Source organism: Myotis yumanensis, unplaced genomic scaffold (genome assembly GCF_028538775.1).
Source record: "Myotis yumanensis isolate MYYU_CA2020_CCGP unplaced genomic scaffold, mMyoYum1.0.hap1 SCAF_16, whole genome shotgun sequence".
NCBI classification, from domain to species: Eukaryota; Metazoa; Chordata; class Mammalia; order Chiroptera; family Vespertilionidae; genus Myotis; species Myotis yumanensis.
Genome location: NW_027223767.1, coordinates 4,092,613 through 4,236,791, shown reverse-complemented (window position 1 = coordinate 4,236,791; position 144,179 = coordinate 4,092,613). Strand labels below are relative to the sequence as shown.

Genomic DNA, 144,179 nt, shown 5'->3' with positions numbered 1-144,179 from the left:
TGGACACTACGAGCCTGTGCAGCCTAGTGTGACTGAATTGCTCCCAACCAGAAGGAAGCTCTGGAGTGCAGGCTTGGTGTCTGCTCTGAGCACTGGCTTATGGTCAGTGCCTAGAAACATTTCGTTACCTGGCAGGGCTTCTAATATATGTGCTGATTGAATGAGCCCAAACCAGCCCCATCTCAGTTTGCTGGGTGACCCTGGGCCCCACGGCTGACCCCTGGTATCGCTAATCTGGATTCAAGTGGGACAGAGACCCCTAATAGTATCTCCAATCTCTTCGTCATATTAGAAAAGAGCTGAACCCAAGGCCCCAAAGAGAATCACTAATTTGGTTGTGGCTTCTCCAAGAGGAAGTGAAAATGACCAGTTGGTTCAATCACAGCCCCTCCAGCAGACCTCTCCACTATCTAGGCTCCCAGAGAACACTTACGAGGGAGGACCACAGCAAGTCCCTACAATAACCCTATGCGCCTGCTCCCGGGTTCACCGAGGTTTCAGAGGAATAAACACTCAGGGAGTTGCAGTGACCTGAAGGCAAACAGCCAACAGGTGGCCTGGTGGCCATGTGCTCTGGAGGGGGAGGGGCTCACCTGGTAAATAATTGGTCCCACAGCTGTTGGGTGGTAGCAAATGTTCTGTAGTAACAGACAGGAACGAAGGTGGGTTCTCTCCTCAGGTAACCGACCACTTTGTCTAGCCAGTATGCCAGGGCGATGTGCACCATACAGGTCTTTTTTCTTTTTGCCTGTGAGCCTGAAGTTCACTGGTAACCCTGAGTAGGTGTTGCTGGACCAGTTGGCTGGTTGGCAGCTGTTTTGCAGTTGGCTGGGCTGACTGGCCTCCATGTTGTGCTCAGAATACTGCAATCAGAGGCTAGCCCTTGACCTCTGTCTGCCGAGCTCTGAGTCTGCGCACAGGTTGGAGCTGTCTCCCAGGGAAGCAGAGTCCTGGCTTCCAGGAAGGGCAGGTCTTCAAGGCCAGAACCCTTCTCACTGAGAATGTTGGGCATCCTGAGGCCAAAACACATCTTCCATGATGCTCCAGCTCAACACTGCCCTCCTGACTCCCACCCACCAGAGCGTTCTTTTTACTGAACAGAGCATTGAGGAGCTCCCAGTGAGGGGCAACCCCCTTAGGTTCCAGGCTGTGAGCACATTGGAACTCAAAATGGTTTCTTTATGGGTTTCCAGGGTCGGTGTTGGTAGTAAACGGCACTGTTCACAGAAAAGCAGCTGGGTCCTCCTGGGCTTGGCCAAGGCAGAGTGAAGGGCAGGGGAGGGGCAGGGCTAGAAGGTGGGATTGTTGTGTGCGAAGATGCAGATGGGGAAGTGCTTGACGTGGGAGGACCACTGGGCTGCCAACTGGAAAAACTCCACATCATTCCACTCCACGCCATCGATGACGACCGGCAGCATACTCTGCTGGTGCTTGGCCTTGCAAACCAGGCGACCAATGCCCTGGATGCACTGGCTTTTGCACTCCACATCCTCGTCCTTGGTTTTCATGGGCGCCTTCTTTTTCTTCTCCTTGGTGACCACTTTGATGGCCATGGCAGGTGTTGCTGTGCCCTCACCACTGCGGGGCAGCCTGCTGACCTGGACAGACTGGAAGAAGCACTTGAGTGTGGTTTTGGTGGTAGGTAGGTGTTTCTTCTCTGCTACTCTCTTCGTATCTATTGGCTGGGCTGCTGTCCAGTAATCCACCTGCAGCTCCATCATCTCTGCATGGACGCTCTGGCTGGTGGAGGACAGGCCCCCACTCATTGACGGGGGGGACAGTGTGTTGGGTGAGGCCTTCCCGGTGGGGGACAGAAGCACCCTGGAGCATGAGGGGACCACATCATCTGAGTCTCCTAACATGGCTGCAGATGGTTCCACTCTTCCAACCTTCACTGCCCCCACAAAAGGGATGCAGTCCTTCTGTGAGGACTTCTCATTTGGGCGCTGCTGCTTAGACATGAGCATGGCCTCTGCGATGGGCAGCAGGTAGACACAGTTGGCCCCCGCAATGTACTCAGAGATTCTGGACACAACGTCCTGTGTGTCCTGCAAGGTGTTCTGGGACTCCAGGTTGTTGAACATGTCCCGCCAGTACAGGTCCTGGAAGAAGTTGCTGTAGCGGCAATCCATGGATCCCAGGTAGCTGGCCAAGGGGTGGGAACCCAGCGGGATGACCAGGAAGCGCATGTAGTCTAGCCATTGGGGTGGCTGCTGGGACAGCTGCTCCACGAAGACCCGCAGCACAGCGTTGAAGTAGGGCTGTGCCCCTGCCACCGCCATCTTCACAGGCGTCAGTGCCTGGGAATTGAGGTTGCAGTATCTCTGCATTTGTGACACGATGATGCTAAAGGCCTCCTGGACGTCATCTGTGGAGCAAGTGCACACCACGGGCAGCGTGTGCCCCTGCAGGATGTCCGAAAGTAACTGGCCCTGCCAGTCGCAGGTGTTGACCAGGATGATGTTCTCGGGCATCTTGTCCTGGGAAATGAGGATGTGGTTGAGCTGGTCACACACGGGCTTCCTGAGGATCTGCGGCTGGCTCTGTGGGTCTGGGCTGTCGTTGTCCAGTCTGTTGACCCACTCATTCAGGACTGTGTCGCAGCCCCGGCGGCCAGCCTGCTTCCTCTTGGACCTGCTGGAGGGCATGACTAGAGACTTGGTGAAGCGCACTATGGATGGCAACTTCTTGGTGACCCAATGCTGTGTGGAGGACCCTGCCTCCCGGTTGTCCTCCAGCTGTGCCAGCTGCTTCCCAGGGGAGTGAATTCTGTGGGCCATTGAGTCAGAGCCACTGTCACTTGACATGCTGTCAAAGTACCGCCTGAGTTTGGGCTTTGGGGTGCTGGGGACACTGATATCATCCTCCATATCTAGGCTACTGTCACTAGAGCTCAGCACAATGTCATACCGACGGTCCAGAGCCTGCTCCACTTTGGGGACATGCCTCACAAGGGCCTGTTCTGAGGATATGACCTTCTCCGACACTTGGGCCCTGAGCATAGATGCCACTGCTTTCTGGTGGTAATTCTGTTGCCTGGTCATGCACCTCCTTCTTACTACCAGATTCCCTTTGTCCTGGGACTGCCTGTGGACGGCTTTGTGGCTGGCCGCCTGCTCAAAGCAGCAGCTCTCAGATGTGCTGGCGAAGTCATGATGCGAGTTTTGGGCCTTGGTGCTGGCCTGCATGGCAGTGGCCTCCTGATCGATAGGCTGATGGGACAGGGAGGCCATTCGAATCTTAGTGGTGGGTGTGCTGTAGGCCACAAGTTGGGAGTCACTGTGGCTTGGCTGCTTGCCTCCCGGGGGCCTTGCGTTCTGAAGCAGGTGGGCCAGACTCAGAGGCTCCTTTTGGATCCTGGTGCTGTGGAGGCCCCATATCTCCATCTGCAAGCTGGAGTCTGACAGGCCTTCCATGGATGGCCTGAGGTTGGGATTGGGGCTGCTGAGGACACTGTGATTGTCCTTCATGTCTGGGCCGCTAGACAGGCCTTCAAAGTATGGGCCAAGCTTAGGTGTGGGGGTGCTGAGGACGCTGCCATCGTCCTCAGTGTCTGGGCCACTGTCACTGGGATTCTGCAGCATGTCATACAGGAGGTCCAGGTCCTCCTCCACCTCCGGGACAGGCTCCCCATGGTCCTGCTCAGGGTCCAGGTCCTCCTCCGACACTTGGACTGTGTGCAGCCATAACAGGACTTTCTGGTGGTAGTTCTGTTGCCTGGTCAGGGTGCTCCTTCTGAAGATGAGATTCCCCTCATCAAATTCATCCTCCTCCTGGTCAGCGGTATGGTAGCTGGTCTCCAGCTGCGAGAAGAAGCTCTCACACTTGCACTCAGAGTAGTTGTCTGAGGACGCAGCCTTGGGACTGGCTTGCCTGGCGCTGTCCTCCTGGTCGATGGGCGGCATGGACAGGGAGGAGATCTGGATCTTGTCCACCTTGCTGGTGGGTGTGCTGTGGGCCGCAAATTCATTGTCCCTCTCACTTGATTGCTTGCCTCCCAGGGCCCACGAATTCTCGGGCATGTGGGGCAGACTCAGAGGCTCTGTTTGGGTACTGTCACTGTGGCTGCCCCACATCTCCGTCTGCAAACTGGAGTCTGACAGGCCATCGAAGTATGGCCTGAGCTTGGGCCTGGGGATGCTGAGGACGCTCTCTTCCTCCTCCATGTATGGGTCACTTTTCCTGCGTTTCCCCATCATGTCAGACCGAAGGTCCCTCTCTGACACTTTGGACCTGTGAAACAGCGCCAGGACTTTCTGCTTCAGGTTTCCTCGTATTGATTGCCGCTGCTTCTTTGGCTTCCCCTTCTCCAAGGCATTCTTGTGCAGGTCCTGTCTGTGCTTTCCCCTGCACCTGGCCTGCAGCTCATCCTGCCCCTCGTAGTTACCTGCCGACTTGGCCTTAGGGCTGACCTGGATGGCACTGTCCTCGTGTTCGATGGGCTGACTGCACAGGGAGGAGATCCAGATCTCGGCCACCGTAGTGGAGGATTCCTTGATGCTGCGGCAAAGGCTCACCATCTGGCCACGCCTGGGGTTTCGCTGCATGACGTCAGCCATATGGATGGCACCAGTGGCCAGTGTCTCGTAGCCCAGGACATTTCTGTTCTGAGAGCACTTCCTCTGCTCCAGCATGATCAGGAGCTTGTTACCTTCTCCCTTGAGGAAGTGGCTGTACTGCAGGGAGAAGGTGAGTGCCAGGTTGGTCTGCACTGGTCTACCTTGTGGCAGCACAATCTCTTGGGACCTCAGGATGCCCTTGGAGTCCCGCATCTTCACGGAAATTACCACAGAGTTGAGGTCCTTGGCCAGCTTCTTGAAGATCACTAGCTTCTTTAAAGTGAGACTACACCACCTGGGCACACACCGGGCACTGGAGCAGTCCACCTCCCAGGTGGCAAACAGGTTCTGGGGGACCTGCGTTTTGAGCACCGTGGACGTGCTTGCCAGGCCCACACTTCGTGAGGAAGCTGCAGCTGCTGGCACCCTACTGGTCCTTTTTCTACTCAGGGTTGATGGGTTTTCCTCCTGTGGTGGGACAGAGGAGGGACACGATTGGTGGCAAGAAGTGGGGCATGAGTGGTCGAAGGAGGGTGTGGCCACACAAAAAGTGGCCACTCGCTAACCTGCGATTAGGTCAGGGAAGGCCTGGGTCATTGTCTTTTCAACTCAGAGGCCTAAAGTTATCACAAAGGATGCTCTGAAGTTAAAATATTTTAACTAAAAGCTGTTTATGGTCGGTCGCCGGGTCCTAGGCTGGAATCTTCTCTAAAAAATGTCACGCTTTACCTTAACTGAGACTGTCTACTGTCTTTTGCAATCTACAAGAACATAGCTTTGGAACATCAAAGGAATTTTCCTCTTTTTTTTTTTTTTTTTTTTTTGGACACTCTGTGCTCTGCAAAGACCACAAATCCCCTCATTGTTATTGAGTTCATTGTTGGCTGTTCTATCCTATATCCCCCTATGGGAAAGAAGTATGTGTCTGTCATTTTACTTTTTATCCAATCTATCACCAGTGGATTTCATGCAACCCACATACATCTCCACTTCTGACTGTAATATCTAAAATAAGGTGAAAACTGCCATTCTCCAGAGCATAATTCCAATCCATTGAGATTTTGATTCAAGGCCAATGACAGTTTGGCTCAGATAAAATCTCAACAATTGTTCACCGTTTTGAATGCTTCTTACATTGACATTTACTTGGCACAATACAGCAGGATCCCAAAAAATCTCACCCAGCACCACCCTGCTGACCTACACCTGGTGCTGGCATCCGGCAAAGGGTCCATTGATGCACCAGTTCCCTACCTGCCGGTGAACTTGTGACACTTGTCTCTTGGATTCAGGACCTTCCCTTGCTTGTGATGCTGACTTTATTTGAGCCATATTTTGTAATACTCTTGGTGGAACTAAGGCTAACAGTTGATAGATCCCAGGCTAAGGAGAGACAGGAGGGAAAATGGGCCTGGGTTTTAACCCTGGCTTTTCGATAGGATTTGCCTTTTTTGAGTCTGGGCAAACACCTAAGCTGTATAAGTGAGAGCTGATCTTGTTCAGCTCAGAATCTGAAGGGGAAATCCTCCTTCCTGCAAGAATCTCAGATGTTCTTAGACAACTGAGGATCTTTGCGGACGTGTCAGAGGTCATTCCTCATGACATGCAGGAGCCCCATAGGACCAGTAGGGTGCCAGCAGCTGAGCTTCCCACACACCTGCAAAGAAACTAACTGGCTCTTAATGATGTGTTGTCCACCTGCGCTGGTAGCCCTTCTGGTTGTTGTAGTCAGCAAAGAGAGAAACTGAGGCACATAAGAAGGTTGAATGAGACTCTAGGGGAGTGAGCATCTTGCAGCTCAACCCTTAAAGAAACAAACTTTCTCCCATTGCATAACACTCCTAGAAAATGTGCTGAGACTCTGCAGATACCAAACAACAATAAAAACAACAACAAGCACACCTATAATTAACATGGGAAGTTGCGCCCTCAAGGGTGGGAACTCCCAGACTCCAGGCCTCATTAATAGTCCTGAGAGGAAGCCTTGACTTGCAAGTGCTTTACAGAAATGTAAATGTAGGAAGATTTAACTAGAAATTATCAACTAAAAAATGGCCAATATACAGTTGTCTTTGGGTGCCTAAATTGATTTTTCACAGGCAAAACAAAAGAAGAAAAATCTAGAAAAATGCCGGTCTGAAAATTAAAGTGATTGGGTGAATAGGACGCATATCTTGATTTGGAAATTAGAAACTTCTAAGGAGAAGCACAGATAAATTCTCTTTCAAAAGGAAATGAACAAGAGATTTCAGAGATTATCTTCAAACTCTCCTGAAGCTAATACATGCGAACAGCCCATCCTACCCCTTCTAGACCACATCCACTCTATCTTTTGCTCTCTGAGCTTCCTTGTCCAGATGTGTTCCTTCCCTTCCCTTCGTCCTATCCCTTCAGTCCCCTCCACTGCCCCTTCCTACTGACTTAAGGGAAAATGAGAAGAGGAATTCTGCCAACTCCCTTTGGAGAGAAGCTGCTCTCAGCCAGAGAGGAACCAGCAATCATTCTCCATTTTCTCTATGGCCCTGATTGGTTCACAGAGAAATTTAACTGATAGAACATGTAATCCTGGCTATTTTAATCTATTGCAATTAATATACTCCTGGTTTCTGGGAGCAAAAGCAAGAGAATTTCTAAATAAGGTTTATAGAAAACTCCTATAGAGAAGCCTCCACACTTTAGGGATATAGGAAACTGAAATAGGATTTAGATAAAGGAAACAAACAAAAACAAGCATAGGGCTGCTCCAAGCATGTTTTTCCTTCTCACTGATACTTTGGGAAAATTTTAAATGATCATTAAAAGGAAGCCATTGCCCTAGCCAGTTTGGCTCAAGAGATAGCGTGTCGCCTGCAGACCAAAGGGTCCCAGGTTTGATTCTGGTCAAGAGCACATGCCCAGGTTGCAGGCTCTATCCCCATTAGGGGGTGTGCAGGAGGCAGCCAATTGATGATTCTCTCTCATCATGGATGTTTCTGTCTCTCTCTCTTCCTTCCCTTCCTCTCTGAAATCAATAAAAAATCTATTTTAAATCAGGGGGAGGGGGAGAAGCCACTGAGTACCCTGCATATACTGAGGCTATTTTATTTTATCTTAACTACACCCAATTAAGTGCTTTCACCATCGGAATAAAGCTGTCCTACAAATGTCTATTTTTTAATCAAAACCTGTTTCCTTCCAACTAGGGAATCTTATGAGAATATATAGGGTTTGCTTATTAATCTTGCCCGATTCACCAGATTAGTGAGTGGGTTTGTTTTTTTCGTTTTAATGAAATCAGTGATGCTGACATATGCTTTCTCCGGAATAGTTACATACATACTTAGAAGAAATGAACCAGATGACTAACCTTGAGACTGAGAGAATGTTTGCTAATCATCTCTTCTTCATTATTATCTTCCATGAGAGCCCGAGAGATGGTTTAACCGGGTACCCACCCTACTACTCCGAATGGCCCCAAACAGCCCAGAGACGTGCAGAGATGCCTCTAACATTTGGCTTGCTCATATGTCTGTCTATAGATGGCGAAGCAACCCACAGCCACTTGAGAGTCCTTTTGGGGGGTACATATTCACCAAATGAGAGTAACTTGACCCTTAGTGCCTCAAGCAAGAAGCCAATCTTCTTTTGTTACAGCGCTTACCTGGTTGCAATAAAAAGTGGGAAATAGAGAGTTTTGGCACCATTAACTTTAAGACTATCTTGCACCTGGAACCTGTGTTTCCATTCCCAGGGGAGACAGACAGAGGATTCATATATCTGAAAGCCTTTATACCTCTCAGAGTTGTGTGCTTTCTGGAAACTAGATAAATGCTCCCAAATAGAAAGAAACAATCCAAAAATGGGTGAATGAATTGGTCAGTCCCTTGCCAACATTTGGGGGGCAACCCAGTCCCTAAGGTATTGAAAATGACTATCCTTGTTTTTCAAATAAAGTCTTCTAGGTGCCAGAGGTTTTGCTCCAGAAACAATTCAGGGGCCACCAAGTCCTTTTACCTCCCCCAAACCTCCCCTATTCATTTTGGAGGCTTACAGGTAATTGGCTTCATGCAACCAAAGTCCCAGAACCTTTGAAGTGAAAATACCTGAGTTCACCAAGACTTCTTGGCTAGGCCAATTTTAAAAATACAAATATGTGGAAGATATGTCTTATCCCAATAGAAAAAAAAATAATACCTTACCCACCTATACAAATCTCTTTAGCTTTTTCAACTATTTCTTTCTAACTTAGTAAGTTTTAATGAAAGTTATTAAATATCTACATATTTGAAATAACAAGAATACTGACACATTGATTGCTAGACAAGTCTGAAGTTCACTCCTTTTGGATGTTTTTTCTTTTTTTGTAATTACAGAAGGTCTGTAAAATGGATTTGGAGCTGTTGATGTAATGTTTTGTGCTTTGTTGAAGGTGTGATTTTTGAATGTAAGAGTTTGATTACAATATGTTCATCAATGTCAATCTAAGGAATGCTGGTTGTTCACTTGTGTGCTTATGATTGGAAATTAATAATGCTCCTAACAGTTAAAAGTTCCAGTTAAGTTAGAAGAAATTATACAGTTGTGACAATAGAAGGCTTGAGGTATGGAGAGTCATATTGGAAGGAAAAGGGCAAATGCAAGTTTCTCTAAGGATAGTTATTTCTGAATGGGTAAGAAGGTTTGTGAAATTTGAGGAAAGGTTTGTAAAAGGGGGTGTAGGCTACAAAATTTTGTGAAAGTTTTATATAAAAATATTCTTGTATTTCTCTGCCAAAAATAATAACTCAAATTATGTGTATAGTCTTTGTGTGATATGTGTTCATCTATGTGTTATGTGTGGTGAATTGTCAGCCTCCATATGACATTACTAGGATATAATCTTTTGTGGGCATACAAAGATTCAATGCTTATGTAAATTAAGGTGAATTCTATAGTCTGGACAAAATATTTAATATTACAACTGTTGGCAAGGATGATTAATATCTTTTAGAGTTATTACCCTAAGTTTGTGTTTGCTTTACTTATATTTAAAAAATCTCCATGGTATAATCTTTTGCACAAGTATATTTGCAACCTTCCCAAAGTTATCATTGTAAGAGACTTTTAAAACAGGAGATGACTTTGAGTCAATTCCAATGGGCCCTGGAATACCTCAGGGATTTATTCTTTCTCCTTATTAGATAAACGTTTCTTAACAAATTTAGGACTACTGAATATGCTTGAAATTACCTGAGAAGCTTTACCAAATTAAAAATTAAAAGTAACTGCGCTATTTGTGTACCTATATTTTTATTAAAATGGATGTTCTAAAGATTTCAACCTGCCCTAGGAAGGAACGTACAAGGATTCAAAGGAAATTTCAAATAGGAAACTCTGTGGTGTAACAGTGATCTTGGTGTCAGCAACACGGGGCCAGCCAAGAGGATGGTTACCTGTGGGTGTGTCTGGCAGTTTGACTCCAGGTTTGTGGCACAAACAATGGAAGTTTATGAATCATACCCAATTCTCAATGCAGGAAGCCATGGACAATGTTTTAAAATCTTACATATTATTGTTCTCTGTATACTGAAATTATGTATTAAATCCAAATATATACATGTACTTATATATTTTCATATTGTTCTCTGTAATTTTACAGTAATTATTATTATCCAAAAATTATTGCCTTGAAATGTTAGTTTACCAGAAAAGCAGTTTCTTTATCAATTGCATTGCGATCAAAACTATAATCATACCACTTGGTTTTGTCATTCATAGATATTGTTTGACTTTACTGCATTTTCAAATATGCTACATCTTTAGAAAAATTCATGAAAGGGACTCTTGACTTACTCTATTTTTCATTTTTTTAATATATTTTATTGATTTTTTGCAGAGAGGAAGGGAGAGGGACAGAGAGTTAGAAACATTGATGAGAGAGATACATTGATCAGCTGCCTCCAGCACAATCTCTACGGGGATGAGCCCACAACCAAGATACATGCCCTTACCCTGAATTGAACCTGGGACCCTTGAGTCCACAGGCCTACGCTCCACCCACTGAGCCAAACCGGTCAGAGCTTGGCTTACTCTAAGTAACAGGTTTCTGCGCAGGTCACATCTTTGAACTGAATGAAGAAGTTTAGAACTCTAAGGAATAACTGAATTCATGAAAATACTAGCAAATAACCAGGATAGACAACACAATGGGTAGGGAACTAAATGAAGAGAAGATGGATATTATTGTTATGACTCTGTTTAAAATATTGCTGATTTTAAAATCATTTTGTTTTCCAAATATAAGGAAAACTAAAAGCAAAATTCTACATTACTATCCATGATTCACTAGGAAGGTTACAGGGAATGATACATTAGTGATATTCATTTCACAGTAATCCCAAGAGACAAAGACTTCAAGGATCAAAACTTACAACCAGGAGACTTTCTTTATGGAAACACATAAAGTAAAGACTCTCTCCAACGTGTTAAAAAGGATGTTACCTTATTAGAGGCCTAACTACAAATGGACATCTGTCACTGACACTGCCCTCCATCCACCATGGAGACTGAAGACTTTACAAGGATGAGAAACCACTGGCCGTGGGGGCTGACAGCTTTCCCAAGAAGTCAGCAAGGCCTGGATGCTGACAAATTACTGCTGCTCAAACCTTGTTCTTCTATCTCCTAACTGTTATTGATTAAATGTACATCAACTGATTTTTATATAGTTATGACACTCCTTATTACATATGAAAAGTTGAATTTTGATATCTGCTAATTTTTCCCACCTACTAGACAAGTACATTCTAATGATCAGTCATGATAAGGAAATAGTAGAGAGTCTTGCTTCATCTGGCCAAACATAGCATAAGTACAAGGAACAGTGGATGATGAAGGAAACATATAATTAGCTTAATAAGCAATTATGAAAATACATGCAAAGGGTATTTTGGTTGGCTGGGATGCTTATTTCCCTTAGGCGCTGTATTGTCTAGTAGTAGACATTTTCTATTCCTAAAGAGTGTTCCTGCTTTAATGTTGTTGCTTTTGTTCCAGGTATGTAAATGTTATACTAGATGCAAAATACGGAATGTTAAGACAAGCAGCAAAGGGACTCTGCTCATGTTAGCTCAAAATATAAAATTGGTACAGGATGCTTTTTAACAAGGACATATAAGATCTCATGGTTTTCCCTGCACCGCCTTTTTATTTTGATTAATAATAAAAGTTCCACTTTGAATGCCATTAAAGGTTATAGTCTTACCTTATCCTGAATGGTCCATTGTTCAGCAAGACATAACACTAACACTCATCATCAATGCATAATTTGTATTGATTTATGAACAAAAGGAGGATGTGTGAATGAAAAAGGGGCCCCATGCTAACCTGACTAGCTCAGGGAAGTCCTGCAAGGCAGTCTTGCAAACTCAGAGAACTTAAGTAACTAAAAGGATGGTCTGAAATTAAAACACTAACTAAGAGGATCTCATGATGAGTAGTCAGATCCTTGTCTGGAATCTACCCTGACAAAGGTCAATCTTCACCTTAACTGAGTCTGTGGACTGCCTTTTTGCATCTATGATTTTCCTTATTTTGGACACTTCATTCATGCACAGGCACCGTTCTGTGCTCTGTGGAGATCAGAGATCCCTTCGTTGTTACTGAGCTCATTGTTGACTTGAAACTATCCTATATCCACCTATGTAAAAGAAATATGTGCCTATCATTTTACCCTTTATCCAATCACACAAGTGTCTCCACTTTGCTTTCTCCTCTCTCCCTAATCTATCACCCATGGATTTCATGGAACCCAGAAAAGTCTGCACTTTTGCTTGAAATGTATAAAATAAGGTGCAAAATTGTCATTCTCCGGAGCATTCTCTCAACCCATTGAGATTTTGCTCGCTCGCAATTGTCGACACTTGGGATCCAATAAATGCACACAAATTTTTCACAGCTCTGAAATTTTTTCACATTAATAAGAGAAAAGGTTCTTGGCAGGGAAAGGAGAATTGCAGGTGAGGAACATGAAACACATTAGTATCTTAGGTCATTTTCTTAGCAGAGGACAGACAGCACATGCTTGTATTAACAGTGTCACCCAGGAGATTTCTGACAGAACATCCCAGTGTAAGATGAGAACACAGAGGCTTTTTCCTGGGGTGGAGGGTCTGGATATTAGGACATGTGGTATGTTTAGGGTGGCACCGTCGTCAGGGCAATGGAAGGTTTTAAGGTCCAGGTCCCACAGCAATAAAGACATGGATCTCCGTGATAATCAGTCCCAGTCCACAAACAATGTGCAGCCCTGGGAGGCCCCAGCGCTTGACATGGAGGAGACAAGGACCCAGATTCCTTTAGGACCTGGGCACTAGGAGGGATCTCAGGGGAGTAGCAGGGTGCCTTATGGAACCTGGGTCCTGTTGACTCCCTGGAGTTCTGGAGTTTGGGTCCACTGGGCACCTACACTCACCCTGCTGCGGTGCTTCAGGCTTGAGGATTTCTCAGGTATCTGTGCCTCCTGCTGGGGCATGGAGTTGAGGACCCCATCTGTCGGCTCCAGTCTGTTCTCCTGTGCGGAGCTCTAGAAAGACAGATCTCAGTCACCAGGGGAAAACCTCAGAGCCCTGTTTTGCTGGTTCTCTAAACCTTGTTACCCTACACCCCAGACACACAGAATGTGATCTGCTGAGACCTCTACTGGCAAGGAAAAGGCTTGACAGCCTGAGGCCTAGGACTCCCATTGGCACAGATAAGGGACCCCTCTGGAGCCCCATCTCCACCTTCCTGCCCTGGCCTGGGGTGTGATCACAGCAGGACCTCTACATTATCCACTGCTCCAAAAACTGTTCCTGCCTCGCGGTTCTCCCTTCAGGTCCCTCTTCCCACCACATGAAGGGGAGGGATATGGGCTGCACAGGGATGGCCCACGGAGGAGGCTGGCCTGGCGTGAATGGGTCCGACCCAGGCCACTTTCACTTACCTGATGAGATCTTCTTGAAAACGGCCAGAGATGTTGGGCACGAGTGTTGAACCGTCTACAGAGTCTGGAACAACGCTCCCTGCAGGGTCTCCGGGAAACAGAGCCCCCATAACTGGGAACACAACCAGAGAACATGTTGAACTGTCAACTGTCTCTTGCCAAGTGAGTGGCGGTTGGGCAGTTGCTATAAAGTGGGTGCCTGGTTACAGGGGTTCCAAGTTCTATTAGGAAGTGACCTCACTTTCTGGAATTGCCTCCAAGACTCCCCTCACCTAAGAAAAGCTATAGATAGTCCTGTGGGCTACTGACTGCTCACCTGCCTTCTCCATGGAACACCAACAGTGTACACAGTGACACGAACACACCCTCTCCACAAGGTCTAGCTGCAGCCAGGGTACTAGGTTTGAGGAGACAGACCTGGGCTCAGACTCAACCCCTCATTCTTACCTCTTCTTGATCCTGGATAAGTCATTGTGCCTGTTAGATCCTGTCTCTTCTCTGCCTGCACAATGGATTATTGCAGCATGTGCTTCTTAGCAATATTCAGGCTCATGAAGGGTAGTAGCTATAAAGTAGGAGGAGGAATGTCACAAAGGAAAAAGTGCCTACAACCTCTTTTTCTTCCTATTGTTAACTCCTTCGTGTCTGCTTTTCTTTTAATTCCACCCAGAGTCATTTGAGTTTGTGTGTGTGTGTGTGTGTGTGTGTGTGTGTGTGTGTCTGTGTGTGTGAGAGAGAGAGACCTTGTGTGCGCGCACACACAAATGCTAGTGCTAGGTTGTATTGTGTTAACAAAGCCTGAATAGAGCGGTTTGCAGAGGCAAAGGTTAATTTCATAGCCATAGGACTTCAATGATCTGGTGGAAGTAAAAAGACTTCTTGATTTTTTGGATTGTCCATCTTTTTTCTTATTGTAAAAATGAGAGTGAGTGCCAAAACTGGTTTGGCTCAGTGGATAGGGCGTTGGCCTGCGGACTGAAAGGTCCCAGGTTCGATTCTGGTCAAGGGCATGTACCTTGGTTGCGGGCACATCCCCAGTGGGGAGTGTGCAGGAGGCAGCTGATCGATGTTTCTCTCTCATCGATGTTTCTAACTCTCTATCTCTCTCCCTTCCTCTCTGTAAAAAATTAATAAAATATATTTTTTTAAAAAAAATGAGAGTGAGAACTTCCAAGTTCATATGTCAGAGTGGAAACCAGAAGTTGACATTTTATTTGACAATGGCCTGTGGGGGACATGACTTCCATTTCCCCCTTTCTAACAGCTGCCAATTTCCATATCCAGGTGGTCTGGGGAGTGTGGGTCAAGGCCCCAGAGTGGAGGTATTAGCACAGCTCATTGGCCTGGCCACAGTGATGATGGTTGTATGTGGATATCTGACTTCAGTGAGTTGAATAAAATCCTTTTTATTAGTCACAATAAAAAAAGTTCTGTTTTCATATGTCTCACGGCCCTATGAAAACATGTTTAAAGTCAATAATCATGTGAGAGATGCAAATCAAAACAACAACGAGGGCCCTAGCTGGTTTAGTCAGTGGATAGAGTGTTGGCCTGCGGACTCAAAGGTCCCGGGTTCAATTCTGGTGAAGGGCAGATGCCCAGTTTGGGGCATTGATCCCCTGTAGGGGGCATGCAGGAGGCAGCCAATCAATGATTCTCTCATCATTGATGTTTCTCTCTTTCTCTGAAATCAATAAAAATATATTTTTAAAAAACACAATGGGAGATCATCTCACACTTGTCAGAATGGCTATCATCAACAAATCAAGAAAGGACAAATGCTGGTGATTATGTGGGAAAAAAGGAACCCTTGTGCATTGCTGGTGGGAACATAGACTGGTGCAGCCATTGTGGAAAACAGTATGGAGCTTCTTTGATAAATTGAAAATGAAACTCCCATTTCACCCAGTAATTCCACTTCTAGGAATATATCCCAAGAAATCAGAAACACAAATCAGAAGGGATAAATGCACCCCTGTGTGCATAGCAGCACAATAGCTAAGATTGGAAACAGCCTAAATGCCCATCAGCCTAAGTGCCCATCAGCAGATGAGTGGAAAAAACAGTGGTACATCTACACAATGGAATACTATGCTGCTGTAAAAAAGAAAGAACTCTGACCATTCACAACAGCGTGGATGGACATGGAGAGCTTTATGCTAAGTGAAATAAGCCAGTCAGATGAAAATAAACATCACATGGTCTCACTCATTTGTGGAATATATTGAATAACATAAACTGATAAACAAAATAGATCCAGAGACAGAGAAGCATCAAACAGACCATCAAACAGACCCTCAAACCTCAGCAGGAAGGCAGGGGAGAGTGGAGGAGAGAGTAAGAGATCAAGCTAAGGTCTTGAATGCATGCATATAAGCATAATCAATGGACACAGACATTGAGTGGGTAGGGTCATGTGCTGGGGGGTGGGAGTGGCTAGGGAGGAGTCCAAGGGGAAAAATGGAAACATGTTATACTTTAAACCATAATAAAATAAAATAATACAAATATTTCTCTTAGTAAAAAAAAAGAGGTAGTGCTCTTTCTGGGTCCCAGAACAAAGTGCCCCCTGACCCCTAGATACGGAGGAACAGGCAGGAGCTTCCCAGTATGTCAGGATTTCTAATGTCCAGACCAATTCTGTTGGAGAGGTGGGAGCCTTGGCCTGGAAGGTCTGAACATTCCTTAACTCTGGGCTCTGAATGTCGTGGACATTGGGTAATATCTGCCACTCTATGGACATCAGTTTCCCAATTTCCCATTGAGGGTTGGGTTCACAACTGCATAAGCCTGAGCTCACAAGAAAGGGGCCCAGCTCCCTGCACCCTGGGTGGGTATTGGACAGAGGTGCATGCATGCGGTTCCAACTCTGGGCTCCTTTTCAGACAAATACTGGCCAAATGCTCATCTTACCTTCTGAATGCTCACCATCTCCCCCATGCCTCTCCATGTCTGTGCACGATTCCACCAGCAGATCCTTTTCCAGAGGAAACCTGGGTGCAGCCAGGACCCCAACTTTGAGGACACACCACTGGGTTCATCTCAGGCTCTTTTGGGCTCAGTATCTTGTTCATTTATTTCTAAATACATATTATTCTTCTGAAAAAACGCATGTGTGGGTATCACTGATTTCATAAAATAAACAAAACACCTCTCCCTTACAGTTGAATTGGGGCAGATTTTATTAGCAAAAATAGATATTTGCTAATATTCCTATAACATTCCCTAGTTGGAAACAGGTTTTGATTAAAAACAGACATTGGTTAAATATTCCTGCCATTTGCACAGAAGCTTTACTCTGAAGGAGAAGACAATTAGTTGGCTGTGGTTAGGAACAAATAAAGTAGCCCCAGTATCTCTGTAGGCGTCTTAGTGGCTTCCCTTTCTATGATAATGTTAACTGTTCCCAAACTATCAGTGAGAAGGGGAAATACTCTTGGATCAACCCTACGGTTGGGTTGTTTTGTGTTTTGTTTTGTTTTCTTTCCCTTTTCTACATCCTATTCCAGTTTCCTATGATTCTAACAATGGACAGACTTCTCTACAAATTTTCTGGCAAACTTTATTTAGAAAGTGTGTTGCATTTGCTGGCAGAAACCATTAGCTATATTAATTGGAATAGGTTAGAATAGTCAGGATTACATGTTCTAACAGTTAAATTTCTTTGTAAACCAATCAGGGCCATAGAGAAAATCGAGAACAATTGCTGGTTTCTCTCTGGCTGAGAGCAGCTTTTCACCAAAGGGAGCTGTTAGAATTCCTATTCTCATTTTTCCTAAAGTCAGTAGGGAGTGGTAGTGGAGGGGACTGAAGGGGAAGGAAGAAGGGAAGGGAAAGTATATACTGGGGGAGCTAGAGAAGGCGGATAAATGGGGTGTTGGCATTTATAAGCTTCAGAGGAATTCAGAGACAGTCTCTAAAATTTCTAATTCCTTAATTGTTTTTAAAAGAATTTATTTGTGCTTCTCCTTCGAATTCCTCATTTCCAAGTCAAGATATGCTTCCATTCATTCATTCAGTTTAATGTTAGAGCTGGCATTTTTCTAATTTTTATTGCATGCCAAAAATTAATTTAGGCACGTAAAGACATCTGTGCATGGGGCATTTTTTGGTGCATATTTTCTAGTTAAATCTTCCCATTTCTATAAAGCACTTGCAAATGAAAGCTTCCCATCAGGAGTATTAATGAGGGCTGGGATCTGGCATCTCCTGGCCTTGGAGACACAACTTCCCATGTTAATTTTAGGTGTGTTTCACCTAGAAGTACCTGATACCCAGGCTGGAGGGATGACATGCCCCTGTATTTTTTGGAGCTGGTTGAGTTCAACTCTAATTTACATAGCAAAGTTTTTTTGTTCAGATTCTCAGCAAGCAATTTCCATTGGAAAGCCACAATTTAAAACCAGCCACCCATTTTTTCCTACTGTCCTGTCTTAACCTAAATTCCCTCAACCCTTAATCTTAGTTCCACCTGGAGTATTTAAAAGTAATGCTCAAATAAATCTAACCCTCTACCACCAGCAAGGGAAAAGTCCTGGATTTAAGACACAACTCACCCAGGTTCACCCGATGGGTGAGGAACCACCGATCCAATGGGTCTTTTGTTGAATCCCAACACCGGGTCCACTGTTTGGTCCTGGGTGAGCTTCTTTGGAATCCTGACCCACTACGCTAAGCAAATGTCAAAGTAAGAAACATTCAAACCTGTGAAGAATTTTTGTGAGTTTATTTAAGTGCAAGCCACTGCAGCTTCCTTGATCCCCACATCCTGGTCTCCACACCTCTGGCCCCACACCCCTGTGCCCAGGCTCAACACACCAAGAACCTGTTTGCTACCAGGGAGTTGGACAGCCCCAGCCTCAGATTCGTGCCCAGGTAGTGAAACCTGATCTTAATGAATATGGTGGTCTTCAAAGAGCTGGAGAAGGACCTCATCTCCATGGTGATCACCATGAAGATGCAGGGCTGCAAGCACATCCTATGGGAGTGTGCTGCTCCCCAGTGGACAACTGGAGACAAATGTGGGGCTGACCTCACTGCAGGACCCCCACTTCCTCAAGAGAGAAGGCAACAAGCTACAGGACCTGTTGCACTGCAGGAAGCGCTTTAAGAAACAGACCATCTGGAGCTACAAGACAATCCCCGGGGGCACCATCCACATGGCCGAGGTCAGGCAGTGACCCCTCAAGGGTGGCCAGGGGCTGTGCCTCTGCAACAGCATAAAGGAGGCTTCTGCCAAAGTGGCCGAGATCTGGATCTGCTCCCTGTCCAGCCAGCTCATCCACCAGGAGGACAGTGCCAGGCAGGCCAGCTGCAAGGCTAAATCAAGGGTTAACTACTCTGAGGGGGTATATCAGAGCTTCTGAGCAACAGGCCAGCAACAATGCCACCCATGGGCGGGACCTGGCTAGGAGGGCACTGACATGAGGATGCCCAAGAAGCAGAGGCCATGGGTATTAGGAAAGGCATCCATTACCAGGCCACAAAATATCAAGGAGAAAGTCGTGGTGTGGCTGGGGAAATTCAAAGTGTTAGAGGAGGCTGTGGACTCGAGCAGGACACAGCAGAGCATGTCCCCGAATTGGAAGGGAACCTGGACCTTTTATTTAGCACACTGCAAAACCCCAGGGGCAGTGGCCCAGACATGGAGGATGATAACAGCACCCTCAGCACCCCCAAGCTCAGGCTGTAGTTCGAAGTCTTGGCACAATCCAGCTCACAGACAGAGATGGGGAGTATCCACAGGGCCCGGAGCCAGAAGGAGCCTGCAAATCTGGTCAAAGCGTGAGAGAACACATGAGCGTCAGGCATAAAACAGCCCAGCGACAGTGTTTGGAACAAGGTGGCCCACAGCACCCCAACCCCAAGGTCACCTGGGTCTGTATCTCCTCCGTTCACCATGAGGACAGTGCCATGCAGGGCGGCCCAAGGCCAAGTCCACAGATCACTACTCTAAGGAAGAGGATGAGAGCTTCTCTGAGCAGGAAGCCAGTGAAGTTGCTGCCCACAGGTAGGACCCAGACCAGGAAGACTTTGACATGGGGGAGCCCAGGAAGCAGCGACTATTGAAAGTCACAACAATGTCTGTTGGGAGCCATTATAAATCACATATACATCTCCAGCTTACAACAAGAGGTTTCTGGCTCCTCCAAGCCAACTCCCGGTTTGGCCTGGAGTTAAAAGTTAACCTTGCGATTTAGCCTGGAGTTAAATAACATACCCTCACCCTAAGCACAAAGCAAGCTACATCTCCGCTGATAAGCTGCGACATTCCAAAGCCTGTTTCATCCTTAACGACTTCCTTTGCCGGCCCCCTCCTCTAGAAACAGTATAAATACCACTCGCTGTAAAGAATAAAACTGAGGCTTGATCAGAACTTTGTCTTGCCTCCATTTCTTCGCGTCTCCTATCCTCTCATTCCTTTGCAGGATTTGGTGCGGTATACCCACGAAGCTTGCCCTGCAGGTCGGGGCATAACTGGCGCCCAGCCGTGGTCTCCGCTCTCCAATCCTCCTCAGGAACGTTTACTCTTGTCCGGCCCGACCCCCTTTGGCGCCACTGGGATCACCCTGTGAGTCAGCCTGCTTTTTTCCTGGTCGCCGCTCTGCTTACCCGCTCTGCGAGTCAGACCTGTTGCTTTGGTAAGTGAACGCATTCATTTTGGATAGGCATTCTCTTCCCTCATTGCCTCCCCCCTTGTCTCCTGCCTCTAGTCCACTTTGAGCACTCTCTTGTTGTTTTGGGGAAGAGTGAAAGGTACCCGATTTCGGCGGAGAGAACTCCGAATCACTCAGGCTTGTCCCTTGGTTTCGTTCCACGTGGTTGACTCCTTCCCAAAACCCTGCGTTCACCTTGTTAGTGGTCTTTCTGAGAAAATGGGGACTCCAGCTGAGACTCTGAAGTAAGTGTTTTTGCCTACTTTAAAGCTTAAACCGTCCACCCAAAATTAGAAGTAATCCAGTAAGAACTTGTGTCACTGTTACTCCGGGAAAACTCCTTGCCTACTTAAAAACGCAAGCCGTCCACCTTGTGAGCACTCATGGGTTGCCTGACTCCCGACTGGTGAATGCCTGAGGGTCCTAGCAGGTTACCTGCCTCACAAGGGTCCGAGTTGGCAGGTTATACCAACCGGCTGTTTACGTAGGAGGAGCGAGCTGCAGAAGCAGCTCCGAGGAAGGCACTTGAAAACAAGTTTCGATCTGGGGAGCTCTGATCTAGGGGTCCGAGTTGGCGGATTATACCAACCGGTTGCTTACGTAGGAAAACACACCTGTGGCATAAACAGGACTGAAGTAGTCTCAGCAGAGAATTTCAACATCCAGACCTATGACATGTGGACAGGGGCCTCTCTTTTGAGGTGACGGTTGGCATCTTCCTCGCTGGTTCGTCTCCTTGTCGACTCCTGGGATGACCTGGTACGGGGTTTATACGTCCCGGAGGCTTACGTGGAAGAGGCTAAGACATGGGCAGGCTTTGAGTTCTCATGAGCTGTTTCTTAAAGGACTCAGGGAGTCCCTCAAGGTGCGAAGATTTAGGGTTAAAAAGAAAGATTTAAAAGGCTTCTTACAGGACTCAGGGAGTCCCTCAAGGTGTGAGGATTTAGGGTTAAAAAGATTCAAAAGGCTTCTTACAGGACTCAGGGAGTCCCTCAAGGTGTGAGGATTTAGGGTTAAAAAGAAAGATTTAAAAGGCTTCTTTACTTTAGAACATCTTATGACAACCAAACTTTGGCTAAGATAACCTTGGGTGCTAGCCATGACTTTAAGAAAGCAAAATAGGAAAAAATTTAAAATGCCTTCTTCTATTAAGCATGACTTTGGGAACAAATACGCCATCTAAGTCATTTGCTAAAACTTCCCCCAAAGCAGGATGAGTAGGGGAAAGGAAAAAGGAACACATGGCCATCCTATATGGACGCCTCCTCCCCAGTATTCAAATTTAAAATCTCCTTCTTGTAATTAAAAAAGTTTTACAAAATTTAGAAAATGCGTCTGGGATTTCTGTTCACGTGTAAAGAGAAAAACTGGCTTGGAACTAAAAGCGCGCATCATCCGATTTTGGACATTTAGATAGAGTTTTGAGCTAAAAATCTCTTTACAAATGTACAGAATAAAACCCAAGACTGATTATTTCCTAAGAAAAATGGCATATTTGAGCCAGGGAAGAAATGCAGGCTGGTTCTAACAATAAGATTGGTATATTTCCATAATAAAGAGTGATTTTTGAAATGTTAATAAAGCCTGTTCCAAAGTTAATCTTAAAAGCCTCAAAGAAATTTAGTAAAATTGTCTGTTATAGAAAAGTTACCAAAATAACTGCCTTAAAATAATAATCTAGATTTGAATCTCAAGAATATTGATCTATATTAATTATAAAAATCTAAGTAGCCCGGTAAAAAACCGGCCCTTTGTTAATTGAAAAGGCTGGCCAAAACATTTCTAATGAGAAAAGGGGCCAGTTGCTTCCCACCTGTAGCAAATTCTTAAAGAATGTGATCAATTTACATCTGATTAATACAGGCTAGGCCAAACCTGTTCTTCCAGGGAAAACAGCCCCCCCCTTCCTCCCCCAGGCCAATATTGAAACTTCCCACCAGACTAGCAAGGGGCAGGAAGCAATGTATCTACAACCTTGTTTGTTGGCCTTCCCCAGAGGAAAAATTATGGTCCTTTTAAAATCAAAGGCTGGGGCCAGGCCTGCCTCGCCAGCCTCAAGTGTGGTTTTCCAAATCTGCTGTGAAATTTAAGACCTTGGAGTTTATACCTAGGTATCTTGAAGTGACATAATACTGAATTAAATAAGATCTAAGTGTACTTTGTACAAAATCTAAAAGAACAGAATTAAATCTGTTGGTTGATTATGTCCTGCATTTTTTGAAGTTTATTCCTAAAAATGTCACTGATTGAGAAATGCCAAATATTTGACTTGCCAGCCAAAAAGTTCTAGTTAAATCAAATTGGGAAAAATTATAATTGTGGTAACTAAATGCCTAACGTAGAGAAATTTATTTTTAGGAAAATCTTGTGCTTTCTCTGAAATAATTAGAATTCAAAATATGTTACTCATTGATCTGATTAAAAAAGAGGATAAATTCTGTGATCCCAACAGAATTTATATACAGATCTTTATATACAAAGATCAGTTTTAATTTAATTGATCTCTTAATAATTATAAAAGGTATATAATCTTTAAATCATATATACACATATATATTTGATGGTCTTTCAAGTTGGATTTCAAAACCATAACCAAGGAATGACTTTGGGACATTTCATGGGCCCTGAAATGTTTTCAAAAGTTTATTCTCTCTTCTTAAAGGTTTTTTAATAAAGCCAATTTAATATACTTGAAATCACATAGAAAGCTTTATCAAATATAAATTAATAAATATATTTTAAGTTTTTGCCTCTGAGAAAGGGCAAAACAAGTAATTTTGTTTAATATTTCTTAAAATACAGCAGTAGAATTTTAAGATGTAATTTGAAATAACAAAAGCTCCTCGCCACTGCATTTTAAATTAGGCTGGAGGTGGGGCAGCATTTGTCCCTTGTGAATCAAAAGTTTACTAAATACTAAATTTACTTGTTACATTTGTTGCTTGTGTGAGAAAGAAAGCTGTCTGGAAGGAAATAAAAAGGTTTCCTTCAGATGCCTAACTAAAATTAAAAATCAATATATTGGGCCTCAAAAGCTAAATTAAATAATTTGTGTTTTGTCTCCTTAAACAAAGTTTATGTAAATTTACCCAAAAACTAATACCAGAAATTTAATTAAGGCCATTTACTGTCCATAACTTAGGACAAGTAAAGTTAAAAGAATAAATGCTATTTCAAACTGACTTAAAATTGGCAAATTGGCTTAAATGGATATTCAGGAGAACTTAATTGTCACCTATTAAAAGATAAACTTTTACAATTTTTATATAAGACCTCCATCATTATACCAAAAAATACTACGCAGGAACCAATTCCTGGAGCTTTAACTGTCTTTACTGATGGGTCATCAAATGAGAAAGCTGCCTATCATACTATAAATTCTGACAGAGTCAGGGAAGCCCTAGTTCAGAACCAAATTGAAGAATTCATTAGAAACATGTATCCTCCCCTCCACTATCACCCTTTAGCCTTACCTAAATCACGAGGAGTAGATCTAGACACCCAAACCTCTGATATCTTAGAAGCCACACTCCGTGCTTTAAATGCCTCCAATCCATCCCTTGCAGAAAACTGTTGGCTATGCATGACCCTAGGTACACCTATGCCCCTTGTCATTCCAGATGACATCAGTAACATCACTTCTAATAATAATTGTACCCTCAGTTTGCCCTTTAGAACTCAACCTGTTGCATTCAACTTTTCCTCATGTCTACAAAAACTCCCCCAGAATAATAGTTATGATCTAGATGTAGGCTTCGTTAGCTTTGTTAACTGCTCTCCCGTTCACAATCACAGTTCCTCCCTTTGCCCCGCTCCTGGACGAGTGTTTGTATGTGGAGGTAATATGGCCTATACAGCTCTACCTTTAAACTGGACAGGATTATGTGTTCAGGCTAGTATTCTCCCTGACATTGATATTATTCCAGGGGGAGAACCTGTCCCCCTACCCAGCCTTGATTACATTGCTGGACGCAGTAAGCGGGCTGTCCAATTTATTCCTTTACTTATAGGACTGGGAGTCTCTGGAGCTGTGGCCACTGGCACAGCTGGATTAGGAACCGCATTACATACCTATAATAAATTATCTAATCAGTTAATTGATGTTCAGGCTCTTTCAGGTACTATCAATGATCTCCAAGACCAAATTGACTCCCTAGCAGAAGTAGTTTTACAAAATAGAAGAGGATTAGATTTACTTATAGCAGAGCAGGGGGGAATATGTTTAGCCCTACAGGAACGCTGCTGTTTTTATGCCAACAAATCTGGAATCGTCTGAGACAAGATAAGAAAACTCCAGGAAGGCCTGGTGAAAAGGCGAAGAGAGCTGTTCGAAAACCCCCTTTGGAGCGGACTCAATGGCCTACTCCCCTACCTGCTTCCTGCACTTGGCCCCCTTGTCAGCTTACTGTTAATTTTAACCTTTGGTCCATGGGCTTTTAAGAAACTGACAAGTTTTGTCAAACAGCAAATTGATAGCATCCTGGCCAAACCCATTCAGGTTCACTACCACCGTTTAACTACTATAGACCGAGAATGTGATTGTGATTGCCAGAGCTCCCTCCCCACGGGGACAGCATAAAGCCAGAGGAATGCTTACCTACACTCTATATAGAGGTATGGTATGGGCACCGTCTGGGTGCAGGGCAAAGCACTGCAAGGGAAGGTCAAAACAGAAAATCAAAATTTTCTCGACCGCCTCTGGATTTCTCTGTGAGCACACCTGGTTTGCATAGAGGTTGGTATCCATACATATATAATTGTTGGCTCTGCCTCTCCTCCCCAAAAGATACCAAGAGCCACCAGAGGTGAGATCTGCTGATCTCATGGGAGGAACCAGATCACTACTCCCCCAGTCGGTTAATGCCCACCCTTAACTAAATGGTAAGGGAGGAATTGTTGGGAGCCATTATAAATCACATATACATCTCCAGCTTACAACAAGAGGTTTCTGGCTCCTCCAAGCCAACTCCCGGTTTGGCCTGGAGTTAAATAACATACCCTCACCCTAAGCACAAAGCAAGCTACATCTCCGCTGATAAGCTGCGACATTCCAAAGCCTGTTTCATCCTTAACGACTTCCTTTGCCCACCCCCTCCTCTAGAAACAGTATAAATACCACTCGCTGTAAAGAATAAAACTGAGGCTTGATCAGAACTTTGTCTTGCCTCCATTTCTTCGCGTCTCCTATCCTCTCATTCCTTTGCAGGATTTGGTGCGGTATACCCACGAAGCGTGCCCTGCAGGTCGGGGCAAATGTCCATGACAAGGCATCCAAACTTAAATCAGAAAGCTGTGGCTTGGCTGAGCAGGACCCAAGTGTCAGAGGAGGTCCTGGACCCGGAGTGGTACCCTGCAGATCATGGCCCCGAGTGGAGGAGGACCCGCACCTTCTGTCTGACATGCTGGAGAACCAGCAACAGTAGCCCAGACAGGGACGATGATGATAGCCTTCTCAGCACCACCAAGCCCAAGCTCAGGCCATACTGCAAAGGCCTGTCACATTTCAATTTGAAAATGGACATGGGGAGCATCCATGATGCCCAGCGCCAGGAGGAGCTTCTGAGCCCTAGAAAGTTTCACTGGGGGCTAGTGTGTTGGCCCATGGACTAAAGCAGTGGTTCTCAACCTCCGAATGCCATGACCCTTTAATACAGTTCCTCATGTTGTGGTGACCCCCAATTACATTCTTACAAATTGAACATAATTAAAGCATAGTGATTAATCACAAAAACAATATGTAATTATATATGTGTTTTCCGATGGTCTTAGGCGACCCCTGTGAAAGGGTCGTTCAACCCCCAAAGGGGTCATGACCCACAGGTTGAGAACTGGTGCTCTAGGTGTACATATAGCCACATGAATATTTTTGGAATTTTTTAAAGTGTGAGTACTACAAATACACAGACCAGAATCTACACTAATAAAAGAGAAACATGGTAATTAGCGTACAACCTCTACCCTTCCCATTGGCTAATCAGCATATCCTTATGCAAATTAACTGTCAGCCAAGATGGCGGCCGGCAGCCAGGCAGCTGGAAGCGAACATGAGGCTTGCTTGCTCCAGTGACTGCAGACTCCAACGTTCCCCGCCTGACTTGCGGGCCTCTGAGCTGCAACTCTAAGAAACATTGTAACAAATATAGAAGCTAAACAAAACCCCAGAAACCAGCTTTCAGCCAGCTGGGATCTCAGAGCTGGAGTTATACATTGTTTCGATTATAGAACACAAACAAACCAGATACCTGCTTTCAGCAGCGGAAGCCTCAGAGCTAGAGCCAGAGCTAAAACTGGCCCAGAATAAAAAAAAAAAAAGAAAAAGAAAAAAGGAACGGTTGGGAGCTTCAGTCAACTGCCAACCTGAAAGCAGCCCTCAGCTCCTCACCCAGACTGGCCAGGCACCCCAGTGGAGACCCCACCCTTAAGGGTGTGTGACCAGTTGCAAACAGCCATCATCACCTCATCCAGACTGGCGAGGCACCCCAGTGGGGACCCCCACCCTGATCCAGGACACCCTTCAGGGCAAACCAGCCCGCCCCCAGGCCTCTATAATATATAGTAAATGGGTAATATGCCTCCCAGCACTGGGATCAGTGGAGCCACGAGGCCTCCTGGCACCGGATCAGCATGACAGGGGGCAGCGCCCAAACCCCCTGATCGCCCTGCGGCTCTGTGTGTGACAGGGTGCGGCGCCCCAAACCCTCCCCCCCCCCCACAGGCCCTGCTCTGTGTGTGATGGGGTAGAGCCATAACCTCCCCATCGGCCCTGCCCTGAGTGTGACAGGGTGTGGGGCCCCAACCCCCTGATCCGCCCTGCTGTGTGTGTGACAGGGGGCAGTGCCCTAACTCCCCTATCGGCCGTACTCTGTGAGTGACAGGGGGGAGCTCCCCAACCCCCTGATTGGCCCTGCTCTGTGCATGACAGGGTACGGTGCCCCAACCCCCTGATTGGCCCTGCAGGGTATGGAGCCCCAACCCCCCTGATTGGCCCTGCTCTGTGTGTCACAGGGGGTGGCGCCGCAACCTTCCCATTGACCTTGCCTTGAGTGTGATAGGGGGCGGTGCCCCAACCCCCCAATCGGCCCTACCCTGAGCATGACTGAGGGTGGCATCGCAACCTCCCAATCCGCCCTGCTCTGTGCATGACAGGGGGCGGCGCCCCAACTCCCCAATCAGCCCTTCTCTGAGCCCGACCAGGGGCTGCACCTAGGGATTGGGCCTGCCCTCTGCCACCCTGGAGCAGGACTAAGCCAGCAGGTCCTTATCTCCTGAAGGGTCCCAGACTGCGAGAGGGACAGGCCGAGCTGAGGGACCCCCTCCCCACCCTAGTGCACAAAGTTTTGTGCACTGGGCCTCTAGTCCTACATAATAAAAGCCTAATATGCAAATTGTCCCTCAGGTGGTTGTTCCTCCAGGAGTTTGATCACTCTCTATGACGTGTGCTGACCACAAGGGGGCAGCAGGGAACATGGCGGTGCTGGCCGTGGGAGGTACTGGAGGCATTACTGGCCCCAATTGGTCCTGAGGAGAGTGGGACTGCTGCGGGATGGTGGAGCAGGTGAGCAGGTGGTGCCAGGTCAAGGCAGGTGTGAGTGGGGTTCGATCGCCCCACCGATAGCCCTGCAGACAGTGACCAGTGGTGGCAGAAGGGGGCGGGGCCACCGCCTGGCTCTCAGGCACTGAGGGAGTCGGGCAGGGGGCCCCGTTGGCCCCAACCAATTGCCCTGCATACCAGGACCAGGGGCCAGCAGGACTAATCAGGGCCATGTCTGGACTGGGACATGGAACTGGGCAGGGTGGTGGTGGGGGGGGTGGCAGTGACCAACCTCCTGTGGCACCCGGGTGGGGGACTGCAACCTCTCGCCGGCTACCTTGGCATGGGAGTGATGGGGACAGAGGTGCAGTGAGAAGGTAGGGTGTCCTCTGAGCTCACTCTCACTCCCCCAGGTACCCTCCCCTGGGACTCCAACACTCACATGCCAGGGAAGTTCCCGCGCTCAAGTGCTGGGCACCTGTAATGAGCCCACCCCTGACCTGTGTGGACTCTTCCAGGTGAGCCAGGCCACAGCCAAGACCACAGTGGCTAGTCCGGTTCCCCATGGGTTAGTGCAGGAGCCAGTCTGCGAGGCCTGCTGGGAGAGAGTGCGCTGCCCACTCGGCTTCTGTGTGGGGCTGCTGGGTGGCCAGAGGCCCATGATGCACCCTGGCCAGCAGCGTCTGGCTGTGGTCACTGCATCCACTGTGGGGACTAGGGCAGCATGACTCAGGCGGAGGGGGACTGCATGGGAGCCCAGGTGGGTGGGAGGTCTTGAGCAGAGACTCCACTTTCACCCTCATCTTTCCATTACTACCAAAGTTAAGGGAAAGCATCCTGTCTTGCAAAATAGAATGTATTAATTTTAAAACTCAGCTGGGACCTGCCCTTTCACACCAGATGCTTGCACATCAATTCCAAGCCAGGCCTAGGGACCACACCCATGCACAGATTTCATGCACCAGGCCTCTAGTATAGACTCTACACTAATAAAAGAGAAACATGTAAATTGGGGTCACTCTGCTACGCCCACCAGCCAATCAGAGCGACTATGCAAATTAACCCAACAAAGATGGTGGTTAATTTGCATACACGGGTGCAGAGCGAAGACTGAAGGATCTAGCCGGAGTGAAGACTGAAGACTGAAGACTGAAGAGGCTTGGCTTCTCCTCTGCAGCTGGACCAAAGGCCCGAGTCTCAGGTGCCGGAGGAAAACCAGTGCCAGCAGCCAGGGGAAGGAAGGCCTATTGCGTGAATCTTTGTGCAACGGGCTTCTATAAAATATAATTACCTGTGTTACTGCCAAATCTTAAAATACTGCCATTGCATGTGTGTCCTTAAATAGAATATTAGAGTGACAGCTGGGAGACCATTGAACTCCTGATTCCATCCCAATTTTTCCTTCCCCAGGGCTAGTTACTCTCATCCACTTTGTGCTTGTCCTTATGTATGTTTTTATAATTTTACTCAAATGTTGTGTACAAACAAATTATATTTCATTATAAACAATGCTGAAATGGACTTGCTTGTATACTTGTTCATGGACACATGAATGAAGGTTCTCTAGAGTATATTGCTGAGAATGAATTTCTAGAATGAAGGCCATGCACACGTTAGATTTTACTAGTGGGTGCAATTTCACTGCCTGGTTCAGCCATCCCCACCTCCCAGGTGCTGTGGATGTTGGCTGCTAAGGTTTCCTAACTGCCCTTTTCCTGGCCAGAGTGGTTAGAGGCCTCCCCTCCATTGCCCTGGGATGTAGGCTCAGCCAGAGGCCTGTAACTGACTGGCATTGGGTAGACAAGCCTGGCTCCTTATCTCCAATGGGACTCACTCAATGGTTACAATTCCTGTTCCAGATCCCCTCTCAAGCCCAGGCTGAATGTAATGTGCTGAGTCCACATCTCTGCTCACCTCCCTCCATCTTCTCCTTCTGAGGTCACGCCTTCACTAAACTCTGTTCAAGTTCCCACAAGTCCCTTTGCTTTCAGGGAACCTGACCCAACATCTCTAATATTGCCAAAGTCTCTCCAAAATGGCCAACCAATGTCCACAGTTAAGAGAGGCTTGAAGGCTGAGAAAGAGAAAGCCATTCAAAAGTTGAGGTGGGGTAGGGGGAGAAGGCAAAGGCTCTGAGATGAACTTTGTGAATTCCACAAACTGAAAGAAAGCCAGTATGGCTGAAGTGTGGGGAGCAGAAGAAAGAGAAAGATACTGGTTGTAGTTGGAGATGTATGTAGGAGCCAGACAAGTCGACTTTCTAAGCTGGTTTCCATTTTTTTTCCTAATTGTAATAGGAAGTTCTTGAAATGCTTTAAGCAGAAAAGTGATACAGTTCAATTTAGAGTTTAAGAAAATTATTCTGTATGTAGAGAGAATGGTTTGGAAAAAGATAAGACAAGCAGGGATTTTAGTATCCTCACAGGAGAGTGGATCATAAAAATTGTGTCTACACAGAAAGTAAGAAACGCAATGGGATTTCCAGCACAATACTATGAGAGTCCATAAAAATACAGACATACAAAGACATGAATGCTTCAAGCATACATGCCAGTTTTGAAGTGGCTGCTATGAATAAACAGAGGGAGAGGGAGGAAATGGAGATTAGCGGTAATAAAAGACAATAAAACCTGGAAGTTATATTTCAAGAAATGGAGGTGATGAGGTGTCATGAATTGAGGCATATGATGTAGGGAGCTCTGCACCAAGAAAACAAAAATCAAAACAACAGCAATGACCCACCTCCCTACCCATTAATTTCCTTCAGCTTGTGGAGACCTGTGTCTGGGATGGGGAACAGTTTTCAGAGAGACCTTCCAAATCATCCAACTTTTACCCACTAAGTGGGTTGAACTGTATGGCAGAGACCTTCCTAGTGATTAATGCAGCATCTGAGTCAAGGAATCTGGAGAGCAGAGGAAGCAGAACCTCCCTGGAGCCTCATTAGTGAGGAAATAGATGGGAGTCCTGAGGCAGTCTCATGCCTGACCTGGTAGGTGCTCCTGATGCACCATCTCAGCCTAATTCCCCCTTTCCCTGCAGGCTCCATGGAGCCGGGTCTCGTCTCTGGGATCCCATACAATCCGAGTTAACATGTCTTGTTATTTCCCCTTTCACAAGTTTATGACCTGGTCCCAGGAGATATGGGGACCAAACTTCTACCATATCTGGTAGCTCTGTGCCTAGGTGCCCAGGGCAGTGGACACCCATTAGGTATCAATAAGCACCTGTGGATCAAAAGTGATTACTTGAATCCTTGACTGAGGGCAAGGACCTTGAGATTCCCTTGACATTTTTCTTCAAGTGCCCAGAGAAGCACATGGCATGCTCTGCAAATGCATTTGTCAGTTGGTGTTCAAAGAGTTTGCTGAGTTGGTGCCTTTGTTTCCCTGTCTGGCCCTGAGTTACAAAATCCCGGTGGACAGAATAGAGTGGATTCTGGCTTTATCCAATGACATGCTGCTCTGAGGTGCCCCAGAGCCACATTCTCAGACACTGTTCAGGGAAATCCAACAACCAATGTTACTTAGCAAGCTCATTGGGGGGTAGTTGTTTCTTAGTGATTCATATCTGAGTGAGGACCTTGGGGAAGCCAAACCTTGCTGGAGGCTTAGCCACATGGTCTCCCCTTAGGCAGACAGTACTCACGTCTTCTGGGCCCCAAGTCCTGGGCTGGGCCCTTGGGACATTGAGAGGAATGAGTGATTCTTACCCAGGAGAAGTCCTGGGTTCCAGTCCACTGAGAAACAGAAGTAAACTCATCTTGAATTCAATCACCCAGAAACAATCACAAGCAACATCCTATATAATAAAAGGCTAATATGCAAATTGTCCCCTAGATGGGGAGTGGGACCAGGAGTTCAACCAGGTGGAGAGACCTGCTATCTGCTGCCTGCCTCTGACCAATGAAAGGGGTCCCAGAGGTCCCTGAATCCAGGCACCATTCTAGTAGGGAAAGGGCTTAGCTCAGTGATGGCAAACCTATGACACATGTGTCAGAGGTGACACGTGAACTCATTTTGGGTGACACGCATCAACAGAGACAAAAAAATTGCATAATTCAAATATTTGTCTCTCGCAATGGCCAGAGTTGGGCATCACTCGAGTAATATTATTACTCATGTTACTCATGATCAATAATGCAATTCTGAAACCAGAGAACAGGAGAAACCAAGATGGTGGCATAGGTTAACGCCGGAGTTTGCTGCCTTGAACAACCACTTCAAAAATACAACTAAAAGACGGAACGGACATCATCCAGAACCACAGGGAGGCTGGCTGAGTGGAAGTTCTACAACTAGGAGGAACCGAGAATCAGAGGAGGCGCAGTGCTGAAGTAAAATAGTAAGGTGCGGAGTGAGCGCGGCGTGGGCTGGTGGCTGAGGGCGTGGTTGTCTGTTTCAATCCAGAGGGAGCCTCAGACTCTGAGCTCCAGATCCAGGCGAGTCTCTAGGGACCCAGACTCAAACGGGAGAAGCAGGACTGTCTGGCTACAGTCCCTCCAAGGTTTGCAGCGGTTGCTGGGACAGAGAGGCAGAGCCCCTGGGGACGAACTGAGAGCAGCCATAACTGCTCCTTCCTCCACTCTGTTGATCCCATGGGACCCGCCCCGCCCAAGCCCTGCACAGAGGCATTTGCCGGATAGCCTCAGGCAAAGGCTAGATTAGCACCTCCCTAGGGGACACAAGTTCTTCCACTGCAGACACAGCTGATTATCACAGCCAGTCGGCCTAGAGGTCAAATCCCTCTAGTATTAACTATAACAATCAAGGCTTAACTACAACAAGACTGCACACAAAGACCACTAGGGGGTGTACCAAGAAAGCATAAAAAATGCGGAGACAAAGAAACAGGACAAAACTATCAAGGGAGGATATTGAGTTCAGAACCACACTTTTGAGGTCTCTCAAGAGGCTTCTAGAGTCTGTCGATAAACTTGATGAGATGTACAGGAAATCTAATGAGACCCTCGATGGTGTGATAAAGGACCATCTAGAAAGTAAGCATACACTGACTGAAATAAAGAATATTATACAGACTCCCAACAGCAGACCAGAGGAGCGCAAGAATCAAGTCAAAGATTTGAAATGCAAAGAAGCAAAAAACACCCAACCAGAAAAGCAACATGAAAAAAGAACCCAAAAATACGAAGATAGTGTAAGGAGCCTCTGGGACAGCTTCAAACGTACCAACATCAGAATTATAGGGGTACCAGAAGATGAGAGACAGCAAGATATTGAAAACCCATTTGAAGAAATAATGACAGAAAACTTCCCCCACCTGGTGAAAGAAATAGACTTACAGGTCCAGGAAGTGCAGAGAACCCCAAACAAAAGGAATCCAAAGAGGACCACACCAAGACACATCATAATTAAAATGCCAAGAGCAAAAGACAAAGAGAGAATCTTAAAAGCAGCAAGAGAAAGAAACTCAGTTACCTACAAGGGAATACCCATACGACTGTCAGCTGATTTCTCAACAGAAACTTTGCAGGCCAGAAGGAAGTGGCAAGAAATATTCAAAGTGATGAATAGCAAGAACCTACAACCAAGATTACTTTATCCAGCAAAACTATCATTCAGAATTGAAGGTCAGATAAAGAGCTTCACAGATAAGGAAAAGCTAAAGGAGTTCATCACCACCAAACCAGTATTATATGAAATGCTGAAAGGTATCCTTTAAGAAGAGGAAGAAGAAGAAAAAGGTAAAGATACAAATTATGAACAACAAATATGCATCTATCAACAAGTGAATCTAAGAATCAAGTGAATAAATAACCTGATGTACAGAATGAACTGGTGATTATAATAGAATCAGGGACATAGAAAGGGAATGGACTGACTATTCTTGGGGGGAAAAGGGGTGTGGGAGATGCGGGAAAAGACTGGACAAAAATCGTGCACCTATGGATGAGGACAGTGGGTGGGAGTGAGGGCGGAGGGTGGGGTGGGAGCTGGAAGGAGGGGAGTTATGGGGGGGAAAAAAAGAGGAACAAATGTAATAATCTGAACAATAAAGATTTAATTAAAAAATAAAAAATAAAATAAAATTTAAAAAAAAGAATTTCTGAGTTACTACTCGGTAGAAATACTATCAAAGACAGAATAATAGATCTTAACACAAATGTACAACATCAATTAAAAAAGACTTAAATAGTTGTAAAATTTTTTTTATTTCTCTTGATGAAACTACCAATGTCACATCAAATGCTCAGTTGGCCATTATTGCTAGATATTCTGATGGTCTCACAATGAGAGAAGAGTTAATAAAGTTAGAATCAGTGCCAATAAGCACATCAGGAAACAAAATATGTAAGGTTGTTATAAAAACATTCAGTGACCTGCCCTAACCGGTTTGGCTCAGTGGATAGAGCAGCCGTGGGCAAACTATGGCCCGTGGGCCGGATCCGGCCCGTTTGAAATGAATAAAACTAAAAAAAAGAGACCGTACCCTTTTATGTAATGATGTTTACTTTGAATTTATATTAGTTCACACAAACACTCCATCCATGCTTTTGTTCCGGCCCTCCGATCCAGTTTAAGAACCCATTGTGGCCCTCGAGTCAAAAAGTCTGCCCACCCCTGGGATAGAGTGTCGGCCTGCGGACTCAAGGGACCCGGGTTCGATTCCGGTCAAGGGCATGTACCTTGGTTTCGGGCACATCTTCAGTGGAGAGTGTGCAGAAGGCAGCTGATCGATGTTTCTCTCTCATCGATGTTTCTAACTCTCTATCCCTCTCCCTTTCTCTCTGTAAAAAATCAATAAAATATATTTTTTCAAAAAAACATTCAGTGACCTAAACATTGATATCTCTAAAATTGTGTCAGTCACGACAGATGGGGCACCAAATATGGTGGGAAAAAATGTGGGATTCCTGAAATTGTTTATGGAAGCTATTAGACATCCACTTGTACCTTTTCATTGCATTATCCATCAGGAGGTGTTGTGTGCCAAATCGGGATTCTCAGAATTGAATGATTTAATGTCAGTTGTAACAAAAATTGTGAATTTTATAGCTTCTCGACCCCTTCACAAGTGAGAATTTTCTGCACTTTTACAGGAAGTTGATTCAACCTACGGTGGACTACTGATGTTCAATAATGTGAGATGGCTGAGTCGAGGTAAAGTACTTGAGTGATTTGTGGAGTGCTTTGAAGAAATGACGGTATTTATTGAGAATAAGGATCTGGCAAACTTTCCTCAGATCAATGATCGTAAGTGGGTCAGCAATTTGATGTTTTTTTTACAGATCTCTCTGTTCATATGAATGAACTGACCTTAAAATTACAAGGTTTTGGCAAAAGTATTGACATTATGTTTAGATACATCAAATCTTTTGAAAGTAAACTTAAAATTTTCAAGCGAGATATTGAAACTAAAACTTATAAGTATTTTCCTCGGATAAAAAAGTATTTCGAAAAGGCCACTACAACGAGTGTAATGGAGTCCATACTTATGTACCAGAATATAGTAAATTCATTATTTGAACAGTTCAGCGAAAGATTCAACCAATTTAGAAGCCTAGAACAGACCATTGAAATAATTAAGTATCCGGATGTAGTTGTTTACAGTACTTTGGAATTAAAGGATTTCCAATGGATGCAAATTGACGATTTAGAGATGCAACTTGCAGATTTTCAAGGTAGCATTTGGACTCATGTGTTTGTCGACTTAAGGTCGAAACTTGAAAATCTGGAAGGAAATCATTTGAATAATGAAGAAGAGAGCAACTACGAACAAGAAATTTGAGTGCTTGGAACAGAGTACCTGACACTTTTAGTGACATAAAAAATCTAGCAATGGCTTTGCTAACAATTTTTTCAACAACATATTTTTTGTGAGACTTTGTTCTCAGCATTAAATAATATTAAAACGAACAAAAGGAACCGGCTAACAGATGAAGTTAGTGGCGCTTGCTTGGCCTTGAAGTGCACCAAGTATGAACCTGCAATCGAAGAATTAGCAGACAAACTTCAGCACCAAAAAAGTCACTAATTGCTAGTTTTCGTACCATTTGATTATCATTGTTTTTATTATTTTTTCCTAAATGAACATTGTTTTCCTGTTTTTGTTCATGTTATACATATTTTTGGTTGATTTTTCTTTGTTAAATGGCATTTAAATATATAAAATAAATATCAAAAATATAAATCTTTTTTTTACTATGGTTGCAAATATCAAAAAAAAATTATGAATATTTCTGTATGTGACACGGCACCAGAGTTAAGTTAGGGTTTTTCAAAATTTTGACACGCCGAGCTCAAAAGGTTCGCCATCACTTGATCTAGACACACACACACACACATCCTAGGACCAACTGTAGCCATGTCTTTCAGAGAGTTTCCAATTAATTTTCAATAGGTTCTCATCCAACAACCTCCCCCCTTCCAGAGTATCTCCAGGGCAGTGGTTCTCAACCTTAGCTGCACATTAGAATCACCTGGGAATCTTTTTAAAATCCTGATTTCTGGGCCTCATCCTCCGGAAATTCTGTTTCTTTGTTATGGGGTGAGGCCACAACATTAGTAACAAAGAAACAGAATTTCCGGAGGATGAGACCCAGAAATCAGGATTTTAAAAAGATTCCCAGCCCTAGCCGGTTTGGCTCACTGGATAGAGCGTTGGCCTGGAGACTGAAGGGTCCCAGGTTCGATTCCGGTCAAGGGCATGTACCTTGGTTGCGGGCACATCCCCAGTAGGGGGTGTGCAGGAGGCAGCTGATCGATGCTTCTCTCTCATCGATGTTTCTCTCTATCCCTCTCCCTTCCTCTCTGTAAAACATCAATAACATATTTTTTTTAAAAAAGATTCCCAGGTGATTCTAATGTGCAGCCAAGGTTGAGAACCACTGCTCTAGGGGAAAGGAGCTTTCCATCTAAGTTAGGATACTGTATTATTATCTTTTCCTACATAACAATATTACTATATTTATATTAAATGTAGCAATAACAATATTACTACACTTATTATCTCACCACCTGTGGGTGAAGGTCTGGGCACTGGTTAACTGGGTCCTCGGCAGCTGGCTATCAAGGTGTCAGCCAGGACTGAGTTTTCATGTGAAGACTCTGCTAGGAGTGATCCACTTCCAAGCCCTTGTGGGTTGGTGACAGGGTTTGGACTCTCGCTGGCTGTTGGCTGAAGGTCACCCACAGTTCCTTGTCATGTGTGCCCCAACATCACCACCTCCTTCATCAAAACCAGTAAGAAGTCTCCTAGCAAGAGAAGCATTAGAATATGTCACCTTTGCCCTAGTGTCCGCCTGCAGACGGAAGGGTCCCGGGTTGGATTCCAATCAAGAGCACGTGCCTGGGTGGTGGGCTCCATCCCCAGTAGGGGGCGTGCAGGAGGCAGCTGATCAATGATCCTCTCTCATCATTGATGTTTCTATCCTCTATCCCTCTCCCTTCCTTTCTGAAATCAATGAAAAAATACATTTTTTAAAAAGATTATGCTAAGTGAAATAAGCCAATCAGAGAAAGATAAATATCACATGATCTCACTCATTTGTGGAATATAATGAACAACATAAATTGATGAACAAAAACAGATCCAGAGACAGAGAAGCATCCATCAGACTGTCCAACCTCAGAGGGAAGGTAGGGGAGGGTGGGGGTAAGAGGGAGAGATCAACCAAAGGACTTGTATGCATGCAAATAGACCTAACCAATGGACACCAACAGGGGGGTGAGGGCATGAGTGGGGGGGATGGGGGTAATGTGGGGATAAAGACACATATGTAATAACTTAATCAATAAAAAAATTAAAAAATAAATAAAAATAAAAAAAGAATATGTCACCTTTGTTGTGCTCTGTTGTTAAAAGTGAGTCACAGGTCCTATCCACACTCAAGGGGTGGGGCTGTAAATAGGGTGTGAATACCAGGAGGCACAGACAATGGGAGTTGGACAAAGGGTGCCATCCTGTGGGAACTAAAAATCATCGTTCCCCAAAGTGTGTGAAAGCCACTGACAAGTTTTTTTTTTCCTTTATTGAATAAGATATTACAAATGTGTCCTTATCCCCGCAATGTCCCCTCATCCCCCCAATCCTGCCCTCACCCTCACCCACTGTTGTCCATATCCATCACTTATGCTTATATGTATGCATACAAGTCCTTTGGTTGATCTTTCTCCTCACCCCCACCCTCCCGTGCTTTCCCTCTGAGTTTTGAGCATCTGATCAATGCTTCTCTGTCTCTACATCTGTTTTTGTTCATTGGTTTACATTGTTCATTATAATCCACAAATGAGTGAGAGCATGTGATATTTATCTTTCTCTGACTGACTTATTTCACTTAGCATAATGCTCTCCAGCTCCATCCATGCTGTTGCAAATGGTAGGAGTTCCTTCCTTTTTACAGCTGCATAGTATTCCATTGTGTAGATGTGCCAAAGTTTTTTAATCCATTCATCTGCTGATGGGCACTTAGGCTGATTCCAAATCTTAGCTACTGTAAATTATGCTGCTAAGAACATAGGAATGCATATATCCTTTCTGATTGGTGTTTCTGGTTTCTTGGGATATATTCCTAGAAGTGGGATCACTGGGTCAAATGGAAGTTCCATTTTTAGTTTTTTGAGGAAACTCCATACTGTTCTCTACAGTGACTGCACCAGTTTGCATTCCCACCAGCAGTGAACGAGGGTTCCTTTTTCTCCACATCCTTGCCAGCATTCATCATTTGTTGATCTGTTGATGATAGCCATTCTGACAGGTGTGAGATGGTACTGCATTGTCGTTTTGATTTGCATCTCTTGGATGATTAGTGACTTTGAGCATGTTTTCATATGTCTCTCAGCCTTATGTATGTCCTCTTTCAAGAAGTGTCTATTTAGGTCCGTTGCCCATTTTTTGATTGGGTTGTTTATCTTCCTTTTGTTAAGTTGTATGAGTTCCCTATAAATGTTGGAGATTAAACCTTTATCGGAGATGTCATTGGCAAATATGTTCTCCCATGCAGTGGGTTTTCTTGTTGTTTTGTTGATGGTTTCTTTTGCTGTAGAAAGAATGCTCCAAAAATTCATCTGGAATAAAAAAAAAAAAAAACCAAATAGCTGCTGTGATACTGAGAAAGAAGAACAAAGTAGGAGGGATCTCAATACCAGATATCAAGCTATATTACAAAGCCACTGTTCTCAAAACTGCCTGGTACTGGCACAAGAACAGACATATAGACCAATGGAACAGAACAGAGAACCCAGAAATCAACCCAAACCACTATGCCCAATTAATATATGACAAAGGAGGCAAGAACATACAATGGCGTCAAGACAGTCTTTTCAATAAATGGTGCTGGGAAATTTGGTTAGACACATGCAAAAACATGAAATTAGACCACCAACTTACACCATACACTAAAATAAACTCAAAATGGATAAAGAACTTAAATGTAAGCTGGGAAACCATAAGATTATTAGAGGAATCCACAGGTAGCAGAATCTCAGATATATGCCGAAGGAATTTCTTCACTGACACAGCTCCTAGGGCAATGGAAACTAAAGGGGAAATAAACAAATGGGACTATATCAAAATAAAAAGCTTCTGCCACTGACAAGTTTTAGGCAGTAAAGTGCCATTATGTTCTTGCTTTAGAATGGTCACTGGCCGCAAAGTGTGGAGAATAGATTGGTGCAGAGCAAAGCTGAGTTAGAGAAACCAGTCGGGAGGCTGACCGTAACCCTAGTGAAATGGCGGTGGCCAAAACGAAGGTAAAGCCAGTGGGAAGAGAGAGGTGGACAGAATCGGAGAGTTCTTTACGAAATAAGAAACAGGACGTGGCGGTAACCACTGTGGGAGAAGAGCTGAGGATATTCTCACTCCTGCTTTTGCAAATGGGCGTGTGAAGAGGAGGCAGCTGAAACATTGAGTTGGGGTGGGTAGGTGAGGAGGGGAGACTAACCATGCTTTGAGGGAACCACCTCTTTTGATAAAGTTGATGTTACGCTTGCTTAAAAGGACATGTTGCTCAGATTTACTGACACTGTTTGAATATTTTCAACTTCTCTCTCTCACGTGTGAATTTTCAGTGTTACCAGTCGTCTATCTTTGCACGAACATCGGTGTCCCTATAAACCCCACTGTTCCTAAAAATACACCTTTCATGTTATTTGAAGGCCAAGGAGTTTGTTGAGGTAAAATATACGGAAAAGGCATAGGCTGCTCGCATACATCTTACGTTAGATTAACGTAGGTGGAACTCCTCGGCGGCCCTGAGCACCGGACCGTGGTGCCTCCAGCGCCGATCCGCGCCGCACAGACTAGGCTCCGAGTCCCTGACGTCAGCGCTCTCCGGGGCAATGGACCTCACGGGGTGATGCAGCCCGTACTCTCGCGAGAAGGAAAAAGCCGGCTTGTTCGCATCCCCCCGCCCCCCCCCCCCCCCCTCCGACAGCGCCACGTGTGCTCCCCACCTGCTGAGAAACGGAGGTTGGCCGTGCCAGGGGCCTTCTGGGAATCGTAGTTCTCGGATGGATGAGGCTCGCCAGCCTCGCCCCCCATCCCCTTCTTACGCATGCGCGGCTCCGATCTGGCCCGAGAGGTTCGGAGCCTTTGTCAAGCCCGGATGGGAGGTGAGTGGGGTTCGGAAGCCGCTTTTCAGCGCTCGGCTCCGGTGGCGGCCCCCGGGGCAGCAGTCTGTGCCGAGCCGGGGCTGGAGCGCGCATTTGTGAAAGGGGCCTCGAGGGCGGACCATGAGCCCATCCCCTCCCGCTCCGGCCGGAGTCCCTCCCGCGGCGGCCGCCTCCGGGGACGCGGGTGCGAGCGCGACGGGCGGGGCGCGGGCCGGCGCGGGCTTCAGAGAGAGCCCAAACCCGGCGCCTGTCCCCGGCGGCAGCCGCGGCGCCATCTCCTCCAAGCTGCCCGGTCCCCGCAGGTACAGTGCCGAACGGCAGGAACCGGCATCCGAGGATCGGTCTCGGGGACCTGGCCCCCCGCGGGATCCAGGTGCCGACATCCCGGGACCGAGGAAGAAGCGGGCCTGACCTGACCGCGGCCTTTCCGCAGCGCCCCGAGGGCCGGCCGGCGGGAGGACGGGGCTTCTCGCTGTGACGTGCCGAGAGGTCCAGCTTGAGGAGCGCGGAGACGGGAGCTCCGAATCTTCAGAACCGGGAGGATTGGGGATCATGGAGGCAGATTGGGCCGAGATGCCCGCGAAGAGAGGTGAGAGTTTCGGGGATGTTGGACTGTGTGTGGAGGGGGCCGTTCCTCCCCCAAAAGGAAATGGGCTGCCCCCGGGGAGGTGGCCCTTGGCGGGCGGCTCTACCAGTCTCCTTTGTCTGGGACATGGCTGGGCTCCTTGCATGAGAAGGCAGGGCTTGGTGTGGGGGACCCCCCTCTCCCCCTGAGCTGGTGCACAGTGGGTCCTGGAAAGCCATCCCAAAATGTTAGCAGCTAAGGCCAGAGCACAGCCTCAATCACTTTTTCTCCCACGTTCTTTTCACCGAACTGTCAGTGAGTCTGAGAACGCAGCTTACTTGGCTGGCAAAAAATACCTTCCCACATCTGTTCTTTCCCGTGGCACAACAATCGTATTATGTCAGCCGCGCAAAGACTGCTGTTTTGCATAGTAAAGAACAGGCGCAGAGGTCGGTAATTGACTAGCCCAGCCTTTCTTGAAGTTTGGTCTGTGACCTCACGTCAGCCTTTTCTAATGGACTCAGTAGAAAATGTTTTCTCCTGACCCATGGCCTGCTCATTAGAGATCTGGAGTGCACCTCAGACTCAACTAGTAGCAATTATTAGGAAGTGGAATCTAGTGATCTACATTTAAATAAGCTTACAGGGTGATTTTTGAGAACTGAGCCTATTTTTCATATATTAATTTAATGTACATTAAGCTTTGAAATAAACTGACTTACTCTAATTTCTAGATTAGAGAGTGCCACCTGCCAGTAGGTGTTATGTCCAAGTGGCAACGTTCCTGGACTTTCTCCATGACCCCAGGGTCAGGAGTTGTCTGGGCTGCCTTCAGGTGCAGTATTTGCAGGAGCATCTTTCGTAGAGGGAGGGATTTTTGTCTTGTAAATCTGAATCACAACCTAGATTTAGATCCCACAATTACTGCTTTCTTGCCCGTAGCTACGTCTTCCCAGGATTCTTTCTTTTCCCAAGAGAAGAGCAAAGAAAAGGGAGAAGTGGCAGCTCTCCGCCTCACAGCCAGATCCCAGGTGAGTCTTTACTGATTATTGAAATTCCACCTTATTTCTCAGGGTACAGGCGCACCCTTCTTTTTGATGTCAAGTTTCTTTGTCTACTAGAGCCCATCTGGAGAGCTGAGTTCTATTCTAAGACTACTCGGGTGGCTAATGGACTCAGTAGAAAATGTTTTCTGCTAACCCATGGCATCTTCTCCATATAGTACTTATTGTCAGTCAACAGGCAGGTAAGGAGCATAATTACCCTTCTTTGCCTGTTGTGCTAATTGTTGAGCTTGGTAATTTAGGAAACTATTTTAATATAAAATATGGGGCATATCTTGATCTCCTGTTGATTATTCAGGATTCTTTTGTATTTTAGTTGTAATTCCAGTTTGGTCCTGGGAGCGTGTCTTTGTAGCATCCACTTACTCTGCCACCATTTTTACTCTTCGGGGTATATCTTAAAATTTATGTTTCTGCAGGGGAATCAACATGCACATGACTCTTAGGTAAGAAATTAAGAAAGCACCTTTCTTTAGTGCTGAAGTGGGTTATGAAAATAGTACGTGCTCAAAAGTTCAGAAGAGCACTTGAAAAGGAAAGCCTACGGAAGGCTTAACTTAAAGAGTTAAAATCCAGCCCTCCAAGATGATGAATGCACAAGTTTAGAAGTGAAACAATTTTCCAATCTGTCTTAACAAGGGCAAATATTAAGAATTGTTTAAGTGGTGGTTGGCCTAGCTGGTTTGGCTCAATGGGTAAAGTGTTGGCCTGCGGACTGAAAGGTCCCAGGTTCAATTTCGATCAAGGGCACATGCCCAGGTTGTGGGCTCAATCCCAGTAGGAGCTGTGCAAGAGGCAGCCAACCAGTGATTCTCTCTCATCATTGATGTTTCTATCTTTGTCTACCCCTCTCCCTTCCTTTCTGAAATAAAGAAAAAAAAATTTAAGGGGTGGTTATACTATATGGGTGATTCGTGTATTGGTCTTTCAACGTTTTGTATGTTTGAAATTTTTATTAAAAGAAGTTAGGTAAGAGAAAAGAGCTCTTCATGATGTGTGTGGCATGCCACAACCCACGATTCCTGAATTAGCCTTTTTCTTTGCTACTGTGATTCCAAGTGTAAAAAGTCCATATTGTGCATTGGTACTGTTTGTAAAAGTGACTTCTTGGGGTCCTTATATACTTACCTGTCTTCATTGGTTTCTCAACTGCCTTACATTAGTATTGAAGACTATTAGTCAAGAAGCTTTAAGTTGCAGATGATAAAAGCTCAACTCAAGCTGATGTAAGGGAAAGGTATTTATTGGCTATCATGACTGAAAAATCCAGGTCTAACTAGAAATAGAGCTCAAGTAATAACATTAGAACCTATTTCCTCCATTTCGCTGACTTCTTCTTTTCTCTCTGTGGGTTTTCCTCTCAAGCAAGTTTTCTTCCTAGTGCTGGCCCCTACCACATGTAGCTTACAGCTTCCCACACTGAAGACCCGAGACAAAGGGCAGCTTCCCTCCTGGTCATTCCAGTAGAAGTCCAGGGGTTAACTCTTTGACGGTCATTAGGCCCATTCTTGGACCAATTTGGGCAGACCTATGGAATATACCTGCACACACACGGAAGCACACATACCACCACGAGTCAGAGATACAATTAATCCTACCTGAACTCACTGGCCAGCATAGTAGCCAAGGAAAATCCAAGTACAAGTGCCAGAGGAACACTTTGATTCAAGACTGTTAGAGCCTCAGATAGATTAAACCTTTTATGGAAATTTTTAAAAACTTTTGTCCTTTTTGCATTGCATTAGATGTGGTGTGATGCTTTGCCTGGACTGTGTTTTGTATTTCGTGTATTCAATTTTTTAAAAGTATTAAAGTTTTAATTCTTAGTTGGTTGTAACCAGGTGAACAGCACAGACATATGTAAATGTAAAAGTAATATTACTTCCTCCTCAAATTCAGTCCCCTTCTTCTCCCTACTGAGGGTAGCAGTTTGATTTACCAGTATATCTCTCCATGTGCTTTTGGTGAACTTGCACTACTGTATTCAGACATGTCATGTTTCCTTTGATTTCTCCCACTGCCAGTCCCCAACTTTGGGGTGTTTTTAGGAGGGTGATTGTATAAACAGGATTTGGCTTTTTTTTTTTTTTTTTTTTTTTAAGGGAAATTAATTCACCCGGCCAGTGTGGCTCAGTTAGTTGAGTGTTGTCCCATGCACCAGGGGGTCACTGGTTTGATTCCTGGTCAGGACACATGCCTGAGTTGGGGGCTCAATCCCCAGTAGAAAATGAACAGGAGACAGCCAATCCATGTTTCTATCTCTCTCTCCCTCTCCCTTCTCTCTGAAATCAATAAAAATAAAAAATAAAAAAAATTTACTTTTTTTTTTTAAAGGGGGATTAACTCATTCGCATTAATATGATTGTATGTTTCAAATTTTTCTTGCCATGTGATTTTTGTAGTTCTATTTACTATGCTTTCCTTCTTTCTTTTGTGTGTGTTTCTGCCTTTTGTGCATTGGTTTGCAATTGTGTCCCGAATTTTTTCTTCTAATCGTCTAGAAGTTAATTTTCATTGAGTGCCAATTTAGCTGTGGATATGCAGGCTGTAAGATCTCAGTCATTTTTCCTCAAAATGCCTTGTCTACTTAGAGATTTACATTTTATTTTCCAAGGATGATTGTTGTATGTTTTTAAGTCTCAGATTATTTCCATTTTTGAAAACTATTTTGAAATAATTTAAGGCTTAAAGAAATGTAAATGGTAGAAAGATTTCTTACATACTAGGGTTAGGATTAGGATTTACCCTCCATTCATATTCTCCAAAAGTTAACACTTTACCTCACTTTATTCTTATTTTCCAAAATCAGGAAACTAGCATTGATACAGTACTACAACATACTGACCTTATTTAGACCTCCCAGCTAACCTATTGTTCTTGTCTTCCCCCCCCCACCCTTTAATTTCTGCTTTTATCCTATAATTCTTTCTGTTTCTCTTAGTATGTTGTTCTTTCTCTAACTTGACCTGTATGCTTTGTTCATTTATATACATTATTTTTTAATGAAATGGAAGTGTTTAAAGCTATGAAATCACCTCTGAGTACAGTTTTAGTGATTTGGCATTGGTTTTGCATTTTATTATTTTGACATTCGGATGTTTTTTTCAATTATCAGTTTTTGCTCTGTTCTATTTATGCTTGGAATCTATTTAAATTTACTTTGTTACTTTTGCAAATGCTTCATGAATGTTTAAATAGGTGTTTTCTATCCAGTTATGGCATTTGATATATATTTATTTCAATAACCTTGAAATATTATTCACATTCCCTATGGTTTTATTTTTAAAGGCATGTAATGCCTTGGCTGGTATGGCTCAGTTGGTTGGAGTGTCGTCCATGCACATACCTAGGTTGCAGTCAGGGCACGTATAGGAGGCAAGGAATCGATGTGTCTGTAGCACATCAATGTTTCTCTCTCTCTCTCTCTCTCCCTCCCTCCGTCCCTCATGCACGCTCTCGCTCTCTCACTCTTGCTCTTTCTCTCCCTCCCTCTCTAAAAAGTAAAAATAAACTTCATATTCTTTAAATAAATAAAAAGGCATATAATAATACTTACATGTGTTCACCTCCTTACAGTTTTGTATTATTTTTTGTCTTATAGAAACTTAATTCTATGGTATTTACACATAAACCTCAGTTCTTTCTGTTCCCTTACTCAATCTGTTGCCATCATTTTTCAGTTACTGCTTTTTGCTTTAAATTAATTCCATGCTTAATTGGATTTGGTGCTCACTGCCAGTCTTTTCATTCCATGACTTCTCCATTCACAAGGTCTGTATTTCAACTCATCTTCTGATTGGCTAGATTGATTCTTCAAGTTTTTATTGAGGACGCACAAGGAGAGTTATGCAGACAGGCTTTTTTTTCCTCCTCTAGCTGAATTTTGTTTACTTTGCCAAACTGCATCGTCAACTCATTAGTTCATGTTTTATTTTTAACTCTTTATTCCCCAGAAAAGTGATAGTCTCTCAATAGAGAAACTCTCATATTGAACCTAGCAGAGCATGCATGGCACATAACTGATACCAGTGGCTTTACATAGAATATTCAGACTCTGAATACTATTAGAACACTTGTCATTTATCACTGTCACTTTAGATGTATTCAGTCCCCCTGCTCCAGCGCCACCAGAACTGCGGGGGGGGGAAGGGATGCTGTCAAGTGAAAGATAGTGAACAGAAGTATGTTTTGTGTCTTAGGCGTCCGTGACATTCAAGGATGTGGCCATGGACCTTACCCCCGAGGAGTGGGGAAAGCTGGATCCTGCACAGAGGGACGTGATGCTGGAGAACTATAGGAACCTGGTCTCGCTTTGTAAGGACGGCTTCTCATTGTGACTCTGCAGTCTGCTTACGGGGACAGCATTCTTTATTGACAGTGAAATAGCTTCACAAAGCCTTGGCTTTTCCATTCAGGAGTCATAAAGTCTGAATCCTGTTGGACCCAGAGACAATCTATTCCTGTTCTAGGTTCTTGGTGAACTGCCTATGCTTGTTTTGTATTAGGATTTTTTGGATTCAAGTGACAGAAACCTAATTCACACTAGCTTAGGGGACAGGAAGTCTTCTTTTTTTCCATGGATTAAAAAAACACCATATTTATTGTAAGTTAAGTAAATTAATCTATTTTTTTAAAGAGATAACATTTTCCTGGGTATCTTCTGGAATTGAGTAACCGTTGATCTGGCCTGATTTTTTTTTTTTTTTTTCAGATGGTTCTGTTTTAACAGTTTTCCCCTTACCCCTAAGGTGCAGTGCTTACCCCTAGAGAGCACAAATTACTTTTTAAGGTATTTCTCTTCTTTGAAGTTTGTGGCCTTACGAATTTTCAACTAAAAGCCCACATTAACAGCTTGTCGATACTGATATGGGTTAAGTACAACCTCACTTTCTAGAAATCTGTCATTTCTAAAGTCTGTCCTCAGCATGTTACTCCCCCAGCTGTGGTAGTCCACTTGAAGTTGTGCTTTTCCTATGCACAGCTCAGGACTCGAAAAGATTGGATGGTATTTGTATATAGATTTTGGTGCTCCTCTATAGTTACTTTCTCTAATGGTAGTCCTTTGATAGAACTAAATTGCACTTTCTCAGCAGCAGTAAGACTTTTGATTTTTACTTGTACTTGATTGTCCCACACCATGATCTGGAAATATCATCAAGGTGAATATGAATACTACAACATATGTTTGCTTCTGTACTGTAGCCCAAATGTTCTTGCTCATCTCTGCCTTCAAAATGTGGCTTTTGAAGTTAAATTGGGTTATTTACCTGTCTTTCTACAAAACAGTTAAATCCATTAGCATATTGATGGGAGGTAGGAAAGATGGGGTGTTTTTATCTGATTAAGCTTGCTCTTACCTAGGCATTGTGAACCTGGATTAAGTGTGGACTTTATAAATATTTCTGTCTTCCTTCAGTCATAATGCTGGGCCTCATACATATCCCTACCTTTCCTCCAGGGGTAAATATTTCTCCCAGCTGCACTGGGTTTCCGCCACTTTCCTCAGGTAACAGTGTTGGAGCCCATCCCCTGGCAATGAAGGCTTCTGTTAATGAGGAGAGATGGGTTTAGGTAGAGTTTAGGTATTGAATTCCATTCCCCACGTGGGAAAAATCTTGATTCAGGGAATCAAGTATATAACCAGGAATTTCTTTTTTCTTTTTTTAAATCATGTGGCTTGGCTTTGCCCTACTGGCTTTATTCCTAGGGTCTCCCCATGTGGCAAAGCTGGCCTTTAGTAGCTCTAGGGTTATATTATTCTTCCAATTAGAGAACTAAGGTAAAAAAGGCAGTTCTTCTATCCTAGGAGTTTCAGCAAATAGGGTCACATGTTGGTTAATGAAACAACTACTAGAGCCAGGGAAATAGGTTACTCTGGGCAGTTTTGAGCCTGTGTGTACCTGTGTGCATGTGTGTGCACAAGTGCATATATGTGTTTGTATGGATGTGGTAAGAACTATGTTAGGCCCTCCCCAACCTCATGTAATAAATTCCCTAAGGAAGTGGGTCCTAGTAGCTAAAGAAGGAAGAAAGGAAAAGCAGAAGACAAAAATTCTAGTTACCACAGTCACAATGTGTGGTGCTGCCACTGGGCTCCTGTTTTCCCCAGCTCCTTCCCTAAGCTGAGGATTGACATGCAGCGTCTCCCTGGAATTTCCTCAGTGAAGAAAGATAAGTTCTCTTCTCTTTTGACAGGCACGAACACTTGTGTTTTCAAGTGCTTAGAAACTCCTTACCAGGCCTAGATTCCTGCAGATATTTTAAGCTTCATGTGGAGGTCCATCTTCCCTCACTCCAGATCTTCCTGTAATTCCCGTCCTCTTTGTAGATCAGGGATTTGGCACTATGCTCTACGATAGATGTTTGCCCATCACAAATAGGTATTAGTAAGTCCCATTTCTTTCTTTCTTCCTTTCTTTCTTTTGAGCAGGGCTTCCAGTTTCCAAGCCTGAGAACTACAGTTTGGAGAATGGAAAGGAAACATTGATGCTTGAGAGAAAAGTCCCCAGAAGCAGCTATTCAGGTGAGTTAAATAGATGCGAGTCCTCAGAAATAATAGCCGCTCAGGACAGTGAAGAATTGGCACTTTTCGGTGCTTAAGAAAGACTATATTAGCAGTGCCTACATGCTTTATCCTATAATATAGGACCTATATAATAAAAGAGTAATATGCAAATAGACCAAACGAGGGAACCACCAGTTGGCAGGGGGGCGGGGCCAGCGAGCAGGTGGCACCAGGCCAACCAAGGCGCATGCCAGTGGGCAGAGGGAGGGGATGGCGGGGCCGGGGGGGGGGGGGGGGGGGTGGCGGGCAGCAGTGACCAGCAGCGGTATGATGGGGTGCCTGTGCCAGCCAGCGCTGTCCCCTGATCAGCGGCCCAGTCGCCTCCTGCAGAGGGAGACTGGTGACAGGAGCAGTGGCGGGGTGATGGGGGTGGCGCCCTCCCCTGTTGGCCCAGTTGCCTCCCGCAGAGGGAGGCCTGTGGCGGGGCAGGGGGAGCGCCATCCCCTGATCTGCCCACCCGGTCACCTCCCTCAGAGGGGTGTACAGGAGCTGGGGGGACGGTCTCACAATCCAGGACCCCTCGGGATTTCGGGCCTAAACCGGCAGTCAGACATCCCTCTCGCAATCCGGGCTGCTGCATGCACCAATGACCATACTTTTCCTACAGGTGAAAGGCATCTTACTGTTGTATGGGCAGCTACATTTTTTTGCCCTAATTATAAAAAATAGTACATAACATGATCCTTCTGAGGCAGTAGTACCATTTTCCCCATCTTATGGGTGGAGAACTGAAGCAGAGAGAAGTTAAGTAATTGGCTTTGTCACACAGTTACAAGTGTCAGAATCAGGGTTGAGCACAAAATGTGCAAGCCAGAGTCCATGCATGTCATCACTGCATCATCCTGTTTTTTTCAGTGTTAGAGTAGCCTTGCCAGGTTTTAATTTTTGAATCTAAGAGACTGTTCCCAGTATATAGGGTAGGGTCCCTAGGCCTGACCAACGATCAGGTCCATCTGCAGTGCGACTGGCGGGCAGGGCAATTGCGGGGGCAGGGGGGCCCCCAGCTGGCGGTCTGGCACCATCCGCTGGCTGGCCGGCCCCACCCCCAATCTTCTCCCTCTCGGGGGGCAGTGTGTGTCATAGCCACCAGCCGTTCTGCCTTTCAGTCGATTTGCATATTACGGTTTTATTATATAGGATATGTATATATTTTTTTAAATTAATTTCAGAGAGGAAGGGAGAGAGATAGAAACAGCAATGATGAGAGAGAGTCATTGATCAGCTGCCTCCTGCACGCCCTTTACTGGGGATCGAGCCCGCAACCTGGGCACGTGCCCTTACCAGGAATCAAACCTTGACCTCCTGGTTCATAGGTTGAAGCTCAACCACTGAGACACACCAGCCGGGCTATTTTTAAAACATTTTAAATGAATATAGCAATTTAAATATATATAAAAGTCGAGAAAAAAATCAAACACACGCTAATATTTTGCTTCATTTTGCCTCTTTTTCTTTTTTTCAATATAAGTAAAAATATAACTACAGGTTTATGAATTTTCACAAGTTGAACACAGCTACCAAATCAAGAAACAACCTTTCCAGCACCCCTAGAAACACCCGTGTGCCCTCTTTAAGTCACTGCCCTCCTTCCTAGAGTAACCTTATCCTAACTTCTAATACCCAGATTAGTTTTGACTTAGTTTTATATAAACAGAATCATATTGTATATACTCTTGTGCCTGACTTCCTTCACTAAAGATTACTGTGAGATACATTCATTTTGTAACATTTAGTTATAGTTCATTCTCATTGTTGTACAGTCTTTCATTATGTCAGTATACTAGATTTTTGAGTAGTTCCAGTTTTTAGCTATATGAGTAATGCTGCTTATGTATATTCTCTCTTTTGATGAGCACATGTATGCATTTCTGTTGGATATATACATTAAGTAGAATTGTTGGGTTAGAGGGTTGATCGTGTTCACTTTTGATAGATATTGTCAAAAGATCCCCAAAGTACACTGCCAGTGTGGCTCGGTCGGTTAGAGCGCTGTCCCGAGCACCAAATGGTCACAGGTTCAATTTCAGTCAGGGCACATGCCCAGGTTGCGGGTTCAATCAATGCTTCTCTCACATCAATCTCTCTCTCTCTCTCTCTCTCTCTCTCTCTCAGTTCCTTCTCTGCCCCTCTCCCTCTCCCTCTCCTCCTCCCTCTCTCTCTCTCCCTTCCTCTCCCTCCCTCCCTCCCTCACTCACTCCCTTCCTCTCTCTCCAAATCAATAAAAACATATGCTCGGTGAGGATTTTAAAAATAATAAAGAATTTTTTTAAAAAAGGAAAGAAAGAAAATCCAGCCTCACCCCCAATATATAGTAGGAAAAGGGAGGAGGATTTTATGGCCTCTTTTGATACTTGTGGCTGTTGTGATACTACACCAAAACAGAGCAAGTGGTAGTTTCTTAAAGATTAGTTAACAGTGTGACATCTGAAACTATATCCATGGTTTTTCATACTCTTACATTAAAACCTATTTATATTTTCACCCTAGCTGGGTTGGCTCAGCGTCAGCCTGCAGACTGATCAAGGGGACTTGCCCATGTTGCAGGCTCGATCCCCAGTAGGGGTATGCAGGATGCAGCTAATCAATGATTCTCCCTCATCATTAATGTTTCTATCTCTCCCTTCTTCTCAGAAATCAATAAAAAAAACACAAACTATTGATATTTTGGAAAATACTGGTTCACTGAGTTATGGAGATCTTCCAAACATTGGCACATTACATTGTACAATATTTAAAAAATAACAGTCCTGGCCAGGTAGCTCAGTTGGTTATAGCATCATTGGATACACCAAGATTGTGGGCTTGATCCCCAGTCAGGGCACATACAAGGACTAGCCAATAAGTAAGTGGAACAACAAATTGATGTTTCTCTCTTTCTCTCCCTCTCTCAAATAAATAAAGATATTTTAGACAATTTTTGGTGTCACCACTGACATTGTCAGAAAAGTCTTCTAAGTATTTGGAAGACCAGATGTCGTCCCCTGACTAGCTATCAGGCTATCAATGGTAGTTAAATGTTTTTCAAAATTGTAATTTATTCCTGGAAGCTCAAATTTTATCAAACACTGTCAGTTGTTTTTCTTGACATGACAGGCTCACTTCGTTCATCTTTAGAAAATATTTGCCAAATATCCAACACGGGTAACATAACTTGTCTGTCAGTTCTTTCCAGAAATATGTGGTCCATGAAAAAGATGGCTAGTTCAGCTCACAACTCAAACTATCTCATGAGTGGTTATCTTCAAGACAACCATCATACTGTGACATGACCAGAATTGCTTTATGAATATGTCCTATTTCATCAATCCAGAACATTAAAAAGGCATATTCTCAAGGTTTGAAGTTTTTAAAAGTTAATAATGTTTACTGTTGACCAGCCGGAGTGACTCAGTTGGTTGAGAATCATCCTGTGCACCAAAAAGTTGCAGGTTTGATTCCTGCTGCAGGTACGTACCTGGGGGGTTGTGGGTTTGATCTCCAGTAAGTTAACCGATTGATGTTTCTCTCTCTCTCTCTCTCTCTCTCTCTCTCTCTCAGCATGTCCTCAGATGAGGATTAAAAAATAATAACAATAATACTGTTTACTCAGGCTTTTTTTTATATGTTTTTTTTATTTCAGAAAGGAAGTGGGAGAGAGAGAGAGAAACATCAGTGATGAGAAAGAATCATTCAATCAGCTTCCCCCTGCATGCCCCCTACTGGGGATCAAGCCCACAACCCGGGCATGTGTCCTGACCGGAATCGATCCGGGACCCTTAAGTCCACAGGTCGATGCTCTATCTACTGAACCAAACCAGCTAAGGCTACTCAGACATTTTTAAGTGAAACTGGTTTTTTTTTTAACCAAGAGTACATGGTGGGAAGAATACAATAACTACTAGTAAGTTTGGAGTCATTGTCCTGATTCATGCTAAATCATAAGCAGTTTTACCACCATTTCTTTTGCAACATCAATGCAAATGTCATGGCGCTGAAAAAAAGGTAGCATGTAAGTATTATTTTGAAAATAGTTTTGAACTTACATACTTTCAGGGGTCCATGGACCACACTTTGAGAACTCTACCTATCCTAACCTTATATCAATTTATATTTTACTAGAGGCCCGGTGCACAAAAATTTGTGCACTCGGGGGGGTGGGGACGGGGATCCCCCAGCCCAGCCTGTGCCCTCTCGCAATCTGGGACCCCTCGGGAGATAACGACCTGCTGGCTTAGCCCTGCTCCCAGGTGGCAGAGGGCACGCCCAATCCCTAGGTGCAGCCCCTGGTCAGGCTCAGAGCAGGGCGATTGGGGAGTTGGGGTGCCGCCCCTGTCATGCACAGAGCAGGGTGGATCGGGAGGTTGCGATGCCACCCTCAGTCACACTCAGGGTAGGGCCGATTGGGGGGTTGGGGCACCGCCCCCTGTCACACTCAAGGCAGGGTAGATGGGGAGGTTGTGGTGCCACCCCCTGTCACGCACAGAGCAGGGCCGATCAGGGGGTTGGGGCGCTGCCCCCTGTCACAGAGCAGGGCCCATCAGGGGGGTTGGGGCTCCGTACCCTGTCACACACAGAGCAGGGTCGATCAGGGGCTTAGGGAGCTCCCCGCTGTCACGCACAGAGCAGGGCCCATCAGGGGGTTGAGGAGCTCCCCCCTGTCACTCACAGAGTGGGGCCGATAGGGGAGTTGGGGCACCACCCCCTGTCACACACAGCAGGACGGATCAGGGGGTTGGGGCGCTGTACCCTGTCACACTCAGGGCAGGGCCAATGGGAAGGTTAGGGCTCTACCCCATCACACACACAGCAAGGCCCATGGAGGGGGGTTGGAGCGCCACCCTCTATCACCCACAGAGCAGGGCGGATCAGGGGGTTGGGGCGCCACCACTGTCACACACAGAGCAGGGCCAATCGGGGTTAGGGCACTGCACCCTGTCACACACAGAGCAGGGCCGATCAGGGGGTTGGGGCGCCGCACCCTGTCACACACACAGCCGCAGGGCAATCAGGGGGTTGGGGAGCTCCCCCCTGTCACACACAGAGCAGGGCCCGTGGGGGGTGGGGGGGTTGGGGCACTGCACCCTGTCACACACAGAGCAGGGCCGATCAGGGGGTTGGGGAGCTCCCCCCTATCGGGCACAGAGCAGGGCCGATCAGGGGGTTGGGGCGCCTTCCCCTGTCATGAACAGAGCAGGGCAGATAGGGAGGTTGTGGCCCCGCCCCCTGTCACTCACAGAGCCGCAGGGCGATCAGGGGGTTTGGGTGCTGATCCCGGTGCTGGGAGACCTCGCTGTTCCGCTGATCCCGGTGCTGGTAGGCATATTACCCTTTTACTATCTAAGATAGAAGCCTGGTGCATGGATGGGGGCCAGCTGGTTTGCCCTGAAGGGTGTCCTGGATCAGGGTGGGGGTCCCCACTGGGGTGCCTGGCCAGTCTGGCTGAGGGGCTGAGGGCTGTTTTCAGGCTGGTGGGTTGACTGAAGCTCCCAACCGCTCCTTTTTTTCTTTTTTTTTTTATTCTGGGCCAGCTTTAGCTCTGAGGCCTCTGCTGCTGAAAGCCGGTTTCTGGCCTTTATTTTTCCTTCTGTATTTGATACAATGTTGTGGTCCGGCTGGCTGAAGCCTGGCTGACTAACGCAGGTTTCTGGGGTTTTGTTTAGCTTCTATATTTGCAACATAGTTGCTTAGAGTTGCAGCTGAGAGGCCGGCAAGTGAGGCGGGGAACGTTGGAGTCCGCCGGCACTGGAGAAAGCAAGTCTCCCTGTTTGCTTCAGTGCATGGCTGCCGGTTGCCATCTTGGCTGACAGTTAATTTGCATAAGGATATGCTGATTAGCCAATGGGAAGGGTAGCGGTCGTACACTAATTACCATGTTTCTCTTTTATTAGTGTAGATATGTAGTACTTATACTGTGTCAGAGTTTTAAATGCTTTATAAATATTTTCATTTAATGCTTATTAAGAAAGATATTATTATTTCTCATGAAGTAGGTATTATTATTGCCCCATATTACAGATAACTGAGTAAAGAGGTTAAATAACTTGCCCCAGGTCACACTGCTAATAAGGGCAGAGCTGGGGTTAAATTCGTGCATTCTGACTCCAGAGTCCATGCTCTCATCTACTGTGCTTTTCTTGAATGTCTCTCTCACCTCAGGGCTTTTGTACATAGTGCTTCCCTCTACCTGAAGCACTCAACTCAGTGCTTTTATATCTATTACCTGAAATACTCACCTGAATCCCAACCCCACTTTCATTTCAAGTGTGTTTTACTTCCTCGGGGAATTCTCTCCTTATCTCCCTAGGTTCCCTTTATATAGTCTTTCATAACAGCACTTGCCTGTTATTACTTAGTACTTACCACATGTACAATTTTATATGTATTTGTGAAATGTTAGACTAAATTCATTCTCTCTCTCTCTCTCTCTCTTTCTCTCTCTCTCTCTCTCTCTCTCTCTCTTTCTCTTTCGTATAGGGACTTCGTGTGTGTTTTTGCCCAGTGCATAGAACAGAGCCTAGTGTATGCTAGATACTCAGTAGATAATTGTTTAATTGTTGAATAAGTGGGTAAAAGAGGAGAGAAATGAATGAATAGAATTCATTTGGCTGTATGGAATGAGGGACAGATCTAACTTAATTTTTTTCTAAATGTTTGTCAGGGCCAGCCTGACAGGTTGAGCCAGGCTGAGGTAGGGAGGTGGGAATTGAGAAAAGAAAGAAAGACAGGAGAGCGGGATCAGGAGGACTGCAGCAAGTTTATTAACCACACAATGCTTTTTATACACAAGACACTGAATAGGAGGTCTGTCAAGAGGAATGTATTCTTTGTTCCTCTTAATCTCTAAGGGAGGACAGAGCAGAAGGACAAGTTCTCGGTACAGCAAATCTCAGTAAATAGTTACAGACTTCTTGGTAAGCCATGAAAGGCTGTTCTCATTCTACAAATGTTGCTCTCATTCTACTGATAACCGCCATCCAAACAAGTCTGGGAAAACTGTGTGGGTAAGGGTCTCAGCCTTGCTAGCCCCTTCAGGTGCAAAGACCATGTCAGCTTACACCTGGTCTCCAACAAATGTTTAATCAGTCACAGCACCATTTTTTGGAAAAACAAATTATCTTTAGTTCACTGACTACAATATCACCTTTATACTGTTATATTCTCTATATACTTGACTTAATTTCTGAATTTGCTGTTCTATTTTATTGATCTATTTATTCCTTTAAATCACACCCTTAAGTTGTTTTAGCTTTATGGTTTTATATTGGATATAAAAATTCTACTATATTTATATTAGGTATATGTAGAGATCTCTAGCTTCCATCCCTGCCTTCTGCTCTGTTAGTTTCCACATAGGTAACCATTTTTATTGATCTGTTTTTGGTTTTGGAAAATATAACCAAATATCCTATCTAATAAAAGAGAAACATGGTAATTAGCCGTAACTTCGCTACCCTTCCCATTGGCTAATCAGTGAGATATGCAAATTAACTGCCAACCAAGATGGCGGCCGGCAGCCAGGCAACTGACGCGAACAGGGAGGCTTGCTTGCTCCAGTGACGGAGGAAGCCAGCGTTCCCCGCCTGCCTTGCCGGCCTCTCAGCTGCTCTCTAAGAAACATTGTTACAAATATAGAAGCTAAACATTCCCCAGAAACCTGCTTTCAGTCAGCCGGGATTTCAGAGCTGGAGTCGCAACAAAGTTTCAAATACAGAAGGTAAACAAAGTCCAGAAACCTGCTTTCAGCAGCTGAGCTCTCAGAGCTGGAGCCTAGCCTCAGAGCTAAAGACGGCTCTCAGCTCCAGTGACAGCCATAGAAAGTAAATAAACCCCAGAAGAAAAAAGAAATAAAAGAGAGGTTGGGAGCTTCAGTCACCCGCCAGCCTGAAAATGGCCCTCAGCCCCTCACCCAGGCTGGCCAGGCACCCCAGTGGGGACCCTCACCCTGAAGGGGGGGTGACCAGCGGCAAACAGCCATCATCCCCTCATCCAGGCTGGCCAGGCACCCCGTGGGGACCCCCACCCTGAAGGGGTTGTGACCAGCTGCAAACAGCCATCATCCCCTCACACAGGCTGGCCACGCACCCAAGCGGGACCCCCACCCTGAAGGGGGTGTGACCAGCTGCAAACAACCATCATCCCCTCACCCAGGCTGGCCAGGCACCCAAGCGTGAACCCCACCCTGATCCAGGACACCCTTCAGGGCAAACCAGCCGGCCCCCACCCATGCACCAGGCCTCTATCCTATATAGTAAAAGGGTAATATGCCTCCCAGCACCGGGATCAGCGCAGCCGCAAGGCCTCCCGGCCTGGGATCAGCGGAGCAGCAAGGCCTCCCAGCATCGGGATCAGCAGAGCAGCGAGGCCTCCCAGGACCAGGATCAGCGGAGCCTCGAGGCCTCGTGGCCTGGGATCAGCAGAGCCACAAGGCCTCCCGAACCCAGGATCAGCGGAGCAGTGACGCCTCCTAGCACCGGGATCAGCTGAGCAGCGAGGCCTCACCGCCCCGGTGTCAAGCGGAACGGTGAGGCCTCCCAGCACTGGGATCAGCGCAGCCGTGAGGCCTCCTGGCCCCTGGAGCAGTGTGACGGGGCAGCGCCCAAACCCCCTGATCCCCCTGCGGCTCTGTGTGTGACTGGGGGTGGGGCCACAACCTCCCTATCCGCCCTGCTCTGTTCGTGACAGGGGAAGGCGCCCCAACCCCCTGATCGGCCCTGCTCTGTGCCTGATAGGGGGGAGCTTCCCAACCCCCCTATGGGCCCTGCTCTGTGTGTGACGGGGTGGAACCGCAACCTCCCCATCGGCCCTGCCCTGAGTGTGACGGGGGAGTGCCCCAACCCCCTGATCGGCCCTGCTCTGTGCGTGACAGGGTGGTGCCGCAACCTCCCCATCGACCTTGCCTTGAGTGTGACGGGGCGGCGCCCCAACCCCCCAATCGGCCCTACCCTGAGCATGACTGAGGGTGGCATCGCAGCCTCCTGATCCGCCCTGCTCTGTGCATGACAGGGGGCAGCTCCCAACCTCCTGATCGGCCCTGCTCTGTGGGTGACAGGGGGCAGCGCCCCAACCCCCTGATCAGCTGGCTCTGTATGTGACGGGGGTGGCGCCACAACCCCCAATCAGCCCTGCTCTGAGCCCGACCAGGGGCTGCGGGGCAGGCACCTAGGGATTGGGCCTGCCCTCTGCCACCGGGAGGGGGCCTAAGCCAGCAGGTCATCATTATCTCCTGAGGGGTCCCAGACTGTGAGAGGGCACAAGTGGGGCTGAGGGATTTACCCCCCCGCCCCCCCCCCCCCCCGGCTCCGCTAGTGCACAAATTTTTGTGCACCGGGCCTCTAATTATATATATAAAAGGTTAAGCAACTGGCCAACCGGCCAGTAGGTATGACGCCTACTGACCACCAGGGGGCAGGTGCTCAACACAGGAGCTACCAAACAACAGCAACTTTGTAGAGTGCCCTCTTGCACTCCAGGACCCCTCGGGGGATGTCACACTACTGGTTTCAGCCTGATCCCCGCAGGCCAGGCCAAGGGACCCCACTTGTCGGAGGGACCCCATTCACTCCGCAGATGCCCTTCGAGCACTGGTGCTGCCTTAGGTGCAGCCGGCCAGTGTGGGACCACGGGAGGTTGGCTCCAGGGCGTGTCCAGCCTCTCTCACCCAGTCCCGCCCCACCGGCCACCTTCTAATTAATTTCCTTTCAATGTGCACGAATCTGTGCAGCAGGCCTCTAGTGTCTATATATTTGTATCTCCCCTTCTTTCCCTACACAAAAAGCAGCAGACTGTGCACACTAATTTGCAGTTTGCTACTTTTGTGTAGAGAAAGGAGGGGAGGTACAAATATATAGACATATTTGTATCCTGAAGATTACTATGCCAATAAAGATCTTTCTTATTTTTTAAAACTTGCATAGTACTCCATCGTTTATTTAATCAGTTCTCTATAGTAGGATATATGATAGGATACCAAGTTTTGCTACCTGTATTAGTGTGGAAATGAATATTCTTGTTTCATGTATAATTTTATATATTTGCTATTATATCTTTGGGAGCTCATAGGAGATTTTTTATCAGGTGTGTGTTATAAAAGCATTGTTAGGGAAGATTAAACTAGAAATGGAATACATATTTGGATATGAGTAGGATTAGATGACTAAAAATTTAGAAGTTGTAACTGTCCTCAACACTAAGGTGATAACTGCCTGGATTTTTATTACTGCGGTAGTATTTTGTATGCACATTTCCTGCTGACCCAGGGGTAGATTGCTTCATCTGCTTCCCTCCTTCTTTATTTCTAGTCATCTTTCCCCCATTGACTCCTGGATGTGGTCTCTTCATTTTCTCTGCATATACTCTTCATCTCCCTCCATTTGCCTCTTTGCCAATCATCTCATGAGTCAATTCCACTTATTCATTGAAGCCATGCCTTTTGCCTTCATTAACTCTTACCTGTTACAGAACTGCCTTTTCATTGAGCACAGAAAATGAAAGCGATTTGCATTTTCAATTTTTTTCAGACTCAGAGAGTAGACCTGAGAGCAAAGATTCAACTTCAGTGCAAGATTTTTCCAAAGAAGCATCATGCCAGGTTGCAATAATAGACAGACTGACAGGAAATAGTGTCTATGATACCAACTTGAAAACAACTCTTGAATGTGAAAATTTGTTAGAGAATCAGCAAGGAAATCAGGGGAGACACTTGAGAGAAATGTTCACATACATTAATTCACTCCCTGAAGAAAGAGCTCATGATCATAATGTATATTGGAAAAACTTTAGTCAGAAGTCTGTCCTTCTCACTCAAGACAGAGTTCCAAAAGGATCCTATGCCTTTCATACACTTGAAAAGAGATTGAAACAGAAATCAAGTTTAAGGAAAAAGCAGAGAACCTATAAAGAGAAAAAACCTCATAAATGTAATGATTGTGGTGAACTGTTCACTTACCATTCAGTGCTTATTCGACACCAGAGAGTCCATACTGGAGAGAAACCCTATAGCTGCGATGAATGTGGGAAATCTTTTAGCCACAGAGCTAATTTAACTAAACATCAGAGAACTCATACTAGAATTCTCTTTGAGTGCAGTGAATGCAAGAAAGCCTTTACAGAAAGCTCATCCCTTGCATTACATCAGAGAATTCACATTGGAGAGAGACCATATGAATGTAGTGAATGTGGGAAAGGATTTAATCGAAGTACACATCTTGTACAGCATCAGTTGATCCATACTGGAGTGAAGCCTTACGAATGTAATGAATGTGATAAAGCTTTCATTCATTCCTCAGCACTCATCAAACATCAAAGAACTCATACTGGAGAGAAACCCTATAAATGTCAGGAATGTGGGAAAGCTTTTAGCCATTGCTCATCCCTGACTAAACATCAGAGAGTTCATACTGGAGAAAAGCCATATGAATGTAGTGAATGTGGAAAAACCTTTAGTCAGAGCACACATCTTGTTCAACATCAAAGAATTCATACTGGAGAGAAACCCTATGAGTGTAACGAATGTGGGAAAACCTTCAGCCGGAGTTCAAATTTTGCTAAACATCAAAGAATTCATATTGGAAAGAAACCATACAAATGTAATGAATGTGGTAAAGCTTTTATTCATTCATCAGCTCTTATTCAACACCAGAGAACTCATACTGGAGAGAAACCCTATAGATGTAATGAATGTGGGAAAAGCTTTAAGTGCAGTTCATCCCTCATCAGACATCAAAGAATCCATACACAAGAGCGACCCTGAAAAATTATTAAATGTGAAGAAATGTAAGTTGGTTTTATCACTGTGTTAAATTCAAGAGTGTTTAGGTGGAAGAGCCTTAAAATGCTGCTTACAGACCAATTTGTATACATCTGATTTTACTTGCATAGTACGTACATATTTTTGAGCCATAAACAAAATGTTCCTTATATCCATTGATTTAATAATTATGAAAGCTACTAGCCAGAGACTTCATATTTTGAACCCTAATTTTTCCCTAATACCTTTTTGTGGATATTCAAGAAATCCTTAGGAATGGGTAGCAATATAATCATTGTAGAATCCATTTTCTCCCTCTTTGTAAGGAAGTTCTTATTTGTTAGGTTAGGCAGAGGGTTCATATCCTTATCAGGAAGATACAGAGTTGTTCCTCTTTGAATCCAAAAATAGAGATCCAGATTTATCGATAGTGTCGTTTTTCCAGTGTCATTTCCTTTATATTAGCTATAAAAAGCTAAAGGTTAAGAGTTGAAATATGCTTTGTATTCCTTCTCTACCCCAAAGGCTAATCTCAAATTTGATGAACATAAAAAGAATTTATTTACAGCAGATTCTAAGTTAGATTCACATGGATTCTGCTTGTAGACTTACTAGTAGATAATTGTGGTCATACTGCTGTGTAGAACTTCATTTTCTCCTTGCTTGGAAGTTGCCCTGAAATAGAATGGGTCAAAATCTTAACTCTAGTTTTTCATCAAATCCTTCTTTGGCATTCACTGAATGAATCATTGATTTTCTATAATTACAGTATTAGGGATATTTTGTTCTTTACATTCTGCTTCCTGTAAACTATGCTTTGTCACTTTGAGAAAAAGCCACAAGGATGTTGAGGGTCTGAAAAGTTGATGGGTTCAATGTGTTATGTTTAGGATCCCAGTCAAGAAACATAACTGAAGCACCTGTGAGACGCAAGGACATATCTTTCTGTCAGATATGGAAAATCGCTCACAGGACAATGACTCACTTGAGGATAAACAGCTTTCCTCTATGAAGAAGTTGGCCATTTCTCTGACCTTCATGTTTACCCACATGGTTTGTTCCTATTCTCTCTACATGATGTATCCCAGAATCCTAAAGAAAATTGAAATGGCATGAAATCACATGATAAATTGACATACTTACATGGTTGACCAAAGACCACTAATGGGATAAGGAACACAAAAGCGCTCAAATATCTAGCAAAACACTATACAAATGTCAGGTTTTTTTGTTACTCTGTTACATATTGTGTGAAAAGAAGATGTTAAAGTAGAGGAAAAAGTAATTACAGATTTCTTCTTCCCTTCTAAATTCTTTTATGAACATTCATCATCACCAATCCATATTTTGCCCCCTCCAAATTATCCCTGTGCCTCTCTGTAGACTTCTATTATTGAAGAAGAATAGGAGAATAAAATTTTAAAAAGTGGTGGTAGTAGAGAGCAAGATCATTAAGGATGGATTGAGCATAAATCCAGCAATGATGGATATCAAACAATATGAAAGAAATGAGGCTGAAAAATTCTTGTAAAGAATTTTTAAAAAAACACATTGAAAGGGGTTGAGAAGATTGGGAAGGCTCAAGGTCTCAGAGGTCAGGGTAGGAGAATGGCTGATGAGCAAAATAAAGGAAAGGGAGCTCAACCCTTTTCATCATTTTAATCTTCAATATTGATCTAAATCAGGAATTGACAAACTAGCCTGCACCCACAGACCAAGTTCATCTGCTATTTCTGTGAATGTTTAATTGGAATACGGCCACACACATTCATTTACATGTTTTGTTTGGCTATTTTATACTATAATGGCAGAGTTGAGTAGTTGCAGCAGAGAGCACATATCCTGAAAAATCCTAAAATACTTGCTATTTCTCAATATGCCAAATGCTTGAGTGAAAAATATATGCATCATTTGGGGGCCAAAATTTGACTAACAAAATAACATCAACATGGGCTTTTCAAAGCTGGGTTTTAATTCTGCCATCTCTTTCTAGAATTATGTGGCCTTGAAAAGGACCTGGAACAATAAATTATATAGAGTCTCCTCTCTTCCTCTACCACACCCTCTCTCAATATGTGTACACACACACACATATTTTAATGAAGTGATGTCTTAGTTCATTTGGGCTGCTATACAACATTCAATTATTACAGTTCTAGAAACTAGGAAGTCCAAGCTCAAGGCCCTGGCAGATTCAGTGTCTGGTGTGAAAGGGCAGGGGGAGCTCTGAGGCCTCTTTTATAAGGGTACTGACCCCATTCATGAGAGCTCTGCCATCATAACCTAATTACCTTTTAAAGGCCCCCATCTCCTAATACCATCACTTTGGGGTTAGGTTTTAACGTGAATTTTTGAGGGGACACAGACATTCAGTCTAGAGCAAGTAGCTAAGCATCCATCAGAAATTAAGAATGAGCATCTCCCACCCCTTCCATTTGCTGATTAAGAACTGTACGCATCCTGCTATCAGCTCATGATAGAGAAGGGGCTTCACTTTCTACTCTTGCTCCTATCTGGTACTGGACCTACACACTCCCCTTTAGACCTGGAGGAATCTGCTTTTTTGCCTTCTGAGTACCACTTAGCCAGGAGCTATCTGGTAGTTCCAAAGACTCAAGTTTGTAATGTAAAGGCAGTTTAAGTGATGTTAAAGGATTTGCTCTGTTTTACTGAGAACTCTGGCTCTTTGCATTTCAGTGTTTGTTCTTTTTATACCTGGTGTTCAATCTGACTGTGTTTGTACCCTAACATGAATCTCGGAAGTTTTAGCAGTCTGATTTTCAAATATTTTGTTACCTATAAACTAAATTTGACTGCTCTTATTGGCCCACTGTCAATAAAGATGTTTATATATTTATTGTCAGAAACTTTTGTAAATTGCTTTTAAATTCTCCTAATTTAATCATATTTTAAGAGATAAAGAAAGGCCAACCATAACATGTACCCATATTATTCAGGAAACCAATTAAATTTCTAATTGTTCATCTGGGCTTCACAGCTTCTGCAGACATAGATCCGGGAATACCCACCACAGCCCACGTATTTGCTGGAAGGTAAAAAGAGTAGAGGAAGGATGTTTTTGTCAGAGTCTTCGGGCCAAGTACAGGCACCACACAGCAGGGGTAATAGGAGGAAAAGAGAGAGAAAAATTAATTTCATATTAAAAATACAGTTAAAACTAGGCAAGATAGGGTAAAAAACTGATTTAGTGTAAATTTTAAATTACATCTGGCTTTTAAGAAGATAGTGTAATGTCACCCAAACTAATAAAAATGGTAGTATAAGAATACCAAACATTCAAATTGTTGGCAATTAACTAATTCAATTATCTATTAAAATTGTTTTATTTTCTCAGATGAGTTTTCACTTTTTAAAGAAATATTACAATAGGACTTGGGTTGGAAGCTCTTTTTCCCTGCTTTCTCCCTTTCCTTACCTAATTCTTTTTTAGGCCCCAACTGGGTAGTCTTGGGATCCAGAGCCAAATGATCTATCCCTCACCCTTTGCCTTATATTAATTGTCAAGGCAAAGGGTGTTCTGTGATGTATAATGTGACATCTTTTTGATTACCTTGTTCCAATTAATGTCCTCAAAAAATTAAATTTTTTCATTGAATTGTTCTTTACATTTTCCAAAGTGTGTAATCTCTTATTTTTTAACCTTTCACTTAGCAGGGGTAATAGCAGGTTCATCCATAAACCAGACAATCTGCCCTTAGATTGAGTTGACTGTACATAAAATGTACATACCTCACCCCCAACAGTTCATCCATAGTACATTATCATCACGTCAGAAAAGGAACCAGGCTTCCTCAGAGAAATGGCTGATCCTAAGTCTGAGTGAAGGCAGTTGCAATAAGAGCCTGAAACATCATGTTCCAGAAAATAAGGTGGTACTAAAAGAATGATGACAGTAGGTCACAGAGGCAAAGGAGCCAATTTGAACTAGCCTTCACTAACCAAGTCTGGGATCATTTGAGCACCAAAACAGTTAAGGCAGTAATGAATTATTAAACCAGTGGGGGGGGGGAGGGGGGGAGGAGCAGTGCATGAGTTTACATTGATAATTAGAAGTAAATAAACAAGGGAGAATAGAGGGCCCTTGCTTACAGCAGAATGCCAGATGGAAACTGGTAAAAAAATGATGCTGAAAAATCACTATTTTGCAGCCATCACAATAAGATTCTGACAAAAATCATCAATCGATATAAATCTAAGGGGAAATTTTGATGAGGAACAGGATATTTGCATAGTTTTGAGGTATCTTCACCATAGATTGCTTGTTACAATTGACAATTGCAAGGAAAAAATAATTATGTAGTAATAATTTTTAAATTATTATATAATAGCCCTGGCTAGTGTGGCTCAGTTGGTTGGAGTGTTGTTCTGTACACCATAAACTGGTGGGTTTAATTCCCGATCAGGGCACATACTGGGGTTGCAGGTTCAATACCCGGTCTGGTCACATATGGGAGGCAATCAATCTCTTGTCTTTCTCTCTCTCTTCCTCTCTCAAATCAATAAAAATATATCCTCGGATGAAGATTTGTTATAGCCAAAGGTGATCCTGAGTTGGGGGCGGTGAAAGGATTGAGAAAAGACAGACAAGAGAATGAAAGCTGGGTCTCGGTGGGACGCTGCTCCCTGATGAGGAGACAGCGCCAGCGCCCACAAGCCGTGTATTTTATAGCAGATGCCACGAGGCAAAGTAGAGGCATGATCAAGTTGTTTACAGCATTCTCGTGAGTTTCAACCCTACTCAATTACATGCACCTGAACTCTAGCACAAGGCATGTGGGGCCACATGTTTGGACCATAGGTTCAAGCTTACAACCACAGCCATTGGCTATAATTGTGCTGGGAAGGCCCTGCCCTCCAGCTGGGACTTGCACGTGGCAATGAGAGGACCCTGTCCTTTCATTAGTCCGAGGCTTGAACCTGGCCAAAACACTGTAGCCGTGCCCCACAAGGATTAAAAATAATTAAATGCATAATAATATAAAGGAAACACCTTGATTTGCATGGTCAAAATTAATACGAACAAAAGGTAGATAGCCATTGTGCGCCTCAGATTTGATCCTATGAGGACACAACATGAGTTATGTGATATTAGGGAATGCATAACTGGAATTTGATCATGAGAAAACATTCAACAAACCTCAAAATGAGGATTATTAAAAACAAAAGGACTGTATTCAAAAATGTTAATGTCATAAAAGACAAAGACTGAATACCTATTCCACATTAAAAGAGACATGAGAACTAAGAGGGAGAATACTATAAAGGTCTCTATTGATTCAGTTTTTTGAAACTTCAGTACAAGCAGTAGAGTGGGTAAATGTATTGCATTAATGTTAAATTTACTGAAGTTCATAACTATGCCATGGTTATGTAAAATAATATCATTGAGAAATGCACACTGAAGTATTTAGGGGTAAAAAAGTATAATGTATGCAATTTTCTCGCAAATTATTGAGAAAAATGCATAGAGAGAAGAAATGCTAAAACAAAATGTTAACAGTAAGTAAATCTTGCTAAATACATCTTTTCTGTAAGTTGCAGGTTATTTTCAAATAACAGAAAAAGTAAATAAACATACATTAAGATCCAAAAATAGGTCCTCTTTGATAACATAAAAATAAGGTAAAAAGTATGCACAATACGAATGTGTTAAGTGACTCTTTTTTTCTTAAAACTTACCTAAGTATCCAAAGATTACCCATTAAGAAACTTCGTTTTCGTTCTAGCTGGGTGTTCAGTTCGTTGGAGAGTTGTCCGGATAAACTGAGGTTACAGATTTGATCCCCATCAGGGCGCTTAACTAGAGTCGACCAATGAAGGCGTGGATAAGTGAATCAATCAAATCAAGTTCTCTCCCCCTAAAATAAATAAATAACATTTTTAGTGAGAGAAGATATTTCCACATTTAACTGAAAAAAGTCACAAGAATTTATATCAAGAATTTATTTTGTTATGCTCACCAGGCCTCACCAGGTAAGTGGCAGAGGCTCGTACCCCGCCCTGCTGGTTCCTGCCCTTTCCGCCTTTACGGACGGTTCCCCTCCATTCCCACACGTCTCAACCTCCCCACCCCACGTGCCACGGGCTCGGGCGACACGCAGTGCCACTGTGCCCAGGTGCCTCCGCTGGTCTCAGTGTTGACACTTGGTGGGGTCAGGTGGTGGCAGATCGCTTCCTGTCAGTCTGGCGGGTTTGGCCTCCTAGTACTTTGCTCCGCAGGGCTTTTGGTTGCTGGTAATGGGGAATAAGGGACTTGGGAGAGGGGAGAAGGGGTAAGGAACTTGGGGACATAAAGAGTGTCACTGTCCAACGGAAGGTGACTCACCGGGTGTCACATGGGAGATGCCTCTTCTACCAACCTTCCCTCTGCTGTCCCTCCAGGTTTGCTCGGGTATCCTGGCCTCTGGGCAGTCAATACAGCCCTTGTCTATGGAGTCCTGGCCCACCCTCTCTATCACTGGAAAGTGCCCTGGCCTGGGAATGGGTGGGGAAGCTGCTGGTGCCTTCGCCCCTCCCGGGCCCCATGAGCCCCTCTAGCTGGGAGTCTGGGGTCATTTTTGATAATACAGAACATTTAGAAGCCAAAGGAAACATGAGATGTGTACTCACTAGAGCAGAGAACATCTATGGCTCCAGTTCTCAGTTGCTCTTACCCCAGGACATTTGCACACACTGGTCTTTGAGTCTGACAGACCCTCACTAAGCCCTGGTCTTCTGTCAACTCCCCCAGCATAGCTAACTTTTCTCTTTTTTAATATATTTTATTGAGTTTTTTACAGAGAGGAAGGGAGAGAGGTAGATGAGAGAGAAACATCAATCAGCTGCCTCCTGCACACCTCCTACTGGGGATGTGCCCGCAACCAAGGTACATGCCCTTGACCGGAATCGAACCTGGGACCTTTCAGTCCACAGGCCAATGCTCTATCCACTGAGCCAAACCAGTCAGTGCTAGCTAATTTTTCTTAAGTCTGACTTCCTCTCAGTCTCTTGCTTCAGTTTCTTTCTACCCCAAAGCAACCCTCCTCCTGACTCCTCAGCCCTGTACTCCCTCCTGGACCCCTGGCGCTGCACTGTCACAGAGCATCTTGTCTTTTCATGCTATCCGAATATAAGTTCACTGAGAGACGGGCCGGGCCCCATAATACAGCAAGTTCAAAGCAAACAACTGAACAAAAATGTTTTCCGTTACAGAGTAAAAAATGCAGAGCATGCAAGGGTATCGGGAAAACTCCATGTCATTCCTACCCCTGACCTCCAGGCTTGGTTCCCCCGCCCCTGGGACAGAGATAAACCAGAAAAAAAAAAAAAAAGATTTCTTTAAATTTCTCAAAATCATTTAGAAAGATTAACAGCATAGTAGAAAAATGCAAAACAAAATGTACCAATCCTTAAAAACAGCATATAAAAAATTTTAATAAACACATATAACAATGTGCTCAGGCCTTTTAATAATTAAAATATCAAAATAAAGATAAAATACCACCACCAACTAACCAGAATGGCTGAAATGAGAAAGGAATCTCACTTTACTTTTAAATAAGTCCCAGTATTTCATAGAGGGAATAGCTATGACTACCATGGTTTCTACTGTGGCCATCAGGACAAGAAGAGATGTAATAATTAGAACTCTCAAACTGGTGGATGAATTGCATACTAATCAAATATCTTTGGAAAACTTTTCAGTGACATGTATTATATTTGAACATATGCAGTCACTATGACCAAGCTATTTTATTTGTAGGTTCCTACTTAACTAAAATATCCATGCATGTGAACCAGAAGAAACTAGGTGGAACTCCCTGGCCAGGGGCGATGCCAACCGGGGCTGCCCCTTGGGGACACAGCCCCGCTTCGGCTCAAGGTCCGCGTGGCTGGAAGGAGTTCCCAGGAGATGCATAAAAAGACCAGACAGCTCCTACCTGGACCACGCATGGGAGGAAGGCTGCGCTGTGTTTGACCTGCCAGAGTCCCCGAAGCCAGGCCCCATGGAGGCCCTGGGCCACACGTGGGCAGATGCTGCTCGGACTTGACGGCGGACTGACCAGGAGTGGAGCCCAGGCCCTCCAAGGCCACGCGGCTGGGGCCGCGCACAGAGCCTGCTCTGCGTGCGTGGGAACTGTGGACAAGACGGTGGCCTGTGGCCAGTGTGAGCGGGCCCTGCAGGCACACCTGCAGCAGCTGCGGGGCTGTGGCTTGCGCCATGTGCGCCCTTGTGGACTGCAGTGACGTCCATGAGGGAGTGAGTGTTCTGCGACAGCTGTGCCCTGTTTGAAGCCTGAGGGCCGACCTCACTGGCGTTGACGCAGAGGGACCATGGGGGGAGGGGCAGCTTTCAGTTTGATATTGTACTCCTGATGCCACTGAATAAATTCTATATATTGGGGGGCGGGGGAGGAGAGGAGAAACTAACAAGAGTGGTCACAATTGCATTGTTGCTAATAGCCCCAAACTGGAAATAAACCAAATGTCAATAAACAGCAGAATTGATAAATGTGGTATATTCATTCAAAGAATACCGCAGAGCAGCAAAACTGAATGAATTGTTCCGTGATGAAGCAATTAGCACATGGATGAATGTCACAGATATAATGCCAAGGGAAAAAAAAACAGACAGAATAATTCCTACTGTATGGTCCTAAATACACAAATTTATACAATAGACAATACTAATCTGTATTCTTAAACACTAGATGATTGTTAAATTTGGTAAGATGGAATGGGTGGTGATTGGGGGCTGTGGAGAGCAGAGCTTCTGGGTTGCTACTTTTATTTTCTTGAACTGTGTTGTAGTACAAGGGTGTGTTCACTTCGTGATAAATCACTGAGTAGTAGAGTTGTGATCTCTAGTTTTTTGGTGTGTATGTTATACTTCAATAAATGCATTTGAATACCTCTTTGCTATTAAGACAAATAGTATAGATTATAAGATTTTGAAATCTTAATACTATTTCCATTTCATGAAAAATAGTCACCCAAAAGATTGCAAACTTAAGTGCTTCAATTATAGAGCTTATATTTACAAGTATATATTTTTGTAGATTCACAACTGTTATTTCATGTCATTTGGGTGTAGAAAAGCACAATATGTTTACAGTTAACTGAGTCTGTAATCTATTAGATGAAAGTTGAGCGAGTTATCCACACCCATCGATGAAACTACTTTCACAGAGGAGTCTAATTCCTGACAATTGATAGAGGTGTTTCTTCATTATCTATGTAAAATTAGATTTCTTAGGCGCACAGGCCATCAAACGCTCATTTCTGGTTTTGCTTTCATTACTTTATATGATCTTATCCGGAAAGAATTTTATGTTCCAGTATTGCAAAGAGGGAATAACTACTGTGGCCATCAAAACAAGGCACATGATTCCCACGATCCCAGCAATAAGCCTTCCTGGATGTAATCGGAGGGAAATTTGCCTTCAGCCAAAAAGTCATGGCTCCTCTCCAGGGGAGGTCCAGTTACTGTCTGTAAAGAGACCTGCTCTGGGAATTGTGGGAGCTGAGTAACAGACTCTGCAAAGCTGTCTCTGTGTCTGATGCTTGAAGTCCACAGGCAGTAAACAAAGGGAGATCACAAATAGGCGGGGGTCCCTTGTGTAGGGGCTGGGCCTCATAAAGGCGGACTGAAACCTGTGTCCATTCTTGATGCCTCTGACCTTGATGGCTGAGGTGTCCTGCAGAAACCAGGACCCTTTGCCATGGAGCTAAACACACCCCTATAAGCCAGGAATCAGAGACACTAAATGAAAAATTCAGGGGAAGGCAAAGCAATTGCAGGTCCAGCTTCTGTTTTTTGCTGGTGGGGTCAGTCAGCAGATCAGCCACAATTTCATGTGTATATGTGCTCAGGCTACAAAATACAATTACCTCATTTTATTATCAGTTCTAGGTCTTAAAGTTAACTAAGGTCCTTCAGAAATTATATACTATGTATAAGCTAACTACAGAGCAACACAATTGTTAATATCAAAAAGTTTGTCACAAGTACAATTCAATGCAATTAAATCCATAACGTTAAATTTTTCATAATCTTAAAGATATGGAAGTAATATGATTTACTGATAAGTAAGACCAGAAGTTTAGATTAACTAAGCCCACACTGAAGAATAGGAGCTGGTTGCCAGGAGAGCCAACCATGTGATAAGAGGATCAGAACTTTGCCCTTTTGAGAGAAGAGAAGGGCTCAAGGTTGAATCAATAACTGATGACCAATGATTTAATCAATCATGCCTGTGGAAGGAAGGCTCTATAAAACTCAAAAGGACAGATGGGGTTCACAGAGCTTCCAGGTTGGCAAACATGTGGAAATTTGGGGAAAGTAATGTGCTTGGAGTGAACATGGAAGCTCCATGCCCTTTCCCCATACCTTGCCGTAAGCATTTCTTCCATCTGGCTATTCCTGAGTTATATCCTTTTAAAATAAAACTAGAGGCCCCACCCACCTATCTAAGCCCGCCGGCCGGTGACCTGGGCCTCCCTCTGTGGGGCGATCATGGGGCAATGGCCAGGCCCCCGACCAATCGCATCACACCCACCTTGGCTGGCCTGGCGCCAGTAGGTGTCATAGCATGGTCATCCAGAAGGTCATTTGATCTAATTAGCATATTACACTTTTATTATTATAGACTAGAGGCCCAATGCACGAAAATTCATGCAAGAGTAGGCCTTTCTTCCCTCAGCTGCCGGCACTGGCTTCCCTCTGGCACCCGGGACCCGGGCTTCCCTCCAGCTGCTGCCAGGCACCCAGGACCCATGCTTCCCTCGCAGCCCCAGCTTTATCCGGAAGGTCATCCAGAAAGACGTCTGGTCTAATTAGCATATTATGCTTATCATTATAGATGGTGACCTAGTAAGTTAAATGCCTTTCTGAGTTCTGTGAGCCTTTCTAGCAAATTAGCTGAACCTTTCCTTTCCTTTTGCTTTTCCCTTGGATAACACCCCATTCTAGCATTCCAACACACTTTCACTGCAGTAGAATCTCAACCACTCATCTGTCAGCCCTTAACAGTAGCGCGACGGCGACTACCCTCTCAGTTTGGAACGCAGAACTGAGAAAAGGAAACTCATACCCTTTAGTTCACCTCTGCTCCCTACACCTTTCAGCTTGTCTCCATGATCAGGGATTTTTCTTCCTCTGTGGGGAAAAACACATATATCTGCCCCACCAACTGGACAGGAACCTATACTCTCATCTCTGACCCAATGTAGATGTAGCCCCCGAAAACCAGTCTTTACCTGTTCCTGTAACCCTTCATGTATGCCACAAAAGGGCAGTCCAGATAATCCTAATAACCCTTGGCATCCCAGCAGGGCTTGGGAAGGGCACAGGGGACCTAACCACTACTCTATCATATTTTGAAATCCTGTCTCAGGACCTACAAGAAAGCCTAGATGACATTGCCAAAAGTTTAGTTCAAATTCAGGATCAGATAGACACACTAATAGCTGTCAACCTCCAAAATCAGAGAGAACTAGACCTCCTAGCAGCAGAGAAAGGGGCCCTATGCCTCTTTCTAGAGGAAGAATATTGTTTTTATGTCCATCAGTTTGGCCTAGTCAGGGATGACACCCAAAAACTAACAGAGAGGGGTGCAAAGATCAGAGAACGCCAGTCAAATGCATGGGCCTACTGGCTAAAGAATATAAATTGGTATACCTGGCTACTTCCCTTCTTAGGATCATTAACATTCCTATTCCTCATCTTTGTTTTTGGCCCATCTATTCTGTGCCATTTTTCATCTTTCCTTCAAGACCACTTTGAGCCTTCACCAACTAGTTTCTCAGGGAAATCATGCTACTGCAACCCCTCGCTCCAACCAGGAGGAATCTATACAGTGTTCCAGCCTACTACAATCAAAGTCCATCCCTTTATGATCTCCATCCCGCCCCCCCCCCATCAGCAGGAAATAACTACAGAAGATATTACCTTTGTCCCTATTCCATAAAAAAAGGGGGGGGGGGACTGGAATGTTAGGTTTGATCAAATAATTGAATTGATACCCCTCCCCTAGGAATTGACCTTTAGGCCACTTCACAACAGACATTCCCTTTCGCTTAGACCACATCCCACTTGCTAAGACTATTATCTCTCCCCTCTGGACCTTCCCAGGATCCAGACCTGCACAGAGAATTCTCCACCCAGAAAAAGCCTGCCTAGAGTCCTTTAAAAACCTCTGACTCCCCATCCTTGGGTGCTGGAACCATTTGGGGGCTCAGCCCATCTAGTACCCAGATAACCTAATAAATGTATAATCCCTTACCACTTTGGCTGCATGCGTTCCTTCCTTGGCAACCCTAACACTCAGTAATCTGATTATTATCTTTCTTAGACTGGATTTCTTTGTGTTTATTCTGCTTGGCATTTTCTCCATTTCTTGAATTTTCAGATTTGTGTCTTTTGCCAAATTTGGGGGCACTTTGAGTATTATGTATGGTACTGAGGATTTTTTTTAAGATAAAAAGTTATTTATTTATTTTTGACTAAATCTTTATTGTTCAGATTATTAGCTGTTCCTCTTTTTTTCCCGCATAGCTCCCCTCCACCCAGTTCCCACCCCTCCCTCTGCCCTTACCCCCACACTGTCCTCATCTATAGGTGTACGATTTTTGTCCAGTCTCTTCCTGCACCCCCCACACCCCTTTCCCCCCGAGAATTGTCAGCCCACTTCCTTTCTATGCCCCTGATTCTATTATATTCACCAGTTTATTCTGTTCATCAGATTTTTTATTCACTTGATTTTTAGATTCACTTGTTGATAGATATGTACTTGTTGTTCATAATTTTTATCTTTACCTTTTTCTTCTTCCTCCTCTTCTTAAAGAATACCTTTCAGGATTTCATATAATACTGATTTGGTGGTGATGAACTCCTTTAGCTTTTTTTTCTTTTCTGTGAGGCTCTTTATCTGTCCTTCAATTCTGAATGATAGCTTTGCTGGGTAAAATAATCATGGTTGTAGGTTCTTGCTATTCATCACTGAGTATTTCTTGCCACTCCCTTCTGGCCTGCATAGTTTCTGTTGAGAAATCAGCTGACAATCTTATGGGTACTCCCTTGTAGGTAACTGTTTTTCTCTTGCTGCTTTTAAGATTCTCTCTTTGTCTTTTGCTCTTGGCATTTTAATTATGATGTGTCTTGGTGTGGGTACTGAGGATTTTTATTTAAATCTTATGTTTTAGCAGGCCTTCTCTGACACCACTCTGGTGAGAGAAGGAAGGTTACCACCTCCTGGTTATTTATTGTTTGGTGGGGTTGGAAGTTCAAGTTACTCAGCCTCTATTGATAGCTCTACAGAGGAGGATTTCTTGTTCCTGCTGGGCAGGAGCTGAATTTCAGGCTCCCCACTAGGCCACCACCACTGATAACACTTTGTTTGGAGGGGAGAGGCATTTTATTACTTCCACGTGGCTGCCACTGACATTGCGTGGGGGAAGGCTTAATAACACAAGGTGTAAATGACAGTCCCAGCTCCCCACAAGGCCTCAACTGACAGCACCCCTGCAGGGACAGAGGGGACACCTCATTAGGGAAGGGTGGAAATCTAAGTTCCTCACACAGCCTTTGCTGATGGGGATGAGGTGGGACTAGTTTTTTCTGTAGTGTTTGACAGGAGTGGAGTGGTGTGTGTTTTTGTTTTCTGTCATGCTAGGCTGCTTTTTTATTGGTCCTTTGGCTGGAGAGACCAGGCTTTTCTTGGGGCTTTTTAAAAATCTACACCAATTTACATGTTGGTTGCCAACTTCTCCATAACCCAGGCCAGGGTAAATGAGGGAAAAGAAAACCTAGGCAACTCACCACTGTATCTTTCCTCAGGTCTTAAGGTCGCTACCTGGACTACCTTCTGTCCAACTTTCAGAGTATTCTTATACTTTCTTATATAATATTGAGGGGTTTTAGCTGTACTTGGCAGGTATAGGGAGAAGTGTTGTTTACTCCATCTTATCCCACTACCAGTTCACCTTCATTAATAAAAATATTTTTGATGGTATACCCATCAAAAATGGTATACATTTCTGGGCCAATGGGTTTCTTTCTTTGAGTACTTTAAAGATGTTGTTCCATAGTCTTCTAGTTTACATTTTTTTTCTATGAGAATTATCTTTGTTTCCTAGTACTACAGGGTGGACAAAGGTAGGTCTACAGTTGTGAGTACATGAAAGTTTATTCTTGTATTATTATTTATTATATTACTAGAGGCCCGGTGCACAAAATTTTGTGCTCTGGTGGGGGGAGGGGGTGTCCCTCAGCCCAACCTGTGCCCTCTCACAGTCTGGGACCACTCGGGAGATAACCACCTGCTGGTTTAGGCCCGCTCCCCGAGTGGCAGATGGCAGGCCCGATCCTGCGGTGCCTGCCCTGCCTCCCCAGATCACAGATGGCAGGCCCAGATCCAATGCTGTGTCGAAGATGCTAGGCCCGGATGGCGGCTGGTGGTGGGGCGGGCGGTGAATTGCACTGTCCCGCCCCGCCTGCAGTATGCAAATTTAATAGCCATCTTTATTGGGTTAATTTGCATACTCTTCTGATTGGCTAATGGTGTAGCAAAGGTATGGTCAATTAGCATCTTTGTCTTTTATTAATGTAGATTTGTTTGTATTTCAACTGTAAACCTACTTTTGCCCACCCCTGTACATTATCTTTGTTCGTCTGTTTTTAAATTTTTCCGTTATTACTGGTTGTAGCAGTGTGATTATAAGGTGCCTTGATGTGGGTTTCTTCGTGTCTTTTATTTGAATTTCATTGAGCTTCTTGAATCTGTGGATTTATAATTTTCTTCAAATTTTGAAAATATTTAGCCATTATTCAAGTATTTTTCTACTCCCTCCCTCTCCCCCCTTTCCTTCTAGAATTCTAATTACACATAGTTAGACTGCTTTGTATTTTTCCATAACTCACTGCTGCCCTGCTCATTCTCCATCTTTTTCTTCCCGTTTCATTTTGGGCAGTTTCTATTTGTATGTCTTTGACTTCACTAATCTTTTCTTTTGCAGTGTCTAACCTGCTTTTAATCCAATCCAGTATATTTTTTCATTTTGGATATCGTATTTGTTATCTCCAGGAGTTTCATTTCCCCCTTGTATTTCTTTCCCCTGATAGTTCAAAGGCCATTGGGTTATGTCATACTTACCCCAAAGTTATCCATTGGCCGGTTGAGACCTCAAGAGCCATTTTATACTGTGTTCAGCTTCACTGAGCTTCATTTTTCCCTGCAAATCCCCATCTGGAGGGGGCTGACCTTGAGTGGGCCTCATACACAAAGCAGCACAGAATCCAAGGCTCACAGAGTAGGAAGGGATTAGAGAGGAAACAATCTCGTGGTTGAAGGAAGCTGCCCTGGAGCCCTTGAGGATTGTTTGTGGAGAATATGGCCTTTGGGCATTAAAGCCATGGAACTGAGGCAAAGGAAAGCACGCCTTTAAAAATAATCATAGAGCCCTGGCAGGTGTGGCTCCGTTGGTTGGGCGTTGTCCTGGGCACTGAAAGGTTGCCTGATTCCTGGTCAGGACACATGCCCAGGTTGCCAGCTTTATCCCGTGTGTGTGGGGGGGGGGGTGGTGGGGGGGACGGGGGGGAGGGCGCCATGCAGGAGGCAGTTGATGGATGTGTCGATCTCACATTGGTGTTTCTCCCTCCCTGAAAATCAATGAAAAATATTTAAGAAAATTATTATTCTATAATACATATATATCATCATTAATAACACTGCATATTCATAATACTGTTAATTGTATGGTATAATATATTAATCACATTTTATATTAGAATTATTTGGATAAGCCAAGAGAGAAGCTCTGGTCCAAAGACCCAAAAACTATACTAAAGGCATTACCGGTGTTTTCCGTCAAGAATTTGAAGGAAAGCCCAGCAAAGGCGTGGCCACGCACCTGCGGGCGGGCGTCTGGGGCTGGAACTCAGTCCTGGGAGGCTCCCTGTCCTAGTGGCTCTGTCCTTAGTCACAGAGAAACTTCTCAGGCAAAGGTTGTGTCCTTCCTCTTTGTGACGCTAGTGTAGGGCTTCACACACAGTTGTGGCCTCTTAATACAAAAACTGACTCAACTTGATTGAATTTCCAGGTCACCCAAATTCACAATAAACACAGCCAACTCCCTCATAAACGAGAACAAGGTGAGGCGCTGAGGACTCTGGGCCCTGTAGTTCCCACGCCGCCGCGCAGGCGCACTGTAGAGCCGGCGGCCACGCCGACCCCGGCGCCCTGGCCGGGACGCTCCCGCCCTGCTCCGCGGCGCGGCCCTCGCGCGTGCGCAGTAGGGTCCCCAGGTACTCCCGCCCCAGACGCTAGGGCCGGAGTCGCCGCACCTCCCGGCTCTGTCCCCTGGCGCGCGGGCGTGGCCGCCCCTGCAGAGCCCTGGACCCGCAGACCCGCTCCTGGGGCGACTAGGGCTGGGCCTCCCGCCCGCCTGGTCGGTCTCAGCGTCCGCTCGGCCTCCTGCCCGAGGCGACCGGGCCCTCGCCGGCGCGCTGGGGTGGAGATCGCCCAGCTCGGGGCGGGGCGGAGCGGGGCTGGGGGCCCTCAGCCGCACCTCCCCTCTCTGCGGTCCCCTCCGTGGGCCGAGAAGGGCCGTCCGGGAAAGAGGGTGCGGCTGCGGGGGGCAGTCTGACCTGACTTCTGACCCCGCAGGATGGGCGACCTGTCAGGTGGGCGATCTCCTGCCGTGGGCAACCCAGCCACCTTTTCCTTGTCTGCTCATTTCACGGCATTTCACATCACCGCCTTTAAGTCGCCCATCTCTCCCCGACCTGGCGGTGACATTGCTTTAGTTGGGAAATGCTTCTCGGGTCCATGACGCTGAAGTTCTCCTTATTTTTAAATAACTGCCCTGGCTTAGGAGCCACAGCAGGTGAAGTCGCTCCCAAGTCTGATACTTCTGCAGGCTTGGGAAGACGGCGTGGGCGAGTCACAACGCCCAGAAACAATTAGCCAGGAAATTACGACTCTGAGAATATTGGCCTGATTTCTTCTGCACAAAGTCAAAGGCAAAAGTAGAAACATTCTTTGGTTAGTCTCACTTGGTGATGTCTGATTCATTGTGCTTAAATGACCTGCTTTTAATCACATTTCCACCGTAGCCAAACCAATATTAGAAGCTGGGGGTGTGCAAGCTACTCTGGAATTTTACTCCTGTACCAAACTCCTATGTATATGCAAATACTTCTTATTGTCTACTTGGAAAGTATGGAGAAATAGAAAGAAGGGTAAACATCACAGGCCCAGGTCTCAGAGATCTCAGTGGGTTTGGCTTACTCACTTGCAGTCTTTACACAATTGAGATTAAACTGAATATATTAAATTTTAAATACCATTGTTTATTCTGATTGTAAAATTAAAAACATGTTTGTTGTAGTTTGGTTGTTAAACCTATTAGACTAGCATTATCTACTGGTATATTACCAAGGAGAAATTCATCTTTACAAATTTAAGAAGAAATGACTCAGATCATTCTTAATAAGTTTTAAAGATGCAGAAAACCATTACTGTAGTTCCTTGGAGTTTAAAATATCTTAAGCCACATAAGCAGTGTTTTGGAAAAAATAGTTTTCACTTGTTATTTTTTAGCCTTTTTTTCCCCTTTCCAATCTTATCAAACTGGACTTCTTAACTTGGGGGTCAGTCGGGCTTCAAACTGCCTGAAATAATATGCGCATTATTCTGTGGACAAGGTCAGATTCTCAGATGGGTTCCCCAAAAGTTAAGATCTACTGGTGTTGATATGTAGTCATTGTTAATATTTGTTAGAACACCCTCAATTATTGTTTTAAATTGTGTTTAAACTTGGCACAGGTACTGCTGCTGCACTGTGAGATGGAGAGTTGTTCAAGAAACTCCAAGCATGAAGCAGAAACTCAGCTGAGGGAGCTAAGGCAGGGCCCAGCGGTGCCTGGACTGGAGAATCCTCTTGGTAAAACATTTCCGTTGGATTTTCAAGTTTGTAAAGAAGGGTCTTTGATTTGGGTTTCAGGAGTTATCTTTAGAACAGTATTTATCAACGTACTGGTTGACAATGTAAATTTCTGTTCCTCAGACCTAGAGTAGAGGTCCTGATTTAGACCTGGGATGGAGCGAAATAATTTCCTTTTTAATGAACATGCCTCGTGAGCTTTTCCAGTCCTCAGATTTAAGAACCTTCTAATTATATGTGGGAGTTTTCTGGGAGAAAAGTCATAATTTTCATTAGATCTTCAAAAGCATCATGACCTGAAAAAGGGTAGAGAAACACTGGTATAGAGAAAAACCTCTTTTATTGGTAACCTGAGGCTTCAATATGGGATTCCTCTCAAATGATTCCTTTATTCAAGTCTTACCTCCACACTACACTGTGTTTTTCCTCCCTCAACTTCTTATTTTTTCTCTTCCACCAGAATCTTTTTATTGTGTCTAGTGAAACCCCCTAGTGTCATGGAATAAACTCTACATTCTTAAGATATTCACAGTTTTTCTTGATATAACTAAACCCTGCTCTCTCTCTCTCTCTCTCTCTCCTGTTTACTTGATACCTTTAAATTTTTATTTCATGATCATTCACTCTGTTGGTTAGGAATTTAGTTTTGCGGCTTTAACAGAGTTGTCCAAGTAGTTTGGACAAGAAAGACAATTTCTTTCTTTCTCATGTAAAAGTCTGAGTTGGTAGGTGGCTGGCAGCGATGAGGGTGGATCAGGGAGGCAGCTCTGGTCCATACGCTCATCTAAAAACCAGGTTTATCTCTCTTTTTGCTCCACCACGCTCTAGGGGTTGTCCTCCCTATGGTGGAAGCTGGATCACTCTCCTCCTGTGTGTTTCAGGGCATTGGGAAGGGACACAGAGGACTGGAGGGCAAGCAGCTCCCTTTTGAAGGTGTGACCTGGAGGTTGCATAGCATCTCTTTTATTCCGATCCCCTTTGCTGAAGTATAGTGGCATGGCGAACCTGCCTGCAAGGAGGCTGGGGAGCGTCTCTAGCTGGGTGACCTTGTGGCCCGCTGAGACTTCAAGCCTCTGTCAAGTAGAAAGGGAGACTGGGTGTTGGGAGGCAATGAACAGTCTCTGCTATGTTAGCCGACTTATGTTTTCTGCTGTTTGAGTCCATTTTAGAAAATTTTCAACAAAAATTGTTCTTTGGGATTTTTTTTTTTTTTGCATAATGTTTTATGCGGTTTTATCTGTTATAGTCCCCTTCTTGTTTCTGTTTTTGGTTTATTGGAATTTTTTTTCTTTTTGACTGGTCTGTGGCTTGTATATTTCAATATTTAGAGAATCAGCTCCTGCCTTTGACAGCTGTTTTTGTTTGATTGTTTTTCTTATTCGTTAGTTTCTTTCTTTATTATTTCTTCTTTATGGCTTGTTAATTATTTCTCTCCAGTTGAATGTTTAATATTTTCATTATTTCTAAAAATTTTACTTGAAAGTATTTAGGGATATAAATATATTCTCTTTAAAGCTTTGGCAGTAACCCATGCATTTTAAATCTATAATACTCTTATTTTCTAACTCAAAGTTCTCTCTCTGACTTACTAGCCATTCAGGAGGGTTTATTTTAATTTCCAGGTAATATGCAGTTTTCCCTCCTCCTTTCAAACTTCCATTTACATTTGTAATTCTACCACATCATGGTTAGAGAATGTAGTGTATTCAATTTCTTCTTTTTTATTGATATTTCTTGGTCAGTAATATATGATTAATTTTAGCAAATGCTGCATGAATGCTTGAAAATAATGAGTGTAAGTTTCAATATACTCTGTATCTCCGATGTTCTTTGAATTTATAATAGCCTTGCTTTATTTATTATAGTTCTTGTTTTTCAGAAGATAGTCATATCATTTCAGATTAGATTAAAATTTGCTATGTTTATTGAGCAAAAGCTCAGTACAGAATCTTAGGGAGCCAGGTGCCCATTCAGGGCAGGAGCAGATTTGACAGGTAAAGCAGACAGAGTCTCTAATTAAGGGGCCAGGCAACTGCTGCTAACAAGCTGAGTTCCTCTTTAGCTCCACCTGGTTGCTTACTGATTCTATCTTTAGAAAGAATCATCAGACCTTCTGATCAGGATGTCTGCTTTTCCTGTTGGATTTACAAACAATTGTTTTGTAAGACAATGTTGCTGTAGCCCAGTGCAAAGGTTATTTTACCTAGTTCAAATATTCCTAAGGTTCAAGGAACAAGAGGTGCCAGGTAGCCCTAGCTGGTTTGGCTCAGTGGATAGAGCATCAGCCTGTGGACTGACGGGTCCCAGGTTCGATTCCTGTCAAGGGCACATGCTTGAGTTGTGGGCTTGATCCCCAGTGGGGGACATGCAGGAGGCAGGCAATCAATGATTCTCTCTCATCATTGATGTTTCTACCTCTTTTTCCCTCTCCCCCATCATTGATGTTTCTATCTCTTTCCCTCTCCCTTCCTCTCTGAAATCAATAAAGATATATATATTTTTTTAAAAAGATGCCAGGTAGTTGCTCTGTCTCCATTTTCAAAGAGCTCCACATATCAACTTTTCACATTACAACAAGCTGATTTAGTGGAAAAGGTGTGGACATTGGAAATAGACTGATTTGGAGTCCGGGGTAGCTTAGGAGAAGTAAATTAATTTTTCTAATCCTCAGTTTTCTCATCTATATATATAATTCCCATTGGGTTGATGTGAAGATCAAATGAGAAGTATTTTAAAAGCTTCATGTACAATGTTTGACCTCCTATGTGTGACTACATTTAATAGTATTAAAAATCTCAAGATCTTGAGGAGAAAAAATATTTTTTTCTCTCTGATCTTGGGGGTTAATCTTGTGTTCTTCAGGGAAGTCATGCTTACTTGCGTGTCAGGATTCCAACATGGTAGGTCTGAGATTGCCAAGGCGGACTGGTTTTCATGGCTTATTTCTCTTTCTCAGACATGTCTGTAGGACTCCACTCCTTCTAGGGAGGGGAACAAAGAGGCGGAGATCATGGCTGCTGTGATTTCTCCAGCTGGATCTCTGGTAAGTTTGGGTTTCCTTTGTTTCTGATCTGCTGTCTGGGTTTGAGGGCGTCTTTTCCTGAAGTCTTATGACTTCTCTACCTTGTCCACATTCCTCCTGGTAACTGAATCAAATTGTTTGATTTATGAGTAAAGGCTGTAGTCTATAGGAAGATTCAATACACATACTGAAGCAAATTTCAAGATCTTTCAAAAAAATATCAGGCTATTGTTAGATATGATAGGCAGCCTGAGAATTTACTTATGATGTTAAATGTGTTTTGTTTCCAGGAAATTTCAGTGGTTTAAGGGATAGTAAAATGGGATATTTTCCTATTGAAAATTTCATTTTGAAAATTTTGGGAAAAAATAAATGTACACACACACACACTCAATCTCTTAATTCATAGGGAGCATTCCCCTTGTGCCCACTCTCAGTGATTTCCTCTTTTTTACCCATTAAGAAGTGATCAAGCTTAATAGATGACATGGAGAGAAGAAGTAGTTTAAGACACAGTGCTTGGCTATAGGGAGCTTACAGACTCATTGAGATAAGGCACAAAAGAAATAGTTACATAATTTATTTAGGTAAGTAATAGTTGTTTAGCAATATGATAAAGATGATGAGTACTATGTAAGGAAAGAAATGGGACTTTAGTATGGGCTAAATTGGTCATAGAAAGCTCATGAGGATAGATTTAAACTGGTATTCAATTACAAATAGGAGTTTAAATTGTCAAAGTATTTGTGAAGGTAATTCAGGTGAGAAAGAAGTTTAGGGCAAGACTCTGAGGCAGAGAAACAGTGGGTGAGCTAGTGATTCAAGATGGAAAATTGAAAGATAGGAGTGGAAATGAAATATTTAAGCTGAATCTTTTAATGTTTCTCTGAAGATATTGAAGTGTGTATGTGTGTGTGAGTGTGCGCACGCGCCTGTGTACACGGGTGTGTTTGAGATGGGTATTGATGTGATGAAAGCTGTGTTTTAGCAGTGACTTTTGAAATATGCAGATTCAGAAGAAAGGTACTGCCTACAAATAGAATTTGTTATAGTATGATCCATAATAACCTGCAGTAGTGATCTTTTATTCTTTGTAGTCATATATATAACATGAACTAGTCCTTAAAACATACCCTTGAAAAGATTAATAAAAACAAAAACGTTAGACTTAATTAGTAGACCCAAAGTATCTGTCTAGTATTGGCCTGATCAAACCCATCCCTAATTATCAGAGGTTGAAGTTCACATCATTGTACCAACTTGGGAGGGGAGAGCTGAGATAACATTTTTCTGAATGAAATTTAAGTAAATACCTTTACCCATATTTTTTTTAAATGACACAAAATCTAAAATTGATAAGCTCTACTAGAAGGTATAGTAAAATTTCATTTCATCTATAAAATCAGGCTCTTGTAGAGAGAGAGTTTCTAAGGTTTGGAAGAAAACAATGTTATGAGAGGTCCCTGAAAATATTTCCTGAGGTTCGAATCATGCTGCCCTCCCTAACACTGCAATGATCCAACTGTAGAAAACAGATGGTGTTGGTAGATTTTGAATATTATTCTTGAGTAAGATAGATACTTTCTGAGGAATAGATTTCATCCCTTATGAAAAAGGAGAATTATGTAGTATCCAAAGGCCTCTTTTAAACACTGCAGTTATATCTTTCTCAATCTAGTGTGTGTGTGTGTGTGTGTGTGTGTGTGTGTGTGTATGTGTATGTGTGTATTTGTTATAGTTTCAACTAAGGTGGAAGGAGATTATGATTGGATGTTACTCTGGGACCTTGATATCAGCCATCCCTAAATAAAACAGTAGAGGAGGTCATCCCCTATATACTACATCCACAGTGGACTGCGGGTGTTTTTTGAGGTCTGTCCGAGGCAGCCTGTCATGAGTGTTCTTACCCTGTATCCCTCAGACTCCTGAAGTTTCCCAGCCAGGTGAAGATCATCTTCAGGCGGAAGAACCAGAATTGGTAAAGGTAAAACATACCATTGTATTTAAGGGAAATAAAGAGAATGCTCTTTTACTGCCCCCAACTTGTAATGTTCGCAGTTCATTGCATATTCACAATGAATACCATCTTAAGTGATAGCTGTGACAATTCCAGGGCTGGTAGCATCAATTTGACAAATCTCATTTCTCTCAGTAGTGGCAGCCGTAATTGGTAATGAAGTGTCCTATATCACATGGTCTGATTCTTGCTTCACATTGCAAGACCCAATACCATTAAAAATATCAAGAATATATCAACATCAGTTCCTATTTTTTAAGAATATTCCCATCCTTAAGATGAGTTTAATTTGTTTAGATACTCTTATCCTATCTAGTAAAAGAGAAACATGGTAATTAGCCATACGGCCGCTACCCTTCCCATTGGCTAATCAAGGAGATATGCAAATTAACTGCCAGCCAAGATGGCGGCCGGCAGCCAGGCAGCTTGAAGTGGAACATGAAGCTTGCTTGCTTCAGTGACGGAGGAAGCCAAGCTTCCCCGCCTGCCTTGCCGGCCTCTGAGCTGCAACTCTAAGAAACATTGTAACAAATATAGAAGCTAAACAAAACCCCAGAAACCTGCTTTAGTCAGCCAGGCTTCAGCCAGCCGGACCACAACATTGTTTTAAATACAGAAGGTAAACAAAGGCCAGAAACCTGCTTTCAGCAGCGGAGGTCTCATAGCTGGAGCCGAGCCTCAGAGCTAAAGCTGGCCCAGAATTTTTAAAAAAAAGGAAAAAAGGACAGGTTGGGAGCTTCAGTCACCCGCCAGCCTGAAAATGGCCCTCAGCCCCTCACCCAGACTGGCCAGGCACCCCAGTGGGGACCCCCACCCTGAAGGGGGTGTGACCAGATGCAAACAGCCATCATCCCCTCACCCAGACTGGCCAGGCACCCCAGTGGGGACCCCCACCCTGAAGGGGGTGTGACCAGATGCAAACAGCCATCATCCCCTCATCCAGGCTGGCCAGGCACCCCAGTGGGGACCCCCACTCTGATCCAGGACACCCTTCAGGGCAAACCAGCTGGCCCCCACCCGTGCACCAGGCCTCTATCCTATATAGTAAAAGGGTAATATGCCTCCCAGCACCGGGATCAGCGGAGCCTCTAGGCCTCCCGGTACCGGGATCAGCATGACAGGGGGCAGCGCCCAAACCCCCTGATCGCCCTGTGGCTCTGTGTGTGACAGGGGGCGGGGCCACAACCTCCCTATCTGCCCTGCTCTGTTCCTGACAGGGGAAGGCACCCCAACCCGCTGATCAGCCCTGCTCTGTGCCTAATAGGGGGAAGCTCCCCAACCCCCTGATTGCCCTGCGGCTCTGTGTGTGACAGGGTGCAGCGCCCCAACCCCCTGATCAGCCCTGCTCTGGGTGTGACAGGGTGTGGTGCCCCAACCCGCCCCCCCCACGGGCCCTGCTCTGTGTGTGACGGGGTAGAGCCATAACCTCCCCATCGGCCCTGCCCTGAATGTGACAGTGGTGGCACCCCATCCCCCTGATCGGCCCTGCTCTGTGTGTGACAGGGGGCGGTGCCCCAACTTCCCTATCGGCCCTGGCCCTACTCTGTGAGTGACAGCGGGGAGCTCCCCAACCCCCTGATCGCCCTGTGGCTCTGTGTGTGACAGGGTGCAGCACCCCAACCCCCCCCCCCCCCACCATCGGCCCTGCCCTGAGTGTGACAGTGGCGGCGCCCCAACCCCCTGATCCGCCCTGCTCTGTGGGTGATAGAGGGTGGTGCCCCAACTCCCCTATCAGCCCTGCTCTGTGAGTGACAGGGGGGAGCTCCCCAACCCCCTGATGGGCCCTGCTCTGTGTGTGACGGGGGGAGCGCCTCAACCCCCTGATGGGCCCTGCTCTGTGCATGACAGGGGGTGGCGCCGCAACCTCCCTATCGACCCTGCCTTGAGTGTGACAGGGGGCGGTGCCCCAACCCCCCAATCGGCCCTACCCTGAGTGTGACTAGGGGTGGCATCGCAACCTCCAGATCTGCCCTGCTCTGTGCATGACAGGGGGCGGCGCCCCAACTCCCCAATCGGCCCTGCTCTGAGCCTGACCAGGGGCTGCACCTAGGGATTGGTCCTGCCCTCTGCCACCCGGGAGCGGGCCTAAGCCAGCAGGTCATTATCTCCCAAGGGGTCCCAGACTGCGAGAGGGCACAGGCCGGGCTGAGAGACCCTCCCTCCCCCCTGAGTGCACAAATTTTTGTGCACCGGGCCTCTAGTTTCATTATATTTGTTTTTTACTTTATTTGTGAACATATAGAATCTACCTGCTTTTTCCAGAAAAAAATATTATCAAAATCAGAAATGAATAAATTGTATTAAGATAAATTATCCAAAACCTAGAAATAAGGCAAAAGATATGCCCTTTCAGTGTTGTATTAGACCAGCCTACCTAAGGGTCATCTGACATAGCAGGGAAGGTTTTGTTGTTTGACTCAGTATTTATTATTGATTAATATTCAGACCCTTAAAGTTAGATGTTAACTTGTAGAAAATTGAGAAGTTTCAAATAATTTCTGCCTAGAAGAAAACATAATCCCAAAAGGTATGGCTTTATTGTCCTTTGGACATTTACCAGGTTTCTATCTAATTTTGCAATCTTCAGCATTCTTTTCCCACTGTCTATACATCTGTTTCTTATACCTGCTGTAAGCCAGCTTGTCAAGCTTGCTTACGTCTCATTAATGACTTAGTACATCTTTGACATACATGTGTTGATTATACTTTTAGGAGAATTATGGTGTGTTTTTTATTTTATGTAGGAGAAGTTCAGCCCATTTCTCTCTTTTTTAGAATTATGTTTTTACTAGTGGCGTGGTGTACAGATTCGTGCACATTGAAAGGAAATTAATTAGAAGAAAGATTCATGCAATAATTATGTTACTGCAAAAAATTACATGTCAAAATAGTACATATAATATCTATATATATAAGAGCCTAAGAGAGGGAGCAGATGCTCAGCCTGGCCTGTGCCCTCTCTTAATTGATTTAAGTAGCATTATAAAATTAAAACACACGTGTGATTGGCACCAGCAAGAGCCTTATATGTATCGTGCATGCATGAGTCAATGTTTATTGTTAAATTGCCAGTTGGTCGGACGGTCAGTGAATAAATCACAATGTAGTTCACGTTGAATGTCAACAAAAACAACCAAATGCACAATCAACAATGACAGATCGAACACACATGTGCTATTGGCACCAGTGAGAGCTTTATATTTATCATGCATGCGCGAGTCAATGTTTATTTTTAATTGCCAGTGCAGGTCATATGTACCAGCTGGCCAGTTGGGACAGTCGGTCACTTAGCCTTTTATATATATAGATGTTTTTGAAAATTATACTTTGAAAGTTGATTTTATTCCAAACATGTTTTGTGTAAAAATAAGTTTTCCTTTTTGTTTTTATGAGAAAATAAATCCTGAGGTTCAATCTTTACATTAATGTTTTTGAAACATCACTGGACCAATGATTCTTAAAGTGTTCTTTAACATATGACAATTTAGACTTTAACATAAATTACGAGTTATTTCAGACTTTGAATTATGAACCTTAGGAAAATACCATAATTTTTGACATGCTGAATAAATCATACGGTTTCTTTTTGTTCTCCTGACAGAGGGAGTCCCTGGCAGAAGATTCTCTCTGGCTCTCCCTTAAATTCTGCACTCTGCTTATAAGCACTGAACTTAGCTTTAATTATAATTTGAGTAGAACCAATTATTTAATAATTTTTAATATTTATTTCTGAAAAAAGGCAGATAGAATTTTCATAGGGTTTGTGTTGAATCTGTTGATCAGTCTTGGGAATATTATCTTTACATTATTAAGTTTTCCAATAGTATATGGGATGTCTTCTTCTTTTGTATGTGGGGAGGGGGGTTCTTTTAGTGATGTTTTGTATTTTTCAGTGTACAAGTCTTACACATCTTTTGTTAATTTATTCCTGGGGTTTTTTTTGGTGGGGATTGGGTGCTAGTTGCTACTTTAAATAGATTTTTTTCTTCATTTCTTTATTGAATGTTCATTGCTAGTGTGTAGAAATAATTGACTTAAGTATATTGATCTTGTATCCTGAACCTTGCTGAACTAGTTTTAGTTCTTACAGGTTTTTGTGTATGTGTATGTGTGGGGATTCTTCAGGGTTTTCCATATGCAAGAAAATGTCATCTGTAAATAGAGATGATGTCATTTGCAAATAGAAATTTGTTCCTCTCCAATCTGGATACCTTTTATTTATTTTTCTTGTCTAATTTCCCTTGCTAAAACTTACAATACAATGTTGAAGTGAGGAAAGAGGACATCTTTGTTTTTGTGGTCTCAGGAGTAATGTATATGGCTGTTCACCATAAAGTATGATGTTAGACTTGGGTTTTTATAGATGGTCTTAATCATATTAACAAAGTTTGCTTCTATTTCTGGTTTGTTGGATTTTGTGAGATACTTTTTCTGAGTCTGTTAAGATGATTGTGTGATGTTGGGGTTCTTGTCCCAGCATCAAGAAGGGTTCAGGAATCTGGAAAAGGCTGTGCGTAGATTTAATAAGAGTCCAGAGACTAATAAAGAGTCCGGAGATGAAATATAATTTTGAAAGGCATTTTGGAGGTCAGAGGAGCTTAGCTAAAGGAGCTAAATTCTAAGGTCTAAGGTCTTAGGTTCTTGTCGTCCCCAGGACCCCATGCTTTTTATTAACACAACTTGTCCTGAGGCTGGGCAGAGATATATACTTCAAACGGTCAGGGTTTGGTACAGAGTCCATTGTCAGAATGGGGGAATTAGCCTACGGCTGTTCAGGTGTTTGGCCAGTAGGAGGCAATAACATGTAGATTAAGATGCCTTTTAGCTGTCTGGCAGCCAAGCAATAATCCCTTTTCAGGTTTGGGGAAATGCCTTCAGCCATTCCCAACAGGTGACTACATGTGTGACTCAACCCTGTTGAGTTCCCAAGTTTCATCAACCTTTTGATGAAACTCTTGAAATTATGACATGCTGGAATTGGTCTCTGGCAGTGTGACTTCTGTTCTTTATTATATTAATACTAGAGGCCTGTTGCACGAAAAGATTCGTGCAATAGGCCTTCCCTTCCCCTGGCTGCCAGCACCGGTTTTTCTCCAGCACCCAGGACCCAGGCCTTTGCCTTCAGTCTTCACTGCTCCGGCCAGAGCCACCTTCAAACCCTCACTCCGCCGCTTCACGCCTACATGTGCAAATTAACCGCCATCTTTGTTGGCGGTTAATTTGCATATTGCTCTAATTAGCCAATGGTGGGCGTGACGAAAATACGGTCAATTTGAATCTTTGTCTATTACTAGATAGGATGGTGTATTACCTTGATTGATTTTCAGATAGTAAATTAACTTTGTATTCCTGGACAAATCCAATTTGGCTATGGTATTTATGATTGCTTTATTTGTTTCTGGATTCAGTTTGCTAGTATTTTGTTGAGAATTCTGTGTATATGTTCATAAGAGATATTGGTCTGCGGTGTTCTTGTGATGTCTTTGTCTACTTTGGTAATACTGGCACCATGGAATGAGTTGGGAATTGTTTCCTTCTATGTTTTGGAAGAGTTAGTGAAGGATTTCTGTTAATTCTTCTGAAAATGTTTGGTGGCTCTCACCAGTGAAGCCATTTGAACCTGGGCTTTTATTTGTGGGAAGTTAATTTATATACCTATTTAGATTTTCTTTGCCTTCAGTCAGTTTTGGTAGTTTGCATCTTACTAGGAATCTGTCCATTTTTTTTTCATCCAGCTTATCTAATTTGTTGGCATATAGTTGCTCATATTAGTCCTTTATAATCCTTTTATTTCTGTAAGGTTAGTAGTAATGTCTCCTTTTTCATGTCTGACTTCAGTCATTTGAGTCTTCTTTTCTTTCTCAGTCAATCCAAGTGTTTGTCATTTTGTAATCTTTTCAAAGAACCAAATTTTGCATTTGTTGATTTTCTCTTTTGTCTTTCTGTGCTCTATTTGTTTGCCTTCATTCTAATTTTTTTGTTGTTGAAATTGGATCCCAGGAACTCCTTCATAAGGGCTGGCTGGCCCAGATGGCAGGAACACAGTGTCCTCAGACAGTTCAGTGCAGAGGCAGGGAGTTCAGTGCAGGCTTCTCCCTGAAGTGCAGTTTGTGTGAAATGCCCCTGTGTAGAAAGACTGCTAGGCTCTTTTGTGACTTTTTTCCCCTCTCAGCCACCAGGAGCCCCTCTTGATCGGTGTCTTCTTTCCACAAAATGTATTAGAACTTGTTTTGTGGCCTCCTATACCGTCAGTCCTGGAGAACATTCGTGTACACTTGCAAAGAATATATGTTCTGCTGTTGTTAAGTGTCTCGGTGTTCTATGGATGTCTAGCTTGTTCATAGTATTTTATTCAAGTTATCTCTTTCCTTGTTGATCCTCTGCATTGTTGTTCTATCCATTATTGAAAATGGGGCATTAAACTCTTTAACTATAATTTTCTTTGTCTTTTCAATTCCATAAATTTTTGCTTCCTGTATTTTGAGGATCTTTTGTTATGTGAAAATATGTTTAAACTTGTCTTATTGATACAGTAACCAGTTTATCATTAGAAATATCTCTCTTTGTTTCTAGTAAAAATGTTTGTCTATTTTGTCTGATATTAATATTGCCACTTTAGCTATCTTTTCTGTACTGTTTACTTAGTATATTTTTCCCATCCTTTTACAGTAAACTTACTTGTGTTCTTGAATTTAAAGTGTCTTCTGTAGATAGCATATATTTGTATCATTTTAACAAAAGTTCCTTCTGCCAATTTCTCCATTTGATTTAATTTTTCCATCTATTTACTTTTAATTTAATAACTGATAAGGTAGAATCTATATCTTCCATTTTTTAAATTTGTTTTTCTATGTCTTGTGTCTTTTTTATTTGTTTCTTCCTCTTTTACTGCTTTTTTTGTGTTAGATATTTTCTAGTACCCCATTTGATAAACCCTTCATTTCTTTCATAATATATTTTTTAGTTACCTTAGTTGTTTCCTTGGGATTATAATTAACATCTTGACATAAAACAATGTATTTTAGATTAATGCTAACTTAGTTTTAATAGTATATAAATCTTTGTTCCAATTTAGCTCCATTCCCTTCTCCCTCCTCTGTTATTATTGTCATACAAATTACACCTTTTATACATTACAATTTCATCAACACAGTTTTATAATTATTACTTTATGCAGTTGTCTTTTAAATAACAAAAGAAAAAGTTACAAAAATATATTTATATTTTTATCTTTTTAGTTACTGGTATTATTTCTTCATATAGGTTTGTGTTACTATCTAGTGTCCTTTCATTTCATTTGAAGGATACCCTTTAGTATTTATTGTAGGCATGATCTGCTAGCAGTGAATTCTGTCAGTTTTTGTTTATCATTTTTAAGGATAGTTTTGCTGCATATAGAATTCTTTGTTGACATTTTTTCTTTCAGCATTCTGGATGTTATACCACTGCCTCCTAGCATCAATGGTGATGAGAAATTAGCTGACAGTCTATTGAGGATCCCTTGTACATTAGAAGTCTCTTCTCGCTTTGAAGATTCTCTCTACGTCTTTTAAAATTCGATTATGATATTTCTCAACATGGACCTCTTTGATTTTGTCCTACTTGGTGTTCATTGAGATTCTTGTATATGAAGGCTAATTAATGTTTTTCATCAAATCAAGTAAGTTTTGGGCCATTATTTCTTCAAATTTTCTTTCTGCCCACTTCTTTCATTCCTCTCCTTCTTGGGCTCCCAATATTGGTATTCTTGTTGACCCAACAAATCTCTGTTCATTCTTTTCATTCTTTTTTGCTCTGTTACTCAGTCTGGATAATCTCAATTGATCTTTCTTCAGGTTCACCAATTATTTTTTTCTACCTGATTATCTTTGTCTGTTCAGGCTTCCATAGCAAAACACAGCAGACTGGATGGCTTATACACAACAGAAAAAGTTTTTGAAGATTAAAAAAACTTTTTATTTAGAAAGACTGAAATGGTTGTATGCTAATTTGGACAGCTATTTTGTACAAGAAATGACTTGAAACTTTCATTTTTGATACCTTCCAAGAGTTGGGTTCCATTATGCATGCTTTGTTCTTTTTTTTTTTTTTCATCTGATTTAATCCTTTTTATTCTCTTTAAAAATAACAACTTTATTGATTTACATAACAGCTTTATTTATTTATTTATTTATTCACATACAATAAAAATCACTATGTAAAGTGTGAAATTCAGTGTTTTTTTTTCTTTTTATCCCTTTTTTTCCCCGCCCTTGACAATCCCCTGGCCTCCCCTACCCCCCAGTGTCTTATGTCCATTGTTTATGCTTATATGCATGCATACAAGTCCTTCTGTTGATCTCTTACCCCCCTCACTCCTGCCCCCCAACCCTCCCCAACCTTCATGCTGCAGTTTGACAGTCTGTTTGAGGCAGTTCTGCCTCTGTATCCATTATTGTTCAAAGGTTTATAATGGTCTCTATTATCCATGAATATGTGAGATCATGTGGTATTTTTCCTTCATTGACTGGCTTATTTCACTTAGCATAATGCTCGCCAATTCCATCCATGCTGTTGCAAATCATAAGAGTTCCTTCTTTTTTACAGCAGCATAGTATTCCATCGTGTAGATGTACCACAGTTTTCTAATCCATTCATCTACTGATGGGCACTTAGGCTGTTTCCAGATCTTAGCTATGGTGAATTGTGCTGCTATGAACATACAGGTGCATATATCCTTTCTGATTGGTGTTTCTGGTTTCTTGGGATATATTCCTAGAAGTGGGATCACAGGGTCAAATGGGAGTTCCATTTTTTGTTTTTTGAGGAAACTCCATACTGTCTTCCATAGTGGCTTCACCAGTCTGCATTCCCACCAGCAGTGTATGAGTGTTACTTTTTCTCCACATCCTCTCCAGCACTTGTCGTTTGTTGATTTGTTGATGATAGCCAGTCTGACAAGTGTGAGATGGTACCTCATTGTTGTTTTGATTTGCATCTCTCGGATGATTAGTGACTTTGAGCATGTTTTCATATGTTTCTTGGCTTTCTGAATGTCCTCTTTTGAAAGGTGTCTATTTAGGTCCTTTGCCCATTTTTTGATTGGATTGTTTATCTTCCTTTTGTTAAGTTGTATGAGTTCCCTATAAATTTTGGAGATTAGGCCCTTATCAGATATGACACTGGCAAATATGTTTTCCCATTGTTTTGTTGATGGTTTCTTTTGCTGTGCAGAAGCTTTTTATTTTGATGTAGTCCCATTTGTTCAATTTCTCTTTAGTTTCAAGTGCCCTAGGAGCTGTATCAGTGAAGAAGTTGCTTCGGCATATGTCTGAGATTTTGTTGCCTTTGAATTCTTCTAGAATTTTTATGGTTTCCTGTCATACATTTAAGTCCTTTATCCATTTTGAGTTTATTTTTTGTATGGTGTAAGTTGGTGGTCTAGTTTCATTTTCTTGCATATATCTGTCCAATTTTCCCAACACCACTTATTGAAGAGACTATGTTGGCTCCATTGAATGTTATTTCCTCCTTTGTCAAATATTAATTGAGCATATTGGTTCGGGTCGATTTCTGGGTTCTCTATTCTATTCCATTGATCTATATGCCTGTTCTTGTGCCAGTACTAGGCAGTTTTGAGAACAGTGGCTTTGTAATACATCTTGATATCTGGTATTGAGATCCCACCTACTTTCTTCTTTCTCAGGATTTCTGCAGCTATTCGGAGTCTTTTTTCATTCCAGATGAATTTTTGGAGAGTTTGTTCTAGATCTGTGAAGTATGCCATTGGTATTTTAATAGGAAGTGCGTTGAATTTATAGATTGCTTTGGGTAGTATGGACATTTTAATGATGTTGATTCTACCAATCCATGAACACGGTATGTTCTTCCATCTGTTTATGTCTTCCTCTATCTCTTTTTTCAACGTCCTGTAGTTTTCTGAGTAGAGGTCTTTTACCTCTTTAGTTAAGTTTATTCCTAGGTAACTTAATTTTTCTGGTGCGATGGTAAATGGGATTGTTTTTATAATCTCTCTTTCTGAAAGTTCACTATTGGTGTAAAGAAATGCCTCAGATTTCTTGGGGTTAATTTTGTATCCTGCTACATTGCCAAATTCATGTATTAAGTCTAGTAGCTTTTTGATGGAGTCTTTAGGGTTTTGTATGTATAATATCATGTCGTCTGCAAATAAGGACAGTTTTACTTCCTCTTTTCCAATTTGGATGCCTTTTATTTCTTCTTCTTGCCTAATTGCAATGGCTAATACTTCCAGTACTATGTTGAACAGGAGTGGTGAGAGTGGGCATCCCTGTCTTGTTCCTGTTCTTAGGGGAAATGGTGTTAGTTTCTGTCCATTGAGTATGCTGTTGGCTGTGGGCCTGTCATATATGGCTTTTATTATGTTGAGGTATGATCCTTCTACTCCCACCTTGCTGAGAGTTTTTATCAAAAACGGGTGTTGGATTTTGTCAAATGCTTTTTCTGCATCAATTGATATGACCATGTGGTTTTTTTCTTTCAATTTGTTTATGTGATATATCACGTTTATTGATTTGCGGATATTGTACCATCCTTGCATCCCTGGAATAAATCCTACTTGGTCATGGTGTATGATCTTTCTGATGTATTGCTGGATCCGATTTGCTAAGATTTTGTTGAGGATTTTGGCATCTATGTTCATGAGGGATATTGGCCTGTAATTCCCTTTCATTGTGTTGTCTTTATCTGGTTTTGGTATTAGGTTGATGCTGGCTTCATAGAATCAGCTTGGAAGTGTTCCTTCCTCTTGAATTTTTTGTAGTAGTCTGAGGGTAGGTTTTAGTTCTTCCTTGAATGTTTGGTAAAACTCCTCTGTGAAGCCGTCTGTTCCTGGGCTTTTGTTTGCTGGAAGCTTTTTGATGGCTGCTTCAATTTCTTCCATAGTTATTGGCCTATTGAGATTTTTAGATTCTTCCTGATTTAGTTTTGGAATGTTGTATTTTTCTAGGAATTTTTCCATTTCCTCCAGGTTGTCTAGTTTGTTGGAGTAGAGCTGTCCATAGTATTTTTTAACAATCATTTGTATTTCTGTGGGGTCTGTTGTTATTTCGCCTCTATCGTTTCTGATTTGGTTTATTTGGGTCCTCTCTCTTTGCTTCTTGGTGAGCCTGGCTAGAGGTTTGTCAATCTTGTTTATCCTTTCAAAGAACCAGCTCTTGGTTTCGTTGATTTTCTGTATTGTTTTTTTTGGTCTCTATGTCATTTATTTCTGCTCTAATCTTTATTTTCTCCTTCCTTCTGCTCACTCTGGGGTTTTCTTGTTGCTCTCTTTCTAATTCTTTGAGTTGTAGAGTTAGATGATTTACTACCATTTTTTCTTGTTTTTTGAGATAGGCCTGTAGAGCTATAAACTTCCCTCTCAGGACTGCTTTCATTGTGTCCCATAGGTTTTGGATTGTTGTATTTTCATTGTCATGAGTTTCCAGGATATTTTTAATTTCTTCTTTGATCTCATTGGTAACCCAATCAATATTTAATAACATGCTATTCAGCTTCCAAGTGTCTGAGTGTTTTGGGTTGTTTTTATTGTAGTTTATTTATAATATTATGCCATCACGGTCTGAGAAGATGCTTGGTATGATTTCAATCTTCTTGAATTTGGGGAGACTTTGCTTGTGACCCAATATGTGGTCTATTTTTTAATCTGTCCCATGAGCACTTGAGTTGAATGTATATTCTGTGGCTTTGGGGTGAAGTGTTCTGAAGATGTCGATTAAGTCCATCTGATCTAGTGAGTCATTTAGGATTGCTGTTTCTTTGCTGATTGTTTGTCTAGAGGACTTATCCAGTGATGTCAGTGGTGTATTAAAGTCCCCTATTATAATTGTATTGTTGTCGATCTCTCCTTTGATATCTTCCAGGAGTTTTTTTATGAATTTGGGTGCTCCTGCATTGGGTGCATATATGTTTACCAGGGTTATATCTTCTTGTTGTATTGATCCCTTTAGTATTATGAAGTGGCATTCCTTATCTCTTGTTATGGCCTTCACTTTGAGGTCTATTTTGTCCAATATAAGTATTGCTACCCCAGCTTTCTTTTCCTTTCCATTTGCCTGAAAGATATTTTTCCATCCCTTCACTTTCATTCTGTGTGAGTCCCTTCTAATGAGGTGGGTCTCTTGTAGACAGCAGATGTATGGGTCATGTTTTTTTATCCATTCAGCCACTCGATGTCTTTTGGTTGGAGCATTTAGTCCGTTTACGTTTAAAGTTATTATTGAAAGGTACTTGTTTGTAGCCATTTCTTTTTTTGTGTGGCTGTTTTCTTTCTGTGCTTTTTATTTCTTTTTACACCATCCCTTTAGCATTTCTTGCATTGCTGGCTTGGTGGTGATAAACTCCCTTAGCCTTTTTTTGTCTATGAAGCTTCTTATTTCCCCTTCAATTTTGAATGATAGCCTTGCTGGATAGAGTATTCTCGGATTCAGTCCTTTGCTTTGCATCACTTTTTAAATTTCCGTCCATTCTTTTCTGGCCTGATGTGTTTCTGTTGAGAATTCATTTTCTAATCTAATGGGAGATCCCTTGTATGTAACTTTCCGTCTCTCTCTTGCAGCCTGTAAGATTCTCTCTTTGTCCTGAACATTTGCCATGGTAATTATGATGTGTCTTGGTGTGGGTCTTTTCCAGTTCACCTTGTTTGGGACTCTCTGTGCTTGTGTGACTTTTTTCTTCCCCACCTCAGGGAGGTTTTCTGGTATTATTTCTTTGAGTAGGTTTTCTAACCCTTCTTCCTCTTTCTGTTGTTCTGGCACCCCTATTATTCGTATGTTTTTTCGTTTCATGTTGTCCCAAAGCTCCCTTAGGCTCTCCTCCTGTCTTTTAATTTTTTTCTCCAATTGCAGTACAGTTTGGGTGTGTTTTGCTTCTTTGTCTTCTAATTCACTAATTTGGTCCTCTGCTTCTCCTAGTCTACTGTTGATGCTTTCAATGGTGTTTTTTATTGCAGCTATATTGCTCTTCATTTCTTCTTGGGTCTTGCATAAGTTATTGATTTTTTCATCTGTTTCTTCTTGCTTCTTGCATAAGTAGTTGATTTTTTCCTACATCTGGTTTATGCACGCTAGGACCCTTATTCTGAATTCTTTTTCTGTCATGTTGGATGCCTCTGTATCACTTAGCTGCTTTTCTGGAGACTCCTCCTTTTCTTTCCTTTGGGGGTTTCTTTGCCTACCCATGTTTGATCTCACTGACATATCTAGATGTTGAGTCGTTCAGTGGCTGCTCCCTGGGTGGCAGTGGCTCCTTGGTCTCTGGTTGTTCCCTGGGCGGTTGTGGTAGCAGCTGCTCCTCAGTTGGCAGCAGCTCCTCTGGTGGGTGCTGTTCACAGCTGTGGTGGCTCTTCTGGCTGGTGGGGGGAGGCTTCACGTACAGCTGCTCCTCCTCAGACAGACGGTGTGGTGATCAGGAGGCTGCTGTTGCTTGGATCTGCTACGTTGATTTAAAGGCACAAAATACAACACAACAAGGCACAACGTACCAGGCACTGAACACAAATATATTCACGATATTAATAACCCCAAATAAAGGTGACCACCCGAATTAAGAGAATTAGGGGATAAGGAGGAAAGAAGAGAAAGATAAAAGAGAAAAAGGAAAAGAAAAGAAAAATAAGGAAAAAAAAAAAGAAGTGCAAAAATGAAATTGGGAAAAAAAGAGGGGGAAAAAAAGAGCGAAAAGAGAGAATGAAGTAGAAGAGGGGAAGAGACTATTTGTATGAGGAGAAAACTCCGAAAGAACTGCCACTAATCTCAACAAATTCCAGAATAGATCCCTGGAGATGAATGCAAACTACAAACAACCAATGATATCAAGAGAGGCAAGGGAAAACAGAAGCACAAAAATAGCTGGGGGGTGGGGGAGGGTAGGGAGGCGGAAAACCAGCAGAAAAAAATAAAAAGAAAAAGCAAAACAACCTCACAACCAGTCCTAAAAAAAGAAAAAGTAAACAAGCAAAAAAAAAACAAAAAACCAAAAAAGACAAAAAAAAAACACAATATATTCAATAATCAAGCAAACAGCAAGAAAACAATAGAAAGATAAGAGAAAAAAATGTTTGGATAGTGAGGACAGATAAGGGATAGGTGTATAAGGATTTAGAGTGTGGATTGGAAATAGGATATATAAGTAGGGTGAAATTAGACAGGGGGAAAAAGACGGAATAGGGAAAATCTAAAGCAGGAATAGGGTAAGAGAAACAGGACACCAAATGGGGAAAAGTGAGGAAGAGGGTTTTAGCATAGAGGTAGGATTGAGGTAGGGAAAATTGATGCTAAAGGAACGATGAAAATAGAATGGAGAACACTGCTCCCAAAATAAAAAAAAAGAGAAAATAAAATGGCGCTTTAAAAAATGGTAAAATAGTAGCAGTAATAATACTGGTTAAAAATAAAAATGTAGTAATTAAAAGGGTAAAATCAGGTGATGGAAAAAGAAGAAAAAGAAAAAAAATTGGTTTCTTAGTAAAAAGGCGAAAAAAGAAAAAAAAATTTGCAGTAGTGAAGGTCTTTCGATTCTTCTACTCTTCAGCCTGGCTCGCCTTAGACCTGCCAGATATTCAGGAGAGTGTTGACTTTCCCTGCGATACACTGTTCCACCGTGTTGTAAATCACAGTACCGATTTTAAAGCAGGCTATATTTGTGATCCAGACTGCCTTAATTTGTGTTCACCTAAGAGTCAGTTTGTGGCTCAGCCTCTGGGTGGCAGTGTTTTGGGGTTGGCCTCTGAGGCTATATGGCTTCTCTACCCAGCAGCAAGGGTTTATTTTTTCTATTGCACTTAAAACTGATTGGGGAGGTCAACTGCCCAGAGCTGGTTCTTAAATAATCGTTACCCCGCTCTGTGTTGTTGGTGGGACTGAAAGTCCCTCTATAGGCCAGACCCTGGTAACTCCCAGGGACTGATCAGATTATTTTAATCCTTTATCTCGTACAGGGTGGAATCTGGGTGTAGCTGTGCTTCTTGCCTGGGGGATAGGGGAAGGAATTCCACCCTCCGGAGAGAATGACTGCCCCAGTCCTGGGCCCAGGGGTGTCTCAGCACTCATTTCGTTGTCACCTCTCCCGGCCCCCCCTCTCTCCTCAGCCTCTCCCCAGATTCCACTCGTCCGCGCCTTCTCCCTCTCTTCAGCACAGGTGAGTGTCTGTATCCGAACTGTCCTATGAGCAGGGTTCAGTGAAAACAAAGAAACAAACAAACTGCCGGCCGGCCGCGGAAACGCTCCTCTCTTACCAGCACTGCATGATCTGGCTGCCCCCTTTAGGCTCAGTCCTCCGTAATCACAGAATCCAAATCTCAAATACCCCGGCGCCAGGAATCCCGCGGAACTCTTTTCCCCAGTCAGGGGCTGTGTCTGTCCCAAGAGACGCGGCTGTCTGCCACGCCGCCGTCTCCCTCTGACCCTTTGGGCTCAGAGGTCTGGCAAAGTTTCCTGCGCAGATCCCTGTTTTTTTTTTTACCTTTCCAGGGGAGCTCTGCCCTTCCGGGCTGCAAACTGTCTCACCAGCTGGGTGATTTTGCCAATTCGGGGTGGGTGTTATTAGTTTCAGCTGCTTACTCCATTTGCTCCGGGACAAGACCTGGGATGCGTCTGCCTATATCGCCGCATCTTGCTTCTCCCCATGCTTTGTTCTTTCATTAAACCTGAGAAAATATACAATGATTTTTCAAGAAGTGATTTATTCTCCCTTTCCATATTTAGAAATCTGTATGATCCCTTAGGCAGTTCCTTCTAGAACAAACTCCTCTTCTTCCCCAGCTAGCCCCTGTGGGCTCCCCTTTACTGGCTCGGGGACTAGGACAGGAGGCAAGACATGTGCATGTTTCCTCAGTGGGATGAAATTTATTTCTCACAGTTCTGGAGACTAGAAGTTCAAAATCAGGGTGCCAGCATGGTCAGAGGGGAGCTCTCATCTAGGTCACAGACTTCTCATCATATCCTTACATGGTAGATGGATCTAGGGGTCTCTCTGGAGTCTCTTCTTTTGTAAGACACTAGTCTCATTCATTAAAGTCTTACCTTCATGACTTAAGCACTTCCCAAAGGCACCATCTCTTAAGACCATTACATTGGGCAATAGGATGTCACCATATCAATTTTGGGAGACACAAACGTTCTGACCATTGTGCGATTCAAATTTGCTGTTTCCTTTCACTGAACCTTTCTAGTGAATTTTTCATTTCAGTTCAGTTATTGTATTTTTCAACTCTAGAATTTCTATTTAATGAGATATCATAATTTCTTTTAATTTTTTAGACCTGGTTTTCTTTACATTTTTTAACATATTTATAATGCTGATTTAATGTCTTTATTTAGTAAGTATAACTTCTTGCCTTCCTCAACAGTTTCCATTGACTGTGTGTGTTTTTTCTTTTACTATTATGGTCCATGCTTTTTTTTTTCTTTGTGTGTCTTGTAATTTTTGTTGAAAATATGGTATTTTAAATAATACAATGTGGCCACTTTGGAAATCAGATTCTCCCCTCCCCAGGATTTGTTGTTGCAATTTGTTGTAGTTGCTGCTGCTGCTGCTATTTTGTTTATTTAGTGACTTTCCTGAACTAATTCAGTAAAGATTGTATTCTATATCATGTATGGCCACTGAAATCTCTGTGTTTAACATAGTGATTAGTTAATAATTAGACATAGATTTCCTTAAATCTTAAGCCAGTAAGTCTTCCAGCATTTACCAAAAGGCTTTTGTTTGTGTTTGACATATCTTCTACTCTTAAGCAGGCAGTTTACAACTTTGACTTACCCTTTACTTCTTGCTTGCAGAGAACCTCAAGGTAAACCAGAGGTGAGAGCTGAAGGCCTTCTTGGATTTTTCCTGGGGCTTAGCTCTTGATTGGAAAAGAAAACAAGCCAATAAATTTATTGTAATTTTAAAAACATTATTGTAATTTTTGTGTGAAGTGATTAGCAATAAAGTTTATGAACTGTAATCTCCCACATTAGCCATATTTTATTATTAGCAGAATTATATAAAACATGCTTTGTAAATTTTGAGGTGCAATAGGAGGTTTAAGCAGTTTGATAGGCATATGTATCTATGTGACAGAAAACACCATGAGATAATGTGTTTCTTCTGATATAGAGCAGACCTTAGCCAAATATTATGTAATTTGAGACCTTTGCCTGATCAGTTAGTTAATAAGGGCTCTTAATTTACTAGATCATTGAGTATAGTGATTAACAAGCTTGAATTCTGGATCCAAACTGCCTGGATTTGAACCTAGACTTTGCCTCCTTTGTGAACTTAGGCAAAGTACCTACCCTCTCCATGCCTCAATTTCCTTATCTGTAGACTAGAGGCCCAATGCATGAAATTCATGCAAGAGTAGACCTTCCTTCCCCCAGCTGCCAGCACTGGCTTCCTCTCTGTAAAAAATCAATAAAATATATTTTAAAAATATATGGATGTACTATTTAAACATTTGCCACACTGACACCCGGGACCCAGGCTTCCCTCGCAGCCTTGGCTTCGTCTGGAAGATCATCCAGAAGGGCATTTGGTCTAATTAGCATATTACAGTTTTATTATTATAGATCAGTGGTCGGCAAACTCATTAGTCAACAGAGCCAAATATCGACAATACAACGATTGAAATTTCTTTGGAGAGCCAGATTTTTTAAACTTAAACTATATAGGTAGGTACATTGTTATTAACTTAATTAGGGTACTCTTTAGCTGGCCTTTGCTAAAACAGCCTCAATCTGATTGAGGTACGTTCGCTGAGGTCGACCCCTTCCAACTCTCCCATTCACACTTGTCTTGTATACTTGTCAAACAGGGTACCTAAAAAAAGGTTTCATTTTATAATAATAAAGCCACCAACACAAAAGAATTACAATTCTTAAATTGATGACAAAAATACTTGTAGGATTTGTAGCTGGTTGGAAAAATACAGGTAACTTTATGCTTCGAGTAGGAACTTTTGTCACCCGCATGCAATTTGTGGACGCGACTAGCACTAACCACTGCACAATGAGACTGCTGACTGACTGGCTCACTCAACTCATGCATGAATCGCGCATGCCTCCCCCACACTGCATATCCTGCGGCCCACCTGCGCCTCGTCTCCCGTCGCCTGACTGTCCGACACCCCCGACTTCTTCTAACACCACTTCTTCAAAATAGACTCACCCAGGCCAAAAACCGACTTCTGCACATGGGCCACGAAGTTTCAATCGCACTGTACGTGCGTGCCTGCACATGGTATTTTGTGGAAGAGCCACACTCAAGGGGCCAAAGAGCCGCATATGGCTCACGAGCCGCGGTTTGCCGACCACTGTTATAGATGACAGTACTTTCCCTTTTGAGGATTCAGTCGTTACATTAAAAGTCTTTAGATCAGTACCTGACAAATAATATGCACTATACTTATACAGAAGTAGAGAGTATAGTTTGATGAATCTTTTTTTTTAAATATATTTTATTGATTTTTTACAGAGAGGAAGGGAGAGAGATAGAGTTAGAAACATCGATCACCTGCCTCCTATACACCCCCTAGTAGGGATGTGCCAGCAACCAAGGTACATGCCCTTGACCGAATCAAACCTGGGACCCTTCTGTCCGCAGGCCGATGCTCTATCCACTAAGCCAAACCAGTTAGGGCAAGTTTGATGAATCTTGATGAACCTATTGCCATCTTCAACAACTATCAATTCATGGAAAATCTTATTTTGCCTGTAACGCTAATTATTTTGAAGCACATATAAGATATTATATAATCTATAACATTATTTTTTAATGTTAAGTATACAATTAACTCTTTAACAATGCAGGGTTTAGGGGCATCAACATACGTGCTGTCAAAAATCTGCATATAACTTTTGACTCCCCAAAAATTTAACTACTAATAGTCTACTGTTGACCATAAGTCTTACTGATAACACAATCAATTAACACATGCTATATGTTAGACATATTATACATTGTATTGTTAAAATAAAGTAAGCTAGATAAAAGAAAATGTTAAGAAAATTATAAGGAAGAGAAAATAAAGTGCTGTATGTATTTTTTGAAAAAATCCATGTATAAGTGAACCTGTGTAGTTCAAACCCATGTTGTTCAAGAGTCAACAGCTAAAAAACTAACAGCCTTAATATTATCAAATATTGAGTTGATTATTATGTTATAATTAGTTAATATTGTCTCTTAGTTCACTTTTAATCTAAAGATTTCCCCCTCCCTCTTTGTCCTCCCGTTGTTATCATTTACTGAAGAAACTGTCATTGTACTTTGGAGCTGCGTTGTTCAGTACTGTAGATACTACCTACATGTACATGTGGCTGTTGAGCACCTGAAATGTGACTGGTCCATTTACAGATATTTGTAAATTTAAAATACTCATGTTTCAATGACTTGGTATAAAAAATGAAGTATCTCATTAATTTTACAGCAGTCACTTATGATCCTTTAATTTATTAAAGATTGCAAAATGGTGATCAAATTCTTTTGTTCCTCTTCATGTACTAGCTAGAGTACTTACATAAAGAGAAACCTCCCCAATCAACTATTTGATCACACTTGATTACTACACAAAGGATATATATTTTGCATTGAAAAAGGACAAAAGGTTGATTCTTTCTTCTTAATTACCAGTTTCCAATCATCTCTCAAAAATGATCAATGAGTATTTTTATAATTTTATTATGAAATTATGAATTTAAACATATATTTTTGAAATCCACTACAGTTATTATCCTTATTAATACTCAGATTGTCCCATCATTAGCCAATGGGAGCCTCTTCAAATTGCCTCCTGTCCTAGACATGATCCTAGAAGCCTTTGATAGCTTCCTTGCTTTTTAGTATGACAGAAAGTTCCAGGCCCTGATTCCTTTTAGTGGGAAGCAATATTACAAGCCACAGTCTGGCTTGCATAATGCTATCTTATTGGTTATTGTTTCTAGGCCTTTTCAGTGGTCAAAGCTAGGAAATACGTTTTTCCTTAAAAATAAAATCTCATAAATTTAGACTATATTTCCAATTCAGTTTTGGATCTATAGAATTTTTATATAATTTCATCAATATTACATTTACATATTACTTTTCCCATGCCAAATGTATTAGTTCTCAATGACATCAGTATACTAATTTGCTTTCTCTAACACTATACAAACAACAGTTATAAAATAGCATTTCTGTCACTGCCACCACCAACATGATTACTTACTGAAGCATGTTTTTTGTTATTTGTAGTTTTTTTTCTCTTTTGGAGTGTACCTCAGAAGGGATATCCAGAAAAATTACTGTGTTTTAAAGCCACTCAAAATAGTGTCTTTCTGATGAATGTGTATTCTAACAGCTAGTTTCATTTTTCTTTTAATTTTTACGGATTGCTTTTGTTATTGGAAACATCTAAAAATAATATATCAACTTTTCAAAAAAACCAGTGTGGCAAATATTTAAATAGTACATCCATACTGCTTGGATTTTAAGACTGTTTGGACAATGTGATAGGGAGAATTACAAATATATTTGGGGATCATATGCCGAGGGAATTAGCAAGATATAACCTTAATTTTTTCTGCTATGATTTTATCATGTGGCATAGAAAATCACCTGGAAAATTACTTGCCTTATACAATAGTAGTTTTTTCAAGTGAGATGTCACAATAGAAATGTACCATATTCCCACACTATTATAAATTTTGTTTACTTTTAGAGCAAATGGGTTTATAGATTATTTTTCATTTAAGTATTTCTTTTATAATACTACTAGAGGCCCAGTGCATGGATTTGTGCACTGGTGGGGTCCCTCGGCCTGGCCTGCGGGGATTGGGCAGAAACCGGCAGTCTGACATCCCCCAAGGGGTCCTGAAGTGCGAGAGGGCGCTCTGCAAAGTTGCTGTCACTTGGCAGCTCCTGTGTTGAGCATCTGCCCCCTGGTGATCAGTGTGCATCATAGTTACTGGCTGGTTGTCCGATTGCTTAGGCTTTTATATATATAGATATTCACATGGTTCAAAAGTCAAATCTATAAAACAAGAAATATTCAGTGGAGTCTGGCTTTTATTCCAGTTTCCTGCTCTCTATTTTCTCCTTCCAGTAGGTAAGATTAAAATTTTTTATGGTTGGTTCTTCTATTTTTTACACAGTTGCATATATATTTCATATCCTGACCAAAGAAGTTCCACAAAATTCTGTAATTTTTTTTATTTTTCAAAGAGAGAGCTTATAATCTTTTTCTGTCATCTGAATTACAAAATGTATCTTTTGATAAGCCATATATTATAGATTGAAACTGAAAAAGAGTTGATATTATACATAAGCCAGGCTTTTTAAGAAGAAAGGATGCTTTGGGTGGAAACTAGTAGCTCTTATCAAATATTTTAAAGACTTCATAGGGAAGGAGGAAAGCATGCTGTGTGAATCCAGATAATATAGTAGGACCAATTTTTTTGAAGTTATAGAAATCCAGATTGAATTAGTCTGAAAAAAAATCCTGCTAGTAGATAAAACTAAAAATAGAATGGGCTTCCTCTTGGACTTTAAGTTCTTGTCACTGGGGAGATTCATACATCCTTTAAAGGTTGAACTGATTAACTTCCATAGTCATTTGGTGATTCTGATTTCTGAAATTTTTCCTCACTTCTGTATGAATTATTCTGCCTAACAGGTCTTATTGTATAGTCCCTGGGTGATCACAATGTATTTACTTTAGGAATCAGTGACATTTAAAGATGTGGCAATAGACTTCACATTGGAAGAGTGGAGGTTGATGGACCCTACACAGAGGGGCCTGCACAGGGATGTGATGCTAGAGAATTATAGGAATCTTGTCTCCCTGGGTAAGTATATGCATCTGTCCATTTGACCAGGTTTGCTGAATTTTGGCATTAAAATCTCATAATCTTAGGAGCATATTGTTGGGAGTTAGCCATTCCTCACTCTTAACTAAATGGCCTACCCATTGCAGAGTAAGAAATACATATTTCATTGGAATCTTGGAGATTGTTGACAATTCCTGATTTAGAACTAAAATTTTTTCTAGCCACTCTTACAAGTATCTGTTTGTTCCTTTTCTTTCTAAACAGATTATTCTCATGATCAGTTATCCCAGCAAACTTGGGGTCATAGTGTTGAACTTTGAAATACCTTTGTAATTCTCTGACACCCATTATATAGTATAGTGATGGTGAACCTATGACACGCCTGTCAGAGGTGACACGCGAACTCATTTTTTTGGTTGATTTTTCTTTGTTAAATGGCATTTAAATATATAAAATACATATCAAAAATATAAATCTTTGTTTTACTATGGTTGCAAATATTAAAAAATCTCTATATGTGACACGGGACCAGAGTTAAGTTAGGGTTTTTCAAAATGCTGACACGCCGAGCTCAAAAGGTTCGCCATCACTGATATAGTAGAATGTTCTACTGGTGGGAATGACCCACATCAGTCCTTTCCATATGCCAAGCACTAGCCACTTGAGCACTTGAAATGTGACTAGTCCAATTGAAGAACTAAATTTTAAATTTTATGTAATTTTAACTAATTCAAATTTAAATAGCTACATGAAACTATTGGCAGTTGTTATTGGATAGCACATCTATAGAACTTTCTACAATAGCCACTCTGCACAGGAGATTAAGAGCTGAAACTGAATTTGGCAATAGTTCTTCTCATAGGCACAATCAAATCCTATTCCTTTTTTTCTGAACAGGGCTTACAGTTTCCAAACCCGATATGATATCTCGTTTGGAGGATAAAAAAGGACCATGGGTGGTAATGAGAAAAATTTCAAGAGCCCCCTATCCAGGTGAGTTCATAAGAACCAGGAAGATGGGATTTATTCCATGGATGAGTCAGAATATCTGAAATATTTTGGAGAGTCTCTTTTCTCAAAGCTATCTCAGAGGAAAAGATTCTTTCTCTTCCTCTGTCCCTATACCTTTCTCCCTCTCTTCCTTCCCCCTCCCTCCATTTCCTTCTCTTTTCCCCCTCTCCCCTCTCTTAGTCCTCTACTTTTTGTTCCTGTTCCATCCTACTTTGCTTTCTCGGATTAATGATTTTTTAATTAAATCTTTATTGTTGAAAGTATTACATATGTCCCCTTTTTCCTCCCATTGACCCCTTCTAGCCCACCCTCTGCCCCAGGCCTTCACCACCCTATTGTCTGGGTCCATGGGTTATGCATATATGCATACAAGTTCTTTGGTTGATCTTTTCCCATCCAGCCACCCACTCCTACCTTCCCTCTGAGATACCACAGTCTGTTCCATGCTTCTGTGTCTCTGGATCTATTTTGTTCATCAGTTTATTTTGTTCATTAGATGCCACATATGAGTGAGATCATGTGATACTTGTCTTTCTCTGACTGACTTATTTCACTTAGCATAATACTCTCCAGGTCCCTCCATGCTGTCTCAAAGGGTAAGAGATCCTTCTTTTTTACTGCTTCATAGTATTCTATAGTGTAAATGTACCACATCTTTTTTTATCCATTCATCTGCTAATGGGCAGTTGCGCTGTTTCCAGATCTTAGCTATTGTAAATTGTGCTGCTGTGAACATAGGGATGCATACATTCTTGGATTCATGATTTTTAATTACTGTTCTTTTATTCCTTCTTTATTCAGACATACATAAAATATTCCTTTCAATTCTATTGTCTCCAATTAAATTTATATTTTCTTTGTTTAATCATTATCTGATATGGTTTTCATTTATTAATTTTTCTGAAAATGCTTTCTTGAGAATCAACACTGATTTATTTTAAGCTAAACATACTTGGTCATTATTTGACTTTCTTCATCTATAAGCCTGTTGAAACTTTAGAGGTTCTTAATTGAGAATACAAACAAGCTTGGATATTGAGGACAATCTCTCAGATTTGGATTTTCAACTAATTAAGAATACAAACAAAAAAATCAGTTGGGAATCAAAATAAAGTATTTATATAATCAGTGTCTGTATACTGTGAACTGGGTTAGTGTTTCGTGAAAAGACTGTGTATGCAAATCAGCCCCCAAATTCCAAAGGATTTGAGAGGCCAAAGAACAAAGCAGACAAGTCTAGCTTGTCAGTTTAAAGAGTTTTAATAGAGAGCTTACAGAAACACAGTCCTAGGTGGGTGCAGGACAACATGGATCCTTGCCCCATTCACCCCCAGACCACCTGTTCTACACCTTCCCAAGAAATGGACCTAGTACTCCAAAAGGAATGCAAGGTGATATAGGAGAACAAAAGGACCAGATAATGGGGGCTCTGGCCCCAGGGCAAGATAACATTGAGGGTACCTTTCCTAGGAGGAAGGACTAATGGTGGAGGAAGGAATAATGGTAATTCACGATTAACTTGGAGTCTCTGTACACATTCATAGTGTTCCCAAGGGGAAAGGGAGTAGGGTTAAGGGTTCAGAAGGATTAGTTTTTAAATGGAGTCAGCTATATATGCACAGTTAGGTACTAGTCTACAGCAGTAAGATGGACCAGGTCCCTGCCCTCATGAAGATTACTTTTTGAGAAATAGATAATTAACATGTAATTGAACAAAAACAAGCTAAATAGTGATAGTAATAACGTTTAGCTGTGAGATAAACTGAGGGGTATGAAAGAGTAACTGGGATGGGGAATGAGGCTGCCACCTTATAGTGTGGTCAAGGAAGGCTTCTGAGGAGGTGACATTTAAGTGGAAACTTGAAGGACCAGAAGAAGCCAGCCAGGGGAAGAGGAAAAGAGGAACACTCCAGGCAAATAACCTGATAGAGAAAATAATGTAATGTGTTCTAGAAACCAATGGAAGCTGCTGTGATGAAGCATAAATGAGCAGGAGACTGGTGTAGAATAAGATTAGAGACACAGGAGACTGCCTATTCAAGGGTTTGTAGATGATGGTAAGGAGTATGGATTTTAATCAAAGTGAGTGTGAAGGCATTGAAAGATTTTAATCAAGGATAACCCTGTTTATGGAAATTGAATTTAAGGGCATAAAGTAATCAGTTAAGAGACTGTTAAAAATATTCTAGGCAAGAGATCCTACTAAATTTGATTAAGGATCATAGTAGTGGAGATGAAAAGAAATAAGTGGGTTCTATTTCATTTGAGCATTTTATTATGATGCCATCCATACTTGCATATGTGTTACTTATGTTGTTTTATATATTAAACTAGAGGCCCGATGCACAAAAATCTGTGCACTCAGGGGGGTCCCTCAGCCCAGCCTGTGCCCTCTCGCAGTCTGGGACCCCTTGGGGGATGACCACCTGCTGGCTTAGGCCCGCTCCCCGGGGGATTGGGCCTAAGCTGGCAGTCAGACATCTCTCTGGCAGCCTGAGAGCCCTCGGGGGATGTCCACTTGCCAATGGGGAGCAGGCCTAAGCTGCAGTCGGACATCCTTAGTGCTGCTGAGGAGGCGGGAGAGGCTTCCACCACCACCGCTGTACTAGCAGCCATCAGCCTGGCTTGTGGCTGAGCAGAGCTCCCCCATGTGGGAGCGCACTGACCACCAGAGGGCAGCTCCTGCATTGAGCGTCTGCCCCCCTGGTGGTCAGTGTGTGTCATAGTGACCAGTCATTCCCAGTTGTTCTGCTGTTAGGGTCAGTTTGCATATTACCCTTTTACTATATAGGATAGAGGCCTGGTGCAAGGGTGGGGGCCGGCTAGTTTGCCCTGAAGGGTGTCCTGGATCAGGGTGGGGGTCCTGCTGGGGTGCCTGGCCAGCCTGGGTGAGGGGCCTAGGACTGTTTTCAGGCTGGCCACACCCCCTTCAGGGTGGGGGTCCCGCTGGTGTGCCTGACCAGCCTGGGTGTGGGGCTGATGGCTGTTTGCAGGTTGGCCACAGCCCCTTCAGGGTGGGAGGGTCCTGCTGGGGTGCCTGGCCAGTCTGGGTGAGGAGCTGATGGCTGTTTGCAGGCTGGCCAAGCCCCCGAGCGGGGACTCTCACCCCATGAGGGTTTGGCCATCCCAGGTGAGGTGCTGATGGCTCTTTGCAGGCTGGCCACAGACCCCAGCCACCCAAGCTCCCAGTGGAGGCTGGCTGGAAGCAGGTATCTGGGATTTATTTATCTTCTATAATTGAAACTTTGTTGCCTTGATTGGAGGCCACAGCCGGCCAGGGAAGGCAGAAAGCTTGGCTTCCTCCATCGCCAGAGCAACCAAGCCTCCTGCTTGCTCCAGCTCTGTGGCTGCCGGCCACCATCTTGGTTGGTTTAATTTGCATATAGTCACTCTGATTGGCTGGTGGGCGTGGCTTGGGGCATAGCGGAGGTGCAGTCAATTTGCATGTTTCTCTTTTATTAGATTAGATCAGTGATGGCGAACCCATGACACGCGAACTCATTTTTTTGGCTGATTTTTCTTTATTAAATGGCATTTAAATATATAAAATAAGTATCAAAAATATAAGTCTTCATTTTACTATGGTTGCAAATATCAAAAAATTTCTAGATGTGACACAGCACCAGAGTTAAGTTAGGGTTTTTCAAAATGCTGACACGCCAAGCTCAAAAGGTTCGCCATCACTGGATTAGGTAGTATATATTTTTTAAAAGATTGAATAAAAAGTAGACATTGGAGATACCCCATGGGAGCTAAAGCTGCTAAAGTGTCTAAAAAGGTAAAAAGGGATGAAAATCTAGAATGGAAAAGGAGGGAATCTAAAATGCAATAGAGAGGGAGGCCACCTCCCCTGTTGTATCACTAGGAAAGATGGAGAAGACATAGGTCAACTGGTAGTGGGAAGATGGAGGCATTTTATTTTAATAGCACCTATATTCTCAATAAAATATAAAGCAAGACCATCAATTTATCATGACAATAAAGAGTTGAGAGAGACAGAAAGTTAAATGTTTTATGGTACATAGAATTCACCGGGAAAGCCATGTTGACCTGAAGTTTTTATTGTGCAAGGCCTTTAATTACAGCTTCTATTCCTTTTGTAGTTTTAGAACTATTTCCTATTTCTTTTTTTTTCAATAAATTAGGTTTATTGATCTATCTAATCTAACATTTAAATTTTATGGCACACTGCCCTCTGCTGATTTTTTAAATGTCTATTGGGATCGGAAGTGATCTCTTTTTATGTGTGAGATTAATTTTTTTGTCTCCTATCTTTTAAACAGTCTTGCAAGGGTTTATCAATCTTATTTGGCTTTTAAAGAATAATTTTTATTACTTCTATTGTGTGTTTAATTTGTTTCATTATGTCTCTTATTTCATTATTTTTACCTTCTTAGGGTTTAATTTACTGACCTTTTCTTATATCATTGATTTTCAGCCATTTTTAATATATTTAAGGTTACCAAGACTGTATCACATCTTTTGTTATATAGCACCTTCATAATTATTGAGTTCGAAGTATTTGATCATTTCTACTGTTATGTCTTTGGCCCTCAGGTTATTGCACAATATTTTTCTTTATTTTGAACTATATGGGGATTTTCTGGTTAGCTTCTTACCTTAAATGCAATTGTGTCTCTCTCCGGTTGATGTTTCTCTCTCTCTCTCCCTCACCTCCCTCCCTTCAACTCTCTAGAAATCAATGGAAATAATATCCTTGGGTGAGGATTTTTAAAAAGAGAAATTGATGTTGATGCTAAAGGAAATGAAAGAGAAATATTTGAGAGACTTATTCTCAAATATTCTAGGACCATTACCATAAATGACTTTTTTGAATAGAGGAAAACTCCTTGAATTTACTAATTTGGCTCATTGCTCAACCAGCCTCCCTTAACTTTAGCTCCTTCTTCCTAGAAAAGAAGGCCAATTTACAAGCAGTTAAAAACAACATATTCAGTGTCAGCCCAAGTTTTCCTCTTATTCAGTTCAGTAAGAACTCCCTAACATAGAAAATGGGCTCATTTTATTTTTATTTTTCCCCTCCCCAGAGTTGGAGACCAAACCAGCAACCAAATATGCTATACTAACAGAGGATATCTTTGAAGATTTGTCACAGGAGACCAGAGTAGATAAACTTGCAGAGAATGGTCTATGGGACTCCAGAATGGGAGGATTATGGAAATGGAAAGACAGGATATTGAGACTGCAAAATAGTCAGGAGAGTCAGAGCCAAAGAATAGTTACACAGAAGAAAATTCACACTGGCCAAAGAGGCATTAAATTTAGGTCTATATTTTGTCCAGAACCAGGAGTTACCACAGAAGAGTTCCACAGCAAATGCCAAAATCATGAGGAAAATTTCACAGAGAATTTAGATTTGAATACAGATACCCATTTGGGGAAGAAAAATTGCAAGGATACGGAAGGCAGCAATGCTATAAAGCCTGCTTCAGAACTTACTTTAAGGGGAAAAAATAATAACAAAGAAAAACCCTATAAATGCAGTACATGTGAAAAGGCCTTTTGTTATAGGTCATTACTCATTCATCATCAAAGAACTCACACTAAAGAAAAACCGTATGAATGTAATGAATGTGGGAAAATGTTTAGTCAGCCTTCATATCTTAGTCAACATAAAAAAATTCACACTGGAGAAAAACCCTATAAGTGTAACGAATGTGGAAAGGCCTTTATTGCTTCTTCATCACTGATGGTACATCAGAGAATTCATACTAAGGAGAAACCTTATCAGTGTAATGTCTGTGGAAAATCTTTTAGCCAGTGTGCACGTCTTAATCAGCACCAGAGAATTCAAACTGCAGAGAAGCCCTATAAATGTAGTGAATGTGGGAAGGCTTTTAGTGATAAATCAAAACTTGCACGACATCAAGAAACTCACAATGGAGAGAAACCCTACAAATGTAATGATTGTGGGAAAGCCTTCAGGAATAAGTCATATCTTAGTGTACATCTGAAGACCCATACTGAAGAGAAACCATATAAATGCAATGAGTGTGGAAAATCCTTCAAGAATACCACAATTTTTAATGTTCATCAGAGAGTTCATACTGGAGAGAAGCCCTTTAGATGTAATGAATGTGGAAAAGCCTATAGAAGTAATTCAAGCCTTATTGTACATATAAGAACTCATACTGGGGAAAAACCCTATGAATGTAATGAATGTGGGAAAGCATTCAATCGTATAGCAAATTTCACAGAACATCAGAGAATTCATACGGGAGAAAAACCTTATAAATGTAATGAATGTGGGAAAGCATTCATTAATTACTCATGCCTTACAGTACACCACAGAATGCATACAGGAGAGAAACCTTATAAATGTAGTGAATGTGGAAAGGCCTTCATGCGTTCCTCATCTCTAATTATACATCAACGAATTCATACTGAAGAGAAACCTTATCTATGTAATGAATGTGGGGAATCTTTCAGAATAAAATCACACTTAACTGTACATCAGAGAATTCATACAGGAGAGAAACCATATAAATGTACTGACTGTGAAAGGGCCTTCACCAAAATGGTAAATCTTAAGGAGCATCAGAAAATTCATACTGGAGTGAAACCCTATAAATGCTGTGATTGTGGAAAGTCCTTCAGAACTAAGTCATACCTTATTGTACATCAAAGGACCCATACTGGAGAAAAACCATATAAATGTAATGAATGTGAGAAAGCTTTTACTAATACATCACAGCTTACTGTGCACCAAAGAAGGCATACTGGAGAAAAACCCTATAAATGTAATGAATGTGGGAAGGTTTTCACAAGTAACTCAGGATTTAATACCCATCAGAGAACACATACTGGAGAGAAACCATTTAAATGTAATGACTGTGGGAAAGCATTTAGCCAGATGATACATGTCACAGAACATCAGAAAATCCATAGTGGAGAGAAACCCTATAAATGTGATGTGTGTGGAAAAGCCTTCAGGAGGGGTTCATACCTTACAGTGCATTGGCGAACACATACTGGAGAAAAGCCCTATACATGTAAAGTATGTGGAAAAGGTTGTATTACTCTCTCACAGCTAACTCTACATCAGCGAATTCATACTGGGGAGAAGCCGTATAAATGTGAAGAATGTGGAAAAGCCTTCAGAACAAACTCAGACTTTACTGTACACCTAAGGATGCATACTGGAGAAAAACCCTATAAATGTAATGAATGTGGAAAAACCTTTAGGAGTAGCTCCAGCCTTACTGTACATCAAAGAGTACATCAGAGAAAAACTCAGTTAATATAAAGAATAATAAGTCATCCAGCTGTCTATAAGAAAAATCATAATCTGTATACATAATGAAAGTGGGAAGACTTTCAGAAATCAATTTACCAGAAGATACACACAGAAAAAAATAGTCTATAAACATATGAATGAGGAAAAACATTTAATCATATTAAATCTTGTAAGGAAATTCACAATGGAGTGCAGTAATGGACAAATGAAAGCCTTCATTCAGGTTTGATACTTTATTCATGTAACAGGTAATCTTTAATGAATTGCCTATATACTTTTGCCTTTTTTTTCTATTGGTTTGTTTAATAAATCTGGAAGTGCTCTTTTATATATTTTAAATATTCATCTTTTGTCATCTGTGTTGCAGATGTTTTTCTTAATCTAGCATTTGTCTTTATATTTTTATATAATAGAAGTCACCATATTTTTATTTTTATAGTAAAATATATTTTTTTCCTTTTTCCTTTTTTTCTTGATGTACTATTTTAGTTAAAGGGTCTCCTTAATTCTTAGGTTACACATAGTCTCCTAAATTTGTTTCTAAGATTCTGATCATTTTATTTTTTACATTGAAGTCTTTAACCCTTCTGGACTGGAGGGCTATTGATATAAGATCAACTCCAAATAGCCATTAACCTATGAAAATATTATGAACCTAAATAGTACTCAGGGAAATGCATATTACAACATTCTCTGAGATATTACTTTCACTTCATGGAGTTGGCAAAATTAAAAGATCTTTTGTGAGTGGGGTTTGGGAAACCATGTACTCTTACCAAAAAGTTAAAAATAAAAATCTTTGACCCAGAAGTCTGTCCCACAGAAATAAAAGCATTAATGCATAAGAATACACATAAAGACAAAATGAATGGCTACTAATAGGAGAATGGTTGGATGAATTGTGATATATCCTGATGTGTGAAATAGCATAAGAGTAATTTTTAAAATGAGTTATATCTACAATAATTGATTCCAAGGCATTTGCATAATTTTGGGTAAGTAACTGCTTTCTTAGAGATATGTATATGTGTAATATTTCATTTTTGTTAAATAATTACACCAATTTCTGTATTCCTGTGTGTATGTGATTAGATGAACATGGAAACAGGTATGGAAGAATCTACACCAGACAGTTAACATTGGTTAACTTGAAGGGAGGTGGAGAAGAGGAGAAGTAGGTGATGAGTAAGGAAAAAGACTGGGGAAAAAGAGAAATGAAAGTGCAACATGTATGGTACAAAATTCTATGTAAAATTATGTATTTGTGTGAATTTTTGAGATACATGAATGAAGGGATGGTCTCTAAAACTTGATGGCTGTTTCAGAGTTGGTGGAGTATCAAGTGTTTTTTGTTTAACTTTTCTGCACTTTCCTATATTTTTTTGTTTTTCTTTCCAATGAGCATGTAATCTACACTAATAAAAGAGAAACATGGTAATTAGCGTATGACCGCTACCCTTCCCATTGGCTAATCAGCATATCCTTATGCAAATTAACTGTGAGGCAAGAAGGCGGCCGGCAGCCATGCACTGAAGGGAGCAGGGAGGCTTGCTTGCTCCAGTGATGGCGAACTCCAACGTTCCCCGCCTGACTTGCCGGCCTCTCAGCTGCAACTCTAAGCAACTATGTTGCAAATATAGAAGCTAAACAAAACCCTAGAAACCGGCTTTCAGTCAGCCAGGCTTCAGCCAGCCGGACTGCAACATTGTATCAAATACAGAAGGTAAAGGCCAGAAACCTTTCAGCAGCGAGGCCTCAGAGCTAAAGCTGGCCCAGAATAGAAAAAGAAAAAAGAAAAAAAGGAGCAGTTGGGAGCTTCAGTCACCCGCCAGCCTGAAAACAGCCCTCACCCAGACTGGCCAGGCACCCCAGTTGGGACCCCCACCCTGATCCAGGACACCCTTCAGGGCAAACCAGCCGGCCCCCACCCATGCACCAGGCCTCTATTCTATATAGTAAAAGGGTAATATGCCTCCCAGCACTGGGATCAGTGGAGCAGTGAGGCCTCCCGGCACCGGGATCAGCGTGACAGGGGGCGGCGCCCAAACTCCCTGATCACCCTGCGGCTCTGTGTGTGACAGGGGGTGGGGCCACAACCTCCCTATCCACCCTGCTCTGTTCGTGACAGGGGAAGGCGCCCCAACCCCCTGATCAGCCCTGCTCTGTGCCTGATACGGGGGAGCTCCCCAATCCCCTGATCACCCTGCAGCTCTGTGTTTGACAGGGTGCGGCGCACCAACCCCCTGATCGGCCCTGCTCTGTGTGTGACAGGGTGCGGCACCCCAACCCCTCCCCCCCCACACGGGCCCTGCTCTGTGTATGACAGGGTAGAGCCATAACCTCTCCATCGGCCCTGCCCTGAGTGTGACAGTGGCGGTGCCCCAACCCCCTGATCAGCCCTGCTCTGTGGGTGATAGAGGGTGGTGCCCCAACCCCCCTCCACGGGCCTTGCTCTGTGTGTGACAGGGTAGAGCCATAACCTCCCCATTGGCCCTGCCCTGAGTGTGACAGGGTGCAACACCCCAACCCCCTTATCCGCCCTGCTCTGTGTGTGACAGGGGGCGGTGCCCCAACTCTCCGATCGGCCCTACTCTGTGAGTGACAGGGGGGAGCTCCCCAACCCCCTGATCGACCCTGCTCTGTGTGTGACAGGGTACGGAGCCCCAACCCCCCTGATGGGCCCTGCTCTGTGAGTGACAGGGGGCAGCGCCCCAACCCCCTGATCGGCCCTGCTCTGTGCGTGACGGGGTGGCACCACAACCTCCCTATCGACCCTGCCTTGAGTGTGACAGGGGGCGGTGCCCCAACCCCCCAATCGGCCCTACCCTGAGCGTGACTGAGGGTGGCATCGCAACCTCCAGATCCGCCCTGCTCTGTGCATGACAGGGGGCGGCGCCCCAACTCCCCAATCGGCCCTGCTCTGAGCCTGACCAGGGGCTGCACCTAGGGATTGGGCGTGCCCTCTGCCACCCGGGAGCAGGCCTAAGCCAGCAGGTCATTATCTCCTGAGGGGTCCCAGACTGCGAGAGGGTACAGGCTGGGCTGGGGGACCCCTCCCCACCCCCGAGTGCACAAATTTTTGTGCACCGGGCCTCTAGTATTTATATAAACAGGAAAAAAACCTATTTTTCTTGTGAAGCTAATTCATCGGACACCTGATATATGCTAGGAATCACCCTGGATACTGGATGTACATTGGTGTGGGGAGGTCTGGGCATGGATCTAAGAATGTGGCAATTGGTTTTGATGCTGCCTAGATTCCAAAGTTACACAGCACTTCACTCCCCCAACCCTCTGTGTTTCATTTGGAGGAGGTAATAGAAATTTTATATAGCTGGAAAACATATTCAAGAATATCTAGACTTGTGTCTATGCTGTAGAGAAGAAGACCACAAGCCTCAGAAAGAAGTTCCACTTTTAACATGGTGCCAAAATAAAGGTCATAATAGTAATAAGTTCTATGTATAGTCTCACAGAACATTGGAGTATAGAGAAAGGAAATAGACCAGGATTCCCAAGTCCACATTGAAGGCTAGGAATACTAAGAGAGTCCTGGGAAACCAGAAGCTGTGGACCTGATACCAGAAGGCTCTAACACAGCGGTTCTCAACCTGTGGGTCGTCACCCCTTTAGGGGTCGAACGACCCTTTCACAGGGGTCGCCTAAGACCATCGGAAAACACATATATAATTGCATATTGTTTTTGTGATTAATCACTATGCTTTAATAATATTCAATTTGTAACAATTAAATTGGGGGTCACCACAACATGAGGAACTGTATTAAAGGGCCATGGCATTAGGAAGGTTGAGAACCACTGCTCTAATAGATCATGAGCCTGATACCCGAGAGAACAAGGCATGATGAGCTATGCTTCAGTGAAGACTGAAGGAAAGAAAGTCAGATGTCCCTCTTACAATGTGTACAATGGACAAGTACATCTATACTAATAATCTATACTAATAAAAGGGTAATATGCTAATTAGACCGGGTCAACCAGACATCTTCCGGTCATCTGGTCCTCCTTCTGGACAAAGCCACAGTGGCAGGGGCCGAGGCAGAGGCGGTTAGGGGCAATCAGGCTGGCAGGGGAAAGCAGTTGGGGCGATCAGGCTGGCAGGGGAGGGCAGTTAGGGGCGATCAGGCCAGCAGGCAGAGGCAGTTAGGGGCGATCAAGCAGGCAGGCAGAGTGGTTAGGGGTGACAAGGCAGGCAGGCAGGTGAGCGGTTAGGAGCCAGTGGTCCCAGATTTCGAGAGGGATTTCTGACTGTCAGTTTAGGCCCGATCCCATAGTCGGACATCTCCCAAGGGGTCCAGGATTGGAGAGGGTGCAGGCCGAGCTGAGGGACCATCCCCCCCCCCCCCCCCCCCGCCCCATGCATGAATTTCATGTACCGGGCCTCTAGTATTTAACCCTTTGCACTCCGCTGTCCCCTCTCAGGGGACATCGGAATTCTAGCATATCACTCGGATGTCCCCTCTCAGGGGACATTGCAGTTTATTAGTGATTACGGGGAATTGAGTTATTTCAACGCAACTTTTTGAGACATGCATGTTTCCCTGAAGTTTTATCTTGAAATGGCACAAGAAATTAAATCAAAATATCGTAAAATTACTAAGATATATACAAGAAATGTCAGCAGGTTTTGTGTCGGATTAAACAATAAACTACATATTCCCGATGTGGGACAAAGAAAACGGGACTGCATTGTGTGTTCTAACAGGAAAACACCTGGTGGCAGGCGTCAAACCACTTATTACTCTCAAACATGCACTAATCAGCCTGCAATGCATATTGGGGAGTGTTACAAAACTTATCATACTATACAAAATTATAAACAATAAAATATTTTTTTTTTGCAAATATACATTCCTCGATGTCACCCAATTCATATAAGTCCAATATCATTATAATACGTTACTTGGTTCCAAAATTATACTAAATAATACGAGGGTCTGTAAATGCACGTTTCCGCCGCAAAGTAGCGTCGAGTAGCTGGTAGCCAATGTCCAGAATGGTTCGGAGTGCAAAGGGTTAATATTGGGAAGGGGATAGTGGATAAATTATATGAGCTATCTCCCATTATAAATAATTTGACATTGCAGTTAAAATGACCATTTCCAGTTAAATTTTAATAGTCAAATCTATTAACTATTATTAAGAGACTTACCTTCTTTGGATATAACATACCGCTCTCTGATAGGAAAGTCTGAGGATTAGACCTTGAAATACTATCCTTAAAACCTCTGCTGTCATTATAAAATAATCATGGAATGTATAGTACAGACAGAAAATATGGTCTGTATTAAATTGTAATAACTATGGGTGGTGTCAGTTGGATAACTAGACTTATTGATGGGACCACTCATAAGTTATATAAAAGTATAACCACTGTGCTGTATACATGAAACTAATATAATATTGAATGTCAACTGCAATTGAAAAATTAAAAATCTAATAAAGAGCCAGGATTGTAATGACCCAAGACTCGACCAGACCAGAAGTCAGAGCTGGATCCCCGCTGGGGAGCTTGGCCAGCCTGCAAACAGCCATCAGCCCCTCACCCAGACTTGCCAGGCACCCCAGAAGGGGACCCCCCCACCCTGAAGGGGGTGTGCCCAGCCTGAAAATGGCCCTCAGCCCCTCACCCAGGCTGGTCAGACACACCAGCGGGGACCCCCCCCCCCCGAAGGGGGTGTGGCCAGCCTGAAAATGGCCCTAGGCCCCTCACCCAGGCTGGCCAGGCACCCCAGCGAGACCCTCACCCTGATCCAGGACACCCTTCAGGGCAAACCAGCTGGCCCCCACCCATGCACCAGGCCTCTATCCTATAGAATAAAAGGGTAATATGCAAATTGACCCTAACAGCAGAATGACTGGGAATGACTGGTCACTATGACACACACTGACCACCAGGGGGCAGGCGCTCAATGCAGGAGCTGCCCCCTGGTGGTCAGTGGGCTCTCACAGGGGGAGCTCTGCTCAGCCACAAGCCAGGCTGATGGCTGCTAGTACAGCGGTGGTGGTGGAAGCCTCTCCCGCCTCCTCAGCAGCGCTAAGGATGTCCGATTGCAGCTTAGGCCTACTCCCCGTTGGCAAGTGGACATCCCCCGAGGGCTCTCAGGCTGCCAGAGGGATGTCTGACTGCCATCTTAGGCCCAATCCCCCGGGGAGCGGGCCTAAGCCAGCAGGTGGTCATCCCCCGAGGGGTCCCAGACTGCAAGAGGGCACAGGCCGGACTGAGGGACACCCCCCCCCCCCGAGTGCACAAATTTTTGTGCACCGGGCCTCTAGTATATTTATAAAAATACCTGCTGTCAAACAATTGATGTTATGATGCCAACTCTATTGGCTGCTTCTTTCTACCTCCTAATACCACATCGAGACCCTGTCTCCTATCCCTGTTTTAGAGCCAAGCATTTCAGGAAGAGGATCAAGGCCCTGACCAGGTGGCTCAGTTGGTTTAAGCATCCCATAGACAAAAGTGTGCAGGTTTGATTCCCAGTCAGGGCACATATCTAGGTTGCAGGTTCAGTCCCCAGTCAGAGTGCGTACAAGAAGCAACTGATTGATGTTTCTCTCTCACATCCATGTTTCTCTCTCTCTTTCTAGAAATCAATAAAAAACATATCCTTGGGTGAAGATTGTTAAAAAAGAGCATGGTCAGCAGGTTCAAATGACATAAGAACTGAAAAGTGTCCATTGGGTTAGGGATGGAGATGATATAGGCCACCTTTACTAGAGCAGTTTCACTGAAGTGATAAGGCTCCAACGCCTGATTCTAGTGTGTAATGGTATCTCATTATAGATATAATTTCCATTTCCTGGTGGCTAATAATGTTGAATCCCCTTTTAGGTGTTTATTGGCTTTTTAATATCCTCTTTTGAGAAATGCATGTTCAAAACTTTTGTCTGCATTTTTATTGGGAATTCTTTTATTTATAGTTTTCTTTAAAATTCTATATATAAGGTATTATTGGATATTTGTATTGCAAATATCTCCCCATCTGCATCTTGCCTTTTATCTCTCTAAATGATGTCCTTTGATAAGAAGAAGTATTTAATATTGATGAAGAGTAATTCATCAATCTGTTATTTATGACTGGTGCTTTTATGCCCAGTTTAAGAAATATTTGTCTAACTCAAAATCATAAATATATTTTGCTACATTTCTGCATATTTATTGTTTTTACTTTTAGGTCTACAATCTATTCTAAAATTAATTTTTATGTGTGGTGTGGGATAGAGGTTAAAATTAATATTTTATATTCATATATACAATTTAGTCAACATTATTTAATGAAAAAACCATCTTCTCCTCTCCCCCTTTATAATAAATCAGGTGATCATAATATGTGAGGGTCTGTTTCTGGATTACCTGTTCTGTTTTATTGTTATATTCAGCGCCAAAGGTTCTTAGTGGAAACAGATGTAAGTTTTGGAATCTGGTGGTACATCTTCTAATTTTGTTCTTGTTCAAAATTGTCACTGCAATTCTAGGTCCTTGGCATTTTTATGCACATTGTATAGTGTTGATTTTTTTTCCAATTTCTCTACACAAAGAAGTTGGGATATTCATGGGCATTACATTAAATATATAGCAACATTGAGACATCCAGACTATGAACATGCTATACCTTTCATTTATATACATCTTATAACTTTAGCAGTTTTTGTATTTTTCCAGTGTAGAGTCTTGAACATTTTTGTCAAGTGTATTTAATATTTAAATGTTATAAATAATATTATCTTAATTTCATTTTCTGATATTCATAATATGCAGGGGTGGGCAAAAGTAAGGCTATGGTTCATATAGAAAATATTGCCATAGTTAATAAATAATAACACAAAAATAATTTGGGAGTTTTTGTTTGTTTTGTTAATCCTCACCCAAGGATATTTTTCCATTAATTTTTAGAGAGAGGGAGAGGGAGAGAGAAAAAGAGAAACATCGATGTGAGAGAAATAAATCAATTAGTTGCCTCCCGCACACACCCCAAGTAGGGTTGGAGGTCAAATCTGCAACCCAGTTACGTGTCCTTGACTGGGAATCAAACCTGCAACCCTTTGGTGCGTGAGCCACTGAGCACACCAACCAGGGGAATAAACTGTTTTGTATACTCCCAACTGTAAGCCTACTTTTGCCCTATATATTAAATATATATAAATAATACATGTTATTATAGTATAGTATATGTAGTATAATAACATTAAATTTATAATATGCATAGTATATACTATACATATATATTACATATATTACATATATACTATGTATATATGTATATATATATTTCATATAATAAATTTAAACTGACCTTATATCCAGTGACATTTCTCAACTCACTTGTTAATTATAATAATTTGTTTATTTTGAACTTTGTATGTATAAAATATGTCATCTGTGACCAAATATTTTTACTCCCTTCTAATCTTTATACCATTTACTTTTTTTTTTACTTTATTGTACTGAGTAGGACCTCTATAAATAGTGATTATGGACATCCTTGCCTTTTTACCAGAATCTAAAGAAAAACCCTAAACATTTTACCATTAGGTATGTCATGAGGTATAAGTGTTTTTTAAATAGATAATCTCTGTAAGTTCAATGCAATTCCTCTCAAAGTGTTGTCTGCTGTCATGAACAGGTGTTGCATTTCATTAAACACATACTTTTGCAACTATTGAGATGACCATATGGTTTTTCTTACTCTCTTAATGTGCTTGATTATATGGGTTGATTTTTTTTGTTTTAAAAATTGCACATAAGATAAAATGCACACATATCATAAAATTTACCATCTTAATCCTTTTAAGTGTACAGTTCAGTGTTAAGTACATTCATGTTGTTGTACAACCATCATCTCCACCCACATCCAAAATTCTTTTCAACTTTCTAAGTTGAAATAAATACCCATTAAACAAAAACTCCCCATTCCTCCTTCTCCTTTCCCCTGGAAACTGCAATTCTACATTATGTCTCTACGAATTTGACTATCTTAGTACCTCATATAAATATAGGGTTTCCCCAAAAATATACACACACTTTAACAACTAGTTCTGTTACATTTTGAAAATATAGGTCAATGGAATAGAACAGAGAACCCAGAAATTGATCCAAGCCATTACGCTCGCTCAATATTTGACAAAGGAGCCTGGCCAGTGTGGCTCAGTTTGTCCGGAGCATCAGTTTGCCCATTTGATTTCCAGTCAGGGCACATGCCCAGATGCAGGCTCAATCCCCAGTAGGGGGCATGCAGAAGGCAGTGAATTGATGACTCACTCTCTTTGATGTTTCTCCCTCTCCCTCTCTCGGAAATCAATAAAAACGTGTGTGTGTGTGTGTGTGTGTGTGTGTGTGTTTGTGTGTTTGACAAAGGAAGCAAGAGCATACAATGGAGTCAAGACAGTCTCTTCAAATGGTATTGGGGAAATTGGACAGGTACATGCAAAAAAATGAAAGTAGACTACCTACTTACACCATACACAAGAATAAACTCAAAATGGAAAAGAAGACTTAATTGTAAGTCGTGAAACCATAAAAAAATCTTAGAGGAAAACATAGGCAGCAAAATCTTAGCCATTTCATGCAGCAGAATTTTCACTAATACAATGCTAGGCCCTAGGGCAAGAGAAACAAAGGAAAAGGTAAGCAAATAGGACCACATCAAAATTGAAAGCTTCTGCACAGCAAACGAAACCATCTTCAAACTGGAAAGGAAACCAACTGTATGGGAGAATATATTTTCCAATGACACATCAGATAAGGGGCTAATTTCCAAAATATACAGGATGTCCCCCCAAAATGCATACACACTTTCAATGATTATAAAGTCAGTGTTTATTAACATACAATTCTTTTTCAAACTTTAAAAGAATCTATAGAAATGAATAATTTTTTTGTCAATGCCTGTTTTCAAACTAATGATCGTTCTGGTCCAGGCACTGCTGATAATGCGAAGCAATGGAATCTCAAACATTAAAAATCATTTTGTTCTGTATTTGTGTGTCCTTGATTCTTCACTTGTTGCCAGTTTTGTACCATAAACTTTATCTTTTTTAATAAAAATCATTTTAATTGATGAAGAAGGGGTGGTGGCGGCAGGTGGGTCGTCCATGCCATTCCAGCGCTTGCAAGCAAGCGGGAGGGTCACGCAGGACCGTGTCAGCAGGTGGCCTCGGCTGGGACCGCGGCATCCCAGGCGGCTGAGGGGAAGCATCACCTACGCCATAGGCCGCATCAATGGGATCCCCTCGGAGGGATGCCTCCTCCCGCCGACCTGCACCCGCAGGGCCGGGCGCATTGCCGCAACGTCCGGCCGCGGGAGGGGAGGACACACGAGCTGCCGGTGGCATCCAGACTCCAATGGACCCAGAGACCCGCGGACGCCCGCCCGCCCGCCACCCGCCACCCGCCCCTAAACTTTATCTTTTATGTATCCCCATAAAAAAGCTTAATAGCACTTTAGGACAAATTTTCTTTGTTCAAAGATTAGTCTGGCTTCACCCATTATTTCAAATCAGTTAAACTTGAAAAGAGTGAAAGTTAAGTGAGTTATCAGCTGTTAAAGCGTGTATACATTTGGGGGGGGGGGATAGCCTACAAAAAGAACTCATACAACCCAACAAAAGGAAGACAAACAATCCAATTTAAAAGTGGGTAAAGGACTTAGACACTTCTCCAAAGAGGACATACAGATGGCCAAGAGACATATGAAAAAGTGCTCAAAGTCACTGATCATCAGAGAGATGCAAACTGAAACAACAATGAGGTATCTCACAAACTACCAGAATGGCTACCATCAGTAAATCAACAAGCAACAAGTGCTGGTGAGGATGTGGAGAATAGGGAACTAGTGCACTGCTGGTGGGAATGCAAATTGGTGCAGCCACTGTGGAAAATAGTATGGAAATTTCCTCAAAAAATTAAAAATGGAACTGCCATTTGACCCAGTGATCCCATTTCTAGGAATATATCCTAAGAATCCCAAAACACCAATCAGAAAAAATATATGCACCCCTATGCTCATAGCAGCACAATTTACAATAGCTAAGATTTTGAAAACAGCCCAAATGCCCATCAGTAGCTGCCGAGGCTGGTTTGGCTCAGTGGATAGAGCATCAGCCTGTGGACTGTAGGGTCCCGGATTCGATTCCGGTCGGGGGCATGTACCTGGGTTGTAGGCACGTCCCCAGTGGGGGGTGTGCAGGGGGCAGCTGATCAATGTCTCTCATCGATGTTTCTGGCTCTCTGTCTCCCTTCCTCTCTGTAAAAAATCAATAAAATATATATTTTTTAAAAAGTTGTGGCACATTTACAGCATGGAATACTATACAGCAGTAAAAAGGAATGATATTTTTACCCTTTGAGACATCATGGAGGGACCTGGAGAGTATTATGCTAAGTGAACTAAGCCAGTCAGAGAAAAACAAGTATCACATGATCTCATTTATATGTGGAATCTAATGAACAAAATAAACCAATGAACAAAATAGGTCTAAGAGAGGTATGGAAGCACGGCACAGACGGATGAATTTCAGAGGGAAGTGGGGAGGGGAGAGGCAGAGAATAACCAAAAAACGTATATGCGTAATCCATGGACACAGGTGATAGGGTGGTGAAGGCCTGTGGTGAGGTGGGAGCTGGAGGAGGAGGTAATGGGAGGAAATGGGGGACATCTGTAATACTCTCAACAATAAAGATAAAAATAAATTAATGATTTTTAAAAAGGAAAAATTATTTTGTAGATATTATAGCCTAAAAATTAGTTCTATGCAAACTTTATTAATTTTAAAGTTTTAATGATTTCCTTCAAATTTCCTAAGCAATTTGGTAAAATTCTCTTTTCATATATTCATAAATCAAATTTTATATGGTCTATACTAATCAGATAATTTTACCCTTAAAATTTCCTTTTAGTATAAAAGCAGATTTCAGTCATAGTTTTAACACTCACCTCATTTATTTCAGATAAATAAGTACTTGTTCTCCCAACAATGAGAAAACAAAATCAACATGCATTTTTAGAAAAACTGTAGCTAGAGTATTTCTTGTGGGCAAAGTATCACTTATTAGAAACAAAAAGTAGGGATGGGGAGCAATTAAAAATGGGGAAATTGCCTTACACTCAATGTCAAAGGTTTATTCCACCTGCAGCAATACATCAGATATACTTCAAAAATTTTTAAATTCCTACAGATTATTCTGTTCTGTTAATCTTTTGGGCTTTCCTGCTCCCCACTGGTTGTTTTTCTTTATCTTAAGGAAGGCAGAATTTAAAGCTAGCAGAGCCTCACCACAGACACTGTATTTACTGTATTTGGTTGGCCCATTGTCCTCCCATTGAGGGTGCTTTCCTAGCTCCAGCCAGGTGGGCCCTGGGACATGACCTGATTCTCTGGACAGAGAGATGCTCTCCTGACAGATGCCAAACCAACTGCATTTCATCTCCAAGGAATCTGAATTGGACGCAAGTGGGGACCAGTGTTTGTTTCAGAGGGCATTCTAAACATGCACAAGGATCATAAAGTGACCTTGTTTCCTATCATCCCTTAAAATATACTCAGATTGCTAACTTGCCTTCTCATGGATGAGGGCAGTAGGGGAGGTGAAGAGTGTAAGGGACAATTCCATGATTTTTCTGGTCACTTTGTGATAAGAAATGCTCCCAAAGCTGTGGTTACAACATGTATCCTGTGTAATAGTCAAGTCTCTGGAAGTAAATTAAAGTTGGGACTCCTTTTCCCCTGGTCTTGCACTCCTCCCTCTCCCCCACAGCTTGCTGTGTCTCTGATCCCTTCAGAGTCGGAGCAGGAGAGATGATACACAAAGGCACAGGAAAGTCTATGTGGTCAGAGGTGTCATCACCAGGGACCCTGCTCTCTGGGACTTTTCTGGAATTTTGGAAGACTCGGTGCTGAGCGTCCTCTCCTGAATTTCACTTAGCCCTGATATATATTTTTATTTCAGCTGGTTGTTTTTATTTAATCAACATCTAGTATTATCTTCTAGTAGATCTGATTAGCCCTTCAGGCAGCCCTGTGGAGAGCGCCTAAGAGGACCCCGTGCACACAGATCATGTCTAAACCATGGAAAGAATTCATGCATCATCTACCCCCAAATTTGCACCCCAAAGGTATGCATACACCTTCTCTCAACTTAACCATGAACAGCTAGTCAGGCTATCTCGTGACCCTTGGGTTTGTTTATTCAGTAAAAATATACATCAGGCCACTGATCCCCAAACTCCAGGGGACACATATCAAGCTCCCCAGGTGGCCTGCTGAAGCCTCTCTTACTAGGTTTGAACTATGGGGCAAGCAACCTCCTTTCCTCTGTGGTGCTCTTTCCAAAAGTTTAGAAATCCTCTTCATTCTCTTTGATGCTCTCAATATGAGGGAAAGGGTTTAACAATCACTAACAGTTTCTCAGCCACTTCTTTTTCTTTTTTTGCCAATTCTGTATGGTGATCTGCCTCAAAACTCACTTTAGATGTTTGATATTTATTGTCTTAAATTCTTAGGAGAAACTTCCCTCTTAACACCATATTGCACTTAAGCATTGGGAGGAAGGCCTGGCGCCTAGGAGGGGTCCAGCTGGCATGCTACCCCAGGATGGCTCTGCCAGGGTCATCATTTGTCCATCATCTCCCATCGTCTCCCCTCTGTCTCTGTCGGTCAGCACACCAGGGCCGAGCTGCGAGCTCCGACAGAGGACGGGACCCAGCGACCCTCCCATCTTGCCTCACAGACCCAGCTCTGGTGAAGCGGAGGACACTTGCTTTTAGGGCGCCACCAGCCGGCATGGAGGGCGCTGTCCAGACCTCGGTGCTGAAACATCGCGGCTCTCCCCTTTGCGGGAAGTACCAGTAGCCTCCCCTGCCGCAGCTTCCATTTCACCCGGCTGGCCCTCCCCTGGGACACACGGACCCAACAATCCGCAGCGATCCTTGGCAGCTGCCCCAGCTCCTCCGACCATCGGGCCTTTGAACCAGAATCTTCTCGGAGGCCGACCTTTCCGGAGGAGCCCAAGGCCAATGGCTCGGCCAGAGGCTCGAAGGATGAGGAAGGGAGGGAATCCCAGTCCACTTTTCCTGGAAGAGGTGGGATTCACGCACTGGGGACATCCTCACTGACCTGTCCGGTGAGTGGTGAGATGGGGAATGGCCCGAGGGAGCCCCGCCCACTTTCTAGGGACCCAATCCTTCCCTACAGCCTTAAATAATCCCTAAATTCCTCACATGCACATCCACGCAAAGGTAACCCCTCTCTAGTCTGGGCAAGTCCCAGCTGCATAGAAGATCCGCTCTCTGCCCCCAAGTCCTGTCCGGGAGAAGCAGCCAGGCGTCCCACTCAAGAACAGAGCACCTTGGATCAGGAATCTGGCCCTTAGGGTGGAGATGGCAGCGTTGCCTAGGAGTTTTTGCAGAATCTGGATGGCAGTGATGCTGGGGAGCACGAAGAAGCTGGGTACAGCCCGATGGGACAGTGGCCAGTTCTGAAAAGAAGGGCCAGAAGGGAGCCAGAAGGGACAGCCAGATGGGCGCTGGTGGCCACAACCAAACCTTCGTGGGGCTCCCCAGCTCCCCTCACCCGGCTGCTCCCGGGCCGCCATTGCAGCAGCCAAGGGGGCTCACACCCCCTTAAGCAATGAAAGGGAGACAAGGTCGTGGTGGAGGAAACAGGCCTTGAGAGGACATCCCCCCGAGGAGCCTGCACCCGCCCTCGGGTGGCTGAGGTGAGGGTCCTGTCCCAGCAGTGCGGGGAGGGTCCCCGCCCGGTGCTCTGCAGGCCCCATTCCAGGGAGTATCGCTCTGCCTACTGAAGCATGTTTCTGGACCCTGGCAGCCTGCACCCCTCCTTGCCCAGGAGACCAGCTAGTATGGGAAGAGGGGCTGATACCAGCCATAGAGGTCATTGAAGTCTTTACCTTCATCTATGTGGATCATGTTCAGGACACATGGCAGTAGACAAGTTCCTTGTGGAAAAATACCTTGATATTCTTCCATTGACAGATGGTTAGTTTGAAATATATTGTTTTGTTACATCTTAATACAGACCACATTAAATTTTATTTATTTTTATTTTTGTTTGTTCCCCACCCCCGGCTTCATTGTGTAGCTGAGCCCCTTGTGATTTTAATGCCCCTAGTATTTTTGGCAGCTGGAATGAAATAATTTAATTCTCAATTAAGATATAGGTATAGGTTTTAATTAAATGTTTTTATTGCTTTGTTTGTCGTGTAGCTTATAGTCAAAGATTAAGAAAATGTGGAGGAACCAAGATGGCAGCATAGGTAAACACTGGAAATTGCTGCCTCGCACAACCACTTCAAAAATACAACTAAAAGACAAAACGGACATCATCCAGAACCACAGGAAGGCTGGCTGAGTGGGAATTCTACAACTAGAAGGAAAGAGAAAAGCACACTGAGACTCAGAGGAGGTGCGGAAGTAAAATGCAGAGGTACGGAGGCGCACATGGAAAGGGCTGGCAACTGAGGACACGGTTGTCTTTTTCAATCGGGAGGGAGTCTCAAGCTCCCCACTGCTCTGAACTCGAGTTACGGGCGAGTTTCTGGGGACCCAGACTCATACGGGGAGAAACTGGACTGTCTGGCATCGGTTGGAACCCGAGGGTGGCTTTCTCTCAGAGGTGCTTGCAGCGATTACTGGGACACTGAGACGCGGGGCCCCTTAGGGTAGGACTGAGGAGCAGCCATAGCTGTTTGCTCCACCCTGTTGATCCCCTGAGACCCCGCCCCACCCAAGCTGTGCGCAGAGGCTTTTGCATATGAAAGACCTAGCCCTTTGCAATCTGAAAATTACCTAACAAACTGCAGCTGGGTCAAAGAGACCTGGAACTTCCAAAAGAAGGCCCAAGGCCCCACAGCAGCTTGCATTGCTTCACAGCTGGGCCTCATCTAGGCACCTCCAAACCCCAAACAAAGAAGAGGAATCTGCAGATCTCTCCATATCTCCTGCTGGGTAGCCTCTGGCAGAGGCTAAATTAGCACCTCCTTAGAGATCCAAGAGCCAGGGTACCCAGTGGTCAGAGTGGGACCATCCAGATTACAACTCCTCAGATTCATAAGGGACACACTCAGAGGGCAGACTCAGTGAGCACCAAAGCCCCACTGAAGCAAGTCTTGCCCCAGAAGGATGTCTCCAGCACAGAAGTGCTCCCACTGTAGACATAGCTGATTCTCACAGCCAATTGGCCTAGAGGTCAATTCCTCCCAGTGATACCTACAACAATCAAGGCTTAACTACAACAAGACTGTGCACAAAGCCCACAAAGGGGTGCACCAAGAGTATCCACCTCAGGTAATTGGGGAGGCTGAACCACTGGGCCCTATAGGACACCTAGCACAGAAAGCCACTCTATCAACACAGGGAAGCATAAAAAATGTGGAGACAAAGAAACAGGTCACAAATGACAGAAATGGAGGAAAGCAAACTACTGGATATAGAGTTCAAAACCACGGTTATAAGGTTTTTCAAGAATTTTCTAGAAGCTGCCAATAAATTTAGTGAGACCCTCAAGAAATCTAGTGAGGTTATGAAAACGGACCAACTAGAAATTAAGCATACACTGACTGAAATAAAGAAGATTATATAGAGTTCCAACAGCAGACTAGAGGATCGCAAGAATCAAGTCAAAGATTTGAAATATGAAGAAGCAAAAAACACCCAACCGGAAAAACAAAAAGAAAAAAGAATCCAAAAATATGAAGATAGTGTAAGGAGCCTCTGGGATGACTTCAAACGTACCAACATCTGAATTACGGGGGGTGTCAGAAGAAGAGAGAGAGCAAGATATTGAAAACCTATTTGAAGAAATAATGACAGAAAACTGCCCCTACCTGGTGAAAGAAATAGACTTACAAGTCCAGGAAGCACAGAGAACCCCAAACAAAAGGAATCCAAAGAGGACCACACCAAGACACATCATCATTAAAATGCCAAGAGCAAAAGACAAAGAGAGAATCCTAAAAGCAGCAAGAGGAAAAAGGTCAGTTACCTACAAGGGAGTACCCATACGACTGTCAGCTGATTTCTCAACAGAAACTATGCAGGCCAGAAGGGAGTGGCAAGAAATATTCAAAGTGATGAATAGCAAGAACCTACAACCAAGATTACTTTACCCAGCAAAGCTATCATTCAGAATTGAAGGTCAGATAAAGAGCTTCACAGATAAGAAAATGCTAAAGGAGTTCATCACCACCAAACCAGTATTATATGAAATGCTGAAAGGTATCCCTTAAGAAGAGGAAGAAGAAGAAAAAGGTAAAGATACAAATTATGAACAACAAATACACATCTATCAACAAGTGAATCTAAAAATCAAGTGAATAAATAATCTAATGAACAGAATAAACTGGTGAATATAATAGAATCAGGGGCATAAAAAGGGAGTGGACTGACTATTCTCGGGGAGGAAAGGGGTGTGGGGGTGCGGGAAGAGACTGGACAAAAATTGTACACCTATGGATGAGGACAGTGCGGGGGGGGATGGTAAGGGCAGAGGGTGGGGTGGGAATCGAGTGGAGAGAAGCTATGGGGGGGGGAGGAACAACTGTAATAATCTGAACAATAAAGATTTAATTTTTTTAAAAAAAGTATGTGAGTCATGTTCTAAAGACCTGACTGTAAACCAAGTTCCAGGAGAAATGCTTGAGAGTACACCTTGCATGAGAGAATAGAAAAATATGGCTAGTCAAGCGCAAAACAATGATAGCTTCAACAATAACAAGGTCGCAAGATGTCTCATTTCTGCCTTTTGCTTTAAAGATAATGTCACTGACGTGCAATTATAAGATATTTTGCAGAATCTTGGTTCTTCAACCCAGCACCCTTGTTCTGACAATAGGATTTTGTGTTGCTAATGTACTGTTTCTTTGTCAGGTAGGAAAAGATAACTCCAGGGCCACAAAGACAATTTAAGAATTATTTTGCAAAAAAAAGAAAAGAAGTCTTTAAAGTTCCTGCAAGCAGCTGCTTATGCCCAGGAGTCTGGGAGGTGATTTAGCAACAATTGTGGTACAATTGAAAAATCACTTAGCACAGTGGTCGGCAAACCGCAGCTCGCGAGCCACATGCGGCTCTTTGGCCCCTTGAGTGTGGCTCTTCCACAAACTACCACATGCGGGCGCGCAGGTACAGTGCGATTGAAACTTCGTGGCCCATGCGCAGAAGTCGGTTTTTGGAAAGGAGATAGACAAAACAAGTATACAAGATGAGTGTGGATGGGAGAGTTGGAAGGGGTCGACCTCAGCAAACGTACCTCAATCAGATTGAGGACGTTTTTAGCAAAGGCCAGCTTAGGAGTACCCTAATTAAGTTAATAACAATGTACCTACCTATATAGTTTAAGTTTAAAAAATTTGGCTCTCAAAAGAAATTTCAATCGTTGTACTGTTGATATTTGGCTCTGTTGACTAATGAGTTTGCCGACCACTGACTTAGCAAAGTTTTTTTTTTTTTTTTTTTTTTTTTTTTTTTTTTTTTTATATATTTTATTGATTTTTTACAGAGAGGAAGGGAGAGAGAGATAGAGAGCTAGAAACATCGATGAGAGAGAAACATCGACCAGCTGCCTCCTGCACATCTCCCACTGGGGATGTGCCCGCAACCCAGGTACATGCCCTCGACCAGAATCGAACCTGGGACCTTTCAGTCCGCAGGCCAACGCTCTATCCACTGAGCCAAACTGGTTTCGGCAACTTAGCAAAGTTTTTAACAGCAATTTTAGTTGAATACTTGGCTGTTGCCATTCAGTGCCATAATAGGAAGCAGGGTTAACTCAACCCTTTGAATCTGAGTCACCAAAGAGGAGGAAAACAAACACACAAAAATTGTATCCATCAGACTATGTTGATTGAGATTGTATATAAATATATTAAAATATATTTTTATTGATTTCAAAGAGGAAGGGAGAGGGAGAGATAGAAACATCAATGATGAGGGAGAATCATTGATCAGCTGCCTCCTGCATGCCCCCACACTGGGGATTGAGCCCACAACCCGGGCATGTGCCCTTGACCGGAATCGAACCTGGGACCCATTAGTCTGCAGGCCGACGCTCTATCCACTGAGCCAAACCAGCTAGGGCTGTATATGAATTTGTTCATCTAAACCTCAAAGTAAACTTACTCTTAGGGATTAGCTACCTACTTAGAAATGAGAACTACAGTTCAGAGAGGATAGCAGTATAATAGAATTATATGGCAAAACTATCACATGGCTAGAATTGGAGTCTCACTCTTTCCTTTTTCAAAGTTCAAATTCCTAAACAGAATGACTGCATCAGGCTAGGTTATAATACCTGGATTTTCTCCTCTCAACTCAGTTATCTGGGATCCCTCTCTCTAATTATAAGCTCCTTCCATCTTATTCACACAATCACTCTCCATGCCCAGTTCTCTTGGCACATGAGAACTCAGTGCACTGAATCCACTTCTCACATATGAGACCCCAGTTGAATTCAGTTACTAGTTTTAACATATACAGTGTCTTCCTTATCTGTGAGGGATACATTCCAAGATCCCAGTGGATGCCTGAAACCAAGGGTAGTATCAAACTCTATAAACACTATTTTTTCCCATACATCATACCTATGATAAAGTTTAATTTATAAATTAGGTACAACAATCCTATATAATAAAAGCCTAATATGCAAATTGACTGAATGGGGAGACAACCGGTGGAACAACCAGTCACTATGCCACGCACTGACCACCAGGGGGCAGGTGCTCAACGCAGGAGCTGCCCCCAGGCCAGCCAAGGCAGGCGCCAGTGGGGGGTCCCACCTCCCCCCCATCACACCACCAGTCGCCCTGCAGAGGGAGGCAACTGACATCGGCAGCAGGGGGGCAGGGCCGGTGAGTGGGCAATGCCATGCCGGCCAAGGTGGCTGTGAGTGGGAGCCCCCGATCGCCCCGCCAGTTGCCCCACAGATCGGCCCTGATCACCTGCCAGTCCTAGGGACCCTACCCGTGCATGAATTTTGTCTACCGGGCCTCTAGTAACTACTAATAAAATAATTAATTATAAAAATAAGCTGTGGATTAAACTTATGTGAATGTGGTTTCTCTCTCAAAATACCTTACTGTACTGTACTTACCTTTTCACTAAAGGAAGCACTTTACAGCTTCTCTTTGGCAGATCCAAATGGCCAGCATTACTAACTACTGTTGCACTTTGGGGCCATTATTCAGTAAAATAAGGGTTTCTTGAACACAAGCACTGCGGTACCAAGACAGTCTACCTGATAACCAAGAAGGTTACTAAGTGACTAATGGGCAGGGAGGGTAAAGAGCATGGATCCACTGGACAAAGGGGTGATTCACATCCCAGGTGGGACAGAGTGGGATGGCAAGAGATTTCATCACGCTACTCAGAGCAGCGCACAATTTAAAATGTATAAATTGTTCATTTCTGGAATTTTACACTCATTTCAGACTGTGGTTGATTGTGGATAACTGAACTGTGGAAAGTGAAACCGTGGATGGGGATCTACTGTACACACCAAGACCAACAATCCTCATGTCCCTCCCACCTTTCCCCTCATCTGCTGATCAACCCCAATCCCAGGTACTCCAATTGCCGCCTGTGTCATGGCTGCATCGGACCCAGCACAGGACTGGCTAATCATCCTGGTCTACACATAGAGTCACAAACCTGTACATGCTTTTCCAATACATCAGGCAATCCCAACATCGAGCTCAGAAATCAATAGTGCAAGTCAAATCCGTGCATTTTGAGTGTTATGTATCTCATCTTCCCCCTGACGTTTTCGCTACACAGAAGAAATAGATAATTTAACAAAATATCTCAGCTCATTGTCATAAAATCTACAAATATCCCTGCTTTGTTTACTCCTCTCCTCATTAAAACTGAGGAGTGATGCCTGCCCCTAGCTATGTTCAATTTTTCTAATGTACACCTATAGTCCTACGAACTTCGTGTTATTGATTATAAATCAAATCTGTTATCAGCAACCTCTCAATCACTTCACCATCTGCTTTCTCACCTTAAACTCACTAAGTATTTTTTATCTTGAAAAGAAAATTCTTCAGCACTTCTTTCTACAGCTCCATCCCTATCCCTTTCTTCCTCTTATGAAACTAAATGTTCAGTTACATTTCCTCAAATCTCCAACCTTTAACTTCCAGTATCACTGAGCTTCTCCTCATACATAAATCTTGCTGTGATGACCACGATCATTCCATAAATCCACAGTCATAATGCTCAGGTTAGTTTAAACATCAAGTCCTTAGATAGTGCAATCATTGGTACTGAAACTTAAAAATACTGCTTCAATCTCCAAACGCTGATTAACAAATTTTGCTGAGCTCTTTTCCACATAAGGAAGTGGACTTGTTGTGGAAATGTTAGCACCACTAGTTACAAAAGGGGTCCTGCAAGAGAGAAGATTGAATTAATGGGCAATTATTTAAGATTGTCACTGGGGCCGAAACCGGTTTGGCTCAGTGGATAGAGCGTCGGCCTGTGGACTGAAAGGTCCCGGGTTCGATTCCGGTCAAGGGCATGTACCTGGGTTGCGGGCACATCCCCAGTAGGAGATGTGCAGGAGGCAGCTGGTCGATGTTTCTCTCTCATTGATGTTTCTAACTCTATCTCTCTCTCCCTTCCTCTCTGTAAAAAATTAATAAAATATATTTTTAAAAAAAGATTGTCACTGGGTCATGAGAAATTGTATAACATGTCACTTGTCTTAAATGAAAATGAGATAAAGTAAGAATATATTTTTAAAATATTATTGATGAGTTTGCTACCATTAAAGCCAGGGAAGTAAATGTATGATCAGTTTTCTTGTGGTTTAATTAAATTTTTAAAAATTATTTTTGACACTCCTACACTGCAATTTTCAGTCTTTTTTCAAGTACTTTAAAGTTACAAGGAAACGAAACCTTAAATTTCTTATGAAAGCATGCCAAGGGAGCGCTTGTTTCCCGTTCCCTTCCGGCTCATGGGCTCATATGGGACTGGAAGGAAACCACACTGCCCATGCGTCTCACCACTGCCTGCGGTTCTTCTTTCTCTAACTTGTACAAAACACTTCCTCACGTTGTGAACACCACGTTCAAACGCCCTGATGAATGGCTTTTGTAAAATGTCTGATAAAATATTACATGAGAAAGTAAGAAATAAAACAGAAACATTTCAGAAAATGAAAGCTGCTGCATTCGCTTTTTAAGAAAAACCTCCCTAAAGAAGCCAGGGCCAAAGCTCCCTCCTCAGCAAGGGCTTCCCCGTCCCCACCCCCGCCCCCCAGACCCCGCCGCAAATCTGCGGGCGAATCATTAAGGGTGGGCTCGCGCGTCCTCTTGTGGCTCTGGAGGCGCCGCGCAGGGAGTTTTGCGTTCACTCTGGTGGCCGTGTGCCCCCTGCTGGCCGCCTGTTGAGTACCTGGAATCGAATTGTCTATTTCACTTAAATTACCTGATTTATGAGCTTACATTATTCACAGTATTCTCTTATAATCTTTTTTTTTTGTATTTGGCTTCTTTGCATACTTTTTAAATTTTTAACTTTTTAGTAGATAATACATTTACATGGTTCAAAAATTTAAAGGTACAAAGGTTATGCATTGAAGAGTTTCTTCTCACTGCTATCCCACCAAGGGCAACAGATGTTAGCAGTGTGTCCTTGTGTCCTTCCAGAGATTTTATCTAGGTACAAGCAAATATATATCTTTTTTCTTACCCCCATCTTTTGCATAAATAGTATAGCATACACATTGTTGTGCACTTTTTTAAAACTTAAAAATATAATAATTAGGTATCAGTACCTGGAAAACTTCCTTAGTCATGAATGGCTTACTCAGAGTTCATAGTATTGCGATTTATTTAATCAGTCCTATGTTATTGGACATTTAGCTTGTTGCCCATTGTTTGCTACTCCAAACAATGCATCTGTTAAAACCCTAATGCATCATATCAAGAGGCAAACATTGTTGTTTCTTGTGTGTGTGTGTGTGTGTGTGTGTGTGTGATAAACTTGATCAGTGGATTCGACAGTGGTCAGCCTGATCCATTGTCTACATAACTCTCCTTTAGAGGGATCTTTTCATATTTTCTCCAGCCTTTTGCCTAAGTTTTAGCAGCCATTGGTGATCTTACTTAGATCCATTATTTTACCAACATTCGCATTATGGGGGTGCCAGAAGAAGAGGGAGAGCAAGATATTAAAAACCTATTTAAAGAAATAATGACAGAAAACTTCCCCTACCTGGTGAAAGAAATAGACTTACAAGTCCAGGAAGCACAGAGTCCCAGACAAGAGGAACCCAAAAAGGCCCATACCAAGACACATCACCCTTAAAATGCCAAAGGTTAAAGACAGAGAATCTTAGAAACAAGAGAAAAGCAGTTATTTCCTACAAGGGAATGGCCATATGACTGTCAGCTGATTTCTCAACAGAAACTTTTCAGGCAAGAAAGGAGTGGCAAGAAATATTCAAAGTGATAAAAAGCAAGGATCCTACAACCAAGATTACTCTACCCAGCAAAGCTATCATTTAGAATTGAGGGTCAGATAAAGAGCTTCACAAATGAGAAAAAGTTAAACGAGTTCATCACCACCAAACCAGTATTACATGAAATGTTAAAGGGTCTTCTAGGAGAAGAAGGAGAAGGAGAAGGAGAAGGAGAAGGAGAAGGAGAAGGAGAAGGAGAAGGAGAAGGAGAAGGAGAAGGAGGAGAAGGAGAAGGAGAAGAAGGAGGAGGAGGAGGAGGAGGAGAAGGAGAAGAAATAAAAACAATAAAATGACAATAAATATATATCTATCAATAATTGTATTTATTTTGAATTTAAAAATCAAAATAACTGAACAAGCAGAACAGAAACAAACTCATAGATACAGAGAACATTTTGATGGTTGCCAGATGATAGGGGGGTTGGGAGGAGTGGTGAAAAAGGTGAAGAGATTTAGAAGTACAAATTAGTCATAGGCCATGGACACAGACAATAGACAAGTGAAGGCCTGGGATGGGGTGGGAGATGGGTGAGAAGGGGCAAAAAGGGGATATCTATAATACTCTCAACAATAAAAAAATTAAAAATAAGTAAAGAAATGAAATGGGCGAAGGAGCTGAATAGACACTTCTCCAAAGAGGACATACAGATGGCCAATAGATATATGAAAAGTTGCTCAACGTCACTAACCATCAGAGAAATTAAAATTAAACCACAGTGAGATATCACCTCATGCCTGTCACAATGGCTATCATCCTATATAATAAAAGGCTAATATGCAAATTGTCCCCTCGACTGGGAGTTCAACCAGAGGGTGGGGGTGGCCGGCTAACTGCCCACGGCCTCTCCCCCTGGCTAGCCTGGCTCAATCAGCCCTGGTCAGGGTGGGCCAGCCAGACCCCACTCGTGCATGAATTCATGCACTGGGCCTCTACTCAACAAATAAGTGTTGGTGGGAATGCAGATTGGTGCAACCACTGTGAAAAACAGTATGGAGGTTCCTCAAAAAGTTAAAAATGGAACTGCCTTGTGACCCAGCAATTCCACTTCTGAGTATATATATCCAAAGAAACACAAAACACTAATTAAAAAGGATATATGCACCCCTATGTTCACTGCAGCATTATTTACAACAGCCAAGATATGGAAGTAATCCAAGTGCCCATCAATAGACAAGTGGATAAAAGAGTAGTGGTATAATGGAATATTACTCAGCCATTAAAAATGAAATCTTCTCATTTGTGACAGTACAAGTGGACCTAGAGGGTATTATGCTAAATGAAATCAGTCAGTCAGAGAAAGACAAATACCATATGATTTCATGGATAAACAAAATAGAAACAAACTCATAGGTACAAAGAACAGACTGATAGGGGCCAGAGAAAAGATTTGGGGGTACTGGTGAAAAAGGTAAAGAGATTAAGAAGTACAAATGGGTGGTTACAGAATAGTCATGGCAATGTAAAGTACAGAAAAGGGAATATAATCAATAACATTGTAGTAACTGTATGGTACCAGGAAGGTACTTAAAATATTAGAGGTACCACTTTGTATAGTATATGATTGTCTAACCACTATGCTGTACAGCTGAAACTAATGTAAAATAATATTGAATATAAACTGTAATTGAAAAATAATAATAAAGAATCACCACATCTGCCCTAACCAGTTTGGCTCAGTGGATAGAGTGTCGGCCTGCGGACTCAAGGGTCCCAGGTTCGATTCCGGTCAAGGGCTTGTACCTTGGTTGTGGGCACATCCCCAGTGGGGGGTGTGCAGGAGGCAGCTGATCAATGTTTCTCTCTCATCGATGTTTCTAACTCTCTATACCTCTCCCTTCCTCTCTGTAAAAAATCAATAAAATATATTTTTTAAAAGAATCACCACATCTAATAAAGTCTGGTTCAATATCAAGTCAAATAAAAATATCACCAGATTGTTAATTAAGTATTTATTATTGAAAGTTTTCCCCCCATTGACCCCTTCTAGCCTACCCCCGACACTGTCCCCCAAGCCTTCCCCATGGGTTATGCAAAAATGCATACAACGTGTTTGGAAGATCACTTCCCAGCCACCCACCCTCCCCCACCTTCCCTCTGAGATTCTACAGTCTGTTCTATGCTTCTATGTCTGAACCTATTTTGTTCATCAGTTTATTTTCTTCATTAGATGCCACATATGAATGAGATCATGTATCCCATGGTATAAATGTACCACAGCTTTTTTATCCACTTATCTACTGATGGACACTTGGGCAGTTTCCAGATCTTAGCTATGGTAAATTGTGCTGCTATGCACAATATTTGGTATCACTGCCAAATATTTCCTTAAAGTCAGCAAGAGAAAAGCAAACTGCTACCTACAAAGGAGCTCCCATAGGCTGACATCTGATTTCTCATCAGAAACTCTACGGGTCAGCCCTTGACAGTTTGGCTCAGTGGATAGAGCATTGGCCTGCAGACTGAAGGATCCCAGGTTCAATTTCAGTCAAGGACATATGCCTGGGTTGCGGGCTCAATCTCCAGTAGGGGGCATACAAGAGGCAACCAATCAATGATTCTCTATCATCATTGATATTTCTATCTCTCTCTCCCTCTCTGTTCCTTTCTGAAGTCAATAAAAGTATATTTAAAAATTTAAAAAAAAAACCTCTACAGGCCAGAAGGGAATGGCATGAAGTACTCAAAGTAATGGAAAGCAAGACCTGAAACCAAGATTACTATATCCAGCAAGGCTATCATTCAAAATAGATGGTCAAATAAAGAGCTCCCCAGACAAAAAAGGCTAAAGGAGCATATCACCACCAAGCCAGCATTAAAAGAAATGCTAAAGGGACTGCTGTAAAGAGAAGAAGAAATAGAGAAATCTAGGCATACAGAATTAAAATGGCAATAAGTAAGTATCTATCAATAATAACCCTAAATGTAAATGGATTGAATGCTCCAATCAAAAGGCATAGGGTAGCTGAATGAATACAAAAACATGACCCAACTATATGCTGTCTACAAGAGACCCACCTCAGAACAAAACACACACACAGGATGAGAGTGAAGGGAAAATTATTTTCCATGCAAATGGAAAAGAAAAAAAAAAGCTGGAGTAGCAATACTCATATCTGACAAAATAGACTTCAAAATGAAGGCCATCACAAGAGACAACAAAGATCACTACATAATACTAAAGGGATTGATCCAACAAGAGGATATAACCATGGTAAACATATATGCACCCAAGATAGGAGTGCCTAAATAAGTAAAAACACTTCTAGAGGACTTTAAAGGAGAAGTCGACAACAATACACTCATAGATCTTCTAGACAAAAACTTGACAAGGAACCAATGACTCTAAAAGACACATTGGATCAAATGGATTTAACTGACATTTATAGAACATTTCACCCCAAAGCTGCAGAATATACATTCTTCTCAACTGCACATGCATCATTCACAAAGATAGACCACATGTTAGGACACAAAACAAGTCTCTACAAGTTCAAGAAGATTAAAATCATATCAAGCATCTTCTCAGATTATGGTGGAATGAAATAAGAAACAACTACAGTAAAAACTCCCAAAAATATTCAAACACGTGGTGGCTAAATAGCATGTTATTAAACAATGAATGGGTTACCAACAAGATCAAGAAAGAAAGAAAATACTTCCTAGGAACAAATGAAAATGAACACACAACAACCCCAAATCTCTGGGACACAGCAAAAGCAGTCCTGAGGGGGCAGTTCATAGCACTACAGTTCTACCTAAAAAAAAAAAATCAACAATAAACTATTTAACTCTACAACTTAAAGAACTAGAAAGAGAATAACAAGAAAAGCCCAGCGTAAGTAAAAGGAAGGAAATAACAAAGGTTAGATCAGAAATAAATGACATTGACACTAAAAAAAAGTACAAAAATTAATATAGCCAAGAGCTGGTTCTTTGAAAGGATAAACAAGATTGATGAACCATTAACCAGATTCATCAAGAAACAAAGAGAGAAGAGCCAAATAAATAAAATCAGAAACGAAAGCGGAGAAGTAACATTTGACACCACAGAAATACAGAGGATTGTAAGAAAATACTATGAACAACTATGTGCCAATAAGCTGGACCATGAGGATGAAATGGACAAATTCCTAGAAAAATACAATCTCCCAAAAGTGAATCAGGAAGAATCAGAAAACCTGTATAGGCCAATAACAACTGATGAAATAGAAGCAGTAATCAAAAAACTTCCAGCCAACAAAATCCAGGGTCTGGATGGCTTCACAGGGGAGTTTTACCAAGCCTTCAAATAACAACCAACACCTATACTCCACAAACTATTCCAAAATATTCAAGAGGAAGGAACATTTCCAAGCTCTTTTTATGAGGCCAGCATTATCCTCATTCCAAAACCAAATAAAGACACTATAAAGAAAGAGAATGACAAGCCAATATCCCTGATGAATATAGACGCTAAAATCCTCAACAAAATATCAGCAAATCAGATCCAGAAATATATTAAAAAGATCATACACCATGACCAAGTAGGATTCATTCCAGGGATGCAAAGCTGGTACAATATTTGTGAATCAATTAATGTGATACATCACATAAACAAATTGAAAGACAAAAATCACATGATATCAATAGACACAGAAAAAGCATTTGAAAAAATGGATGAAAGATTTAAATGTAGGTCGGGAAATCATAAAATTCCTAGAAGAAACCATAGGCAGCAGAATCTCAGACATTTCTCATAGCAATATATTTACAGATACATCTAGGGCAAAGGAAACTAGGGATAAAATAAACAAATGGGACTACATCAAAATAAAAAGCTTCTGCACAGCAAAAGAAACCATCAACAAAACAAAAAGAGAGCCCACTATATGGGAGAAAATATTTGGCAATGATACATCTGATAAAGGATTAAGGAAAACAATATGGAGCTTCCTCAAAAAATTAAATATGTAACTGCCATTTGACCTAGTGACCCCACTTCTAGGAATATATCCTAAGAAACCCAAAACACCAATCAGAAAGAGTGTATGCACCCCCACGTGCATAGCAGCACAATTTACAATAGCTAAGATCTGGAAACTGCCCAAGTGCCCATCAGTAGATGAGTGGATAAAAAAAGCTGTGGTACATTTACACCATGGGATACTATGCAGCAGTAAAAAAGAAGGATCTCTTACCCTTTGAGACAGCATAAAGGGACCTGGAGAGTATCATGCTAAGTGAAATAAGTCAGTCAGGGAAAGACAAGTATCATGGATCTCACTCATATGTGGAATCTAAGTAACAAAATAAACCGATGAACAGAGTGGATCCAGAGACATGGAAGCGTGGAACAGAGTGCGGAATCTCAGAGGGTAGGTGGGGGAGAGTGGGTGGACGGGAGGTAGTCAATGAAAAACCTTGTGTGCACATATGCATAACCCATGGACAGAGACAATAGTGTGCTGAAAGGCCTGGGGTAGGAGGCCTGGGACAGGCTGGAGGGGGTCAATGGGGGATAAAGGGGGGCTTATGTAATATTTCAACAATAAAAAATTATTTAAAAAATAAAAGTAGCCCTAGCTAGTTTGACTCAGTGGATAGGGCGTCAACCTGCAGACTGGAGGGTCCCGGGTTTGATTCCAGTCAAGGGCACATGCCTGGGTTGTTGGCTCGATCCCCAGTAGCGGGTGTGCAGGAGGCAGTCAATCGATGATTCTCTCTCATCATTGATGTTTCTATTTCTCTCTCCCTCTCCCTTCCTCTCTGAAATTAATAAAAATATTTTTCAATAGATCCAGAGACATGGAAGCTTGCAACAGACTTATGAATCTCAGAGGGAAGGAGGTGTGGTAAGAAATTGACCAAAGGCCAAAGCCGGTTTGGCTCAGTGGATAGAGCATTGGCCTGCGGACTGAAGGGTCCCAGGTTCGATTCCGGTCAGGGGCATGTACCTGGGTTGCGGGCACATCCCCAGGAGGAGATGTGTAGGAGGCAGCTGATCAATGTTTCTCTCTCATCGATCTTTCTAACTCTCTATCTCTCTCCTTTTCTCTCTGTGAAAAATCAATAAAATATATTTAAAAAAAAAAAAAAAAAAAGAAATTGACCAAAGAACTTATATGCATGTATGTATAACCCATGAACACAAACAATTGTGTGGTGAAGGCCTGGGGAGGGGTTGGGAGCAGAGTGGAGGGGGTCAATGGGGGGAAAAGAGGGACAGCTGTAATACTTGCAAAAACAAAGATAAATAGATAATAAATAAGCTGCGGGACATGTGTACATTGGAATACTATATGGCTGTAAAAAGAAGGATCACTTACCCTTCGAGATAGCATGGATGGACCTGGAGAGTTATATGCTAAGTGAAATAGCCAGTCAGAGAAAAACAAGTATCACATGATCTGACTTATATGTGGAATCTAATGAACAAAATAAGCTGAGGCATAGATGAAACAGACTGACAGATCTCAGAGGGGAGGGGGAATGGCGGTGATGGGAAGAGATTAACCAAAGAACTTTTATACATATATGCATATCCCATGGACACAGAAATAGTGGGGTGAAGGTCTGGGGTGGGACAAGGGCTGGGTGGAGGGAGGCAAGGGGGGACATTGGGAGACATCTGTAATACTCTTAATAATATAAATACATATATTTCTAAAAAGAGAGAGAGACATGAATCTCTACCATTCCCTCTGGGATGTGATGCTCTTTTTTTTTTTTTAAATTAAATTTTTATTGTTCAGATTACATTTGTTCCTCTTCCCCCCCCCATAACTCCCCTCCTTCCAGTTCCCGCCCCACCCTCCGCCCTCACTCCCCACCCACTGTCCTCATCCATAGGTGCACGATTTTTGTCCAGTCTCTTCCCGAATCTCCCATTCCCCTTACCCCCCCAAAAATAGTCAGTCCATTCCCTTTCTATGTCCCTGATTCATTATAATCACCAGTTCATTCTGTACATCAGATTATTTATTCACTTGATTCTTAGATTCACTTGTTGATAGATGCATGTTTGTTGTTCACAATTTGTATCTTTACCTTTTTCTTCTTCCTCTTCTTAAAGGATACCTTTCAGTATTTCGTATAATACTGGTTTAGTGGTGATGAACTCCTTTAGCTTTTCCTTGTCTGTGAAGCTCTTTATCTGACCTTCAGTTCTGAATGATAGCTTTGCTGGATAAAGTAATCTTGGTTGTAGGTTCTTGGTATTCAGCACTTTGAATATTTCTTGCCATTCCCTTCTGGCCTGCAAAGTTTCTGTTGAGAAATCAGCTGACAGTCATATGGGTATTCCCTTGTAGGTAACTGAGTCTCTTTCTCTTGCTGCTTTTAAGATTCTCTCTTTGTCTTTTGCTCTTGGCATTTTAATGATGATGTGTCTTGGTGTGGTCCTCTTTGGATTCCTTTTGTTTGGGGTTCTCTGCGCTTCTTGGACCTGTAAGTCCATTTCTTTCACCA

At 42.9% G+C, this 144,179-nt stretch overlaps 3 protein-coding genes and 1 non-coding gene across 9 annotated transcripts; 2 read left to right on the top strand and 2 right to left on the bottom strand.

The window, feature by feature from the left end:
* Positions 1–1,289: 1,289 nt before the first annotated feature.
* Positions 1,290–13,829, bottom strand: LOC138994563 (phosphofurin acidic cluster sorting protein 2-like). Its single transcript, XM_070394522.1, has 7 exons — positions 13,817–13,829; positions 13,501–13,612; positions 12,991–13,099; positions 4,388–5,027; positions 3,482–3,844; positions 3,248–3,400; positions 1,290–2,761 (listed from the first exon to the last, which is right to left on the bottom strand). The coding sequence occupies exons 1-7, from the start codon at positions 13,827–13,829 to the stop codon at positions 1,290–1,292; spliced, it is 2,862 nt and encodes a 953-aa protein (XP_070250623.1).
* Positions 13,830–40,208: 26,379 nt separating this feature from the next.
* On the top strand, positions 40,209–69,006 carry ZNF286A (zinc finger protein 286A). Of its 4 annotated transcripts, XR_011468399.1 has the most exons (8): positions 40,209–40,259; positions 40,562–40,848; positions 41,767–41,855; positions 46,088–46,202; positions 48,319–48,411; positions 58,950–60,204; positions 65,926–66,172; positions 67,941–69,006. XR_011468399.1 is itself a non-coding variant. In XM_070393906.1 (7 exons), the coding sequence occupies exons 2-6, from the start codon at positions 40,812–40,814 to the stop codon at positions 60,179–60,181; spliced, it is 1,566 nt and encodes a 521-aa protein (XP_070250007.1). In that variant the 5' UTR covers positions 40,209–40,259; positions 40,562–40,811; the 3' UTR covers positions 60,182–60,204; positions 67,941–69,006. The 4 variants fall into 4 exon arrangements, 3 of the variants coding, with proteins under 3 accessions (XP_070250007.1, XP_070250008.1, XP_070250006.1); XM_070393906.1 differs by lacking the exon at positions 65,926–66,172; XM_070393907.1 differs by lacking the exons at positions 65,926–66,172; positions 67,941–69,006 and adding an exon at positions 61,069–63,035.
* Positions 69,007–76,772: 7,766 nt separating this feature from the next.
* Positions 76,773–113,544, top strand: ZNF624 (zinc finger protein 624). 3 transcript variants are annotated; one of them, XM_070393899.1, is made up of 7 exons: positions 76,773–76,859; positions 78,004–78,121; positions 81,078–81,164; positions 83,065–83,127; positions 104,852–104,978; positions 105,858–105,953; positions 111,020–113,544. In XM_070393899.1, the coding sequence occupies exons 3-7, from the start codon at positions 81,132–81,134 to the stop codon at positions 113,236–113,238; spliced, it is 2,538 nt and encodes an 845-aa protein (XP_070250000.1). In that variant the 5' UTR covers positions 76,773–76,859; positions 78,004–78,121; positions 81,078–81,131; the 3' UTR covers positions 113,239–113,544. The 3 variants fall into 3 exon arrangements, with proteins under 3 accessions (XP_070250000.1, XP_070250001.1, XP_070250002.1); XM_070393900.1 differs by lacking the exon at positions 76,773–76,859 and adding an exon at positions 77,106–77,220; XM_070393901.1 differs by lacking the exons at positions 76,773–76,859; positions 78,004–78,121; positions 81,078–81,164; positions 104,852–104,978; positions 105,858–105,953 and having other exon boundaries at positions 83,103–83,127.
* LOC138995215 (small nucleolar RNA SNORD22) lies at positions 98,891–99,014 on the bottom strand. The gene has a single exon (XR_011468545.1). It is a non-coding gene; the product is annotated as a small nucleolar RNA SNORD22 (small nucleolar RNA).
* Positions 113,545–144,179: the final 30,635 nt, after the last annotated feature.

Coding starts and splice junctions, on each gene's coding strand:
- LOC138994563 (XM_070394522.1), bottom strand. Junction 3,401..3,481: donor ATACTTTGAAGGCCTGTCTA/GCGGCCCAGACA, acceptor AAGGCCTGTCAG/ACTCCAGCTTGCAGATGGAG. Junction 2,762..3,247: donor TGTGGCCTACAGCACACCCA/CCACTAAGATTC, acceptor ACAGAATTCACT/CCCCTGGGAAGCAGCTGGCA.
- ZNF286A (XM_070393906.1), top strand. CDS start 40,812: ATGGAGGCAGATTGGGCCGAGATGCCCGCGAAGAGAG. Junction 40,849..41,766: donor CGAGATGCCCGCGAAGAGAG/GTGAGAGTTTCG, acceptor TCTTGCCCGTAG/CTACGTCTTCCCAGGATTCT. Junction 48,412..58,949: donor CCCCAGAAGCAGCTATTCAG/GTGAGTTAAATA, acceptor AATTTTTTTCAG/ACTCAGAGAGTAGACCTGAG.
- ZNF624 (XM_070393899.1), top strand. CDS start 81,132: ATGGCTGCTGTGATTTCTCCAGCTGGATCTCTG. Junction 104,979..105,857: donor TAGGAATCTTGTCTCCCTGG/GTAAGTATATGC, acceptor TTTTCTGAACAG/GGCTTACAGTTTCCAAACCC. Junction 105,954..111,019: donor TTCAAGAGCCCCCTATCCAG/GTGAGTTCATAA, acceptor TCCCCTCCCCAG/AGTTGGAGACCAAACCAGCA.